The sequence below is a fragment of the Eubalaena glacialis genome, chromosome 9 (genome assembly GCF_028564815.1).
Source record: "Eubalaena glacialis isolate mEubGla1 chromosome 9, mEubGla1.1.hap2.+ XY, whole genome shotgun sequence".
In the NCBI taxonomy this organism is placed as follows: domain Eukaryota; kingdom Metazoa; phylum Chordata; class Mammalia; order Artiodactyla; family Balaenidae; genus Eubalaena; species Eubalaena glacialis.
The window spans coordinates 118,336,539-118,480,717 of NC_083724.1; the positions used below are offsets into that span (position 1 = coordinate 118,336,539).

General features: G+C 37.6%; 2 protein-coding genes across 6 annotated transcripts; one reads left to right on the forward strand and one right to left on the reverse strand.

Annotated features, from left to right (window-relative positions):
• Positions 1-26,216: 26,216 nt before the first annotated feature.
• On the reverse strand, positions 26,217-45,453 carry CEP44 (centrosomal protein 44). 5 transcript variants are annotated; one of them, XM_061199491.1, is made up of 12 exons: positions 45,185-45,453; positions 42,927-42,974; positions 38,422-38,560; positions 35,688-35,835; positions 34,348-34,494; positions 33,846-33,968; positions 31,702-31,860; positions 30,514-30,720; positions 29,951-30,026; positions 27,394-27,518; positions 27,102-27,139; positions 26,217-26,318 (listed from the first exon to the last, which is right to left on the reverse strand). In XM_061199491.1, the coding sequence occupies exons 3-12, from the start codon at positions 38,508-38,510 to the stop codon at positions 26,276-26,278; spliced, it is 1,155 nt and encodes a 384-aa protein (XP_061055474.1). In that variant the 5' UTR covers positions 38,511-38,560; positions 42,927-42,974; positions 45,185-45,453; the 3' UTR covers positions 26,217-26,275. The 5 variants fall into 5 exon arrangements, with proteins under 5 accessions (XP_061055474.1, XP_061055472.1, XP_061055473.1 ...); XM_061199489.1 differs by having other exon boundaries at positions 31,702-31,863; XM_061199490.1 differs by lacking the exon at positions 42,927-42,974 and having other exon boundaries at positions 31,702-31,863; positions 45,185-45,260.
• Positions 45,454-45,675: 222 nt separating this feature from the next.
• Positions 45,676-82,793, forward strand: FBXO8 (F-box protein 8). Its single transcript, XM_061199494.1, has 6 exons — positions 45,676-45,927; positions 60,378-60,714; positions 63,010-63,136; positions 79,977-80,095; positions 80,745-80,941; positions 82,253-82,793. Exons 2-6 carry the CDS (start codon positions 60,386-60,388, stop codon positions 82,438-82,440), a joined length of 960 nt encoding a protein of 319 aa, XP_061055477.1. The 5' UTR covers positions 45,676-45,927; positions 60,378-60,385; the 3' UTR covers positions 82,441-82,793.
• The last annotated feature ends 61,386 nt before the right edge of the window (positions 82,794-144,179 follow it).

A 144,179-nucleotide genomic window follows, 5' to 3' on the forward strand; every position in this document is an offset into this window, starting at 1 on the left:
TCCCTGACCAGGGACTGAACCTGGCCATGGCAGCGATTGTGCCGAATCCTAACCACTAGATCACCAGGGAACTCCCGAGAGCTTCCTATCCTGGTAGAAACTGAAATAAAGAGGAATGGCAAAGAAATGTGTCTTAGGTAGAAGCAATAGGATTGGGCATCCTCTTGGATTTGAGAGTCGCCATAAAGAAAGAAATAAGGAAGGACAAAGTAAGTCTTAGCCCAGGAGAACAGGCACATAATAGAGGCATTAACGGAAGCATAGACTAGAAAACACTGGAGCAGGTCTCAAGAAGGAGGGGTACTGTGACTTCTATTTCCAGCAATATTGCTTTTTTTTTAAAGATATTTTTTGATGTGGACCATTTTTCAAGTCTTTATTGAATTTGTTACAATATTGCTTCTGTTTTGCATTTTGTTTTTTTGGCTGTGAGGCATGTGGGATCTTAGCTGCCCGACCAGGGATCGAACCCGCACCCCCTGCATTGGAAGGCGAAGTCCCAACCACTGGACCACCAGGGAAGTCCCCCAGCAATATTGCTTTATAGATAATTTTAAAAACATCCTGTACAATGCTGGATTAAAAAACAAATCCTTTTTAGGGCAGTGAAAATACCCTATATGATACTATAATGATGGATACGTTTCACTAGACATTTGTGCAACCCATAGAATGTACAACCCACAGAGTGGATCCTAAGGTCAACTACGGACTTTGGGTGATAATGACATGTCTATGTAGGGTCATCCTTGGTAAAATGTACCATATGGTGAAGGATGTTGATAACAGGGGAGACCATGCATGTGTGGGGCAGGGGGTACATGGGAATCTCTGTACTTCCCTTTCAATTTTGTTGTAAGCCTTAAGTTGCTCTAAAAATACATATAAAGTCTTTTGAAAAAACCAAATCTTTTTGACATTTAGGAAGGCAGACAGTGTCTGATGCTGCTCAAAGATTAAATAGGACAAAAAAAAAAAAAAAAAGATTAAATGGAATACAGAACAAATCTTTTCAGATTTGGCAGCCGGAGATCATTCATTATCTTCCTAGTGAAAGTAGTTTCCCTCAACAGGGAGAGAATAAGCCCAAGTGTAATCAGTTGAGGGGTGCGTGGAAGTTCAGAACGTGGGCACACCAAGTGTGACTGCGCTCCTGAGAAACGTGATAGTGAAGAGAAGGGAGGTTACACGAACTTGGTGGAATGTTTGGATCGAGAGAAATTGGTGGTGGTTGTTTAAGGATAAGAGGAATTTTTAGCCTGTTTGGAGGCAGTTGCCAATGGAAAGGAAAGATCCAAAATTCTTAAGATTGGCTATAACTGGTCAAGCAAGGCCTACAAGTAGGCAGGAAGTATTAAGAGATGTCAGCCAGAGGATGTTCCGTTTTCCTCTTTCTCCCATATCAGTAAGAGCTAAATAATTGTCACCGATGACACTTTGTGAGTAAGTATTGGATGTGAATCTCATGTTACCAGCTGAGTTGCACCTGCTGTATTTATTTTCATTATTTTTTTTTATAAATCAACTTAATTTCAGTTTCCAAGCCCCACTGGGCTACTGTGAAACTTACCGGTCCTTCTGAGAGTCTTTCCCTGCCCCACCCAGAGTATTGTTCTGGTTCTGGGGTCACGTGAAATGATATTACAGGCTCTGGCCATCTGCGACCATCCTCCCAATGACAAGAGGGATCCCCTGAGCCTGTCGGTGTGGCTCCTTCAGCTTTGGCCCATCTTTACTATTCTTCCTTATCCTTAGGAGCCCACTGTGATCCTGTCCAGGCCCCCCTGCCCGAGGCTCTGTGATGGCCCTCCTCTTGGGGGTCTTCCCAGCTTTTCAGGCTCTGCCCCAAAGCATGCAGACCCCTCTGTTCTCAGGATTCCCAGCCCCCTCCTCCTCTCCCCCTGCTTGGGGTCCTTCTGTGTCCTCTGGAGGAGCATGTGTTCCTTTATGTTTTTTCAAGACACTCTATCTCTGTCTTCAAATTACAACCTCCCCCCCAACCTCACTTCCTGCTTCCTTCAAAACCTAAATTCTCGGAAGGTTTGAGCCTTTGAAGAAATAAAAGAATGATTTTCAAGCCAGTTGCACTTTTCTGTCCTGCTCTAAATTGCTTGAAATGTTGGTGTGGCGGGCGGAGGACAGAAAGAAAGTAGAAGATACGGAGGGGAGATAGTCAAACACACTCAAGCACACATGCACATCATGTGCCAGCACATATGCCAAACATTTTACATGTACTGGCGCATTTAAACCTCATACAACCACACGAGAGAGTATTATCTCCATTTTACAAATGAGAAAACTGAGCCTTTGGGAGATTAAGTTATTTGTCCAGGTTTTAAAAACTAGTACATAATAAAAGTAAGAATTCAACTAAAAAACCTCAGCCCCAAATCCACCCAATTAATCACTTTACTAACCTCTGCCTAATGATAAGTTTTCTAAAGATAAAATAATATGGACCTTTACATAGATCTACTGAAACAGCAAGAGGCTTCAGAAAGGTCTGCCTTTTATTTATAGTTATGTAGAGTTTAAAGACATGATTAGCCCCATTTCCCAGAGAAATATATGAAAATGAACTTTAACATGGGTATAATAACACCAAATATTTATTTAAAGCTTAGCCTTGACTTTAGACTTTTTAAGGACAGGGTAAACACTTCTATCTCCCCTGAAAATGCCTAACACATTCCCTATAAAGAGTAAATAATAAATAGTAATCTATATTCCCACCTATAAATAGATCTGGCAGTTGCTCAGTGAGGCTCATACAGGGCTCAGGGCGGAATAACTGTCCTGGGAAAGCAGATCTTTAGATACTAGATACTTACTGCCAGGAAACCTTGTGTTCATCTTGAGACCCGAGTGCTTTTTTATTTTAGGGGCCCTCTCAATTGTGTTATTGATGCATAGTATCGTAGGGTAGGCAGTCTGGTACCTACCCCAAGAAAATGCAGGGATAGAGTGGCAAGGTATAGAACATTGTGACCACCCTTTAGAAAAGGGATTTAAATATATGTATCAGATTTTTTTAAAAAAAATTCCATTCCCTTTGACTCAGTCATTCTACTTCTGAAAATTTAACCCTGATCGTCTTTGGATGGGTCAACTTCGCTAAGCTACAGTCCCAGTTATTCATGAACGCTTATCTGCTACGAAGGTATTTTTTTTAGATGTGATTAAAGTAAAAACTCAATCGACTGTGAGTAAGAGATTATCCTAGATATCCTGAGTAGGCCTTATTCAATCAGCTAAAAGGCCTGAAATGCGGCTGAGGCTTCTCAGAAGAAGCCATTCTGCTTGTGGACGGACGGCAGTTTCAGGCCAGCCCAGAGGGTGCCAGCCCGCTCTTCCTAACGTCCTGCCCTGAGATTCCACGCTTGCCTCGCAGGCCTCCACGAGGTGAGCCAGCTCCTTGAACTCTATCTCTTAGCATACATCTCCTACTGCCTCTGCTTCTCTGGGGGAGCCCTGACTGATACTCGAAAAAGAAATAATCTGAAATTTGTGAAAGTTTCATGTAATGAGGTGACCACAAGAGCATCTTTATAATAGCAAACTTAAACGTGCACTATTGTGAGTTCAGCTAATGTAATTATGGCACAGTCACTGGTTAGATGTCTACACATGAAATTTTGGTAATAGTATAAGAAAAGCTTATGTTTAAGTTTAAAATGTAGGATAGGTTACTCAGCCATAAAAAGAAATGAAATTGAGTTATTTGTAGTGAGGTGGATGGACCTAGAGTCTGTCATAAAGAGTGAAGTACGTCAGAAAGAGAAAAACAAATACCGTATGCTAACGCATATATATGGAATCTAAAAAAAAAAAAAAAGAAATGGTCATGAAGAACCTAGGGGCAAGATGGGAATAAAGACACAGACCTGCTAGAGAATGGACTTGAGGATACGGGAAGGGGGAAGGGTAAGCTGGGACGAAGTGAGAGAGTGGCATGGACATATAAACACTACCAAACGTAAAATAGTTAGCTAGTGGGAAGCAGCTGCATAGCACAGGGAGATCAGCTCGGTGCTTTGTGACCACCTAGAGGGGTGGGATAGGGAGGGTGGGAGGGAGGGAGACGCAAGAGGGAAGAGATATGGGGACATATGTATATGTATACATATACATATGATTCACTTTGTTATAAAGCAGAAACTAACACACCATTGTAAAGCAATTATACTCCAATAAAAATGTTAAAAAAAAAAAGGACGGATAGAAACTATAGAGAGTATGGTCCCAATTATGTAAAAGCGTATCCAAAAAAAAGCTTAGAAGGGAACTTGTATTAAAAGACGTTGTCTTTGGGAGGTAGAACTATTTATTATATTTTAAACTGAGAAAAAGCAAAGTAAATTTTAATACTTAAAAAAAAATCTAGCAGTTTATGTGGTGCATTCTTTCAGAATTAAGGATATTTCCAAATATACATAATTTAAAAACTACTGCTTTTAAATTCATGGGCATTTTTCCAAGAAATCTGGTGCTTTAAGATTTTATGCAATGATAATATATTCTTACATAATACCTAAACTTGAATAACTTTATTGCAAATCTGGTGAGCTGCTTGATTCTAGGGCCAATGGCATAAATAAGATGAAGCCAGGAATCATTGCGAAGGAAGGAATGAGCACTCTGAAGTTTCCAATACTTTGAATAACAGAGCAAAGCAAGTTTGAATAACTTGTTCTTATTCAAGTCACAAGTTGTGATACATTCTGTACAGCGCTAGTAAAGGCTTACTATACCTAGCACAACCTGTCAGAAACTATGCACATAAAAAGTACAGATAAGATAGTTATTGTGATCCTCCTTGCTGAATAGTTGCCTGAAATTAGATTTTGAGCTGGACGTCTTTCTATCAAAACGAACTATAATTTTAGCAGTTGTTATAATAGGCATATATTTTAACACTTATATATCTGCTTCTATGCAAAAAAGAAAAATATGACGGATGCTTCTCACAAGCCCACGCTTCCTTCACCACCACCGCCCCCCTTACCCCACCATCTGCGTGTGCACACGTGTCTGAACACATCTTTCCTGTCCTAAGGCACCTTTGAAAATCAACGGTTTTTGTCAGAAAAGGAGTCAGACAAAAGAGATAGATGGAAACAGGGCTATAGACCCATGAGATATTTTACGTAATTAAATCTGATGTGTGCGCAGAAATGAGGTATAAAGTGAATTTTCTGTCTTCTAGGATTTGTCCAATGAGGATAAACACTCGGTAATATTCCTTAGTCCTAGCTGCCACATTCAGTAATTGACCGCCTAATCTATTATCACTTCTTTTTTTTTTTTTTTAACATCTTTATTGGAGTAAAATTGCTTTACAATGGTGTGCTAGTTTCTGCTTTATAACAAAGTGAATCAGCTATAAATATACATATATCCCCATATCCCCTCCCTCTTGCATCTCCCTCCCACCCTCCCTATCCCACCCCTCTAGGTGGTCACAAAGCATGAGCTGATCTCCCTGTGCTATGCAGCTGCTTCCCACTAGCTATCTATTTTACATTTGGTACTGTATATAAGTCCATGCCACTCTCTCACTTCGTCCTATTATCACTTCTTAAACATATTTTGTACACACATTTAAACAGACTTTAAGTCTAAAGCAAATACCTCTAGAGCAGCAACTATTTTTTTACGTTATTTTGTATTTTATGGTGTGTAAGAACCCATCGTTTCTTATACAGGAGGACTATTGATATTTCAGTAGGTTACATTTGAAAATATATACTTTAAAGGCACAAGAATGTGGATACTAAATACAGGGGCAGTGGGTTTCCTTTTCTGCTTGCCTTGTGTCTCTAGTTCTGGCGTGACTCCAGATTCTCAGATTTGAAAGAAGTCAAACTTTGGAGATTCTGAGATCATACAGCAGGCTTTAGGTTAGGGACATCCTCCAATACCTGTGTGTGCTTCCCTCCCTCAGCACTCCTGGGGGTACCAACTTCTTTGAAAAAAACATCCTGGGGAGGCATGCTCTTTAGCCAAAAGTCCTGAACGCTATGAGATCATAATCATAATTTCATACAGAAATTTTGGAAGACGTCAATAAAGTTTGGCAATGTGCTGTGGGCATATGTGCTTGTTAGAGAAAACATGTAGTGACTGTGAAGAGTTGATGACAATTCTGGATCCTTTTCTTTGAACCATCTGTTTTCATTTACATTCAGTTGTTCATCTGCTATTCATTCAGGAAGGATTTTTAGTAGCTTAGACATATATAAGCAGTTGAATAGTTGAATCTATATGGAAAGCTAATAATACAGTCAATGATGAGAAAAGGTTAACGCAGAGTTTATTATATGTGTGTGTGTATACAAATATATATATCTGGCAATTTCCCCTTTTACTTGTAGCCTTATCGCTTTTATTTGTACTAGAACTTATTATGAATGATAATGTTGTTAGTTGCTGAGGCAAGTGGCCATTCAGATCTCTGATTCTCAACCTCGAGTTCTTATGTTCTGAAGATGTGCAATTCTGTGCCATGGAATAAACGTGGGTTTCTATCCTGGAGCATTAGATAAGCCCTCTCTTATGTAAGGCATTATTTTTATGTGAAGGCAAGTAAGATTATTAAGTAAAATGCAAAATCCATTTATTTATTTATTTATTTATGGCTGCGTTGGGTCTTTGTTGCTGCGTGCGGGCTTTTCTCTAGTTGCGGCGAGCAGGGGTTACTCTTCATTGTGGTGCGTGGGCTTCTCGTTGCGGTGGCTTCTCTTGTTGCGGAACATGGGCTCTAGGCACGCGGGCTTCAGTAGTTGTGGCGCACGGCCTTAGTCGCTCCACGGCATGTGGGATCTTCCCGGACCAGGGCTCGAACCCGTGTCCCCTGCATTGGCAGGTGCATTCTTAACCACTGTGCCACCAGGGAAGTCCCCAAAATTCGTTTTTAAATAAAACACTTGGACCACCTCAAGCTATACCCTTAGACTTCTAAGGCTACACGTCTCATTCACACATTTTTAAACAGAACACCAAAGGTGCAAGACATGAAAAAAAAAAATTAGACTTCATTAAAATGAAAAACGTTTGCTCCTTAAAAAAAAAAACAAAACGCCATTAAGAAAATAAAGGAAAGCCAAAAACTGGGAGAAAATATACATGACACATATGTCAGACGAAAAACTTGTATCCAGAATATAGAAAGAACTCTTATAATTTAATAACAAGAAGACAAACAACTCAAAAAATGCCAAACTGTTTCCCAAGGTGGCGTACAATGCCCCCCTGCAGTGTATGAAAGTCAGGTTACTTACTAACTTGTGTGATCTTTGGCAAGTCACGACACCTCTCTCAGACTCAGAAACAGCAGTAGAATGCAAAACTAGTCACAGTGAAGCTCCTTCCAAGACGTGGAGTCTTTTCCCCCAAACTTTGAAACCTGGCAGGCCTTGTGACCTGCGCTGACCAACTGAATGCCCTAGAAATGAGGCTGAGCTAGTTCCAAGCCTGGGCCCCAGGAGGTCTTGGAGTTTCCACTCTGCAGCTTTTGGAATCTGGAGGGCATCCCATGAACAAGCCTGGGTTTCTAGGCTAGAGAAGAGCCCTGTTGTCTCAGCTAAGGCCCTTCTAGACTAGGAAGCCTCAAAGTGACTTGTGATCACAAGTTCACAGCTCTGCCAGATCACCTAGACCAGGTCAAGACCAAGAATCAGCCAGCGAAGCCCTGCCTAAATCACTACCCACAAAATCACATTCACGGTTGATAGTTTCAGCCGATAATTTTGGAGGGTTTGTTAATCACAACAGATAATTGATAGAGACAGCTCACCAGTGAAATGGGATAACACAAGTTATCTACCTAATAGGACTATTGGGAGATTTATTTATTTTTATTAATGAATTTTTTTATTGGAGTTTAGTTGATTTACAATGTTGTGTTAGTTTCTGCTGTACAGCAAAGTGTGTCAGTTATACATACACATCTATCCACTTTTTTAGATTCTATTCCCATACAGGTCATTACAGAGTAGTGAGTAGAGTTCCCCGTGCTATACAGTAAGTCCTTGTTAGTTATCTATTCTTGGGAGATTTAATGAGATAATATATATATAATCCACTCTGCCCGGTCAGAGTGAGTACTCAGATAGGTTAGCCATGATTAGTTACTGTTATTATTATGATCTTTAGCTTGTGGGAGAGCGGACTTTTTCAAAAGTCTGACACTTCATGTGGCTAATATGTTACTTCATAGCCTATGAAACTTCCCACTTTGAAAAAATATTTACATCATGAGCTACAGTGTAGCCCTCCTACTACACTGGCTGAAAATTACCCTTCCTGACAAGAAAGGTGGAGGCGCTTGTCCAGACCATGGCTGTTAATGCAAATATGTTGCTGCTTCAGAGAGGAAAAAACTTGATGGTTCTTCTCCCTACTAATCTATCAGCTCCTGTTCTTCTATCAAATGACGTGAGCTTTTTGTCTTGAGTGGCGTCACGCTGGACCGATCAGGTGTAAGGGAGGGAGAGAGGAGAGCGTCCAAATACTATCAAAGAGACAGAGGTTCCAAGAGGGCCACACAGAGCGACTTGAGTACAGTAATCTCATCGACTGTTGCTTTGACGTTAGCTGGGACGCTGAGCTCCATTCCGTGAATATTACCACAAATGATGATGCTCGTCTGAATGTAAGATTTAGGATTTTGTTCCAACGCGTGTTGTCTCCATGTTCCCAAGCCCCCAAGTATAAAAGATGTAAATATTTCTAAAAAACATATTCTAAAAAAATATTCCTAAACCTACAGAGGCTGATCAAACACTAATCCTTTTTAATCTTCCCTTTAATTTTTTGGCATAATTTTCAAAAGTTTTACAAAATCTCAGAAGTATATTAACTGTTATGCTAACAAGTGTTAATGTAGTTCCTGTCTTTCCCCGAAAGGACTATAAAACTGCACGGCTTTTAGGATTTAAGGCACGGATAGAAATACTCTATCCAGGTGTTTCTAAATCACCTTCCACAATCTCAAGCGATGCTGTACTTGAATAATTCTGGCAAAATGTCTTAGGGCGTCGTCTGTGTTACCTAACATCAAGTTATGCTACATCCAGAATAAATGCATAAAATAAAGCAAAGCCTGCTGATGTATTTATTTTCAGGACACTCTGTCATATGAATTTTATAATCATATTTGGAAATCCAGCTGTAAAGGTATGTGTACTAGATAAATGGCTATTGGGCATTTGACAGAACACAAGATTGAACTGTACATAGTAAAGAAAAATTCTAAACCAATGTTGGAGCAATTCATCCTTTCAAGTTAAAATCTTCAATTAATCACCTAATTTCTGTCAGTATCAATATAACAATCCTTTTTATGCCTATTAATAATAAAAAAAGATTACAACATTTTTCTGAAATCTCCCTAAAAGTGATTTCTGGCTTTTAAAAGTCTTGCCTTATCTAAAGTGTTTCTATAAATATAAATGTCCTCCGTGCCCAGTATAATCAATTTTCCACTTTCAGTAAATTCCAGAGAACTCTGCCCTCTGCAGGAAGTGTTGGCTCGACATCCTGGTGGACTGCTTGTTTCTATTAGCGACTGTGTTTTGTAGAGAGGAATGTCTCCATGTGTGCTAGACTTCAGTTCCAGGAAGGCAACAGGTTCAAGCCTAAGCATTATTTCTCTCCAATTAGGAACAAACTTGTGTTTATTACCCCCAAAATACCTTGCTTGAGCCGGAATTTATGGATCTGCCTAACTGGAAGAATTTTTTTTTTAGGCCGAGGCACCCTCTGATGGTAGCTCTATGCTTTGAGCAAACATCTGAACGCGAACTCCAAGTGGTCGTGATTAACGCATACATCGCGGGAGATCCTTGGCAGTTCAAATGTGAAGCACGTAAAATCTCTGCCACTTTGAAACCCAAGACTGCTTGGGGAGATACTTGCTGTTTTAAAAACGGTCATAAAAATGAAAGTGAATTCTATTTGATGAATATGATGTGAAAAAAAATCATACGTTAGCTATTTGAGGAGTCAACAAAGGGGCTGAATGGAACCAAGGCCTATTACATGTGGTCTCTGGAAATGTGTTTACAAGATGCGGTTGATGCAATTAATAGAATGAATCGAGTGTTGCCAATGCTGCAGGCTCACACAACGAGCACATGCTACCCCCATTATTTTCCCTTCTTTCCTTTGCCACTGCTTTCTCCTGTTCCACTGAAACCAGTGACATGGTGCAGCTCAGAACATATAATCAACCCAGGAGCAGGGATCTTAGATACAGGAACTCAACTGTCTTCTCCTGGTTGCCCCAGCTTATGTGAACACTGTGCCCTTAGGCTACCAACCCTACAGAAAACTGTCCTATTCGCCCTGCCCAGCTCTTTTCCTAGTTTTCACTGTTGAGCTACGTCTTAATTCCTACCTCCTCAGCCCATGTTTGTCCCTTTCACTATTCTGGGTACGTAACACTTTACCTCTTTGTGGACTTCATGAGTGATGGGAGGAAAGTAGGGATGGGCTACTTTGGTACTTGGCAACATCTGAATATTTCTCTAGTGATCTTGCACTAATTTTGTATTTTTTTTTTCTAAAGTCAAGGAAAATATTTAAGTGAATGAAGCAGGTCTTCTATTTTCAGAAAGCACGTATTTTTCCGCCCTCTATAGCCCCCATTTACCATGACAAAGGGGTGTGAACGGTATAAACCCACATGAAGGGTATGGGCGAGGGGCTGTCAGCAGAGGCTTTTACAAACTGCTGGGAAATGGAAATCAGATGGACGAGTGCGATGCAGCAGGAAGGAAAAGCCGTGGATGGAGATCCACCCAGTGAGGGAGCTGCAGCTGGAGAGGAACTCTGGGTTTAGTGGAGGAGCTCCACTGACACATCCGCGTGCAGCAAGGAAAGGGGGACAAGGGATCCCAGAAATGAAGACGGAACCCAGGAGAGGGGCCCAGGAGAGTCCAGGGCGAATGGGATGGAGCAGGCCTAGAGCTCAGCCGGCCCGGGTGGGAACAAGAGGATGGGACCCTCCACGTGGGAAGGTTCTAGGAAGAAAACACAACATGATAGAGTACAATAGTATATAAGCAGATTAGCAGGATGGGTACATAGGAGTTACTGTGCTAGTTCTTCCTCTTCCATGAGAGGTGGTCCAGAGATAATGCCTAAAATAGACCAAATTTAAAAAACTAACCATATTATTTAGAAACACACAGTTAGACACCGTAGAAACAGTTAAAATGGTCAAGATTTTTTCCTCTGGGGAGTGGGACTCAGGTGAAGAGCGGTGGGGATAAGAAACCTCAGCAATTGTCTTAATCTAACAACAAAAAATTAGTAATAAATACAATGATGAAAGAATGTAGCTACAAATTAGTAGAGATTTACAAAGTGACTATATTCAATTGTGGCAAGTGTATACTTAAAGACTCCTGTAGAAGATATAACTTTTGTGGACATAAAGTCAGAAATAGATACCAATTACCTTAATCACTGCATACTTGAAAAACATATCCTAAGGAAATAATACATATCATCAAAGATTTACATGTAGGAATGTTTATCATTGCGCTTTTTATATTTAGGAACTTTATAAACCAGTAAAATGCACAATAGAGAAATTATTTAAAAGATTATGGTGTTATGCCTGGCACATTGAAGAAGGTCAAATGATTATTAAACTTCTAGGAGAGAATAGTGTGTAGCTATTAAAATCCAGATTTTGCACTCGGAAACGTATATAATGACATGGAAAATGCTCGTGAGTTCCACGAAAAAATTCCATGAAAAAATTAAAATTATGTCTAAAATATAATTTCCATTTTTTAATAACCCACACAACCCACTTAAATGTGCACGTAGATTGAAAAATAAAAAAGATAATACCAAAATATTAACAAAGTTTATTTCTGGGTGCAATGTGCTCTTTGTACTTTTAAAAAATTTCAAAATGAAACTAAAATGAATATGTGTTACTTTGAATATGTTAAAAAGGGAGAGTGGTATGTATTCAGAATAAAACCATAAAAGATTGTATATTCTTACACAGTCATTTTAATAGGAAGTATGAAAGTTGAAACTATAATAAGTATTCTTATCTAAAAAATTTGAGTTTACATATTCTTTTTGACCTCAGGGTAAAGGATGTTATTTGTAACTCCTCCAAACTCATCTTTTAAAATTTAACAAGACAGTTCAGTAGTCTATTTTTACCATAAATCTCTCTGGAGCAAGAATGCTGATAACCTGAAGGTTAACATATATTCATTAGCATTTTTTTTTTACTAAATCAGAGAACAACATAATCCAAACAGTCTTATCCTTTTTCAGAACCTAAAAAAAAAAAGTCATGGACTACCTTTTGAACTTTTTCCCTTCAGTTTCTCATAACAGCCTTCGTTCCCATGAGTAAAGTACATTCTTAAAGCTATAAAGTGTGAGAACATTATCCTGGAAGCAAAATGTTATTGTTAAACTACCAAATATATTTTAACGCTGACTACTTTATAACTTTTATAACTTTGAAGATACACCAAAAACAATTTAAAAACACATGTCTCCTTTAACTTTAGCTTTTACAACTTAAAAATCAACTAAAACTGTACTAAGAGGGGAAGAGGTAGCGACTTTTCTGAAAATTCTTATGACCAGCTCTTGTTAAAATGTAATGTTTTTGTGTTTGAGCAAAGTGATTTCCTGTGTATTTTCCTACTCATCCTGATTCACTTTCCTAATAAAACGGGAAAGTATAGTTGCCATTACTCTTTACATCCTAACCTTAAATGCTAATGGTTCGCTGTAAATTTTTCTATATAACTTCAGATCTTAAAAGCCATTTTAATTTTTTTGTTGTTCTTAAATGATGGTTTGGACCTGGAAAGTTAAGAACAATTGATACCTTCTATGTAGAATTTAATTAGCTTGAGTTGTATAATAATATCTTTTACATGTGTCAAAGTATTACAGTTAAAGAATCATGTGTATCGAATAGTTCTTCTTTGCCATGAGGAAAGAAGTAAAGAAATAAGTTTGGGGCTCCCCTGGTGGCACAGTGGTTAAGAATCTGCCTGCCAATGCAGGGGACACGGGTTCGAGCCCTGGTCCGGGAAGATCCCACATGCTGCAGAGCAACTAAGCCCGTGCTCCACAACTACTGAGCCTGCGCTCTAGAGCCTGTGTGCCACAACTACTGAGCCCACATGCCACAACTACTGAAGCCCACACGCCTAGAGCCTGTGCTTCTCAACAAGAGAAGCCACCGCAATGAGAAGCCCACACACCGCAAGCAAGAGTAGCGCCCGCTCGCAGAAACTAGAGAAAGCCCACGGGCAGCAACGAAGACCCAATGCAGCCAAAAACAAATAAATAAAATAAATAAATTTATTAAAAAAAAAAAAGAAAGAAGTTTGATTTTTCCTGAGAATTACACACAATTTTCTGGGTACATCATTATACCCATAAAGTCTCTAATAATAATAGCAGTATACTGGGTCATGGAAATGAACAGTCCTCACGGGGACCTGGCTTTGGAAGAAGCTCCCTCCAGATCCTAAACGCTGTCTTACCACGTACCTTCCTCCGTGGGTTCCACGAGGCAGCTTTCCACTTAGGCACAAACAAGTGTATCAACTCCGGAGCCACACCTTCACACGGCACTGGAAAGAGTAAGAGTCATTTCTGGTAGCTACAGTGGAAAGGGAAAGAAGCTTGTCTTCCCCAGAAGCTTGTCTGCTCATCTGTCAATCAGTGTCTGGGAATCAGTAGAATGAGTTATGAGTGGGCTCATACCTGAAGTCACTTCATTTGAAGCTACATGGCTCAGAGAGGGAAGGTATTGTTAACCACTAGAAATTTGGGTAAATTCCCCAAAGGGAGTGAAGTGTGAGAGCAGACAGCAAACATGTCTACTATCCCCATCACGATTAAGTAGATTATTCCACATCAATAATTGTTATGCTTCCTCACTTTTCAGAGAAAACAAACCAAACCAAAAAGAAAAAAGAAAAAAAACCAATTCTGTGATCTTTGATTCCAAAACCAAAATGAACAGTGTGATATGTTTTTGACTTGAAGATAGGCCCCAGTTGATGAATCCACACACAAAGGCTGCTTTTTGATATCATTGGGAGAACAGAGAAAACAGGGATGATCCCAGGACATATCAGAGATCATCTTAGGTAGTACATATTAAGGAAAAGGGCTATAGTTGAGTCTTTTAGGAGAACTTCATAAAACTACTGCCAGAAAACTGATTGCTACTACGAAGCAACTAAACCGTTGTTTGAGGTCGACATTATACTAAATTCATATCAACCACATATAAACAAGTCCATCCAACAAGTCAATGTACTTATCTGAAATTCTAGGTTGGAGGTTATTAATCCCGTTGGAACCATTTGAAGATAGGGCTCTTTAAAGTGACTTCACGGGACTACTGTCAACGTCCTCTGGTGACTATCATCCATCCGAGACAGAAACATCCGTTCTTTCTCCTTTTCTGTCCCCTCTTCATCTCCGATGCGCTTTCTTTACCTTGAGCCTCGTTTCTCTCCTGGACCCTATGAGGTTCCCTAACCAGTCCCCCTCCCTCCAGCTTTGTCCTCTCCTACTTCCTCCTCTAAAACACCACCAGGGTAATCTTCATAAAATGGAATTCTGGTCCCCATGGCTTCCCAGTGTTTCACAAGGTAAAGCTCCTTAGGATGATATACAAGATTCTACCTCTTCAGCCTCAATTCTCACCAATGGTTACTGACAATTTTTGTTAGCAATTTCATGCAATGCTACTATAAACACTATGAATATTCTTGGGGTTTTTTAAAGATTTTTTTTGATGTGGATCATTTTTAAAGTCTTTATTGAATTTGTTACAATATTGTTTCTATTTTATGTTTTGGTTTTTTATTGGCTCTGAGGCACGTGGGATCTTAGCTCCGCGACCAGGGATTGAACCCACACCCTTTGCATCGGAAGGCGAAGTCTTAACCACTGGACCGTCGGGGAAGTCCCTATCAATACTTGTGAGGGAATTTATCTAAATGTGGTGTTGCTACTTCTTAGGATATGCACATCTTATCAGATTTTTGCCAAACTATTTGCAAAGTCGTTGTACCGACTGCACTCCAGTCAGAAGTATTTAAGACTTCCTGTTGACTACAACCTTAACAAAACTTAATATTGACTTTTAAAATTTTGCACGTCTAGTGGGTATCTCAACTGTATATTTTCATTGTATATTGCTTACTCAGGATGCCTTTTCTCAGTAACTCATTATCTTTTGTATTCTTTCTATTGGATTATTTATTTATAGATGCTCTTTTTATATTCTGAATACTAACTTGTTGGTTATTCCTACTGAAAAAAAATTCTGCTTTGTCTTCTCACATTTTCTTTTGATGGACTGAAATATTTTTTAAGGGATTCTCAAATTTTTATTTCAGAGATGAAATCACATGGGAATAAAGCATATAAAAATAAAATTTACAAATGGAGAGTGAGGCATCAGCTGGGAGTCATGGGGGATGAATGCTCAGAGCCCCTAGGGTTCCTCTTAGAACTTCCATGCTTCCTACCGAAGCCCTCCAGTAAGTTCTGGAACCTCCAAAAGTTCCGTGGTGCCAAGTTTGAGGACCAGCGCCCTGGGCCAAACTTCCCTGCACAGGGGAAGAAACCAAGCTTAGAGGTTGAGCTACTTGTCCCCAAGAACCCTGGTGGTGGCCCCCTCCACCACTGCTATCAGGAAGGAAAGGATGGGGAAGTATTCTGGAGTGGCAGGGTGCTTGGATGGTGGCCTCGGTCTCAGAGGACTTGCTCTCCTTCTCCAGCACGGCCACTCCAGTTGTTTGGCTCCCAGATGTGCAAATTGAGGGTTTCAGCCAGTGCTACCCCAGAGCTGACCTTGCACCCTTGGCATCCAGGTGGCCAGTTCACCTTTGCAATCTCATTGGCTCCACTGTGGACATTTTAAGTGACATCAAAGAAGAAATATGAGCACTGGAACCATTTACTTCACGTGCTCTGTTGGGGATGATCAGGGCTCACAGAGTGGGCGGTGTGGATAAGGACAAAGTAGACAATATAGATGTGCAATGGCCATTCTCCATGACTGGCAGTTTGATCTCTCGCCGGTTGAGGTGGAAGAGGCTTTCCAGGTTGCAGGAGCATCTCCAGTTGGTATAAAGCAGCTGAACAGCTCCCTGGGGATGGAGGTCTGGCTTGACAGTCAAGGAACCACCAGCACTAACTCCTGCCTCTTTGAACTCATCCTGTGTTTTGTCCACATGAACATCGAAATCATCTTCTGAGACACACAAAGTGTGTTGGCTTTGGAGCTGTTAAACCCCTCTAATATTGACAACATTTCCTCAGACAGGTCTAGACAGTCGTTCCTCAGCATACATACCTGGGCTTTGTGGGCAGACGTCCTGTGGGATGGTGGGGGGTGGAGGGGAGGCGGTGAGGCAGTCACGAGCCCCAGCTGCATCTCCTTCACACACACCATGGCTGCCCACGCTGGCCTGAGCCCCAGTGTCCGATTCTCATCCCCTTCTGGACTGGAATGGCTGCACGGCCACCGCTGTTTCCTCCTCCTTCTTGGTGAGATTTCTGGGCTCTGCCATGTCTACGGTTCCCTTTGCCCATCACACCGATGGGCCAGTAAATGTCTTTTCCTGCTTAAGCCGGTTTAAGTTAAGCCATCTGTGCAGGAGATGCAGGAGATGCAGGATGCTGGGGCTGCTCTCCAAGCACCTTCCAGCAGACGTATTCGCAGGGAGGGCTACCTTCTGCGTGAACAGCCAACCCTTCAGGAAGCCACCATCTTTCTAGCCAGTAATCCAAGTACAGTATGCCAAATTTATGTTTTCTTTCAAGGCTTGTGCATTTTGAGTTGACAACTATTTCCCCAAAGATCATCTCCTTTACCAGTGTTCCCCCAGTGTTCGCATGCGTATTTTTTAATGCAGATTTAGTTCGTGGGTGATGCCAGTGCTGCGGTTCACAGACCTCACTTCCATTTCTATTTCCATATTTATGTCTTTAACCTACCTGTAAATGATTGAGTGGTGTAAAATAAGGCTCTAAGTTAATCCACTGCCCCCCCCACCCCCCGTTGACAGCCAGGTATCCCTAGAACTATTTACTGACTAATCCATCCTTTTCCCACTAGTCAGCAATGCAGTATTTGTCATACTTCTTATTCTATGTAGAGTCCGGTAGGAGGCTCTCTACTCTGCTCCAACAGCCTATTTGTCTGTCCTGCACTATTGCAACTGCTTGACAATTGTAATTACTGTTATATTACTGCAGTTTTATAATAATTTCAAATATCTTATGGGAAACCTCTTTAAAAAATAAAGGAATGTTTAAAGCAAAAATAATGACAATGTTTTGTGGAGCTATAACATACGTACAAGCAAAATGCTTAACAAAAAAGGCTTGAGGGGGAATGGAAATATAATGTTACAATGCTCGTATACTATATTTGAAGTGGTATAATATTACTTGAAGGTAGCCCATGGTAAGTTAAAGATGTATACTGCAAACCTGTAGCAACCACCCGTGTTATAAATATAAGATATATTGTACTTAATATGCCAAGAAAAGAGATAAAATAGAAATACAAAAAATACTCAACTAATGCAAAATAATGCATAAAAAGAGGTTAAAAAAAGAACTAAGGCCAAACAGGAAAAAGGAAAACAAATAAGATGGTAGATTTAAACCCAACCACGTCCATAATCAAATTAAATGTAAATGATCTAAACACTCCAGAGATTTTCAGATCGGATGAAAGAGCAAGGCTGAAGTATATATTATCTTCAGGAAACCCACTTCAAGTACAGACACAGATATATTAAAAGTAAAAAGATCAGGAGTAATACCATAATAATACTTCCTGAAAGAAAGCTGGAGTGGCTATATTAATGTCAGACAAAGTAGATTTCAGAAGAGAGAAATTATTTGAGATAAAGAGGGCCATTTCATAATGATAAAGGGGTCAATTTATCATGAGGAAATAATAGTCCAAAATGTTTATGCATCTAATAACAGATTCAAAATACATGACAGAACTCAAAAAAGAAAATCAGAATTTTTTGTGGCCTCCAGCTACAATCATAGTTGGAAATTTCAACACGCCTCTTTCAACAACTAATAAATTGATCAACTGGATGTTATTAAAATTTAAAACTTCTGCTCTTTAAAAGTACACAGTTAGGGAAATGAATGGGAAGTCAGAGAGTGGGAGAAAATCTTTGCAAAACATGTATTCAACAAGGGACTCTTTCAACTCAATAGGAAGACAAACAACCCAGATCACAAAATAGGGAAGAGCACTGAACAAACCTTCACCAAAGCAGATATACAGATTGCAAATAAGGACAGGATGCTCAACATCCTAGAGAAATGTAAACTTACACCACCATGAGATACCATTACACACTGTCACCTCCTATTCACTATTCACTGGTGAGGGGCAGAGTCCCACCGTAGGGTGATGGGGATGGCTGAACACAGGACAGGTGAGATCCCTGAAAAGTGTATAAGTTACATGTACTCACCACCTGTGGGAGGACAATGCTGCAGGCCAAGCAGGGCCATGTGGGAGTTGCACTTGGGCACAGTGGCCAGCTGGGGGCTGTAAGAAGCATGCTTTGTAGCATTGAGGGTGACCATTCCTGGTTGCTGCAGGAAGATGTGATTGGTTTCTTTGAATAATTCTGTGGCTGGCATGGAACTAAAAGCAGCCACTCAGGGACAAGCAGGAACTGTGCCTGCCCCCCTGATAAGGAGGCTCGTTTGGCTAGAGAACCTTTTCCGCGGTAGCAGAATGGGGAGGGGAACTTGTGGTGAGGCCGTGTGAGACCCTCCCAATCTTACCAGGTGTCAAGGCAGCACATAATGTTAAGCCTTAACTTTCCGTCTTTCACCACACACACCCACTCAAAGACTGACAAAACCAAGTGTGGGTGAGCATGCACAGCAAGTGGACCTCTCAGATGACTGGTGGGAGAAGTAACAGGGCACAGCCGCTTTGGAAGACAGTGTAGCAGCAGCTCCTTGTAGAGTTAAACACAACCTATCACATGACCCAGCCATTCCATTGCTAGGTATTTAATATTCACCCAAGAGAAGCACAAGTGTCTGTTCAGATAGACTTGCATCCTAATGTCCACGGCAGCTTTCTTCATAACACTCCCAAACCAGAAATAACCCAATGTCCATCAACTGATAAGTCATAAAGAAATTGTGGTATTTCCACATAATGAAACATGGCTCAGCAATATAAAGGGATGAACTAATACAACGTGGGTGAATCTCAAAAGGAAGACACGGTAGAGATTACATTTACATGAAATTTTAGAAACGGCAACCTTAAAATGACAGCATGTAAATCAGTGGTTGTTAAGGGGCTAGGGATGGAGGGGGAGGACGGCTGCAGAGGGGCACGCTCTGGATCTTGATTAAGGAGGTCGTTCTTCACATGAACGTATGTATTTGTAAAAACTCACTGAATTATGCACGTAAACTGGCGAATTTATTGTATGTAAATTATTCCACAATAAGGCTGAGGGGAAAACATGAGGAAAAAGCCCTCAAGGCCTTAGGTTCCTACTGTCAGCAAACTACCTCAGGGCAGCTGCAAGCTTAATACTTGGAATTCTGCTTCCTCTTCTTTTGGTCCTTAGGAATTTCTTTTAATTTCTTATGATAAATATTTAGTGTATTTCCTCCAGAATATTTGATGATTTGTTGCAGGAGTTCTTAAAATTTTTTAATAGCCTGTCTGCCGTATTGCTGCAAGCAAAAAATCTCATTTTCTGTAAAAATTCACTGGCTTTTAGTGCTTTAAATGAGACCTAGGTAGTTTTGTGCAAACTTTTAAAAACATGGTAGTTCCTCAAAATTGCTCACTTTTTTTATTGGGAGAAACTCACTGTATTAAGGCTCAAAAATATTATTGCTTAAAATATGGGAAATTATGTTAAAAGTTACCAACTTAGAAATTAATGCTACATATTTTTTTCCACATTTAAATACATTACCAGATAGAGCAATGTGATATAACATCTAAATAAAGAGTTGATATTAACGAAATTAATTTAGGATGTCGGATTTAGAAATCAGTAAAAGTTGCCTCCAATTTTGAATTATATAAATATGGGGGGGAGCGGTTAGAGGGGGTCTTAAAGTGTTCCTCTATCAAACCACAAAATGAATTGAGAATGTCCTATGTAGCAGGTGTTGTGCTGGGGATGGAGGACACATCAGTAAACAAAACTCACATCCCTTCTCACGTGAAACATAGCAGGGAGGAGAGACCCCATGCAGTAACTGCAAATAAGGGCTTTAATAATGTACAAATTGAAATGCAGGGAAATTACAGGGTGCTTTAACAGTATGTCATAGGGAGTCTAAAATATGCTGGGGAATCAGGGGATGTGACCGGAAGGAAGTTATGTTTGATCTGAAAGCCGTGGGATGAGGAGAAGTAAGCCAGACCTGGTGCAGAGGGCAGGAAACAGAGAGCGGGGTAAGGAGCATTTCAGGTGGACGGAACAGAATGGATAAGGTCGCGGAAAGCCCAGCACAGTATGTGAAGAGGGAAAGTAGAAGAGAACACAGTGATTCAAGAAAGTTGCAAATTTGAGAAAAGAATAATGGAATACTGAGAAGCTTTCAAATTTTAAACACTCATTAAAGTCTTCAGCTGTGGTGTTCAGTTTTCTAGTTGGAACTTCAACAGACTACCACTTAACAGAATGTGAAAACACAAATGAGATCCTAGACTAGTAAGAGGACACGGTAAAGCTGATGAACTCCTAGCGGCTTGCACCGTCCTCTCCTCTCCTCTCCTCAGACCCCTTCCATCTACTGACACTGCTTCCTAAATATGTTTCTTAAATCTAAATCTGCATCTTGTTCCTCTCTCATTTTAATACTTCTCAAATTGGGCTGTACTTGATAAATTTTTTCTTTCTTTAAGCATTCGTAAGGGAATTCCCTGGCGTTCCAGTGGTTAGGACTTGGCACTCTCACTGCCAGGGGCCCAGGTTCGATCCCTGGTTGGGGAACTAAGATCCAGCAAGCCACGCGGCGCGGCCAAAAAAAAAAAAATTCGTAAGACCATATATCACTGAATATAAATTTACGTGTAAAATATAGATCGCTAATAATCACTTTCCATGATTTCAAAAAGGTGACTCTGTGACATAATACTGAAAAGTTTCTACGTATGCAGAAGAAGATTGCCCATTACACTTTGGGCAACATAATTAAGGTAAAAAACTAGGAATTTCTCAGCATATATGCAGATATTTCAGACAGAAGATACTAGTATGTCTCACACATGCTTAGTGAGGGACCACTGCTGATGAGACACCAAACATTAATTTGTACAAAGTTTACACCTAATTTTAGAGAAAGGATGTTTTAACTCATAGTTATATGTAATTCAACTGAGTTTTAAAAAATCATTTCAATGAATGCATTCAAAAGCCTAAAGCCATCCATTCAAACGGGAAAATGTCCAAGATATTGAACACGGACTATAAAAAGTTGTGTTTAGATGAAAGCAACTCAAAAGAATCTGAATTTAAGGCTCAGACCAAATGTTGATTATGATAATGAAGCAAGAGCTTTGTAAATGTAAATTAGTGTTCCTCAAGTTAAACGTCGCTACAAATTACTTTCGGTTCTCGGTGCAATGCAGAATTTGACTCAGTAGGTCAGGAGAGAGGCTGAAGATTTTGTATTTCTAATAAGATTGTAGATCCAGGACTAATTAGGCAAAGTATTAAGCTAAACATTAGCGTGGTATCATCCCCCATCCCCCAATGCAGATACCAAATCGGATAGTCCTTAAATTGGACTTATTGAGCTTCTTATTTAAGACAGCCGTCAAGGGAAAAAATACATTCTCTCAAACCCCATTATGTCCCTCCATCTCTTCTGCCATCATAATTTGAGTCACGCTTACCACCTTTCTTAGATTACTGCAGTAGTCTCCTAAATGGTTCCTCTCCCTCTAGCCCTGCCACCTCTCATTCATTCTCCATACCAAAGCGCTAAATCAAATCCTTCAAAAACCCAACTCTGGTTGGTATTCTGCTGGGGCCTGGATAAACTGATCTTCAGCCGCTGTACCGCCGCCTCCCACACCTACACACACTCCGCGTGTCAGCCCTAGTGAACTTCTTCCCACTGGCCTTCCTCTCCAGCCTTTGATTTTTTTCATGCTACTCTTTCTGCTTACCCCTTCTTCCCTGGCTACCCGCCCCCATCACTCATCCTTCAGTACTCAGATTCCTCAGATGCATGACAGTTCCCTTTTAGAACTAACTAGACACTGTTATTGCTTATCTGTCTCCCCTGCTCAGCTGTTAGTTCAGGAGAACAGGAATCACGCTTATACCTGTGCTCTGCTTATGGCCAGTGCCTGGAACACTAACTGGCACCTAGTAAACACTTGAAGCGTCATTCTAAATGTATTCATCAGCATACATATAAGGTATGATAACCCTTGTCTAGAACGTGTACTGATTGTATCTCTCCTCTGTCAATACATTCCTTCCATAGAAAGGATGTAGCAGGACTGACCAGACCACAGCTTCAACCTGATAAAATCTTATCAGGAAACCTTGATTATAATTTATAATTTCATTATAATTTGATATTAATTTGGCCACCAGATAAATATTAACTACCACTTACTTTGAACAAATGCTAGGCACTAAGGGAAATAAACATTGGAAGAAAGATTGAAAACCAAAACCCTCAAAAACAGAAGTAATGGATATTAACTTCATATAAACAAGTAAGAGCTATGAAATTGGTGTACAAATAAGAAATATAAACAAGGTACTATAAAGCAGCAAAGAGAGAGAATATAATCTGGCTTCTGTAATTGTGAGAAGTCTTTCCAAGGAAGGTACAGTGTCTTAGAGGATAAGCAGAAATTTTCCAGATGGAAGGGGGAAGTCACTCTCAGCAAAAGAAAGTGCGCAAAAGCATGATTTAAGAGAGGCCAGGGCTTCCCTGGTGGCGCAGTGGTTGAGAATCTGCCTGCCAATGCAGGGAACACGGGTTCGAGCCCTGGTCTGGGAAGATCCCACATGCCGCGGAGCAACTGGGCCCGTGAGCCACAATTACTGAGCCTGCGTGTCTGGAGCCTGTGCTCCGCAACAAGAGAGGCCGCGATGGTGAGAGGCCCGCGCACCGCGATGAAGAGTGGCCCTCACTTGCCACAACTAGAAAAAGCCCTCGCACAGAAACGAAGACCCAACACAGCCATAAATAAATAAATAAATAAAGACTTTCTCTCTCTTAAAAAAAAAAAAAAAAAGAGAGGCCAATCCACAGAGACAATCAAGACACATGTCTTTCAGGATTTCAACACCAAACGAATTGAAGAGCTCTGCCCCATGATTTAATAAGTTGATTACACTCCAAGTACATAGCAATTTAAGTGAACTGAAGGATTATATCTACAAATTAGGACTTACTAGGTGCCAGTTAGTGTTCCAAAATATTCAGCCTTCCTATCACTCTAATCCCCACCTTTCAACCTTCCTGGGTAACTAAAATTATGATTCTCTCCTTTTTCTTAACACCCATCTATAATGTATAATTCAAATAACTTATATATTCGGGATACTTATTCTGGTTCTTAATTTTAAAATGCTGAGTTGAATACTTTGCATTAAAAAATTTTTTTAATCGAATAATTTCTATTAGTGATTTAGTGGACTTCAGAGAAAAATAAGACATACATACTATACAGTACCCATTCCTACATGTATTAGAAATAAATAAAAAGCACGATAAAATGAGTATGGATTTTAAAAAATCCTCTCCCACCCCAATACATCTGCACGTTCTCAGTGTCGCTACTGCTTTCTTCACTCTTTGAGTGAGTAGTATAAACAACCTGACATTTTCACTAGGTGAACCTTGGGATTATTAAAAAGTAAAAATTAAATCTATAATGTTATTGGAGCTCAAAAAGTGTTGTAGCTTGTAAAACTGACAGGGTTCTTTTGCTCTTTAACGCTTCCCCAAGTGCCTGTCAATGATGTAAAGCTATGAGGAATGAGTAGCGTGAAACGCAGCTCCAAAGGCTTGAAGTTTTATTTTTTAGGGAATGTATTACATGTTAAAACATTACATTACAAAGCGTTAAAGTAAAACAAACAAACAAATATAGAACTACTTTTTCCAACTTCATAGTCCTTGGCTTTGCCTAGAATTTTCATACAGTTGACTTTACTTCTTCTTACTTCACCTTACGCATTCTTAGTGTTTCTATTTGACCTCTGTGCAGTTGTATTCACAGCGCACAGTACAAGTAGGGCCGCATCAGCTGCTGATGCCTTTGTGGGCAGTATAATACATTACCTTTCATCCCACTTATGGGAGAATTAAGGGGATGGAGTTAGTGAAAATTCCAGTTAACTACGGGTTTAATTATGTAGCTCCAAATCTCTCCAGGACCCCCCTCCCTTACTTTCTCAAGACCTTCAAGTTAATCAAAAGGGGCTGGTCTGTGCTTACCAACTACTAATTACCTAAGAGGGAAAATTTTTTCTACTATTTCTAAGAGAGTTAGAATAATAAATAATTGCTCTCTCTTCAATAACTTCAGTGAAGTCAAATTTGCTTTCTTTTTCCCCAAAGATTACGTTGTCAAAGTAGTACCGTGAGATTCTTTGTAAGTATAAATGTCTGGTGGTGTTATGTGTTGATGTCATTAGTTCCTGTTTAAGTTGTTAGATAAAAGTATGAAAAAAATTTGGATTCCAAATTTCCACTAGATAATATAAGACATCTTTTACTGTATTTTCAATAGAAACTTATACTTGGCACACTTAATATATATCAGGAAATTTAAAATGTTTAAAATCATCTAATTGGTATATACGTACACTAACATAAAGGAAAAAGGAGAGGGAGGGGAAAAAGAGACCGTGAGAAAAGAAAATGATCTTTTCTTCTCTCTTGTACAAAAAAGAAAATTTCAAAAACACTTCTTTTTAAAATTGGAATTGAGTTTTTCAAAAGGGAAAATATGATCCTATGTTTTACGGGAAATCACATATCTTAATAAAAGGTAAAATACTGGCATGTAAACCACAAGGTGGTGCTACAACTCCATGTTGATGCTGAATTTTTAGACGTTTAATTGACAAAGTAGTTTCTTTTGTAATCTCTTGATTTATAATTTTTTACAATTGGAAAAATAAAGCTAATTGGATTCATTAATTCTAGAAATGTTTACTGATACTAGTAAATTCAAAGTTGTATGCTAACTTCAAAAGTTCATAATTTTACAGTATGATGACTACACATGTACCTGTAGTAGAATATTAAAAATGCCTTCTTAAAAGTTATCTCTACTTAGAATTTTCACTTACTATTAATGTTTCATAGGTGACAAATATCAAATTACATTTATATAAACATAGGAATAAATAAAAGAATTTATCTAGTATTTTTAAATGAATTTCATTTTTCTCTTAATTTAACTTCCTCTAAGACTTTTTTCTCTCTCTAGAAAGACACATAACTTCCCATCATTTAAAAAAACAAGAAACAAAAAAACCCTCACTGTGTATCTTGTAACACAGGAATGGCCACCATCTGGGTCTGAGCCGCTGCTCTTCAAATGTGTTACGGAGTAGAGCACTAAAATACTCGGCCCATTTTCACCACTGTCCAGCCTGCTTTCAAATACAAAAGGAGAACCATGCCCTAACTTCCTCAACGTTAACTGCAAACGTGTTGCTGCCTTTTGACTGAGCGTGAAATAGCTGTATTTTCGTTGTATTTCAATCTCAATGAGCATATTTAACTTTTCACTGCAAGATGTTCGTCAGTACAGATGGCAAGATGGTTATGTATGAGAGCCTCCTGGGGACAATATGCAAGTCCCAGGTGGAGTGTTTCCAACTGGATGTAAACCATGGTCCTCAAGCCTATACTTTAAAAAACTACTTAGTACGCTGCCAACAAATGTCAACACAAAAATACAGTGCTGGAATGACTTCACGCTGCAAAAGAAACGTACTGGCACCTAAGTTTTCGTAAGAATAGTAAAACAGTAAAGCGGTATAATCACAGCACAAAAATATTTACGTATTTATTCAACATTGAATGAAAAAGCCAATATACCAAATGGAATTCAAATTCTAATAAAAATATTACAGTATACTAAAATTGCAGAGAGAACTCTTTAAAATATACAACATGTACAGGAGCCAAAGTCCTAGGGAAGTTCATGCAGAAAATTCTATAATTAGTGATTTGGACATTTCAGTAACTCTGCAGTGTCTTCAAACCTGGAATATAATACGTAAATAATATATTAAGTAAATAGCAAATTAATAGTGAGGCATAGGAATTAGGTTGCTGCAGTTATGCTTTTGAGCCTTAAATAAATTTCAGTGCTTATTTATAGGTAGTTACTGTTAATAAGTATACTATGGCCAGAAGGGGAGGAAAAACAACTAGAGTCAATTATGCGTCTTTAATTCTTGAAGCATAAGTTATTTCAGCACATCTCAAATTTCCAAAAAAAAAAAAATTATAGTCTTTTAAAGTAGCAGGCTGCATGATAATCTTACACAATTTCATTTCATATTTTCTTTCAACTGTTCTTTAAAAAAAAATCATGTAACTTCATATTTGTACTAGATAAAAGTATCATATTTAGTACTACCATACCAACAATTTTCTGAAAAGGACGAGCAATACTTTCACAATACTTAAAATGCCTCCAAACCATCCTTCTACGTACACAATTTAATATTTTGATAAAGTACTTATCAAAAATAGATAACTTCTTGATTAACTATCAACCAAAAATATCACTGCACTCTTTAATCTGCAATTAACTCCATTAACAATGTTTTACATCACTTGTTGGAAACAAAAACAGTGACTCGTCTCACAAACACATAACTGGAGGTGGATTTATTACCCACTGGAGTCCTGAAGGAGATTCCACACCTGACTGAGAGACCTTCAAGGTTTGAAACACACATGGACATTCTTTATATATTGTAATCCAACACAATTCCCTATAGAGATACGAATTTCTGTTGCCCCTTTCTGTTACTTACATTTTTTTCATCCTTTCCATTTTCTGGATTGTTGTTTCCTTTAATTTAAAAAGCAACAAATTTAGGCCATTTCTCAAAGTAAACCATAATCAAAGAAGGACCGTGAACATATAAAGCACAGTCTAAAACATTGCATTAAGTACCGTTTATTTATCACAAAGAATTTTTAAGAGATTAAGATTTACAGTTTCACTATTTTTCTTGCCCGTGGCTTCTACAACTAAATCTAATGCTTGCTCGTTCTCCTGACCTTACAAAGGAAATCCCCTAAGTAGTTGTCAGTTCTTCTTACCTCCGAAATCTCTCTCAAACCACAGTAATTAACAGTTGAGGCTCTGGGAGTTGAATCGGATGATACCATACTATAACCAGAGGACAAAGGAATATTTGCTTGCCTTTCCTCTTTGCTTTTTCTATCTGTGGAGAAATTAATTTTTAGGTTACCGTTTCCTTTCATAGTAGAGTCAAATATCTAAAATTGTATGTATAGAGGGAAGAAACGTAAACATCTCAATATAAAATGCCTATGGTCTAGATGAGTTTTTAATATTCTTTTAGGACAATGACCTGCATATGGAGATCTGGATGTTAAAAACTGGTCAATAAAAATCACAAAAAGTAATATTATCTTTATCATGATAGCAATCAATTGAATATGCAGGTTAATGTATTTTTACATAAGCTACTGATCCGTGTATATTCTTTTCTTAAAATGGTGGCAACTATTAGTAAAACTGACTATATGTACTTCCTAAAAATCAGGAAACATTCTACCCTGAGTTGATATGTATGGAAAAAAAATTGCTTAAAATTCAGGTTCACAGATTTATTACTCTAAAGAACTGAACAACTTTCCATTTCCAGTATCCTGATATTATTCAACAAACTGATGGCAAGTCTTTCCCACCATCGAACTGAACACAGAACATCACAGAGAAGACAAGTTCCTGCCCAACCAATCCCATAAGCCCTATGTTTTTAGTCCACGGTACATTTGGCTGCAAAAACAAGGCCAAAAAACAAACAAAACAAAACAAAAAAATCAGGTACCCATTTAAACTGGTTTACGTAGTTTAACTGTAAGCCTACACAGACAACCTCAGGCAGGGAACAAAGCGTTAGCACATGAGGACGCTGGTCTCTCATGAGGCCACAGTCTCTCCTGTCTCCTTCTCTTGCCTGTTTGCTCCATTCCTCTACTTACTAATGGGCATGAACTTCACCAAAAGCATTCCCAACTTAACATGATCCTCAGATCAGACTGGTGAACTGTCGCTCTCGACATCAAAAGGAATTCAAACCCTCTGCTTCCAGGTAGCATGGAGAGGTAAGGTGTAATGTGTCAGGCTTTATAAATTTGACTCAATTGATCCGGGTCAGATTATACATTTTTTGAGACTAGGTATTCAACTCATTCATAATCTATAATCCATTTCAGATAGTGGTCTATCTGCTCATCACTCTTAAGTCCTAGCATAAGACTAATGTGTTAAAAGTATGCTCTGTAACCTGTTATTTAAAAAGTACTAAGCCCAAACAGGTGAAATCGAACTTGGAAAAGGCAGTGTTCTGCAAATAGCAGGCTTCGGTATTCTTTCAATGCATAAAAACTTGATTTCTACCATATACAGATAGATACTGGTGACAGAAGCACAGACATTATGCTAGACAGACCATAAGATAAAGTTCTTGCTCTCAAGGATCTTAGAGTTGAGCTTTGAAATTTGTTGAGTAATGAATGAAGGATAAATGGAAAAAAGTCAACTTTTACCAAATCTGATTTGTAGTCTATAATAAATCTACTGCCAGAAGCAGCATCTCAAATAATTATATTTAATAACCTAATTATTGAACTTGTTTTCTGTGCAATGAAACTGGCACGTGCACTGAATATGTAGTGTTGAAGAGAAAACATCAAAGCTAATTTGTCTCTTTTCAAACATGTCCCATCATTCAACAGCTGTGTGGCCTTTGGCAGTTATTTAATCTCTCTTCCTCATCTGTAAAATATGGATAATAATAGCACTTATCTTGCTTTGAGAATTAAATGTTTTACTATCGCAGTTGGAACAGTGCAGGCCCGTAGTTACCACTACAATGTGTTGTTGTTAAATTGTTATACACATAGTAGCTGAAAGATTTAATGAGGTTAAACACCCACAGATTTAAAAATTTAGCTTCATTATGAATTCTCAACTGGACAAAATATCTCTTCTGCAAATATGATTTAATTACAAACACGACAAAATTTAGACCTTTGTCTTTTCAAAAAGTATAAGAATCAAAAAAATTAAAGCTTTAACTGAAAAGCAGCTCAGAAATCTTATACCTGCTGCTCCGTCACAATGAAAATGTCAGTAGCCTAGTGAGGTTAAGTGACACAGAGAAGATTTGTCCTAATTTTAGGTCCTTCTCATTTTATCACCATCAGTGAACTGTTGAAATGCAAGAGGTTTGTAACACTTTACAGGTTACTGACAAATGTGTTTTTTTTTCTCTTACATATATTATTTACATATGCAAAAGCTACTACTTAAGTTTAAATTAGAAACTTTGGAGGTCCATTTATTATTCTAAAGCACTTTGCAATTAAAAGAGTAAAACATCTCTAAAAGTTTGCAATTTTGTACACTGGAATTTATTCAACTACTACATGTAAGACATGTAAGTTGGCTTTTCTAGCAATCCTTGACTTATAGTCCGTAAGTTTGATATTTTCTTTGTTCTTAGGAGCTTTGCAATTTCTAAAAAAATAAGGTTTGAGGATAATTAAAATGACCAAATACTATAAAAACATTTTTGTGAAAACTCCTTACCATATCACCAATTCCAGTACGTCAAGAACTTACCCGGATTGAGACTATCCATGTCGCTACTAGAAGCACAGTCTTCACTCATCTCATTAAACTCTATATATTCATCATTCTGGAATGATACAGTTTAGTATTTAGAATAAAATAAAAATATATGTTCTCATTTTATGCTCTTACTGCTAAGCATAAAATATATAGATGACATAATAAATACTTACTTTTGATTATTTTATTTACAAGCAAAACATAAATATCCCTACATATAAAAAATGAACTTTTAAATGTGGAAGGAGAGAGAAAACTTGAATCTACTAACTTTCTAGGAAGGAAAGACAGACTAGGACCAGAAATGACATAACTGTCTCTAAAAGCTCAGCTTACAAGTCTGTCAGATTATCTTATTTGATGAAGAAAAAAGCAATAGTCACAACAACCATCACCAAACAGGGTGTTCCTAAACAGGACTTCATCCCAACTGAACACTTCCCATTACCTAAGTATTCTCTTATTTAACATTCCAAATAAGAGAATAATAATGAACAAAGGAATTACTTTATTGTATCCTGAGATATTCTATAAATGTAAAGGAAAGAAAATACCTTTTTAGATAAAAGCATTTCTGTTTCAAGAAGAGTGACACGACTTAGAAGATCAGCCCAGGTTTTTTCATTCACCATCACTTTCCCTTTCATTTTTTCTTCCAAAGATTCTAATCTACTTTCTATGCAAGTCAGTTTCTTCAGCTTTTCTTGGCATTCAGCAAGCATAGTCTGTAGTGCAATAATCTCAGGATTGACTTCTGTATCCTAAAATGATTAGAAAGATTAAAAATATTACGCAGATTAAAATTCCTGTAATTCAGTGTATTCCCATTTCCACGTGTTGTTTCAATAGTTACAACAGGCAGGACAGCATGAGAGTTAAGAGTGCTACTTCTGGAGCAGGCACCTTGGACACTTAAACTAGTTCATGCAAGATGCCCGATGCCTCAATTTCCTTAAATAAAAAAAAAAAAAAGATGACAAGAGTGCCAACTTCATTTGGGTCTTGTAAGATTAAATGGATTAATTTGCATAAAGCTCTTAGAACAGTATCAGTTTGTACAATAAAACTGTAAGTAACTAGCTTCTTATAACTAGATCTAGCAGAAAGCTAAGAGGAAATGACCGAGAAATGAGATTGTTCCGTTTGCTATAAACAGGAAGTAAGCCTAATGGTCATCTGGTAGTTTTTAAATGCCAACTGTATACCAACATGTATAGAAGTCACAAGACATAGAAGACGGACAGAAAAAGAAGTTTTAACAGAAGCAGTAGAGACGAGACACTATAATGGGGTCTGTGGCAACAAAGTAATAGCAATGATATTCCGAGAGAGAGAGAGAGAAAAGGACAGCAAGGGCCCCAAAAGGAAAATGAAAAGGTGGTCATGCACCATTTTTTTCCATTCATCAATATGGGGAAGAGGTGATAAAGAACCTTCACTAAACAAAGTAGTATATCTCTATCTCTCACCAGACTGTCAATTCCTTGAAGTCAACTCCTATGTCTTATTCATCTTTGCATTACCCATGACACCTCTCCTAGTACCCTAAACATAAGCAGCAAATAATATCTTTTGAATTATATTCAGTAAGACTTATTGATTCTTAAGTAATGGTAACAAAGGTAACATGTCATCATCAATAATTTAAAAGGCTAGAAATGTTCCAAAGATTAGATCTGAAATAATCATGTATATCAAAGCAAGAAATATTGGCATCTGTTAAAGAAGTCCCAGATTCTTACTTGCTGCTCACACTTAATTTCAGGAACCTGTAATTCAGGAATCTTTATTTCAGCAGCCTTTAAGTCACAAATATCAAATGCTTCATTAACATCTGTTACTGTATCTTCAGGAATGTTAGCACCATCTTCATTGTACAGATGCCGGATCACCACAGCTTTCTTCTGCACAGAGAAAAACATGTCAGAGATGCTTCCGTGTTCTCCACCATTATTTTAAACATACATGTAGTAATTTTTCAAAAGAAACATCCTATCTTCCATTTAAGATTTACAGAAGTTTAAATTACCACATATGCATATACCAAATATTACAAACTTATTATTTTAGGTGTGATGATACAATTGTGGTCATGATTTTTAAAAAGCATTCTTATATTTTACAAAAATATTGAAATACTTATTCATTGATGTCTGGGACTTGTTTCAAATGGTTTCAGGTTTGGGAGAAAAGATGTTGGGAAAAGTGGTTACAATTAAGATGAAACAAGATTAGCAAAGAGTTGACAAATTGCTGAATCACAGAATGGATACTTTTGTACAGGTTTGAAATGTTCCATAAGAAGAAGTTATTTTTAAAAGGTTAACACACTATTCACAGGTAGATAATCAAGAACTGGCCTTATGAGTAGGACTCATTAAAATTTTTTTTTTTTCTATTAAACAAACCACAAAACATAAGACTGTCAACAACAATTCAAACTAAGGGAAAGTCCTGAGAGTAAAGGCACCAGGTCAAACCGCACTTACGTAGGACTCTTCTGCCTACTTCCTTTTCTATGGGCAATCTGCGTATGAACATGAACTCAGCACATGTGACAAAGAAGTCACAACTACCACCCCAGAGAAGGCACTGGGGAGGAGACAACTTGCTTCAGTATTGACTCAGTTTTTCATGTAAACAAAGGAATGCACTTACTACTCCAACTTTTCTAAACTGGAATACTTTTAATAACTATTCAGATTTCTGAGAATTAAGAATTTGATGCAATTTACAGAATTTTGATGGATAACAAAGGAAACATTATTTTACGAAAATTAAAAAGTCTAATGTCTTCAAATTTTGTATCTTCCTTTGTTAGGACAATGTAGATCACCCCTCAGCCCCCATACTGAAATAGAAGATTGAAAAATGCATTCAGTTCTATCAACTCATACTTGGTAAGTCCTTACAATGGACCTAATCCTGTGCTAAGCACAAGGAATATAAAAAAAAATCAGTATAAGAAAATCCCTGTTTAGATCAATTCTAGTTGGGAAAGGATACAAGACACTTACATTCCTTTTCATATTGCCCTCATCATCTGGAGCAAAACCGGCATATTTTTTTTTTTAAAGTTACTGACATAAGAGCCTTTTTCTTACAGTTAAATGTCACTACTTTTTATAATGGCATAAAGTATAAATATCTTCACAGATTCTGTTTATATAACTCATATTTTGAATTGGGGAAAAATAATTCCCTAGATTTTACTTCAGCCAAAAAATACATTCCTTTATCTAATGACACATCGGTTATTCATCTGGTAGTCTATCCTTCAATCTCAAAGGGCTTGCCCAAGGTGGAAGACAGCTGAAAGTATATTTACCATTATAAAATAATATTGTGGCTTCATTTTCCCTTGGAGATGGAAAAACTATCCCTAAAGGCACTGGACTCATTCAGCCACAGGTGCTTGAAGCAGACAAGGGCAGGGAAGATATCTACCAACAAAGAGAAAATATTCAAAACACTACCCCAAAACCAGATTATAGATTTAAGGAACTATCAATCATTGGATAATTCACAGTCCTGGTATAGAAATATGAATGTATGTAAATCATGACCTATCACTGTAAGTAAAGGGAGGGTCTTTAGGAAGACTAGATACATAATTCCGTGCAAATGTTCATGATCGCAAGAGGCAGAATTAAAGATTAGAAATATAAAGAGAAAGCCTGTTCAATTGTACGTTTCTATCCTCTTCTTGTAACTTTAGGAATGTTCCCAGATAATATATGATATGCACTGTTAAAAATCCTTACACTCTAATGTCCAAGCAGAATGTTTTACCAGATGCTAGTCAGAAGAGTGAACCTTGTACGTTGGATTGACTAGGTAGGTAACACTTAACACTACACGACACATTCTCTTTGTATTTTCCCACCTTTCCTGAAGTCATAAACCTGCCAGTGACGTCAATGCCCACAGGTTCAGTTGATGTCTTCTCAGCACCTGAACAAGGTTCTGACTTAGCAGAACTGATTTTTTTTCTTTGTTGTGATGGAGTCTAAAAAAAAGGTATTAAGATGTCATAAATTGTGTGGGCAAGCATGATGTATATATTAAATTCCTCTATCACTTAAATTTTCATATGAAATGTGACTGCCAAATAATGCCGAGTCTAATGAGACTACATGTCTTTTGAAAATTACAAAGTGATGAAAATGTATTATGTTTGAACTATTAGTTTAGGACTAGTAGCTCCAAGTCACAAGTGTGCAAAAACAAGTCACTAGTATTTAAAGCAAACATCACGCATTGTAAGGTTACCCAGACCTGTGAATAGTGCAGTAATTGCCCTATGCATTCATTTGCTGACTAGGGTATTGACTTATACATTAAAATATAGCAACTTAGCCTAAGTTAAAATCTATTAATAAAATTACCTTCTCAGGACCACTCAACTCCTTGTGCTTTTTCATCACACAATTCAAAATATCACATATAATTTGGATTTTCCATTCTGCAAATCCACATTGGAGAAACTGCTTTTTCGTCAAGATTGGTTTATAATTAAATTGATCACGAAGAAGCTGTTAAGAGGACACAGATCAATGTAATAATTGGGAGCAACTTCTTTCAAAAATCCCAAATTATAAATGACCACCTGGTCAGGGATGTACTGCCATTTTTGAGGAGAGAGAGGAGAGGATTAAGCCATTATATATCGGACACTAAAGAAACCTGTAGGGGTGCTGTGAGTCCTGACCAGGTAGGAGAACAGGTAGGAAACAGTTAGCTAGGGATGTACCAGAGTATAGATAGCTGTCCAGAGAGATGGAAAAAGATATAAAAAGTTCAAATATCCTCATAGGTACTTAAAAAAAAAACAAAACAAAACTCCTTAGCTCGCTGAACAAGATTACTATAGCAGATATCAGAAAACCACAGTTCTATTTGTTTATAGAAATCATGACTTGATTTTTAGACAAGTCGGTAGGCTACTGAGTTTCGATTTCTCATGTATAAAATGAGAGATACAGATTAAACCAGTAATTTTCAAAACCTACTCTGTGGACCCTGGGATTTCCTAGAAGTGCCTCTCAGGCTTCCATGGAAGCTTTCTGGGGTGAGAGACAAAGAAAGGGAAAATTAAACAGAGACTATATTTAAAGGCTACCATTTCATCAAACTCTACCTAAAAAAGAAAAAAAACAAGATTTGATTTGATAAATGGGTTTTACTATTTTTTTAAAAAGGTTAAGAAAACCACAGTACGTGAGCAAAAATGAATGATACAAAGTAGGGTTCTGAAAAATCAAACATGAGATTAAGTTCAGGATACATATAGTACAAGTGCAGGTACTAGAGTAGATAATAAGACATGGTTTCAGACCTCAAGGAACACAAGTTGTTCCAACATAAGTTGTAGTTCCTTCTTATAAACAATTAACTCACAATTTTCTGAACCACAAACTTTACTCACTAAAACCACATTTCTCTCTAACTTCTGCCAGTATACCAAATTTTACTAAAATGTGATATAAAAAAGGCAAATGATAACCAATGACAATTACCAGTCCACATATTTGTTAGAGTATGAAACATACAGCAAACTTGAATTGCATCTTGATTATAACAGGGACTGCATTTACATGAGATAAATGCATCTGAAAATACTCCGTCAACTATGTATGCGGCATATATTTGAGTTATAATAACATTAATCTTAAGAAAACCATTCAGTGACTTCTAAAAGAATTATTGTTTCATAAATTCAAAATACCTTGTAGACAGTATCTATGAAGCGTAAGTCATTCTTTGCTATGAGCTCTACATTGGAGTCCACCAGAAGTTCTGCTACGTAAGGTGAATATGAGGTAAGGGAATAGCTGATGATGGGCAGAGAGGCTGCTGTGTCTCCCTTTACCAAACTGTTAGGAAAAACAGAAAAAGATTTTTAATAAGCTTAATTCCACAAAGTTGGATAATTAGGGAAATAAAAGAAATGCTGTCAAAAACTCATAATTTAACACAATAGCCATAATAATTAGGTGATGCACAAGACCCTTTAGATTCCATCCCCTACTCTAAACCAGTGTAGGCAAATTAACCATGAAACAAAAACTCTTTAGTACCAACAGTCTATTTACCACAGTATTGATTGATTTTCCAAAGCTTAGCCTTACTCGATCTACTCCATTTTCTCCTACTAATAAAGCAAATGTACGGCCTTACAGTACACAAGTAGGCTTTATGGTTTTGCAAACACTTCTCACATTACCTCACTTGCTCTTTATCACAAAGGCAAAGGGAAAATATTAGGAATTCTAAGTTACAGATGAGGAAAACAGGGCTGGAAAAGGTATCAACTGTGACTAGGCTGACCAGTTTACTATCTTCCCCTGACATCAGGCCCATTTGGAATCTACCTTATTAGCTTACGCTAATTCCTCCAGCCTAGAAAGGTATCCTACTCTTCTGTTATCTGTCATTCATTCTTTATGAATCATCAGTCAAATCTCAAGCCTTCCATGAAGCCATCTTTCTGATCCACAAGGATCTCTCTCAGAACGACTCCCCAGGTGTTCAGTATCTGATACCTGATGCTCTGCCTTGTACTGTTGTCTAATTGTCTCCACACACAGATCTTGTTTCTCAAGGAGAAGTGCCTTCACTGATTCTCTCACAACAAAGCACAGAAAGTATTTGTTCACCTGATGCGATAATGTACTTACTTAGAACATTTGTTTTCCACAAAATTCAAACATATACATAAATCTCCCCATCCCTGCCCAATTTTTTTCAATAAGGCAGGGAACAAATATGATAAGATTATATTTTGTTTTTTGCAGGACAAACATAAATTGTTTCTCTTTTATGTTTATGGGTAAAATTATAATTTACCCAATGAGAAAACTGCTCTAGCAACCTTGTCTCTCTGTAAGACAGTTCAAAACAGGAAATGAAAAAGTACGTTTTTAGAGCAAAATGTGTCCATTTTATCCACATTATGAATAGAAAACAGCCAGGTCTGCATTTAATACCTCTTATGTTAAACAATCTCAAAAATCTTGGTTACCTAGTTTCTAAGGACTTAGACTAGAAACAGTAAGAGAAACAGATATTATAAACTGACAGGCCAACACGAAAAACAGCAAATGTCAGGAAAAAATTTTAAAATGGCAAAAAGTATAAAGAATCAAAATACGCGGAGGGTGTATTTGTATGTGTATGTGTGCGTGTCGGATCGGGGAGAGCAATCTGAAGCAGCAGCGAGTAGCACTGCCCATCTCAATAAACCCTGCAGACATTACTATCTTATAAGATAATGTAAACTTGTTCTTAATGATACTCTTGGGTCAATAAGAAAATCAAATGTTTGAATGTTGTATTCAGAAGACAGGAGAATCATCAGTATATTTTAGAATTATTCCTATCCAAAATGTCTTTTAAAATGTTAATACTTAAAGTGGGAAGAAGAAAACTTGGCTACTCAAACTGATTCAGCCGCTGCCAGTCTGGATAGTAGAGATTTCCCTGTTTTGAGGAACCAATATATGACTGGTACACACTGTGGGAGCAGACTAGGGAGTGCCTTCTGCGTCTCACATATGATGCTCGTAATAACAGTCACCAGAGCCAAACTTTCCCTAGTCTCCTCACTATCCATTCACTCGCAGCCTTCTCTTGGTTAGCTTTCCCTAGTTTACAAGACTATCTAGGATTCTATTGGGTTAAACCAACCCAGTTTCACGCACTACTTGAACATATGCCTAATCTGGACTTGTCCCTCGACACAGTCATTGAATAAATGTCTAATTAGCTTCTAAGATGTGCCAGGCAGTTCTAGATGTGGGGGGCTGCAGTGAACTAAACAAAAGCCCCAGGTGTCAGGCTGCATTCTAGTGGGGGGAACATTTAACCAGTCAGCCATCCCAGGGAGGAAGAAAAAGAGATATTAAACGATAAGAGGATGATGGGAGTACCGTATTAGGTTGGCAGAATTAGAGAAGAAATGTACCTTGCGACATTCTACAAAGGCGAGTAAGTCACATTTGGAAAGTGGAAACTAAAGCAAAAGGTTTAAGTGAGATAGCTTAATAACAATCTTCAAGCATGGTATAAATTGTCATAAGAAATCTATTAACTAGAATCTTCCAAATCAAAAAGGAATACCACCCAACTAAATGTGCGAGGGTGGTAAATTACAGAACTAATGAAATCCATTACACTTCCATGAGATTAAACGTTGTACAGAGACCACACCTGATTCTAACAATATTGTGCCTCTACTTCTAAAAGTTGTTTTAAATCTCTTGAGTTGGAATTTTTCATTAATTCCTACTTAGAAACAAACTCCTTCCTAACTGCTTTCTAAAATACCTTCGTCATTTCAAGGAAAAAATTTAAAGGACCCAGATAAAATCTGGATTTTTATTTAGATACTCCCCTCATGTCAAGCATTACCTCACATCATTACTGAAAATAATACAAAGAAGTTTGATATTGTAGCTCACCCTACACAATCCACCTCTCTAGGATAATTTAGCGAGCGAAGCACTTGTTCTAGGTTCCGTAAGCTTCTTTTTAAGTCACCTGTTGCCATTATTTAACATTCGATTCAGCTCCAGCTTTGGAAATTATCTAATTTTTCACCTAAAAAAAAAAAAATCCATGAAACACTGTTCAACTCTTTGTATTTTTGAAGCTTCTCTAATTTCTTTTGTTTAATCTCATACACACTTACCATATTTATCTTAGTTATTTCTCCCCTAATTTATCTTCCCTACTGGTCTAGTACTGTCTTGTATCGTCCATATATCCCTGAATGTCAGGTGCACTTTTCCCCTCAATATTTTTTCATTAAAAAAATAAGTTTGCCTTATGTTCATCTTCTAAGAATGTGTCTGATATTATATGACACTCTCCCAAACACTTAATGGTACAACAAAGTACAATTTGGGAAGACATATCACCCTAAAATAATCTCCATCAATGGCTATTTTGGATGCTTATAAAGGGTACATAATAAAAATCAGTAAGAAATGGAGACAAAGAAATTTAGCATAGATTTGGTCAGTATTCCCAGGGTTCTGAACTTACATAGTTGTAAATCAGATCGTTTGCTTAAAAAATAAAAATAGATAAGTTAAAAAAAATTCAGAATTCAGCTGATTAAATATGGCAGCTGGTTAAATGCATGTTACCTTCATTCCCTTTTCTAAACACCACTAAAATGTAAGTAAATGATTAGAAACCATATATACTCATCAGGGTAAAGAAAAATAGAGGGGATTCCACATGACAAAGGATGTGTCAACAAAATTTTGGAAGATGGAAAACAGATGGATGAGTGATAACCAACCTAGCAGAGCAAAGGTAGGTCAATCCCATCCTCCTATTTAGGAGGAAGCCAACAACAGCAACAGGTTCAGAAATGAGGGGACCTGATACTTCTGAAAGGCTGAAGGGTAAGGCCAGGGCCTTGAAATAAGAATGATTATTTGAAAGTCCGTATAAGAAGCTGCTGAACCCTAGATTTTCACTTTCCCTCTGCTTCCCCTCCCACTCCCCCAACCCCAGACACATATAACTTGCTCAGCTAGGCAACTACCTCTGATTCCCCAGGTTTAGCAATGAGTTTTTAGAAAATATCACCACAACCCATAAAAAAATTGAGTTGGAATTCATTAAGATTAAACTTCTGTTCTACAAAATACACCGTTAAGAAAATGAAAAGACAGTCTGCAGACAGAATATTTATAAAACACATACTGGATAAAAGACTTGTTTCCAAAGTATACAAAGAATTCTTAAATGTAAGAGTAAGAAAACAAACAACCCAATTTAAAAACGGGCAAAATATCTGAAAATCTCATTAAAGAAGATACACAGATGGCAAATAAGCATATAAGATGTTCAACATCAAATGTCTTTAAGTAATTACAAATTTAAAAAATGATACCACTGCATATCTATTACAATGGTTAGAATCCAAAAAACTGACAGTACCAAATGCTTATGAGCGTACGCAGCAACAGGAACTCTCATTTTTGGTGGGTGGGAACGCGAATCGCGTAGCCATTTTGGAAGACAGTTTGGCAGACTCTTACAAAGCTAAACACCATACAATCAGCATTCGTGCTTATAGTTATTTACCCAAGTGATTTGCAAATTTAATGTACATACAAGATACTGCACGCAAATGTTTACAGCAGCTCTGTTCCTAATCACCCAAAACTGCAAGCAATCAGGATGTCCTTCAATAGCCAGATGAATTTAAAAAACGAACACATCCATACAACACGACATTATTCAGCAATAAAGAAAGAGCTATAAAGCCACAAAAAGACATGAATGAACCTTAATACATATTGCTAAGCAAAAGGAACCAGTCTGAAAAGGGTACATATTGTTTGGTTTCCATTTTACGATATTCTGGAAAAGGCAAAACTGTAGAGACAATAAAAACTATAGAGATCACGGCTGCAAGGATTCAGAGGTAAGAGGGAGGGTCACATACAGCTAATGTGCAAAGCTACCTCACAGAGGGGGTGGATGGAAAAGCTGCTAAGTAACTTTGGGAATGAGTGGAGCCTGTGAGACTAAAGGCAAAATGAGCTGCACAGAAACACTGTACTCTAGTGTATAAAGTTGTTTCCCATGTACGTATGAGTTAATTCTACATATATGCTGAAATTGAACAATTAAGTAAATGGATGGCTAAATAGTAGAAGCCAGAATTCTCACTGCTGGAGTGGGAATTTACAGATAAGCAAGGGGACGAGATTGGAATGAGCCATGCCTCATGGTTTAGAGTTAGACACGCAAGTATGAACTCATGTTTAGCTTAATATAGATGCAGAATATATGTAATGCTGGCTCCCTGGAGAAATGGCCAATTCTAGGACTGGGGCAGGAAATATACGAGATGAGCCTGAGGCATTATATAATTCTAGAATGTAAGAAATTACACACAAAACAAACAAACCAATCCCACACGTATGTCACAGGGACACAGGAACCAAATGCAACAGCTTCCAGTGGTCAAAGCTGAAACAATTTGAACAGCAAAAACAACAAAATCAGGCATTTGATAAAATTCAACATTTAGGATATAATTCTTAGGACATTAGGAATAGAAGGGAACTGCCTGCAGTCATCTACAGGATAGCTACAAAAAATTTACTGCAAACATCATATGTAAAGGTGAAGTATTGAAAGCTTTCTTCCTGAGACTGGGAAAAGGCAAGCTTATCCACTCTCACCATTTCTATTCAATACTGTACTAGAGGTCTTAGACAGTACAAAAATACAAGAAAAAGAAATAAAAGGAATAAAGACTAAAAAGGAAGAAATAAAAATGTCATTAGTCACAGACAACATAATTGTATTTGAAAAAATCCAAAAGAAATCAAATGAATTTAGCACGGTTGCTGGACAGCAGGCCAATATACAAGTATCAATTGTATTTCTCTGTATTACCCAAATAATTTCTAAATTATGTTTAAATATGTTAAAAAAATATGTGTAAATAATTCACTAGCCTCCAATATCATAAACATGTGAATAAATCTAAAACGGATCTGTAAGACCTCAAAACAAAAAAAACAGAAAACTTCATTGAGATAAATTAAAGAAGCCCTAAATAAGAGGTCTACATCCTGAGCAAGGATTTAAAGACTCAATAGTCGATCCATAATTCAATGTATTCCCTCCATGCCATGCCTCCCCAAAACTCCCTGCAGTTTTTTAAAGGTGGAAATTGACAAGCTAATTCCAAAATTTGCATAGATATGCAAAAGATAAACAATAAATAACACAATGCTGAAGAAGACCAAAACTGGAAAATTCAACCACTGGATAATGAGACTCATTATAAAGTTAAATTTAGAATTATTGAAAATATCTACAAACAGAACAATGGAATGGAATAACGCACAGAAATAGACCGTGCATACATTGACACTAGACTTATGACAAAGTTGATGCAGAGTAGCCCTGGAAAATGGATGGTCTTTTTCAATAAATGGTACTGTGTCAACTGAATATCCAAATGGGATAAATAAATCTTGACCCCTTGATGTAAAGGGTACCTCACATCCTTCATAAATAATTCCAGGTTTGTTGTTGAAGATCTACATGCAAAATGTAAGACAAATAGGCTTTCTGGAGATCACAGAGTAGAATATCTTTATGATCTTCAGGTAGAAAAAGATTTCTTGTCTTATAACTGATAAAATGAACCACATTAAACCTACTAACTTCTGTTCATCAAAAGATACCCTTAAGAGAGTGGAAAGAAAAGCCACTGAGTGGAAGTTGATACTGTCAATATACATAACCAACAAAAAGATTCATAGCTAAAAGAAAACCCTATAAAGTAATAAGAAAAAGAAAGACAACTCAATAGAAAAATGGTAAAGAGATCTGAACAGGAACTTTACGAAAGAGTAAATGTGAAAAGATACGCAACCTCATTAATCATTAGGAAATCACAGAGTAAATCCAAAATGTGAGGTTGCAGAGCATTTGAAACAAACCACAATGCTGTGAAAGGGTAAATTAGTACAATTACTTTGGGAAACTTATTAGTGGTATCTACTAACATACTCAGGGCCCATGAAACAGGAATATGATGCCAATGAATACAAATAACAGAATACGTGTGTACATTTATGTGCACCAAAAGACATGAACAATATTTGGGATTTTAAATTAATTGGTTCATTTTTTTAAATCTCAAAGAAAATGATACCATGGAATTATATTTTTAAATGACTCATTTTATTGCATGGGGTAGGGCTTTCACTAGATTCTCAAAGGAGGTTATTCCCAAGGGAGCTTCCTAAACTAAACAGGTAAATAAATGGTTAAGAACTTTTGCTAGAAAGAGACAAAGGGCGTCTAAACTGTAAGTCAATCAGCCAGTGAGGCAAAGCTCAATAACACACTTAAAAATAGCTAGTATTTGTAACTGTCCATGGACACTTCATAGAAGGAGAATAATACATAACAATACCTTGAGTACTGAATCCTCTGGGAATGAAGCTCCTCTAAAATGAAGTCACTGACATTAAAAACAAAACAGAACAACCCATAAATCAGGTGAAGTAGAGTTAGTACGGTCATTTCTCCCTAGTCAACATCCCAGCAGCTGCCTAGGATACAAATCACCTGCTTACACACCTTTCCTATATCTATATATAACCAGAGGTGGGCTAGCAATTTGCAAAATCCTAAATTTAGTAAGCTTTCTAGTTTAAGCCACTGGCCACCCAGCTCTGTACCCTTTCCTCCTCTTAAAGAACATAGAATCTTCCTGTTCCAAGCTTCCTCTCCTTTATCAACACGGTAAAGAACATGTTACTGAATATACTTTTAAATGCTCACGCGTGGGTTTCAGTCAATATTTTTCAGCCAATCAATTACTTCAACTAAACACATGTTTAGGCAGAGGGAATTTCAAGTAGTGTCAAATGGGAGGGAACTAGAAAAAAGAGGAAGTGATCCTAAAAATCACATTCTACAATATACTGGCCAAGAAGGGTAAACCTTCTTTAACATCTTTTAGGATGACTGGGGGATTTATGTGCATATGGAAGCGGTTAAAGATGACTTCCCAAGACCAGCCTTTATTTCCCTGGGAAAGACAAAGTGGGAACTAATCTGGCTGTTGAATGCAAAAAATATATATTCTTGGGTGTTGCCCATGGCCAATACAGTAGGTGTTAGCTTGTTTTAAGTTCCAGACCCACGTATCGTAACACAATTCTTCTAAGGGGACCTTTTCTCCTAAGACATTCTATAACTTTAATATAAATTTTATCTCTTCCCACAGACTTCCTTTAATCCTTTCAGATATATGTTCCATCTTTGTGGTACATGGAATTTTTGTTTTATTTAACACTTTACGGTATCTTTCCATCCTTCCTTTCTCTGAAGTCCTGTAACATATACCAATGTCTCATTATTTCTACCTTTGGTAATGGAATTTCTGACAACAAAGTATGTCCCTGGAACACATCCTTTTCAGTACCAGCAGAATAAATATTCTGAAGAAGAGTAAGATACAAGTACAGCTGGGATCTGTAGGTGAAGGAGATAAGTGATAAACAGGATAGAAAAAATAAAGAGTATTTTAGAAAAAAATTACAGCTACTGCTCTACATTTTTATGAAAGCCTTTACTGTTCTATTATAAAACTGAAAAAAACACTAGAAATTAAGACATTAAAAAAAAAGCCAATTTAGGACTTGTGCACATTTTAACATAGTAGTTTCAGACATGAAAAGTAACTTTTTAAGAAATCGCTTAACATTTTCGCTTTATAACCCTTATAAAAAGAAATTAAAAGACAAAAGCATATATCACTCAGCTTGTAGCACAGATTCAACCATTAAGATGGTCTCAATATTGCTTCCTAGCTTCCTCCAGAGAGTTCTCTGCTACTAGTTACGTCTGCCCCACTGAATTTATTACAGGAGACATCGTGGAAATGGTATAAAATAGCATTTTTAAGATTTTTAATCTAGTTGAATCTCACTGCTGTTAGAGGTCATTAAATGATGCCTCCCAATGGAATGCCATTGAACTCAGTGATTTTTGTTCAGAATGAAGCAACTACACCGACTGGTGTAATGATGACGGTCGATGGCTAAGAGTTTGTGACAGCTCATAACGCTAAATATTATCTATCAAAAATAGAGGAGAAAATTGGGGAAAACGGGGAGTAAGGGTCAAGTACATAACTCTGTAGGATGCTGTGTTTACATATAAAACCGTTAAAAGGTTTGTGGATAATTTTAGAAAAATAGTCTACTACAGCCCTAATTCCGGAATCCAAATTTCAAGATTGATTTTTTTTTACAGTAAGGGAAAAATCTATAGTCCTGCAGGAAAGTGGAGAAACACTGAAACACTAGGGAAATGTAAAGCAAGGGAAACATCAACTATTCTCAGCTCTTCCTTCTCATCAGCCGGATTGCTCCTCAGCTCAGAGGCTCCAACAGCAGGAATCGGTCCGTCTAGGACTTCCCCACCCTAAGTCACAACCTGATCTGAGAAGATGAGCTCTTCCCACTTCGTCGTTATCAAAAGGATATCCCAGTCGGGTTCATGGGCAAGGCACGTCTAGCGCTCTCCTCCCCTGCACTTGATTTAAAAGGATGAAAAGGCAGCCCTGGTCACTCGTCCCAGCCGGGGCCTCGGTTAGGGCAGCGGAGAGAGGCGACCCCGGCCCATCCCGGGGCGCAGCCCCGCCTGCTCCCCCGCGCTCACCCAGCAGCGGCCGAGCAAAGAACGGGCTCCAAAGGCCTCCGGCCCCGCACAACGGACAGAGGAGGTGGTAGCATGTGCAATCCGAGAGCCCCGGGAGCCCAGCCTCCAGCAACGACTCCCTGCGGCCCGACGCCGATGCTGGGGCGCGCTTCTCCCGCCGACCGTTTGTATTCGGAGCAGCGGGTGGAAGCCCGCCACGCACCGCGGCAGGACCTTCCAAGCTGCCGGCTCCCCTGCGCTCCTGGATTCCCCGCTGCAGATTCCACGGCACGTTCGTACAGAGCCCTGGGAAAACTGACCCTGCCGAGAGTCTTTTCTACATCCAGTCCGATTCCAAGGTGCAGATTCGAAGTCTGCCCGGTTCTGAGGCTCAGAGGGGCTCGGACTGCGAAGTCAGAGACCGGGACTCTGTGGCGAATCGTAGATCAAGGGGATAAAAATACTTCTTCTTGAAGCACCCCCGAATCCGGACGTCACTTCCGGCAACAATAGGAAACGTCAAAACTCGGAGAGTCGGCCGCTCAGGCTGCTGCAGCCTGAGCCACGCTGAGTTCGGAGGGATCAGGTGCTGTTTCTGGGATTCTCCCCGACCTCACCTCCACCGGCGTGAACAAATAAAGTTTGAACCGGCTTCTCCATGGCCTGGGCACCCCTTCCCGGCTGAGCCATTTTCTTTTTGGCTGAAAGCCCCCGCCCAGAGGCCGATTCGTCGCGGCGGCGGTGGGGAATCGCAGGTCGCTCAGGTAAGGGTGTCACCCTAGATATTTCAGAGTTCTTGCCTCTCTTCCCTGTACACCCCTACTTTTCTTCTCGGAAATGATGACCACCGGTGCTCCAGTTGGCAGAAACTTGCCAACCAGCGAGACTTTGGGGCCAATGACTGTGCGAGGCACCTTGAGTGACAGCGGTACTGGCTAATTAAAATGAGGAATCCGTGTCAGGAGGCGGGAGTAGGTGTGCTGCTTGTGTTCCTGGGTCACTGGGGGCCCCTAGGTCAGCTTGGGACCCCAAGTAGGACCCGGCTTCACTCTGAAGTAAAGCCGGGAAACAGCAGAGGTTACGCTCTTCTAGCCCAGGTGTTGCTTTTCAAGTAGAGTGTGTTTTTGGTGCATAGGCAGAGTTTTTGGCTCTTAACATACTTTTTACAGTAACATGAATGCAAACACATCCAGTTAAGGTCACGATGGATTGCCAGTTGCTTCAGCTGTTAAACTTTGGTTATAAACTCGGCAGATTCTTAACTTGTCTCTTGCTTGTTTCTCTGTGACTAGGCTCCAGTTTCTTATATGGTGGGTGCTCACTTAATTATTATTAAAATTGGGAGAAATCAGAAATGGATCCCAATCCTCAGTCGTTTAAGGGTTTTATTTTTAGGTTCTGTATGTATTTAGTAATTTAATAATTGAACCTACTTCTTTTAACAAGTGGAGTCTTTATTTTCAAGGATCCCGGATATTTCCATATCAATATATTATGACCTTTATTACTGCAAAGTGAAGCTAATTTACGTTTTCCATTTCAGCTTTCCATATTTTTTCTTAATGTTGCAGCTGGTGACCATATTTCTGGGATAGGGAGGATTTTTACCCCCTAAGAAAATGGTTCACAAACTTGAGCAGATATCAGAATTAAGAATAAATTTTATTCTCTTTTCAGGTTGAGTAGGAAACTCGCCATTTTTATCCAGTTAACTTGACAGTTTGTCTGAGATACTGTATACAGTATGGCAGCTGACTTTCGCTCAAGTGAGCAATCCAAGAGAGAGCACCCAAGACTCTCTCTAGTCTTCTGTAAGCTAATCTCAGAAGTGGCATCCCATCACTACTGCCATATTCTGTTGATAGGAGTCAATAAATCCAACTCAATCACTGTGGAGAGGATTACACAAGGGCGTGAATCCCAAGACGCAAGGGCCTATGGGAGCCATCTTAGAGGAGGCCTAACACAGACACCCTGGCAGATAACTTTTAGGAGTTAGTAGATAGAAATAACTGAGCAAAAATATGCCTGATTGTAATGAAATAGACAAACTTATACAAGGATTTTCTTTCTTGGAAAGTTTTTTGGTTTTTTTTTCTGGGTGGGGGGGGGGTCTTTTTTTTTCTACTAAATACCTGAAGAGAGGCTTATTATTTTTCCTAGAAAGCTTTGCTTGAGGAATGACATGTGTGAGAGGAAGGTTTGTGTTTTTAAGGTGTACATGAACAGAGCATATCACAACTGGAGACTGTGTATTCCTTACCCATTGCCATTTTATATGGTTGAAATGGTTTCAAAATAAACATGAGCAAAGATAGCTTTTAAGGTGGAAAGAAGTTAGGAAAGGCTAGAGGTAAGCCTTTCTAGTGTGGAAAGAATGTGGCAGTCTCTATGTTGGTATGAGAGCAAACAGGGATGGGAGAGGTCTGTCTGAGAACAGAAATGTGTTTGTGTGTTTGTTTTTCAGCATTATTAGATGTCAGGTACCACCTTCTTTCAGCATTACCTGGGCGCACAACACCAGCACAGCTTTTGTCAGTGAACCAAATGAGCTTATTGGAAATGAAAGGTACGGGCTTCAGGGTTTATTGTGACACTGTTTTGGCCTTGACCCACTGGAAAATTGCCTATGCTTCTTCCAGGTTTGAAAGATGTTGTAATCTTTTATACCTCAGGTGCTTAACGCCAGCCGGACTGTGTCAATCCTCAAATTGTAGATTTGGCTTTTAAATAGGTACTCCCTATCAGGTTAACATAGTTCATTTATAGTAGGTTACAGCCAATTAACTAGTGTAGTTTTGGGCCCTTAGATGTCTGCTAAATTTAGTTTTGGCCCCTTAGATGTCTGCCAGATTTTAAACAGGTGCTTGCTAAAATAACACAGTTGAAATACTTCATTCACAAAGTATCTTATGGTAATAACTAGATAAGCTAAACCATGCCTTGTAATTTATTACACTTATTATCAGTTTAATAGGGAATGTTTTGTGTGTTTATTGTGCTTAGAATTGCATAAATTAAAAGATAGTTATTTTCCTTATTTCACAATACAAAAACATGAATTACCAAGAAATTACCTTTTCTTTGATCACAAAGCATTGAAATTAGTCATTCAAATTTATGATTTTATCGTTCATTACTTAACCAACTGCTATGTATTGATACAACTCTCTTTTTTTCCTACATTCTGATTCAGATTTGGAAACTGAGGCTAATCCATTGGCTGACCTATGACAATGTGTCCAAATCATTAACATGAAGTCTATGAATTATACATCTAACTCATGTTGCATTTCCATTGAATTATTTTACTTACTATTTTAAAACAACTTTAATGAAATACATCCACTTCTAGAAATTTATGTTCCCCATTTCTTTATTTTTTTCTCGTGGTTTTGTTTTTCTGACATTTATTGACATAGATTCTCCAGTGAAACTTGAATGAGTTTATATTCTATTTAGGGCAAGTGCTTTTGTGATGTAGATAGAGATGAGAAAAGATATTTGCTTTCAAGTTTAGGCTGTTTGGGAGTTTAGCTCTGTGATCAGCAGTTTGTGTATTCTGCAAGAACAGATTGCAGGGGATTTCATAAGCTATTTGAAAGAAGGAACAAGATTTTAGCAAGTGAGCCATGCTTGGAGAGCCCCTATCTGCTCCCTGAGCAGTGATTTGTAGAAGTCATGGACATGGGGGGAAAGAGATGGAAAGGACAGATGCTAAATACACATACACAGGCACACACACATCCATCTCCATCACCTCTTACTTTTATTTTAATTTTTTAGGATTTTCTCATTTTTATAGGATCATGGAATTTTATAGCAAAAAGAGAACTTGGGGATCATCGAGTTCAAAACCCGCTTTTTACCAGTGAGGAAAGTGAGGCTTTGCGTATTGTGCCCTCTACTCACAACTAGTTGAAGGAGCCTGAATCAAGCGCATGTTTTGTGTCAGTCTGTTTTCATTGTTAGATGTTTTCTCATCTCACTTCTGACTTTCCTATTGGCTGCTGTCAATATTTATTTTATGTTAATACCTTGTCTTATTTGTGTAAAAGCAATTCAGTGAGAATTACAGTTTTTGTTTTGGTTTTTTTTCCCCATTTTTTTTTATTATGGTGAAATATGCATAACATAAAATTTACCATCTTAGCCATTTTTTATTTATTTATTTATTTTTTTTATATTTTTATTTTTGGCTGTGTTGGGTCTTCGTTTATGTGCGAGGACTTTCTCTAGTTGCGGCAAGCGGGGGCCACTCTTCATCGCGGTGCGCGGGCCTCTCACTATCGCGGCCTCTTGTTGCGGAGCACAGGCTCCAGACGCGCAGGCTCAGTAGTTGTGGCTCACGGGCCTAGTTGCTCCGCGGCATGTGGGATCCTCCCAGACCAGGGCTCGAACCCGTGTCCCCTGCACTAGCAGGCAGATTCTCAACCACTGCGCCACCAGGGAAGCCCTTAGCCATTTTTAAGTGTACAGTTCAGTGGCATTAATAAACACATCGTTTTGTTTTTTAATTCCACAACTCTCATAGGAATGGCCTTGCAGTCAGTGGTCATGGAGTGTGGTGTGCCCTGAGGAGGTGGGTTGGGATGTGCTGCCATGACCACTGCTGACTGCAGTTGGGTTGAGTAAAGAGTGCAGTTAAAGAATCAGTGTAATTAAAAATAATGCCAGTGAGAAATTTAATAAATTTATTTTATTTGAAAGTTAAAACAGACAGTGGAACATCTCTTGCTGAAGAAGCTGAAGAAATAAGTGAAATTAAATAAGCCCCCAATTCTCTGCTTTTTGGTTACATTTTAAATGACATCTTAATGTTTACATTTGTTTAGATGCCATTTGGTAACACTCATTACAGAATCAAATTAAAGAACAGGAAAAAACCTTCAGAAAGCAAAGTAATATTGTAAATCTTTTTTGAATTAAAGAAAAACCCTACAAATGGTATGCTTTTTAGTAGCAAAAACTGCTCTTGCAGGACCAGATCTTTAAATTTAATGACTGGTTTTTTTGTTTGTTTGTTTGTTTTGTTTTTTTATGTGTTTAATGTACCACTTAGTACTTAGCTATTTCCCTTTTCTCCTGAAAAAGACCTCCTTGTGGACTTACCCTTCCTTCATTTCTCTACAGTTGTTGCCTTTCAATGTTAGAAGTGTGATTGGTTATCAGGTTTTTTTCTTTTCTTTTTTTCCTCTCTACTCAGTCTGTTCTAAACTACTTTGGTGGTCTGCTCTTTTGGAAGTAGAGAAGTAAATATTGGGCTGCCAATTTGGTTATAAATGTATAAAATATTTTCTCACAGAATCTCCCATGTTCTTATGCCTTTGAGTAATATCACATGATAACTCTTAAAAAGATTTTTAAAACCTAAAGTAACCAAAAATCTAGCTGTTACTTTCTCATTGGAAAAAAATTGAAAATCTCCAAGAAGATATAAATGAGTGAATTTCCTCATCTTTAAGGCAGTAGAATTTTCATGTTAGAGATAACTCTTTTGGTACACATTTTAGATCTTTATCTGAGATAGGAAATTTCTTATTTGTAAACCCCACTATTTAGACACTTAAGAAATATTGAAGAAAACTATTTATAATGAGTATTTAAAGTAGCTCATTCATGTCACTCATCACAAACCCGTGATTTAACACTGCTTGCTCAGGAAAAGACTTTATGGAATCTCGTTTGCTTCAAACAAAAGTGTCTAAAGCAGAATGCTTTCCTGAGACCTCCAGGCTGCTTTGTGTTCTTCCCATCTTCCACTGCATGTCATCCATCCATCTAAATGGTGCATAATCCATTCTTTATTACATATATTTGTTTCCACAGCATGTGCTATTTGAATGCTTAGTGCCATAAAATTGCTAAAAGCAGTGGTACAGTGTGTTCTTTTAGAATAGTACTTTATTTGATGTTTAACTTGTTACATAGGGATGTTTTGATTAAAGCTGCTTAATATATTTTAAAGATAATTTTATATTAGATATACCAACAGGTATTAGTAAAGTAATCTCTATCATTCTTTTGTGGAAATACTCTACTCTTGAAAAGAGAACAAGACATTACAATAACAGAAAAGTATTGTTCTCATAAATGTTAATAATTAACTTGCTAGAGTTCTTGGTCATTAATCTAATCTATGCTGCGTCCTAAGTGGAAGTGCCTTTGTGCTATGTTACAACAGATTTGTTTAGACTACCACTGTATTTCTTTTTTAAAAAATGAGAAAAGTACATCCAAAATATGTCAGAAAAATGTAGCTGTTTCTCAGATTTTTGCATTAGAAAAAAGGAAATGAGTCAGGGCGTACATACTGCTTTGCCAATTAAAAGATGCTTTTATATATGTTATCTCAGTTAAGGCTCATAGCAATCCTGTAAAATAGATAGGAGTGATTTCCCGTATTTTGTAGGTAACCGAAGATCAGAAACCTCGTTTGAAATATGTAAGGTCATACAGCATATGGCATGACTGGAACTCCAACGTTAAATTCAGTCTCCAAAGTAGCAGTGTCAAGAAAACCTACACATTTCTCTCAAGCACACATCATTAGAGCCCACATTCTCTAGTCTCAGCATAATAAAGCTAGATATTAATTTTAAAAACCAAAAGGCCTAAATACTTAGATTAAAAAAAACAGACTTCTAAATTATCCAGTCAATGTGTAAAAAAAGTACTATTATTATTGTCGCTGTTATTTTCATAGAAACAAGGATATCTAAGTAGTAAGGAGATTAAACAACTTACTGATTTTTAAAATATTTTTACCAAATTAGATCATTATTCCCACAAATCAGAAATATTATAAAATTTAAATTGAAGCAATCCAAATTAAATCACATTAGTTTATGTACTTTGATTTTTAATGAGTAGTTAAACCAATTTTGTTTAATGTATTTTGCATTTATGCAGGGTTTTGTTTTATTAGACCAAGTAACAGGCACACATCAGTCCTTTTGCATTTATACCATTACTCAATTATTGATACTTCCTAGGTAAATAGTCAGAACATTATTATAGATCTGTATCCTTAAGGATTCGTATTCCTTGATTCTGTCTTCTTTTAATCTATACAGTACATTCCACGAAGTCAGAGGTGATTCATAGGTCATAGATTTTTAATAATTAGTTGGATATCCTTAAATCTAAAAGTTACTATTTGTCATAGACACTGGACTTGCTGTGTCCTTGGTCACCCGCTTTAGAGTGTTTATTAGAGTCTCTAGTTCTTTGAAGAACTATATTGTGGTATCATTTACATACGGTAAAATTCACCCATTTTAAGTGTACAATACTCTGTCCTTTTTTTTTTTCCAGTTAATTGTAGATATACATGCAGTTGCAAGAAATATACCAAGAGATCTCTTGTACACTTTGCCTAGTTTCCCTAGGCAGTGACATATTACATAACCATTATATACTATCACAACCAGGATATTGACATTAATACATTGCACCTTATTCAGAATTCCCCAGTTTATTTTTGCTCAAATGTGTATCTGTGTGTATGAGATTCTGTGCAGATTCACACATCCAGCACCACAGTCAAGACACTGAACAGTTCAAACACCACCGGGATCCCTGGTGCTGCCCTTTTATAACTACACCCACCTCCCTCCTGGGTAATGATGCTGAACGTCTATCATGTGACTGTGTACCATTTGTATGTCCTCTTTGGTGAAATATCTGTTCATGTCTTATGTTCATTTTTTATTTTTTAACATCTTTATTGGAGTATAATTGCTTTACAATGGTGTGTTAGTTTCTGCTGTATAACAAAGTGAATCAGCTATACATATACATATATCCCCATATCTCCTCCCTCTTGCGTCTCCCTCCCACCCTCCCTATCCCACCCATCTAGGTGGACACAAAGCACAGAGCTGATCTCCCTGTGCTATGCGGGTGCTTCCCACTAGCTATCTATTTTACACTTGGTAGTGTATATATGTCCATGCCACTCTCTCACTTCGTCCCAGCTTACCCTTCCCCCTCCCCATGTCCTCAAGTCCACTCTATGTCTGCATCTTTATTCCTGTCCTGCCCCTAGGTTCTTCAGAACTTTTTTTTTTTTTTTTTTAGCTTCCATATATATGTGTTAGCATACGGTATTTGTTTTTCTCTTTCTGACTTACTTTACTCTGTATGACAGACTCTAGGTCCATCCACCTCACTACAAATAACTCAATTTCGTTTCTTTATATGGCTGAGTAATATTTCATTGTATATATGTGCCACATCTTCTTTATCCATTCATCTGTCGATGGACACTTAGGCTGCTTCCATGTCCTGGCTATTGTAAATATTATATTCATTTTGTAATTGAATTGTTTGATTTTTTTGCTGTTGAGTTTGAAAATTGTTTATATATTCTCGATACTAGTCCTTTGTCAGATATGTGGTTTGGAAATATTTTCTCTCAGTCTGTACCTTGTGTTTTTGTCTTCTTCACATGGGCTTTCAAAGAGCAAAAGTTTTAAAATTGATGAGGTCGACTTTATCAACTTTTACTTTTATGGATCGTACTTTTGATGAACTCTCTTTGCCTAGACATAGATCCCTAAGATTTCCTTCTCTGTATTTTTCTAATAGTTTTATTCTTTTATGCTTTACGTTTAAGTCTATGATCCATTCTGATGATTTTTTGAAAGATGTGAAATTTAGGTCAAGGTTCATCTAATTCAGTTTTTCTTATTGTTTACCATTCATCCATTCTTGCAGTCAACAAATATTTACTGAGTGCTTTGTAGGTCTGAGGCACTGTGTTTGGTATTGGATTTTTCCATGTAGCCTATTGTGTTGAATCAGTCCCCCATCTCAGTACTTACAGGCAGTGCTTACTCTGCACAGTACCATGTAAACTGAAATGCATGAGTGTTAGGACTGTGGCCTTGCTGCGCACAGTCCCATGGAACTGTCATCCAGTAGTTAGCCTGGTACTGTACAAGGCAAGGACTACCTGTATATATTTGTAAATTTTTATTTCTTTTAATAAACAATAATAAAGCACAGTATGATAGGTGAGTTCAAAATTATTGTCATCTTAAGGAACATATGTTTGAGTAATTCGTATTTTATTTTATTTATTTTTATTTTTTTAATTAATTAATTAATTTATTATTTATCTTTGGCTGCATTGGGTCTTTGTTGCTGTGCGTGGGCTTTCCCTAGTTGTGGCGAGCGGGGGCTACTCTTTGTTGTGGTGCGCAGGCTTCTCATTGTGGTGGCTTCTCTAGTTGCGGAGCACGGGCTCTAGGCGCGCGGGCTTCAGTAGTTGTGGCACGCAGGCTCAGTAGTTGCGGCTTGTGGGCTCTAGAGCGCAGTCTCAGTAGTTGTGGCGCACAGGCTTAGTTGCTCCGCGGCATGTGGGATGTTCCTGGACCAGGGCTCGAACCCGTGTCCCCTGCATTGGCAGGCAGATACTTAACCACTGCGTCACCAGGGAAGCCCCTAATTCGTATTTTATAATCAAGAAATATGCTTGAAAAATATAGATCTCAACAGTTGTAACATTGATTTCAAAGATCCAAGAAATTGACACTCTATCCATAAAGCTCTTTATAATTCAAGTTCCTGGGGATGTGAAGATGTCATAAAGATCTAGAGTAGAACTTTCTTATTAATCGATTTATTTTGTGATACCGCCATAAGGACTCTTGATATGTTGAATCTTCCCATGAAGTCTTAACGTTTTCATTTCTAGAAACATGTCTATAGTGATTAAAGGTGATGGTAGTACTTACCTGCCAAAAAGGTATCTCTGTTATCACTGACTGATAACTAAATACTTGACCTTATTTGCCAAGCTAAGAGTGTCAGTCTAAGCAAAGTTAGTTTCTTCTAACTTTATATATTTACTAGGTGTTATTTTTTTTCTCCTAGCAAAGGTAAATGGCATCTCCGAATTCACAGATCCTCAATTAATGGAATTTGGAACTAGGATTATAACTACTCAGATCATTAGGTCCAGAATAATCAGGTGCACTCTGAAATGGGAGAACCAAAATAAATAAGAGTTGTCATTTAAAGGGGACTGAGTGGTGACTACAAAACCACCTGTTACGATAAATTCCCTATGGCTTAGGTTCTCTTAACCCCTCTAAGTTCCATGGATAAGACTTATTCACTGTTGATCTGGTGAGGAAAATGAGTACCACAGACTATAAGCTAAACAGATTCTGTGTGGGAGTTTGAACTTTTTTCACATCAGAGTGTATGTGCTTTCCACAAGAACAGTAGCCTAAAGAGGGGCTGCAGCTGGGAGCAGCATGGAGGTAATAAGCAGTGACAGAGGGAGAAGAGATGAGAGCTAGTGATGAAGAAGCAGATGGTGGATTGTCTTTGCCAGTTCTGGGCATAAGGTTTGGTAGTTAAGACTAACCTTTGGACTCAGATAGACCTGACATGGAATCCTAAGTTTTCCGTTTGCCAGCTCTGAGATCTTGAGCAAAGTTGCTTAATCTCTCTGAGTCACTATTTCTTCAGCTATAAAATTAGAATAATATCTACCTGTGAAGGTTGTTTTGAGGACAAAAATGAGATAATGTATTAAAATTTCCACAGTGCTTAGCATAGAGTAAGTACTAAATAAATTGTGGTTTAGAGTACAAAAACAATATTATGGTTTAATATTTATATTATTAAATATTATGTTAAAAATACTGTGCACGTAATATTATGTATGAAAGGAGGGAACACAGCCAGGAATTCCAAGCCTTAAATCTGCACACGCAAAGTTAAAGGGGTATTTTTTTCCCCCTACTTTCTTTAAAAATACTTCTTCAGCCTTTAAAAGAAAATTTTCTATCACAACTGGCAAGAATAATTCTTACTATTTTGATGTTTGCCTTGACAAGGGTCTCCTACTACTCTTAAACTGTGATGCTGAGCATTTATCTCCTTAGTGATGGTTTTCAGTCTGTATGACGCTAAGCTCGTAGGGCAGTAATTCTTATACTTAGTGCACATCAAACTCAGTTATTTTCAAATTTCACACGCTTGGATTCCTCAATCAGGAGATTTCTGTTTACAGAAAGTTTGTACGATTAATAAAAACAACTGGTGTGTACCTTTTACCCAGATTCACCAATTTTAAACATTTTGCAACATTGCGTTAACATTCTCTCTGTATAGAGACAGATGTTTCTGTTTTTCTGAACCATTTGAGACTAAGTCGTATACATTATGCCTTAATAATTCAGTGTTTTTCCTAAAGAACAAGAATATACTCTGACAAAACCGTTATACAGTTATCAAATTAAGAAAAGTTGACATTCATATAAGTATTTTTATCCAATCTCCAGCCCGTATGTCTAGTTTTTCAGTTATCCCAATAATGTCCTTTCTAGCACTTTCTTTTCACTGTAAGATCCAGTTCACACACTGCATTTAGATGTCATGCTTTTCAGTCTCCTTTAATCTGGAATGATTCCTTTCTTTATCTTCACAGCATTGGCAATTTTGAAGGAAAAAAAAGATTATTTATAGACTCTTGGGTTTCTCTGATATTCCTTACGATTAGATAAAGGTTATACATTTTTGGCCGGAGTACTGTATAATTGTTATATCCTTCTCAGGGTATCATGTCCAGAGAGGCATATATGTCCGTTTGTCTCTTATTGGTAAATGTTAAGTTTGAACACTTGGTTAAATATTGTCTGATTTCTTAATTTCTTTTTGTAATTAATGAGTAATATATCTGGGGAGGTACTTTGAGACTCTGTAAATCTTCCATTCCTTATCAAACTCCAGATTCAGCACCCACTGATAATTCTTGCCTTAAGAATTAGTTTTTCTATGATGGTAGTTAAATGATGATTTTTCTAACTCATTATTCAGAATTTTACTATAAGGAAGAGCTTTCCTTTATGTAATATTTAGTGATCATCAGTGTAGACTCACTCATGGATTTGTTTTTTTAATGTGATAATTGAAGAATCATTCAATAAGTTTTACTGAAATGCTCATCATTTTCACTCTATGAAAATATGGTTTTGTCAAAACAAGTGAGCTAACATTTTATTATTAGCTGTGAAGTGTACTTTATATGTAATATTTACTACAACAGCCCTCTGAGCTATATGTATTACCACTATATTATGTGCAAATTATCACCTTAAATATGAGGAAAGCAAAGCTTAGACTAGTCAAGTAAATTCCCTCATCAGTGAAGTCAGGACTTGAACTCAAGTCTGTTCAACTTCAGAGTCCACAGCACTATGCTTCCTCCGTGACTCGCTTCACAACTTCTGTAGTGGATCTCATGTCTTTTTGAGAGTTTTATCACTTTTCTGACAGTTCTATCCACATTCCACACCACTGCTACCCTAAGGAAGACTGGGAGTGGGGTGGAACACTGTAGACACCCTTTCCTTTCTCCAAAGGATAAATATATGATAGCAATCCTTCTCAAGTGATTTATCATACTGTGTTCTTGCTCCGTATCAAGAACTGCTTTAAAGGGAAAAAGACATCTCACAAGGGTAATTTGCAGTATTATTTAGCAGTAGAAGAATAGAGAATGCAGTTTTCTTTGTCTGAATCACGTGTAGATGAGCCTCAAACCTCCACCCTCCCCATCAACTTTTTTTAATCCTAAGAACCAGCTGTTGGCTTAACCTCTTTTCTACCTGCTGGATGCTTTCCGAATCACTTTATCCAGTGCTCTATTTAAGTGATCCCCATTAAAGTCCAGAGCCTAGGGAAATCACCCTGATTCTGTGTTCCCTAGCAACATCCCTGAGAGTAATAACAGCTGCCTAACCATATGCCACTAGAAAGATGTTGTAGGGAAAGTACATACAAAATTGATGTTAAATGCCCTAAATCTTGAGGCTTCAGACATCACAGTCACCATGTTTGATTATTTACCTTTAGTGCTGCAAATGCAAAAGAGAAGAATAAATATAATTATCTAAAATGACAACAGATATACTGGATGAGCTTAGCAATCAGTTCAATTTCTAGATATTTTCTTGCTAGGATAAACAGAGAAATGGCTATGATAAAAATTTTAAAATGTTTATGAGTCTTTTGTGTCAAAATTAAGTTGTACTTATGTTGTGACATGACATAGCATATTTAAACATTAAGGAAACTTCTAGCTCCTTACAAATTTTTGTTGATATTCTGTATTTTTTTCTGTGTTAATTTACTGTCTGTAGTTTTGCCTTTTCTAGAATGTCTTATAATTGGAATCACATATTACACAGCATTTTCAGATCGGCTGCTTTCACTTAGTACTATGCATTTAAGTTTCTTCCATATCTTTTCATGGCTTGACAGCTCATTTCTTTCTAGCACTAAACATTCCATTGTCTGGATGTACCACAGTAAATTATCCATTCACCTGCTGAAGGACAGCTTGATTGCTTATAACTTTTGGTAATTATGACTAAAGCTGCAGGTTTGTGTGCAGGTTTTTGTGTGGACATGAGTTCCCAACTTATTTGGGTAGATACCAAGGAGCATAAATGCTGGACCATATGGTAAAAGTATGTTTATTTTTGTAAGAAACTGTCAAACTGTCTTCCAAGGTGACTGTACCATTTTGAATTCACACATCCTTGCCAGCATTTGGTGTTGTCAGTTTGGGATTTCAATCATTCTAATAGAAAATAAGAATTTAATTATTAATAGCTTAACCACTACTTCAGGAACCGCTACCATTATGGTAGTATGTGTCGTAGGGAGGAAAAGTTACTGCCTTTTGTGGTTTCTTTGCAAAAACAAATTTCCCCACATTTAAAAATTATTAATATGTTCCTTCTCTCTGTATCCTCCCTCCCGCATCTCTTTATAGCTTAAGCTTTTGGATTTCCAAGCAGTTCACAGTAGGGACAAAGAGTGAAAAATTATCCTGGACTGTTTTTTCTGTTTTAATCAACAAGTAGCCTGTTACAGTGGCCATTATCCAACTAACAGACAATAATTCAATAAATATACATGCCTTTTTAAATACTGAAAAAATAATCTGTGACATTCTTTGAAATTCTACTCAATTTTCAAATTATTCCTAATAATTTTCAGAATTTCTGGTCACCAGTGGGCTTGGGGAGGGGTTGCTTTTTTATTTTTTGATTATTACTCCTTATTGTAAGCAGCCAATTAAAACAATACCATATTTTAAGGTTAGGTCACACTATGAAATTTATTTTAATGATTTTGAACAAAAATCCATTTCTTCCTCCAAATTTTTAAAACACGCACGTCCCAGTAGTCAACTTGGGCTTTTAAAACAAGAATATTTTGTTTGTAAAAGAGATCATGAAAATAATTATTTGTGTTAGTTAAAAGCTCTTCCTGATTTCATTTTTCTCAGTGAATTTATTTGCCCAGGAAAAGTTACTTATTTGCAAAACCAAGTGAAATAGAAAGTCTAGGCCAATAGTCTTCTAAATATTTGTATATGAGGAAGTCTGATACTGTAAGAGATAAATGTAGAGCTACCTTGGCTGGAGGTCAAGTGGAGAGAGAAGAGACTAGAGCACTCGCATCCCTTCTCCTGCCTTCTCCCAGGTACCTCTGAGGAGTCCACAGGGCTCCTGGAGAAGAACTGGAAAATTAGTCTAAATTATGATTTGTATTTAAAGCAGCAACAGGACCAAATAGTCACTACTGAGCTCTTTATCATGGAGTCCTACGTGTCTAATTTATAAGGTTTCTGAATTAGACTTCAGGGCCTATGTTACATTTTATTACAGCCTACAACTTAGGAGCAGACTGGCAAGAATTAAACGAAAAGCCTGTTTCACAGCTGTTATGCATCTGGGAATTTGGTTAAAAGGGCCTAGCTTAGCTTAGCCTGGGTTGTGATAAAAAGCAGGGTGTACAGGTCTTTTAAGTGAAGTCCTGTGCTCTGATCAGAGTTGTATTTAATACTGGCCCATAAGTCCACATAATTATAATTTGTAAGAGTCTTTAAGACGTCAGTAACTTTTAAATCTTACCTTGTGAAAAATGATTATGTCACCTGTGGACTTTAAAAGTGGTTAGCAAACTGAGATAAAGGTGATAATCAAACTAAATAGTTCTCCATCCAAGTTTCATACTTACTGTGTTCCAACTATTTGTAATTTCCTACTCCATTTAATATGCTTTAATGAGCAATGTTAATTCTGATAAATGAATGCTTCATGTAGACTTGTTGTACCGCAGGGAAAGGTGGATTACTTTTTTAATGTCGCCTTCTTACTCCATTCTGGCTTTCTCCCAGGCTTGCAGATGGGTCAGGGGCTGTGGAGAGTGGCCAGAAACCAGCAGCTACAGCAGGAAGGCTACAGTGAGCAAGGCTACCTCAGCAGAGAGCAGGGCAGGAGAATGGCTGCCAGCAGCATTGCTAACACCAGTCATCGCAAACAAGTCCAAGGCGGCATTGATATATATCATCTTTTGAAGACAAGGAAATCGAAAGAACAGGAAGGGTTCATTAATTTGGAAATGTTGCCTCCCGAGCTAAGCCTTACCATCTTGTCCTACCTGAATGCAACTGACCTCTGCTTAGCTTCCTGTGTTTGGCAGGACCTGGCCAATGACGAACTTCTCTGGCAAGGGTAAGTTCGGCCCACCATGTTTGATCCAGATAGCTCTAAGTAGAATCTTGCCTACAGGTTGTGGGTTTTTTGTGTTTGTTTGTTTGTTTGTTTTGGGGGGGATTTGGTGCTGCTTGTTAGCATAAACTTTAACTGGTGAATATTTCATCTACTTTTTATATTTTCTAACCACTATTTGTTCCATGAATTAGGCAAATATTAGAAAGCAAAGAGATAATCTACTTGCTGAAGTGAAGGTAGACTGTAGAAATTTCAGCAGCTCTTTTACCAGTTTAAATTTAAGCTATAAATCTAAGAACTTTTGGTGCAATAGAATCTGTGGAACCTAAGTTACTCCTTAATAGATTGTATACATGAGTCATGAAAATGAAAGAATCATTGAATCTTGGGTTTTCTAGCATTATTTACCAAAGTTTATTTAAGTCTCATTATTTTAAAATGAAACTTCTGAACAGAGTAAAACATGTCTAAAAACAAGTTTTTTGAGACTTTTAAAACCATTTTTCAATGAAAATCTATGGAGAGAATCAATTATCTAAATAGCCAAACTTTAGTAAAAATGTATTACCAACAACGACATTTTTAACTCAGGCTTCCCGATGCTACAGAATTATAGTATTAATTATGTAGTTCATTTCTCAACCTTCAAATAACTAAAAACCATCAATATCATCTTGTTATTCTTCCCTTGTCTTGTCATAATGAAGTTACTGTGGAAGTGAGAGGAAATTCTATTAGTAATGTTTAAAGTATAGTTATTAATTTTTAATTGTTCAGTGTAAGAGGAAAGAAAAGTACTTTAAAACTGGCTCACTTTTATTTATAACCTCTTTTCTACACTTCAGTATTCCCATCAAACTTAATTTATGATCCTATATTTGAACTTTGTAGAAGAGTTTATTTCTATGCTTATATGAACTCACTCAGAATGTAGTTTTCATTTGGGATTTAAATTTGGATTGTTCATTTTTAAAAGAAATGCTTCCTTTAGTGTTTACCACATAATTATGCCTATATATCTGATGCTTGGATTTTTTTTTTCTTAGTGATAAATTAAAGGCTAGCTTAGTTTTTTGTTTTTTTAATTTGGATGTTGAGAGGTTCTGTTGCTTTCATGTAGCTTAGTAATAAAATCAAAAGCTATGGGACTAGATTAAAGAGAGTGCTAAAATAGTGATAATTTTCTAAACAAGTTACTAAACTCATTGTTACGAAATGAGTGATTTCATTTGGATGGTAAAAATAATGCAAGGATATAAATTAACTATTAAGATATTCCCATATAAAATTAGATATTTTACCCACTATCCTCAGAAATTTTGATGTTACAGGCTGAGACGGTAACTTTCTTGTTTTCTTGTAAGCTGTGTGTGTGAGAAAAGAAGGAAGTTTGAGCCAGAAATCAATGATGAATATCAGAAAGTGAAAATATGGTATACATCCAGAATTTCCAGGCATTGTAATAAGATGAAACGTTAGCTTTCAAATAACAACCAGGAGCTAATGCCTCAAACAGAGTTGGAAACATGTATACCGATGTGTAGAAACCGTGTGTTTTGAGGTATGAACCATTAGCATTTTAAGTGTTGCAGATTTTGTAAACAATCATATATAGCTGTGATAGTAAACAACCAGCGTTTTGAAGCAGTATCTTAAAAACTGCTAAGCTTAATGTTGCAACTTTTCATTTAAGTATTGAAGTTATAGCATTACAATTTCTCCCTCTGCCCAGCAACCTTCCTCCTTCCACCAATTCAGTTAGGTTTCGCAATAGAGCACATAGTTGCTTAATTCTGTTTAAACTCCTGGTTAAGATTGCAAACTCAGCAGTAAGCTCCTTGGATTCAGATCAAGCTGTGTTTCCCTGGGCAGCTTTTGTATGGTGTCTGTTTCTTTATCTGTAGCACCAAATCATGGGCTTGTTGTAAAGACTGAGCAAGTTAATACTATTAAAATGCTTTAAATAGTGCCTGGCATCTCGTAAGCACTTGGTAAATGTTGGCTGTCATCATCATCATCATTATTTATGTTTAACTTCAGTAGGACTCATGAATATTACTAATCTTTGTAACTCACATTTATTAAGTGCTGTCAAAATTGCTAAATTGAAGGCATTTGTCTATCTTACTCTGGTAAACAAATAAAACAAGTATAAAAGTAAACATTTTATACTTTAGAGCTGTAAAATCCAATTTTATGTTATTTCATATCACTATTTTATCATATATATACATGTTTAACTTAGAAAAATTCAATATGGTCATGTTTTCTAATCCGATTTTATCTTACTTACAGGTTGTGTAAATCCACTTGGGGTCACTGTTCCATATACAATAAGAACCCACCTCTAGGATTTTCTTTTAGAAAATTGTACATGCAGCTGGATGAAGGCAGCCTCACCTTTAATGCCAACCCAGATGAGGTAAGTGAAGAATTTGAATATTTGTAACAGTTGAACTTTATTGTTATCTTGCTGCAGCTTTCCAACATAATAAACTTGCAACTAAATTACAAGTCACTGAACATGACTTTTCAATCACTGCAAAGCCCGGTATTTGAAGTTATTGCTATGTGACTTAGTCATTTCTTTTTACCTTACCATGTCATGTTCTAACCTTGCTACCGGCTCACTTTGTATGGCAGCTTCCATGACGTATATGCAGCCCTCCACTGGACTTGGTTGAGATACTACTACATTATAAGTCGAGAGCACAAAATATGTTCATCAAACTTTATCTGCAGCATTTACTTTGTTTCATCATTTCCATTTAGTAACAATGCTATTTTTATCAGAGATAATCACAAAGGACATTTTTCTAGTTTGTGACACATCAAAATGTCTTTAAATAATGCCTTTAACAATCTAATACATGATGGCATAGAAACAACTTATAGATTCTGTTATAAAACTGAATAATTTTGCATTAATTCTTTAATTCTTTTTTTCTTAAGACAATAAGCAAACACAAATAGAGAGCAGAGAGAGTGGGAGAAGCAAAAAGAACTGTTTGAAATTAACTAATTATTTAATTATTTCTTAACATAATATATGAGTGATCAAAATGTGAAGACAGTTCTTTCTCTGATTCCCCCTCACCCCTGTTCTTATTTTAATGTATTCTGGAAAGGTTCAGAGTTTCAGAAATGTTTAAGTATCTACTAGACTTATTCTTAGAAATCTAATAGAAATTATGTAACACTCAGAACTAATACTTATGGGTCGATCATTTTCTATGGAAAAATTTATCTGGCAGTTATTTTAATTTATTTAATTTTCAAAAACCAACTTTCTTCATTTGTTGTAGAGGTATTAAGGACTCCCTAGTTACCTTAATATTAATATTCTTTTATTAATATTAATATTAAAGAGCTACTGATCTTATAAATATGCACATAATAATACAAATGACATTTTGAAATTAAATTGACTTTTGCTTATTATATATGATTTCTCTGTTAAATTTTTCTTGTACATGAATAAAAATATAACACTGCTACAAAGGTTTACTAATACATATACATCATCAGTTAAGTCTTAGCCCAAATACAGCAAAGTATATATGTTATAAAGCAAATATGTTATAAGCAACAAATATGTTATATTTGTTCTCTTTCACCAGTTTTTACTTTCAGTGAATAGAAGACTGATACTTTTAATGAAAGTAGAATGATTTATAAGAAGTTAAAGTTCAAATTACAGATTTGAAACCAATATAATATGGATGTTGCTAATTAAAACAGTTCATATGACTAGCAGTATAATAAGAAATATTTTGCATCAGTATCTTGAGTTAATTGAATGATGATTACTGGAGAAGAACTGGGGCAGAGTAATACAGTGTTTTACTCCAGATACGCAGGAATCAGGAAAGGCAGCTATTACATGCCCTGTCTTATGCCCAGTTTATCAAGGCATACTGGCTCCAGTCATGAATTAACACCAATGTTGAGTAAAACTGTCATCTTCCATTCATATCACTTGCAAATGTTACATTCTAAGGAAAGTGTAACTTGGTAAGTACTGAGTTATAGATTTTCAAAGTCAGACAAGTTGGATGTGATTGCTCATATTGATTATGGTAAGTAGTCATTCCTCGCTAAAGGAGTACCAATTATTAAACAAGTTATAAAACATCCTTATTATGCAAAGATGAAACTGTAGATAGGCCCTTCTATACTAGAATATGATATGGGTAGTTTTAAATATCTAAATTGGAAAAGCTAGATGTCAAAACATGTTTCCATCTTTGCAGCTACATATATCAGACTATAGAGTTCTTGTTACACCTCCTCTAGAGTGTTTGGGCGGGGGGGCCAGAGAAAAGAGGCAAAATTAAAGTCCTCTTTTTATCTGACAAAAAAATATTTAAAAATTTAAGTCAAATATTTACTTAATGAGGGGATTCAATTTACTAATTAAAATAAGATTTTTAGATCTTCAGATTTTTACTTATCCATCCTACCTACCATTGTTATTGAGAGTTGGCTGTATTTTTTTCTTTACTCCCTGGCCTGATTCAGGGATATCCTGGAGCATTCCAGAAGTATTGAATTTACTGTTCTGAAAGGGGCACGTACTGCTGCCAGGCGGCCTGGAACGGAACCATTCAAAGTGACTTTTGGTTCCAGAATTCTGCTTCTGTGCTTTTATGGACATCAGTAACTCAGCAAGCAGCTATCGCCTAATAACAAAACAGAATTCTCTCTTTACCAGAATATACTTAGGACATAAATAAGCATGGAAGGACATTGAAGTACACTTGTAGGTGCAGGGAAGTGAGGAGAAGTATTTTGATAACTATTCCACACTTGCTTTCATTGACTAATAAATAATCAGTATCAATTTGGTTGTTTATCCAACCAAAATATAATTGAAAGATTATCCTAATAGGTGTTTTTATATAGAACTTACCTACAGTGAGTCATACTTTAACCAGGTCTTAGAATGACTCTTGCCATGATTTTTTAGTGCTAGCATTCAGGAAGTACTTTACGGAGGTTGATTTTTTTTTTTCCCCCTTCACTGGAGCACTGTCATCAGATGTGTTATTTGGGTTCATTTAAGCCTGAGAAGTAAATTATTTTTGATGATGTGTTTAAATGTAAGTGGTGTTTATTGTAAGTACCTGAGATTAAGATGTATATAATTGTTCAGCATTGTAACAAGTCTACTTTTCCATAATTTCTAGTTCTGTACTTAACATTTTGATAGCAAGCATCATTAAAATATTATAAAAATAAGAATACTTACAGCCACAGGGAACGAGATTCTCCAAAGGACATCGTTCATGTCACGGATATGGGTAACCAAACTCCACAGCAGCTGCTGGCAGTGGCTTATGGGGTGGGGGAGAACTTCCGCACAGTTTGTGGTACGATTGTCTAGCACGCTGCTGTTATATGCATGACATTGTGATCTCAGCTGTATGTAAAGTCTTGATCTTATGCATGAGCTTGTGTACTTGTGGCAGGTGACCACATTCTAGTAAAGGAATGTGCTAAAAACCATCTGTTTACATTAGGCTGTATTTCCCCTGCATGTACAAGTTACGTGTGTGATTTTATTCCACAGCAGTATTATAATAAAGTAATTTTACTTATCAACCAGTAAGCTATATTCCCTGTGCTCCATTTAGTATTAAACTTTTTCTTGACATAGTTATTTTTAAAACTAGAGTTTCTGAAATTGGTAGTGAATGTGGTTTAACTTTATATTATAGGTTTATTTTTATTCATATTTCTATAAATATGTTTATAAATTTTAAAAATTACATCCTCATTGGGGTCAGGTAAAAGAAGTCTTTTTTAAAACTATGTAAGCACATTTTTCCTGTGTTCATATAGAAAGACCCACATGCATACAATCGTATGCATTCTATTAGATTGATCTGGAATAGAATCTATTAGAAGAAACATTTTAAATTTGACCTAAACATATGTTTTAGATGGAGATGTATGCACAAACCATTTTTGAGATATCATCTTCTTTTTGTTGTTGGACCAGCTAAAATATAAACGGGAAATTTGGAGGAGTTCTCCATTATAGAAAAGAACTCAGGTGTTTATACTCAGATTTTTACAATATCTCGTATATTAAATCTTACTTTTTGCTCCAGTATACAGCAGCAAAATGTTCATTGCCATTACTTCATAGCATAGAAACAATGATGAAAAATAACTTTCGTTCCTGGAGATACAAAACCCTGATATCATCAGAATTTACACATTTCCCAAATGTATTCTTTGTAAAAATTATTCCACAGGATAATGGACCTAGTCAAAGGATTTCCCAAGTCTAATAAATTTGACCATGATAGGTTGTGATTAGTTGGCTTATTTACAGAATAACTTGTCAAAGCCTGTAATGTACTGATACACATTGTGAATATCTAAGAAGAGGGTATTGTATGCAGTATTATGCAGGTTTATTTGACATAGTGTCTTTTTGGCAGGTGGGTGGGGTGGGGGGAGTATAAAGTAACATTCCAGGGAACACATTCTGAGATACACTAGTGTAGATTATCTGCAGTCTTTCTATGTGTAAATGAATATGTGTTCTTAAATGAATAGACACCTGGCTTGAATGATTGAAATATCCTGTTGTTCACTGACAGCTATCTGATGTTTATTTTACCTGTAATCTTCTTTTTATTGAAAGTCTATGGATCTATAATTATTTGTTCTCTTTCCTTTGGTCTGAGAGTATCAATTACAAAAAAATAAAATAAAACAGAGTTGAGTCTTGACAACCAAGACTCTTCTGTCTGTATTCTGTCTGTTCTGTATTTTGATTGTAGTCTAACATGTTAAGGAAAACGTTAGTTTGGAAAGTAAGAGTAGGATGACAAACCTGATAACAATATTGTATTCAAGTAACTACATGTAGACATTGATTAAGTATCTGTGTCAAATAACTTGGAACAGATCATTCATCATTATATCCTTGGTTTCTCGTTCTCTACACTAACTCTATTAAGTCTCCTGCAACACAGGAGTATTCCCAGGGAAGGTTGACAGGCCGCTAGATGCTTTTTAGTTCGGCAAACGTACTGCCTTTTGAGGTTTTATCCTTAGTTCTACAGGTCTAGAAATTTGACTTTATCTTTCCACTGAAATTAGATCAGTCTCTCAGGAATAAACTTAAGCTGTAGATAGTAGAACCTGAGCCAGGTTGACAATAAAATGGGTATACTTTGAACAGTGCCTCATAGCATGAAGAAAGAGAGAATGCCTAAGTTCTTAGCTAATATTATAAACTAAAATATATCTAGGACCTAAATGTAAGGCCAGACATTATAAAACTCTTAGAGGAAAACATAGGCAGAACACTCTATGACATAAATCACAGCAAGATCCTTTTTGACTCACCTCCTAGAGAAGTGGAAATAAAAACAAAAATAAACAAATGGGACCTAATCAAACTTAAAAGCTTTTACACAGCAAAGGAAACCATAAACAAGATGAAAAGACAACACGCACAATGGGAGAAAATATTTGCAAATGAAGCAACTGACAAAGGATTAATTTCCAAAATATACAAGCAGCTCATGCAGCTCAATATCAAAAAAACAAACAACCCAATCCAAAAATGGGTAGAAGACCTAAATAGACATTTCTCCAAAGAAGATAAACAGATTGCCAACAAGCACATGAAAGGATGCTCAACATCACTAATCATTAGAGAAATGCAAATCAAAACTACAATGAGGTATCACCTCACACCGGTCAGAATGGCCATCATCAAAAAGTCTACAAACGATAAATGCTGGAAAGGGTGTGGAGAAAAGGGAACCCTCTTGGCACTGTTGGTGGGAATGTAAATTGATACAGCCACTATGGAGAACAGTATGGAGGTTCCTTAAAAAACTAAAAATAGAACTACCATACGACCCAGCAATCCCACTACTGGGCATATACCCTGAGAAAACCATAATTCAAAAAGAGTCATGTACCACAGTGTTCATTGCAGCACTATTTACGATAGCCAGGACATGGAAGCAACCTAAGTGTCCATCGACAGATGAATGGATAAAGAAGATGTGGCACATATATACAATGGAATATTACTCAGCCATAAAAAGAAACGAAATTGAGTTATTTGTAGCGAGGTGGATGGACCTAGAGACTGTCATACAGAGTGAAGTAAGTCAGAAAGAGAAAAACAAATACTGTATGCTAACACATATATATGAAACCTAAAAAAAAAAAAAAAAAAAAGGTTCTGAAGAACTTAGGGACAGGACAAGAATAAAGACACAGACATAGAGAATGGACTTGAGGACACGGGGAGGGGGAAGGGTAAGCTGGGACGAAGTGAGAGAGTAGCAAGGACTTATTATATACACTACCAAATGTAAAATAGATAGCTAGTGGGAAGCAGCCGCATAGCACAGGGAGATCAGCTCGGTGCTTTGTATCCACCTAGAGGGGTGGGAGGGAGATGCAAGAAGGAGATATGGGGATGTACGTATATGTATAGCTGATTCACTTTGTTATACAGCAGAAACTAACACACCATTGTAAAGCAATTATACTCCAATAAAGATGTTTAAAAAATTAATTAAAAAATAAAAATAAAATAAAATATATATAGGAATAATTGGGTCCTCAGTGCCCTGTACTAGGCTGCTCCACTCAGTACGATCTGCTACCTATAGTACCCACCTTCCCTGTATGTTTCATCTAGGGTGTTTTTGGCTTGAAAGAACAAAGAACCTAATAATGGCTTAAACCATATAAATTTATTTACTTCAGAAGACACCCAGAATGGGTATCCCAGAGTTATTTCAGTGATACAGTGATCTCATCATGGGACCTCAGTGTGTTAACTTCTGCCCTCTCTTGATAACAAAGTAGCTGCCACTACTCAAGATATCACATTCTCATATGAAAGTACCCTCAGCACAAAGAAAGGGGGCAAACTCCCTCCTCAAATTCCTTATGCTTATTAGAGAGAAAAAATTCTTTTCAGGAGCCTTCAGTTCACGAGAACTGAATCATATGAACACCCGTAGACCAGTAGAGAACAAAATAGAAAGGGTTATGTGATTGGCTTAGACTTAACATGATTTAGCAACTGTGGCTGAGATGCTAGAAGCAGTGAAGGAGCGAAACGGCCTTTGGGAAGGCATCCAAGCATCTGCACCACTATTTTCACTCGTGAGCCACTTGAAAAATTTGTGATTTTGCTTCGCTTATTTCTGGAGCTCTGCTGGTTTAGAGACCTTAATACTCAAGGCAGGAATACTGACACCAGAGTCACAACAATTCAAACTGCTTGCGGAGGCTACCTTCTTGCCATTTTAGTCCTCCTGCCACTGAGCAAACAGACCAAAAGGAAAAAATTAGAAAGGTATGAGGGTAGATAATTATGTTGTGGTTGAAGTGACTGAGCCTGATTACCAGAAGGAAATAGTTACTGCTACCCAGTGTGGAAAAACAAAAGGATATAAGTGGAACTCAGGAGATGTCTAGAGTTCTTCTAATTCCATGATATTCAATTGTGAAAGTTATTTTTGAAAAATCACAGTAGTCCTGTAGGGGCAGGGTTTAAATCCCATCACTTAACACTCCTCACTAGATAAAGAACCTCGACCAGCTGAGAGGCTGGCTTCATTCCTCAGGAGCTAAATATAGATTATCCCAAGCTAATCATGTCACTTCCATTCCCCTTGGCTTCCATGACATCCATGTAATCCAGTTCTGACCTATGACACAGACCCTGTGACAAAAGAGTACTGTATATGCACACACACAGTTCTGGACATCGGTATATAAGGATGCAGTGACAGGAACACCTGCGGCCACCTTGAAGCCATGCAGGTTGTTAACACACCAAGAATAGCACATTGGAAGGAAAGAATTGGGTCCCATGGTGCCATGTGTGAGCCTAAAAACCTGGAGCCTTAGTAGTTTGGGATTCCTTATACAAGGTAATAAATCCCTGTACTTTTTTTGAATTGAGATTCCTATGTTTGTAATCAAAACATCCTCACGCTGCATCATCATCACCACTGCTGTTACCCAAACTCATAGGAGTTTGATGTGAAATCCTGAACAAAAATTTGTTCATAAAAATAAGCATTGCTAATTCTCCTTAGCAAGTTAATTTTATCTCCAGTTTGCTGATGAGAGTTTAGAGTAAAAAGAGCTAGTTGACAATGAGAGGAGTCCCTCACCAAATATAGCTTCTCCTCTATAAAGATTATTTACCCCGAAGACCTAAAACACTCACGTTCATCGGCGAAGTCCCTTTACCTTGATCATCCTTAGCGTCAAAGGGCAAAATTATGCCTCTCAGACACTGAATATTATCCTGTCGATAAGTTAATAACCTTCAGCCAGGTACAGCTGGTCAAGTCATACTAAACTAGAGGCCGTTAACTCTCTTCAGGGCAACATGATGTATGTGTAGGTATATATGGATGTATGTTTCTGTCTGTTTCAATCTGATCTGTCATGTGTTGGTTTTATGATTAGGAAGAAAACTTTCTCCTGTGTCTATGAGGTCAACTTTATTTTACACTCTGCCCTGACCATACTATATCTGTGGTCACCCTCCCTTACCCTTCCTTGTCTGCAAGAGGCATTCCAGCATGTGGTTTAGAATCAGTCCATAGAAAGACATTAGTAGACTCAGTATAAACCTTTCGGAAGCTTCAAAGAGAATCAATTTCCCAGGCTGCTTGCTAGTCTGTATCTAGTTGAAAAAGATTCAGGCCTGGAGTATTCCATAGGTTATTCATCACTCAAACCACCTGATGGGTTTTGGTTTTGTTTTCCTAAGTGTGTTATAGGAAATACGAATTTGCTACCTCATTTAAGTGTAAATTGTCTGGGGTAAAAGCATACTGAAATTAGTGCACAATGTACTGATGTAGGACTTTGGACTAGAGGAAAGAATAAAATTAGAATATTTTAATTGTAATATCTTAGCACCACAACACTCATACTACAAATTTAAAAATGTGAAGTGCTAAAATGAGCAAGATTTTTTTCTTTGTATGAATTTTGTTACAAATTTAGATAAGTGTACCTAGAGACTGCAGTATTGTATTAATATTTTAAGTACATTTCAAAGAAAAATCTGTTTGCCTTTTGTTTCCTTACTTTACCTTCTCTGACCACCTTGACACCTCTACCATGTTCTTATCTGATGTGACCACATTTTCAGTGAAACTTGACATCACTTTCTAGATTTAAGTTCTCAGCTTTAATGTCCAAGGTAGTTGTCTCTCCTACATCTCTTTGCTGAATTTGAAATTGCTGCTACCAGTGTCACAATGAGTGCTTTTTCAGTAATTGAAAAGGCAAGATTTCCTCAGTTATTGGATGTCATCACTTGTACAGCATCCATCAATTTAATTACAGCTTTGAAATATGGAAGTTAGAAGGAAACACTACATTAAATGCAATTTTTTGACCAACTAATTGTAGTGTACATTTATCCATAAGATTATGTAACCTTTTTTTCTTTCATATCAAAGTTTTTAGAGATGCCTTCTTTATAATCAAAGTCTTAACATCTTTCTGAATCACTTGTTAGCAGTTAAATATATCATTAGAATGGCATGTTGCTTTTTATTTTTGGAATGGTTACTTCGACCTTTGGGGGTTTATAATTTGAGGCATTTACAGTGTACTGGTCCAACTCATAGGTTTTTATGTTATTTTTTTCTTTTGTTATGTTATTATTTTCTTTTTTTCCCCCTATTTGAATTATATAATCCTTACAAATTTATAGCTTCTCTTGAAAGTCATCTGGAAGCTTTATACAGAGAGATTCAAATATTCATTCAACAGATACTTATTAAGTATCTCTCCACTTGCTAGTTATATGACTTTGACCTTGGGCAAATTATTTACACTCTCCGTGCTTCAGTTTCCCCATCTCTAAAATGGGGACAATAGGGGAATTCCCCGGCAGTCCAGTGGTTAGGACTCTGAGCTCTCACTGCCAAGAGCCCAGGTTCAATCCCTGGTCGGGAACTAAGATCCCACAAGCTGCACGGCGTGACCAAAAAAAAAAAAAAATGGGGACAATAATAGTACCTATATCATGGTAGTGTTGTGAAAATTTAATGAAATTATATGTGTTAAATGCTTAGTGCTTCTAAGTGCTCACTAAAATGTAGTCTTATATTTATACTAGAAGTAGAGCTACACACACCACACACAGGAGAAGGCACTGCTCTAGGCTTGGAGGTTCTTCCTCTCCTGGAACTTTTGGATTGTAGTAAATAAATATTTGACACCTGAGTAATGGTCCTTCAAGAAGTATGTATCAGTCACACCAACATCTTCTAGCTTTAGATGGTGATACACTTTGCCTTTAATTTCATTTTCTGACATGTGATGAGCAATCTTTGCACATACAATAACTTTTTGGTTCAGTGGTACTGCTTGGTTTAATCTTTTTGAAGACATTTTAAGCAATAAATCGAGGTCCAAAATTATGTTCAAGTTAAAATGTGTCTTGGCTGAAATGGTGGTAGGATGAACAGATACTTTAATTACATGAAGAAGTATGCACATGTGTTGGCAGTGAAACTACCATTTAAATCCCAACTTCTCTGCTTGTCTACTATTAAGATTTGGGCTTTTAAAAAAATTTTTAATTTTAACCTCCTTTTGAAAGTATATGTTCTCAGTTAGGAGAACACTTAAAGAGGATTTTGTTTATTTAAAAATTGATTTAGAGCTGTTAAAACATACTTATAAATGTACATTCTAGAATTTAGGTAATATGATAAAATTGTAATTTTTATTTATTTATCAAAGTAGAGTCAGTCATTTAAATAGCCATATATGTATGTATGTACGTGTATATCTATAAATGCACATATTGCAAATGCAATATTTGTGTGTGATTTTTATAAAGTGGGAATTCTAAACTAACATTAGTGCTCAAATGTGTCACTTTATCATTAGTTTGAAGTGTTATTTATCATACCTTAACCTAATAGAGTTTCATCTCCATATTTTGATTAGGATGCTGTGTTTTTCTAATTTACAGACAGATTAGAGATGGGGCTTTTTCTAGAAGCTTACATCACCTACCAGCAATTGTCAATACTAATTGCAATAATGACTGCTATATTTAATTATTAGTAGTAATTTATCACAAGTAACATCATCTTCATGCAGTGATCCAGCCCAGTTATGGGTGTGACTCCTTGGAGACTGTTAGAACTCACAGACATGGCTCGTTTTCTGTTTGAGGCTATTAGAACCAATTAATAGGGACTTTTTATTGTTATTTGAAACCTTAGATTATGAAGTTCATGTTATTTTGTCTGATGCCGTTGCTTTCTCTCCTATGAAAAAGAAGCAGAAAGATCTGTCCCACGCCTCTCCTCCATTTTTCCTGGACTCCATTAGAGATGATTTTCCATTTTTCTTTTGATTTTTGAACTATCCCTCCTTTTTGTGAGTTTCCTGTTGACATCTTCTAGCTACAAATAATTTGGGGCGTATGTGTGACTGTTCTTAGCAATTCCTCAGCACTGTGCACTTCCACGTACGAACAGCCTTCCATAAATTGTTCTTGGAAGCTGAAAGCCTTGCCAATTCAAACAGGTCCATGAATAAGCTGACTTCAGTCCGTACTCATGACTTTTCATTATCCTCCAGATAGAATGTGGTGTTCTGACCAATTTCAGTAGCTGAATCAGAGGGAACTGGCTACACGGGCCCTCTCTCTTCTCTCCGCAACTGTCACTTCTCCATGTAAGTGTGGACAGCGTGTGTGCGCTCTGTTCTTCCCAGGGAACTGACAAGACTGAAATCTGCAGCTCAGATTTGAAGCTGACGTCAACATTATCTTTACGTATCTTTCCCAACGTTTATTACCCCCCTTTTCCTCTTAGTTATAAGTCACATAGAACCTTCCAGTGAATAGCCTAGTTGTGGGTACCTCAGTCAGAGGAAAGCATTACTTATTACTCTTATAAAATAATCTTTCTGTGTAGACAACTTAAAAAACTTGGGCATAGTTTTTGCTTTAGTTTTTGCAATCTAGTGACTAGATTAGGAATAATTAGGGTAAATTACCATGAATAAAATTACCACGAATAAAAGTATTGTGTGACATTTCTGAAGTTGTGTGCTGAAGGTCAGTGTTATATACATAGGAGAGTTGCATGGTAAAACTTAGTGGGCAGAATGAAATGAAATGACAGCGTAAAAACATAGATACCTAGTCTTAAACTTTCTCATTAAGTAATCTTCTGCATTTATTTCACTTCAGCTAAAAAGCAAGGTGTTGATTTTTTTTTAATTTGCAGAATACGTATCCCTAGAAGAATTTCATCTATTCAAGGTCTATGTGTTTTTTCCTTTAACTGTAGAGCACATGTTCTCTAATTACATAGGAAGAGTGAGAACTGCTGGACTGGATAAAAATTAATAGATTTTACATTTTCATTAGCAATTCTGCTAGCACTATAAAAAGGAGAAATAGTATGAGAGATGTCATCTTAACCACTGCTGCTGCTATTTTCAAACAAGACAATGGGAATACTCTGACCTGTAGAGGGCCGCACTCTGATGTGCTAACTTTTTAGAAATAATTAAGATTTTAAAATAAAAGCTTTCACAATATATATTGTATCTTATTTTTACAGTATTTTTAGTACAAAAATGTTACATTTCAATTGTTCATTTCACTGTGGTTAAAATGTATACTTGAATATTAATAGATTAGAAATCTAGATTGAAGTATTTTGTTTTATAAATATTTATTGTTAAAATTTAAGGATAGTTATTCTAGACGTTTTCAAATGTCCTTTTAAAAAGAAAATTAAGTGCAGTGTCCAGTTCGCTTTCTAGTGTATAATGTTCAAAGGACAGATTTATTACCTGAACAGCAGTAGCCATGGTACTTGATTTTTACATTTTATACAACTGCAAATTTGAACAAAACTAGCTAAAGAAGAAATTTTTTTTAACTAAATTTCTTTCCTAAGTTGTTCTTTAGGGAAACAAATTAAGGGTACTCCCTAGCATGTCAGTTTTGTTTTATTAGTGATTTCTTTTATTGATACCAACTGTTACACAGTGTGTCTGCCAAGTGTCTGGGCCAGTTGCCAGTACTTTCAGTACTAGTAGTCAGCACTTTAAAAAAAAAAAAATTAAGACTTTTTTATTAAGAGCAGTTTTAGCTTCACAGCAGAAGTTAGTATTTTGCATGCCTAGTTTACTAGAATTCACTTTGTCCCCAGATACATATTTTTTGGTTCTGAACATATATATGGTAGATTTTACTTTTGAAGCACACTGTGGATAATAATGATTTGATTCCAAAAAATAGGCTTTATTAAAAGATGAGAGAAAAACATGGGTATTTATATAATAAAAGAAAAGAAAGTAGATATATCTTAAAACCGGAATTGCTGTGTGAAAGGAGCCATTCTTATCGTAGTAAGCAAATGGAGAGATACATTAGGTAGGGGGCTAAGCTCCAACACATCCTTTTCTTCACTCTGAATTCCTTCTTAATATTGGCTTTAGCTATTTGCATATGTTTTCTTGAATTATTTGTGTTTGCCACCTAAATAAACATTGTGTCTAAACAGCTTACCACTCTAATTGGAGTGTTTAAGTCTTGGTGCTGCCATTTGCATAACAAATTTTAGTGACATTATCCATGGAGAATGCTTTACAGAATTTCTTGATTTTTTTTGTCTTTGAATCACTGACAGCATGTGTTCTATTAAAGAAAACCTTAGCATGAGATGAGATGAATTCACCTTAACTTCTCCTGGGTTTTCATTGCTGCTTGACCCTCCTTTTCTTTATTCCTAGTGGATTCCCTGTTGTACCCTGCACCACTGTTGGTAGAAATCTTTACCATTTTGCCCAAGGAGCCAAGTCAGCTCTCTTTTTCAACTCTCTCCAGATGGCTCGTCCTCCCTAAAAAGAAAACCAACATGCACTCTGTTTTTGTCTTTTTAACATTTTCTTCACGCACCTGTCTCCAAACCGGTACCGCTATCCTGTCTTCCAGGCTGAGAAAGCATGTTAGACCCCACCTGTGTTTTCATTCCTTTCCCCTGCTCTCCTCTTCTCTACTTGCAGCTCCAATTATCTTCTCTTTCTTATCTTTTTGCCCTTTAATTTTGCCATTTTTTCCCTCCTATATACTAATACATTTTTCAAGTGAGTAGGCTGTACTCAGTTTCCTTACCTTGCTCATCCCCTAGCTTTCTACTTGGACTTGAGTTCCCATAACTCTGTGGAAAGGGACCTCTTGAAAGACACTATTTTAAAATTTTCTTAAAGCAAAACTCTTATACTTGTGTCTATCACTGTAAACCTGGCAGTGTGCGTTATTTGGGGAAGAAGTTCTATAGCTTTCATCAGCTTAAGGTCTTCACTCAAACCACACACAGTGTTTATTCCTTTTTCCTTGTGACACAGAGGTCATAAGTCTTCATCTTTTCAGATGTCTTAATGCCTTAATCTTTTCTTCTTTTCTAAATAGCTTCATCTTTAGACCTAATATCCCTGTATCCCTCAACTCTTCCTTACATAACATGAAGTCTAGACCCTCCAATAATCCAATCAGGCCCTGGTTTCCTTTATTCAGATAGTTCTAATTTGTCAATATGCCCCATAAAATGTGACATCCAGAATTGGGCACTTTTTAGTGAATCATGTAGATGATAATGAGCTACAACCTTCCGTTTTCTGGAAACTATGTTAATATAGGCTAATATTAATTTTCATGATTTCCTCTCTGCCTGTGAGACACACGCGTGCGCACACACGTACACACACAGAAACACACACATATACTGCTGAGAGTTTCAGTCCTGATTAATAACTATAATTAATGCTATATGATCTAAGGATTCCTCTGTACCATTCTTGTAAAACATTATTAAAAATCAAAAATACTCACACATGTATTAAACAAATATGGAGTTATTCAACAGATCTCATGCTATGGTTTCTTTCGTATTTTATTGCTTACAAAACAAGATAGGAATTCAGATGGTTGCCAGCTTGCTTATTGAAGACAATTATAATCTGGTCCCATGTCCTTTTCTGTTTTGTCATCCCTTACTCTTCACTCTGAAAGCCCTGCTAAAGTAATCTTCCTTTCCAAAGGAATTCCGGGCTTGAAACTGGTGCTGTCTTTCCTCAAAACCAGCAGTGTTGGCTGATTTCAAGCCTGTGTAGCCGGTTTTCAGGACTGGGTTGAAAACCATCTGCTTACTCCTCTGCATCTGATTGATTTTGGAGAACTCAAGTGAGGTTACATATTAAATTCTCAAACATGTATTCCGTAAAAAAAGGAAATGACCAACAATTGTATGATGCTTGCATAAGGCAAATGCCAGTGTTAATTTACAACTAAGGAGCATCAAACAATATTAACAATGGCATATATCATATAATTAGAGAATTACATGCTATTTAACAGATCAAATTAGTGTTTTTTACATTTTGTAAATTTTTAAAAAGTAAATTAGAATTAGTTTTGTGTCTCTTAAATGCTGATTTACAAGTAAGCGTGAATAAAGAACCTATTAATTACTACTTAATTGACATTCCTTTGTCTTTGAATCACTTGGATTAAAATTAAGCACTGGAAATACTTCTAATATGTTGTTATGCTTTTTAAATGGAGGAGTTTTAGAAAAAAAAAATCAAAACCTGGCTTAATTTTGCAGAGTAGATCAATTAAATATACAGTCAACTCTCGATTGTTCAAACGAATGGAGGAAAGGATGGAACAAGCATTCCTGTTTCTCTCGTTCCTGCCCCCTCAGACAGTTGCTGAGAGCCTCATTCCAAACAAGTTCTTTGGCTTTCCATCTTGATCATGTTACGTGCTCTAGCCTTGTGTCCAGGGTGCAGTCTGAAATATGGCTTACCACTGAGTTGGCAAAGTTTCACGTTCTCACATTCTGCTCTTTATATGCTTTTTAAAATCAGTGCTTTAGGATTGTTTTTATCCTTTTCAAATTCTTATGAAAATTTGATAACATTGCTAATAATTGCCTGTTATCCTCATAAAATTAGTTTTATATAAAAATCTTATCTTTGAATTACATTTTATAGATAATTGTAACCTTTCAAAAGCATAACCTCATGGTACCAAATTGCTTAAAAAATGTAATATAAAAATTTTATGAGAGTTTTTCTCCTGAGAGTTTTTATAAAAATTCTTCCAATTTTTTGAATTCCTAATGTATGCAATATTTCTGATCACTATGTAAGTGTTTGTAAAGGGAAGAAATGCGGAAGGAATTTACGTGTGAAAACAGTATGTTGTGTGTATATGTCATTTTCTCTACCAATTAACTGCACACATTGTGCTATTATCCAGACATGAGCATTCATGGGAATGCGTGTATCTGGATAACTGTGAGTTGAAATAAACACACCTGCTTTTATTTCAATAACTGCACATTCAAATCCACATAAGGCATTTATTTGAATGTGACCTTCATATACATGAGAGAACATTGGTTTCAGTGTTTGATATTTTTGTTGCTATTTTGTTGTTGGTGGTTTAAATCTAAAGTAGGGTACAACCTTACAGGTAATGCTTCTCTGGAAAACTTTGCATGCAGAGAAAAGGAAATTCAAAGATAAACCCTATGAAAAACACTGAAATTGTTTTGTCTTATTATGTTTAACCTCAGTGTGTATTGGAGCTAAATTCTTACGGAATGTATCAATAGCAATGCTTGAAGCCAAACTGTATACAACCCATAAACCAGTCTGGAACTCTGCTCCTTTTACTTTAAGTAAATTTAATGATTATTCTTTCCAGAAAAAACCTGTTAGTCTTTGATTTGGAGAATCCTTTTTTCTCAAGAAGCTATTTCCTTGAAAAGTGTGTTAGAATATGTGTCTGAGCTTTAGGAAATCATGTTTTCCATTAGGCAATTGAAGTGTTTGTTGTAAGGCTTATTCTTAAAGTCTGTGTAATTGTTCTTCTCCACGCCCCCCACCCCCAATTTAGGTCATATTTCTGGATAGTTAGTTTTAACTGACCTGAGCCAGAAAATTGAATTAGGATGTCTTTAGAAGCCTTAACTTTGAATTTCCTACTTTTCATTGCATGTAAACTATCAACCACAAATAACAGTTTCAGTTCAAGTTCTAGCTTGTATTTTGCATGTTAAAGCTATAAACAGTCTATTAATGCTGGAAAGAATCTATAGCTATTGTTCTGCTATTGCCTAATTGTTAAATTTATGAAGGAAGACTGATTTTATTTATGTAGACTTGTCTTTCTGTCATAGGGAGTGAACTACTTTATGTCCAAGGGCATCCTAGATGATTCACCAAAGGAAATAGCAAAGTTTATCTTCTGTACAAGAACACTAAATTGGAAAAAACTCAGAATATATCTTGATGAAAGGTAAAAAAAAAATTAATTTTTCATCAGACATGAGTTAAATAATGCTTTTAATGAGTTAAGTTTTACCTTAAAAACTGTATATCCATAAGATACGCTACTGTGGAGCCATTTAAATGAAAGAGTTAGATCTTTGTGTAAAGACACAGAAAGCTGCTCACAATATACTATATGAAACAAGCAAAAGCAAATTCTAGAACAATATAGGGTATATGTAGACACTTAAAAAAAGTCTACATAAACAATTGTTACCTCTGGTGATGTGGATTGGTATGGAAGGTGAAGATTCTCCTTATTTTCATGATTAAAAAAATAAAGAATTCTGTTTTTCATTTGTTTTTAGAAGATACTTGAAAAAAGTTGCCATTTTTAATACTGAAAAATTCATTTTTCCTTCATTTTATAGTTAGAATTTCTAGTTTCACCTTGTTTTGTTATTCTATTCATGAAAGATTTTTAAACTGCTTAATTTTATAAATAATCATACTTTGATGTTTTAAAATTTTCAGACACATATACTTTATAGGATTGCTGATGTGGTAATCAACAATAAAGTATTTTCATCCAAAAAATGAATAATCTGTGATTTTTCCCATCATTTTTTTAATAGAGAAAAGTTAACTAAAGCTGTACCTTTTTCTTTTTCTACTAGGAGAGATGTCTTGGATGACCTTGTAACACTGCATAATTTTAGAAATCAGTTCTTGCCCAATGCACTGAGAGAATTTTTTCGTCACATCCATGCCCCTGAAGAGCGCGGAGAGTATCTTGAAACACTTATAACAAAGTTCTCACATAGATTCTGTGCTTGTAACCCTGATTTAATGAGAGAACTTGGCCTTAGTCCTGGTAAGAATGTATATAGTGAATTCCTTCCTTCTCCCATTCCCATCTCTAGGTAAAAATAGTAGTAGATGAGACATTTTTCTCACTACGGGGAAAAATGCTTCCTGTAATTACAAATACTTGTCTTATTGCTTCTAGCAATAACTAGTTTGTCATAGCTATTATTTACATATAGTAAATATACTGTTTTAGGAGGAAAGTTAGACTTAGGTATATAAATTCTTTAAAATTCTTGTTTAAGCATTGGATATTTTTACTAGTCTAATCAAAAACTTGAGAAATTATTTTTAAAGCTTTTAATAATACACATATTACATAGGTAACACCTAGAATTTTTCTACTAAAATTTGTTCTTAATACAACTAGTTTTCACTGTGTGTGTGTATGTATATATGGGCATGGTATAGCCTGAGTCACCTATGTATTTTTTTCATGTGATATAGATTTATTTCTCTCTTCGTATCAAAAAATCTTGTTGTGCTTCTCTTACTACAGAGATTACAAAGCCTTTTCCTATCATATGAAATTTGTTGAGCATGCTTGTGCAAGACAATCTTTATTAAGATTAAGACTGCAATATTCTGAAAAACAAACACCATAGTAGTAGCAAGTAGTCGTAGCAAGTATCATGAGGTTTGTTACTGTTTTAACAGTAAACATCAACTATTGCCCTGAACAATATAAAGAAGAAAATTTTTTGTTGCGTGGGCTCAAGTTTAGCAATTTTTTCCCTAAAGATTTACTTTTGAGATTAATATGTAAATTCCGTAGACCTTTTAAATACATATCTTAAATGACAAGGGAAATTTAATAATCTTGTGAGATGTTTACATTTTATTTTCTAGTACCAAGTTAATACATTCTCTTGTCATTAAAAATGCTTTCTAATTAAATTAAGTTTTTGTAAAAGCGTTTGAAAATAAATATCCGACGTTTTTTTTAATGGGAAGATACACTGACAGTACAAATGTATTTAATGGGTAGTTGAATGGGAGTATCACATTTGAAAGCAAGAGGCAAATAAAGCCAATTCTGAGATTTTTAAATTTATAATAACTTTTCACTATAAACTCCTAAACTATTTGAAGAAAATGCTCACTGAATTGGTGTTCAGTTAGGATGATCGACGTCCCTGTTTGCCCAGGAGAGGAGTTTCCTAGGACACAGGACTTTCATCACCAAACTGGGGAAGGCCCAGGCGATTGTGTTTAATTATAATCTCATCTTGAGCTTTAGAAATTATGAACAGTTTTGCCTTTGAGACCACAGTTTAAAAACCAGCCAGTAATTCAAGGTATTTCTTTCTCCTTCCAGATGCTGTCTATGTACTGTGCTACTCTTTGATTCTACTTTCCATTGACCTCACTAGCCCTCATGTGAAGAATAAAATGTCAAAAAGAGAATTTATTCGAAATACCCGCCGTGCTGCTCAGAACATTAGTGAAGATTTTGTGGGGCACCTTTATGACAACATCTACCTTATTGGCCATGTGGCTGCATAAGAGCACAGTTGCTAGGACTTCCACTTTTAACTTCAAACTAAAACTACCCAAGGACTTATTTAGCAGATATGGGGGTTACATTAGTGCTGGTCATTCTAGCCTCTGTATACAATCAAGCTTGAGTGTACAACCTTTTTTTCTTTTACTCTTTTCTTTTTTAGTAATTTCCTTGGGGAACTAAAGAATTTTGCAGAATTTTTCTTAATTTTGCTTATCATGTTTTGCACAAAGCAGAGCCATTGTCTGACACAGCTGTTTAAGAATGTTAAACTGACATTATACTCTAAAAAAGATGGTATATTTGTGCATTAGATTTGCCTGAAAAACTTTATTCATTTCCATTCTTTTTTAAAATACCATGTAATGTGTACATATTTAACTAAAAAGATTTATAATCATAATTATTTTATTGTAAAGATTTTAACTAAAGCCTTTCCTTTTTCTCTCAAATTGAGTTCTGAAATTTATTTGATTCTGATATGAAATTATTACTGTCTTCATAAAAGTTGGATCTGACTTCAATAGAAACCAATACCAGCTTCTCTTTCCTTTGAACTTTGAAAAGAGGATTGATTTGTTACTATGCAAAACAGGCACTTATTTTTATAACAGAAATTAATCACTTGACTTCATTTTTTAAATTTCTGCATTAGTTAAGTCTCAAGTCCTTCAAACCATAGCAAAACACGTTAAAATCTGTTTCCACACATAAGAACAAATTGGCATTAGAACTTATATCTGAAGTAGTCAAACCTTACTATTCTCCTAATCTTTTTTTTTTTTTATAAATTTATTTATTTTATTTATTTATTTTTGGCTGTGTTGGGTCTTTGTTGCTGTGCACAGGCTTTCTCCAATTGCGGCAAGCGGGAGCTACTCTTCCTTGTGGTGCGCAGGCTTCTCACTGTGGTGGCCTCTCTTGTTGCAGAGCATGGGCTCTAGGCACACGGGCTTCAGTAGTTGCAGCACGCGGTCTCAGTAGTTGTGGCTCGCGGCCTCTAGAGCACAGGCTCAGTAGTTGTGGCACATGGGCTTAGTCGCTCCGCGGCATGTGGGATCTTCCAGGACCAGGGCTCGAACCCGCGTCCCCTGCATTGGCAGGCGGATTCTCAACCACTGCGCCACCAGGGAAGCCCTCTCCTAATCTTGATGATTTCTGTTCAGAATCAGTTGGGAAAGGAATATTGTGAATGATAGTAAACAGTCTTTATTCATTCATTCAGTTTATATTTATCAGGGGCCTTCCATGTGCTAAGCATTGTGCCAGGTACTAGTGATACCTGGGCATGGGCTCTGCCTTCACAGAAGTTACATGATTGGGTAATGAGAGGAAAACTACTGCTTAATGGAGAGCAAATGTATGATGTATATCTTAGCAGTTATTTAATCATTAAAACACTTAACATTGGAATGATAAAGAACAGTGTATTTATATGGTAAGTCACAAGTTCCCTGGAAATGCCTCTAAGTGAAAAGCATCAGCTTTGGAATGATACACTAAGAGATGGGCGGAGCTGCTAGTTTAGGGGAAGGGAACTGGGGGAGGGGGAAGTCCTTGCTAGAGGTGTAGAATCCTGACTTCCAGGTCTGGCCCTAATATTACAACTGAACGATGTACTACAGAATTTTCAAAGACAAAACATAAGATAACCGAAACAACTTTTGAAAGTCAAAGGGACTTTCAGACTGGCAGTAAACAATTTCTAAGATTCTGAAGCAGATATCTAAATATATTTCACATGTGCATAATTTTGAATTCTATGACAAAATAATTCTAATAAGTGTACTAATCAATGAGTCTTCATAAATGCATACACCTGTGTAAACCAAACCCATATCAAGATATGCAAACTTACACAATGTATATGCAGTTAACACTGTACCCCTTAATATAAAATATAAACTTTGTAACCATAGAGGTGTATTTACCCTGTTGGTTATCTTACAGTTGTCATCTGTCTTATATATAGCCTATGTTATAAACTCCACAATATAATGGTATAATTTGCTTTGGACAGTCATATATATTTTAAATAAATTAAGAAAAAATGCTCTTTTGCATTTACCCACATTATCATTATATTTGAGGTGGCTCTTAGATGATCAGTAGGGAGAGTTTAGAGAAAGTCTTTCAATGTCTCATTTCTCACTACAGAATTAAGTGTAGCCTCCCTAGTGTGGCATATAAGACCTTTCACGATCTGGCCTCCGCTTACCTTTAAAGCCTCATCTCCAGCAACATTCCTCAAATGTGGTCTGGTCTGTCTTTGCCTTTTACAAGCTGTTCTTTCTGTAGCATCCTCCTCTCCCTCCTGTATCTAAAGTCCCCCTGGGACTTCTCTGGTGGCGCAGTGGTTAAGACTCGCGCTCCTGGAGGCTTAGGAGGCAGGGGGCGCCCCCAGGCAGGGGGCCCAGGTTCGATCCCTGGCCAGGGAACTAGATCCCACATGCATGCCACAACTAAGAGTTTGCATGCCACAACTAAGGAGCCAGCGAACTGCAACTAAGGAGCCCACCTGCCTCAACTAAGACCTGGTGGAACCAAATTAATATTTAAAGTCCCCCTACTTATCACCTAAGATACACCTCAAATATAATTTCTTGGTCAAAGCTCTCAAAGACTGTCTCTATCATACATACCACTGGTGTTAATTAATTTTCTACATGTCCAACTTCTTTATCAAAATGTGATCTTCTTAAGGTCAAGGATTGCTCCCAGCCTGTCAGATTCTATTGTAAGGCCTGAACTGGGCAAGTGGCAGAGGATTTACAGAGGAGGAATGAATTTTTAAAAACAACTGAAAATTGATAGGATTTAGTGGTTTGGGAGAAGGGTTTCTAATATGAGGATCTGGTTGTCCTATCATCAAAGGTAGCTACTAGGAGAAGCAACCAATGGGATGAAATAGAAAAGATGATGTTTCCAGTTTTTGGATGTTTTGAATTTGAAAGAATCAACAGAACATTGCAGCTACAGAATAAGACTAGATATGTAAGTTTGGGGGTCATTAGAATTGGAGTACATTATACGAGGTAAAGCATGGGAAAAGACACCTCCTCTAGGGAATATGTTGAGTAAAAAGAAATACTTGGGAAACACAGCATTTCAGGTTTGGTAGAGAAAAAGAAGAAAGAAAATGAGGGTTCGTTAAAACTGTAGAAGGACCAAAGAAGAATGGCATCCCGAGAGCTAGGGAAGGGGAGTTTCAAGAAGGATGCTGAGCTTTGCATGTGCCGCAGCCCAAGTAGATTGTTCCTTTCCCATCTACACTCAGGCCTTTTCGAGTCTACCTTTTCCACTTGGCGCTGAGTTCTTTGAGGCCAGAAAATCATAGTAGCGCTAATGGCTTTTATATCGTCTCTGCCCAAATACCTCCTTATTCAATGTGTAATCTGAGCTCTGCGGAAACCCACAAGAGTACTTATGGTCCACTGCAACCCAGACCTGTCTACACCTTCCTTCCCTGTAAGAGCCGTGTTGTTTCAAGCCCAGAACACACCATACCAACTGCATGCTGCTAGTGCATCCTTTCTATACACCATCATTACTTATGTTTTTAAAATACAGTACAGATTATATTTTTTTAAGAAAAGGAAAAGAGAAGATGCTCGAAAACTTTTACGAGTCCTCCAAATTGATCATCAACAGGAGTTTTTCTAAGCACACTCTGTTCAAACTAACACTCTCTAATCTCATCTGTGGTGCTTTCTCTCTCGAAAGCTTGTAACCCCTCTGTCTCTTTACCTGTCGAAATGTTATTTGTCCTTCAAAGTCCCCTCAGACTCTTTCCCCTCCAGGGCAACTTTCTCAATTCTTGCAGGTGGAAATTTTATTCTTCTTATGTCTCCCTCAGTACCTTTCACAGACCTTGGCCCAAAGCAGTTTCTCAGTAAACCTAACTGAATTATTTTAGCCCTGGTTTAGTTTCTAATATATAAGTATATAGAAAGATGACTTTACTATTTGCATTTCAAAAAAATATAACCAGACTTTTCAAGTGTACACAATTTACAAATCAGAATGTTTAGAGTTAACTCTTACAAAAACGAATACAGATTCAACCTATGTATTATTCTAGATGTAAATTCATTTCTCTGGGTCTTCTAATTTCAAATATTTGCATAAATTACTGCTACTTTGATTGTCTTTTTTTAATTTTGAGAGTTTAAGCCATTGATCTTGTTACTTCTCTAAACTGATCTTTTACATGATTGGCAATATTATTAATATGGTGCTCAATGAGAGCTTGTTCAGAAGTCTATATATTTAAAATAATAACCCATTTATTCTAATTGGAGTCTGTTTTACTGTGTTTAAAGTGAACTTTTTCTTAATTTATCATTATTAATAGCTGAACTGCTTACAGCTGTTTACAAGCATTTGTAAGTGAATATGTCCACTTTGGGAAGCCATCCTAAGGAAATAATCCAAAATAGAGGAAAGGCAGTACGTACACTCTTAGTCACATCATTGTTTTTAATTTCAGAAAAAGAAAAAGATAGAAACAACCAGAATGCCCAAAACCTGGGGCTGTTCTAAAAAATAACCAATATTTGATACACACGGGGTACCAGACAGCACGCTAAGCACTGGTCAAGTAGACCAGAACGCATCCTCATGACCTGTTATTATGATGCCATGATGTTTATGAATAATGTGAGTTAACAGTTATAAATAATGATAAATATTAAAAAGAAGATTAAATTGCATATATACACACATTACGGTTACTATGTAAAACAAAGCAAAAACCTATGAATGGAAAGAACAGACTGGGATACAATACACCAAGATATTATGGATATGGATTTTTTTTTTCTTATTTCTTCTTTCAAATGTTATTAAGGATGATGTATTTTAGATAGAACAAAATAAATTCATTGAAGTACTCAGAAAATAAAGATAAATAGTGTTCCTAATTTAACTCGTATTTCTTCCCCTCAGAATGTTTCCAGGTATTTTTATTCAAAATTTGTTTCATTTTTAAAAGACACTTGGCTGATCTGTTAAATCATATCTAGACAAATGTTTTGTTTTCAAGCTTAGAGAAGTGGATTGTTTTATTTTATTTTTGTCTAATCAAATTAAAGACCAACAAGAGAAAGATACCAAATCTTTACAGAGGAAATTTTCATTTGTTTAAAAAAAAAAAAATTGGCTTTCTTCTTGGCCTGGTTGTACAGGAGGGTTGGATTTAATTTAAAATGATTAATGAGATTTTGTCAGGCCCCTTGACTTTACTCCACTGCAGTTTGTCAATGCAACAACCTGGGAAGCCAGGACGCCACTCTGTCGCCCAAAAGTACTCTCTGGGGAAAAAATTTACTGGCAGAACTAGTGCCAGGTACACGTCAATGGCATTGTCTCTCGGATATCGACAGTTTAAAAGTCTCAATCGGAAAATGTATGTTTTGGGAACGCACATACCTAGGATGTTTTAAGTCTCTTGCAAGTGGTTAATCACTTTTAAAATATTTAAGTTGTTGATGTTTTCCAAAAGAAACTATTTAAAGACAAAATCTTACCAGTATGTCCCTTCTCCCTAAATTATTTTAAAAATTAAACAAGAAAGGAGTTCTAAGATCTCAGCTCACTTGCTGTTTTTCTTTTTCTTTTTTTACTTAAAGAATTAAGGTGGAGCTTTTTTTAAAAAGTAAAATTATTTTTCACTTTCGAAAATACTTTTTTTTAACCATTAGCATGACCTAATTTTGTCATCAAGTTTTTAAAATAAGCTATAAATTTGTGATCTGACATAATACACTCTTTCATACTTATGTACTTATATTTTAAAATGTTCAATGATATGATTAGCTAAAACAAAATTACTGAATGTAGCCAGTTATCAGGTGTAAATACAATATGTATTTTTGCTTTGTTGCTTCATTAACCACATAAGGAAACAATACTAATGTAGGACTATCTTTGGAGAAATTTAACATAATGTATATTTGCCAATTTTTTTTTTATCAAAGCAAAAAATTAGCAAAGAGTGCTTTCCTGTTAAACAATATCAGGATGGTGGTCTCTTCTGAGCTGTGTGCATGTACACAACCTGAAGAGAAAGACCCTCAGCCAGAGCCGGGCTTCCATTGACTGTCAGCTTCGTTCCCGTGGTAGGAAATCTGAGAAAACACAGAAAAGTGGAGAGGCCTAGAACAGTTGATCGAGGCTGCTGCTCTTACCGAGAAGACAACACAAGAAACAAAATAAGTCCCTGTGTGTATATACCAGCACCACTGTCACCGATCACATTGCCCTGCAGTGAGTTTCTTCCAGAGTATTTGCAATCTTGAGGCCATCAAATAGTTTAGTGCATTTCTAAAATTCTCAGAAACTATAGACACTATTTTCAAGGTGTGTGAATTTTCGTGTTATTGCAGTTTGGGTGCTGCATTGCATATTTTTTCCCTAATGTAGACAACTGCATTTATGAAGGAATTCACAGTTATTTATTTTAGTTAACTTTGGAGATTTTTGTTCTTACTGACTTCATAAATGAAAAAAATATATATTTTTCTCCCTCCCCCAATTAATCTCCTTCCTTTTTTCTGGAACCAAGAAAATAATACATCCAAAAAAGATTATGGCCATTGCCAATAATGAACCAGAGAAATGAGAAACTCTTGCATGAGGCCCAGTTCCTGTTACGTTAGGTGAAGCCCATGCAAACAGCTCTCGCAGGTGACGTTTATTACCAGGTTGAATTTGTATGTGTTCTTGGTCTGGTTATCCCCTCAGAAATCTGGTTTTATCGACTCACCTCAAGCAAATATATTTTTCATGGCATTGACTTTTTGTTTGTGTGATTTAGTTTTTCCTCTCTCTCTTTTTTTTGAATTTGGTTATTTGTGCCTTTGATTTTTAAATCCAGAACTAAAGGGAATGTTACTGTGATGACTTACCGAATGTGATCAGTACATTCTCTTTACCAACCTACAGAAAGCTGATTGATGATCATGGAATCAGAGCAAGGAAAGTTACCAGAATCAAATGCTTTGTGTTTTGCATCAGACCAAAATAGCCAATAGCATCTCTCTCTCAACAGAGATGATTTTTGCACAGTTGAAAGTTGAAAAAAAAATTAAATTAAAATTTAAAAATGTAAAATTGAAAAAATTGGAAGAAAGGTATAAAGGACATGACACAATAAACACCCTGTCGCCCCCATCCCCTCCCACTTCCGGGGCCCCATCATTAGCTGTTTGGAGCTAGTGGCCCTGCCTTTTTCCATGTGTGTATGTGTATAAATGCATGTATTTGTTCAAAGACTGGGACGCGTATATCATGGAGCTGGCACACCAGGTAAACAGCAGCAGTTTCCTCCGCTTTATACAAATACACTAATAAAATAATACACACGCATTATAATACCCCAAAAGAAGTACCTCTCAGGCAGCTGGCAACCTGAGACGGCTATCATTGAGACTGAAGCACAACTCCAACCCATATCAGAATTGCATTTTGAATACCGTGGGTTTTGTGATAAGAACGGGATGGAGGGGGCCACAGGTGTTTTGGGAAGGACACTAGTTCAGGTCAAACTTCCTTGGCTAGTGCTACAGACTGAGTGTGTCCCCCCCAAATTCGTATGTTGAAACCTAATCCCCAGTGGGATGGTATTCAGAGGTAAGGTCTCTGGCAGGTGATTAGGTCTGAGGGTGGAGCCCTCCAGAATGGGATTACTGCCATAAATAAATAAATAGACATAAATACATAAATGCATAAATAAATTTTGATAACTGAAGTCACTGGCCACCAGATATTGTCAATATTTGCTGCTGTGTGTCTCTTTATCTTATGCTGTTAAGTGGAACAGTGTTTTGACCTTCTCAGCAATTTCCCTTGTCATCGACTCAGAATGTCTCTAATACTTTTGTTATTATTACATCAACATATTTAAAACCTTACTACAGCCAATCACATTTCGGGCATGGCCTGCTCTCCTAAAGTTATTCTGATGCAGTCTGTGCTTTTCTATTTCAGAGAAATCTCATTTCTCACATATTCAAGATCACTATAGCCGCCAAGTACCTATAGTATGACATAAATTTAGGGCATTACATTTTACATGACAGTGAAGTTTTAACATAAATATCTAAGTAAGCATTCAAAGATGGCTCACTTTGTGCAAGGAAGGAGTTAACCAGGTGTGGTGAAAGAGAACAAAAATGAAAAAAACTGTGCCCTGTCATCCAAGACTTCAGTGGGAGGAAGGCAACCGTAATCACATACAGTTCTATAATACTTTATACCTACCACTGCAACTTTGCAGAGGCCTGGAGATGCTATGTGAGCTTTGGAGGTTCACATGACCATTTATAGGGATGAGGGGAGGCAGACCCCCAAGTACCTTTGGTGTATTACTAACCATAATGTACAGCAGAAGAAGTGTGTTCAAAAAGCTTAAAACAAAACAAAACCTAGTATTTTAGGAAGAGAAGAGTGAGCAATTAGTACTAAGCAGCTGAGTGTAAAGGGAGGAATGTGATTTCAGTAGGTGTCCTCCCGGGTAGGGCAATAGCATAATCAAAAGCCTGGAGACATACAAGTGTCTGAGGTCATGGAAGTGAATAATCTGCTGGAATTGGAGGGTAAGGTCTGAGCAATGATATAGTGGAAGAAAGGGCTGGAAGATATAGATTGGACAAAGAAGATGCTAAAATGGAGAGTCGGGACTTTTCATTTTTGTAGGCAATTGGAAACGTTCATGAACAAAGATGTCATTTCTGATCTGTGGTTTGGGAAGAACTTTCTAAAGCCAATCTAAAATGTCAAACAGAAATGCAACAGATTGTAGGATAAGGAAACCAGTGAAGAGGCTACTGGAATTATGCAAGTGAAATAAGGTGGAAATCTGAATTTTAGTATTGCTATTGGAGTGGAAACAATAGAGGAAAGATTTGAGAGGCATTTTGGAAGTAAACCCTCTTGGGGAAAGACTGAATGTTGGCCATAAAGATGGAGTTAAGTGTGATAAATTGGGAGATTGGGATTGACATATATACACTAATATGTATAAAATGGATAACTAATAAGAACCTGCTGTATAAAAAAATAAATAAAATAAAATTCAAAAAGAATGACCCCAAATGGTCTGAAGAGGGCGTTGCTGTTATAAACAGAGAGAACACAAGTGAAGGACAAGTTGACTTGGGTTGGAGGTAAGGTGGTGATGAGAGGGAGAGGATGAATCCCCTTTAGGTCAGTAGATTTAAAGTGCAGACAGGACAGTTATGTGAAGGAATTCAGCAGGTAGTTTGAAATGTAATCTAGCACAGAGATTGGAGATAAATGCTAAGATTACATTTCGGGAGAGTCCTCTCCATACACATGACAGAAGAAACCACAGGAATAGATACATATACTGAGGTGGTCATGATCACTTCGCACAGTGCATGGAAAATAGTGCATATACTGAGGTTGTCATGATCACTTCGCACAGTGCATGGAAAACCACAGGAATAGATACATATACTGAGGTTGTCATGATCACTTCGCACAGTGCATGGAAAATAGTATGGTCTAAATAACTATTTGTTGAATGAGCAAGTTGATATTGATAAGTGTTCTCAAATATCCAAAAATCTCAAAGTACTTTAATAACAAGCCTTGGATAGAGAAAGATAGCATCCTGTTGCAATGGAAAGAACTTTTCACTAAATCACCAAGGTCCTATCTATTCAGAAAAGTTTCCTCTTGCCAATCCATGTCCCTGCCAGGATATGAAGGGCTCTATTTATCAAATAGCCTTTTTTTTTTTTTTTTTTAATGGATAGACTGCAATTGGCCCTATAAATGGAGGACTCTAAACTAAAATGATACTAAACCAAGTTAAATCTTGCACTGATGATTAAGACCCACGCAAATCCATTACCCCACCCCCAACCTGAATATTTCTCAGAATCCTTAGAAACTCAGGTAGAGTTGCTTTCACAGCTCTCTGAGGTTCAGGGTTGCAAAGTACCTTCGGGTTATGTCTCATTGCCCTCACTTTCTTTGCCAGGATGCTGTTCCTGATACAAGTGTAACTAAGCTCTAAAACAGCCAAAATGGGGACTTCCCTGGAGATCCAGTGGTTAAGCCTTCGCCTTCCAATGCAGGGGGTGCAGGTTTGATCCCCGGTCGGGAAGCTGAGATCCCACATGCCTCGAGGCCAAAAAACCAAAACATAAAACAAAAGCAATATTGTAACAAATTCAATAAAGACTTTAAAAAATGGTCCTCTTTAAAAATAAATAAATAAATAGCCAAAATGGTGCTCTTCCCTGCACCTAAATGGTAAATCTAAGTTTCCTTGTCTTAGATTATGATGTGTTCTTAGCAGAAACAGGAAGAGAAACTCTCTCCTCACAGGCTTAGACATAATCTCTGAGGCCCTCCTGACTCTCCTCCACTGATTCTGCCTTCAGCCTCCAGCGTGTCAGTTTCCCTTCAAAGCCATTCTCTGCATGCAAATCAGCCAGACATCCCTGGGTCACCAGCCTCACCAATTTCTCCAACAGACCCACACTCGGCTTAGGACCACCCAGCACTCCTCAGCTTCTCCAGCCAGGCACCTGCCTCATAACCTGGGGGACTAGAGTTTATCGTCTACACCAGGACACTTCTGAGAGTGCTAAAATGCTAAACCAGAGGGTACTCAAGACAACAGGCGTAAACTAGGAATTGTGGTCGCCCTACCCGTAACTATAATACAATGTGATAAATGCAAAAATAAAAGTTTAAACACTTTGCAGGGGAAACATTTTAAATGTAATGCACCAATGGGTCCAAATTTGTTTCCAATCAAAAACACCTCTAAATTATTTTCCAGTCAGCATCCATGATAAAAACCATACCATGAAGCCGGGGGTATTTGCACCAGGCTGCACAGCAGAGCTCTGGCTCTGGAGGGAAATAATCTTTCAGCTTGTTGGAAATGCATTTTGTAACTTAGAATCCCTGTAGAGGAGTGCATTTTGTAGTTTGGTCAAAACCCTAAGGAACTGAGTCTCAGAAATCTCTGGAAAGATTATGGAGATATTTATTTGGCAATGATCTTAATAAAATCAAAATTACAGATTACGTTTCTCTGACTCACTTAATCTTCACAAGTGCATGCTGAGAACATAAACGTGACTTTACTTACAGGTCACAGGCTAGTGAGTTCTGGATATACTGGCTATAGTGACATATTTGCATATCTGTATCTATCCAAATATATCCATCCATCCCTGAGCAGGTCTGGAAAAGGGTATGCCAAAGCAGAGGGGGCAGCAAATGCAAAGGCTGTGAGGCAAAAACAAGGTTGGTCCCTGTACCGTAGAATGGAAGCTTCAGGAAGGAAGATGATGTTTTATTCACTTTTCTATTCCAAGCACCTAAAAATGTCACTGAAGCATAAGAAAAAGTCGGTAAATATTTAAGGAATGTATGAATGAATGAATGAATGAATGAATGAATAGGAGACCCCTTGGAGGGAAATGGCCTTAGGGATGAAGGCAGAGGTCATAGCTTGTGGATCTTGGTAGGCGGTAGTAAGACAATGGGGTTCTGTTCAAGTGCAGCGGGATGTTACAGCAGGATTTAGAAAGAGGAGTGATGTGATGTGATTTATGTTTTTAAAACAATCATTCTGACTGTTGTGTGAAGAATGGACAATAGGGTGGAAGAAGAACAAAAGTAAGGAGGCCAGTTATCAGGCTTTTGAGGTTGTTCAGATGGAAAGTCACAGAGGCTTGGAAAAGGGCAGTGGCCGCAGAGATACAAAAAATTGAATGCCCCAAGATTTTTGGCTTTAAAAACTGGGTAGATGATGGTGCCATTTACTATGATGAAGAATATGTTTAGGAGAGAAATTCAAGGGTGTTTAGCCACTAACCTAGAAAAATATAAAAACTAGTTAAGAATAGAGGGGACTGTTTATAATAAAATATTAAGTAAACGAAAAAAAACCTAGTCGGAATGTATACAATAATTAAAATTATGAAGAGGATATATTTGTATATTGAAAAAGATAAGTTTAAAATATGGTTACATAAAGACGTTGATTTGTTGAGAATTTTGTGTTTTAAACATTTTCATTTGAAGTTTTACTCTTCGTGTTATAATATTGTTTGTGAAATATAAAAAGCAAAATTCTAGTAAAAGTCCGCTAAGTCTATGAGAAAAGTCTAAAATGATTGCAATGCAGAATAAAATTTCATTATAATAAATTCATTAAAGAATGTTGTAATGAAATTATTATGAAACCATTAAAAGCTGTATTCCCAGATCTTGAGATCCAAAGCAGAATTAATGTGGACAGTTGGGGAGAGTGAGAAACAAAAACAAAACAAAACAAAAAGTCAAACCCAGATTATTGACATAAAATTTTACTGATAAAGTCCTCAAGAGAAGGAGATTCCGTGAGCTCGCATTATAAGCCATTCCATGACTTATAACCTTAATTTCTTTCTTTTTTTAAAAAAATTTATTTTATTGAAGTATAGTTGATTTACAATGTTGCATTAATTTCTGCCGTACAGTAAAGTGATTCAGTTATACATATATATACATTATAACCTTAATTTCTTTAGAATTTTTCCACCTTTTTCTAACATAAGGGCCCCAATCTCCCTATGTTTCACTTCGAGGCTTTTTCTTGTTTTGCGGTCAGTGGGAATGGATTACAACTCACCGTCAGCTTCAGTGAGGAGCGCTTCATATACTTGAACACCTTTTAATTATTCCTTCTTTTGTTCAGACAGGTAAATCCTGTTACCATGCTAAGGCACGTTAAGAATAGATTGTTCAGTAGTAATACCACACCACATCCTTGGCTTGGCTATATTGAGAGCTACAAATGGATTTTATACAAATGATTTCTGCATGAAATTATCATGATCAATAATGAAGTTGTTGGGGCTTCCCTGGTGGCACAGTGGTTGAGAATCTGCCTGCCAATGAGGGGACACGGGTTCGAGCCCTGGTCTGGGAGGATCCCACATGCCACGGAGCAACTGGGCCCGTGAGCCACAATTACTGAGCCTGCGCGTCTGGAGCCTGCGCTCCGCAACAAGAGAGGCCGCAATAGTGAGAGGCCTGCGCACAGCGATGAAGAGTGGCCCCCGCTTGCCACAACTAGAGAAAGCCCTCGGACAGAAACGAAGACCCAACACAGCCAAAATAAATAAATAAATTAATTAATTAATTAAAAAAAAAATAATGAAGTTGTTACAGTTCAACTTTCTGTGGGACCCCCAGGGAAGCAGAGCAGGTATAAATCGGTGCCTGGTGCGTATTGAAAGCCCTGAGCTTCACATACATGTTTTCACTTCCCTTTAAACAACAGTTACCCTAGAACTCCACGAACTCAAAAACAACCACACCTGCCAGAAAACTTACCCACACTTCCAATTTCTATATAAAATAAGCTTTCCTTCTTATTCACAGCTGTTATCCAACCCGATGACCAAACCGATAAATTCTGCTGTGATCCATGCATTTCAAATGCATGAAGAACTCCCAAGGCCAAAGTGAAAATGCAAGGAGAAAATTTTCTGCAACACTTATTAAAATGTGAATGTTTTACTAATTCTGTCCTTAGGAAAAGAACACACAGACTTGTTGGAGAGAGCATTTTTCCACATAGACATGTTTATCTCTAACATTTCATTTTTAGATTGAAAGAACACTCATCTGGAAACAAAGATCCTGACTTCATGTAAGTACAAAAGCAGAGAAAAATCTCAAATTCTTCATTTAAACCCCTCTGCAAGTGTTTCTACATCCTGTATAAACCATTTTTCTAAGAACGGAAGATTCTTTAAACATGTCTTTGGAAGATCTAAAAATGAATGCAGATCTGATTTTATTTGGAACTAATACCTTCATTCTATCCCAAAGAAGAGATCTGATTAAATGAAGTAATTGTATTTCTTTAACCTAAGTGTGAGGTCTTACTTAAGGGGTCTCTGAATACAAAATCTATGCATGATTGCATGCGTATATGTATTAGCAAATGTGTTTGGTACTTGCCAGCATGAATGTTACGCTAAGATGTTAGTGTTTTCGACAGTAACTCCCCAAGTTAGCAAACTGAAGTCTAATGCCTGAATTTATCTATGTAAATTTGAATGAATTTGAACCAAGCCTTCGTGGGGCCCTAGGCAAAGCCAGATATTCATATCCTTAGGCACATTTCTATACCCCACACACCTGAAGGCACAGAGAAATATGGGAAGGAAAAGAGTAAAATTTCTTAAGACAAGCTTCGGGATCTTGCAGACGGGAGTCTGGGGAAAGCAGCTGGCAATGCTTTGTAAACTGAACACAAGATGTATTCTGACCATTAGCCGTTAACCGTGGTGCTCAAAACAAGACATTTTAAACAAAATATGAATGAGATTTTCAGAGAAATACTCTCTTCTTTGCACCAAATTTTGCTGCACGTTGCGGTCAGTTTTTCACATTTTGCCACCTAGTGGACAACCTGAAAACTACAAGATTCCCCTCCCCTCACCCAATGATTAATTTCCATACTCTCCAGGAAGAATTGCCCTGAGACAACCTAAGGCAAGGATTTTGTTTGTTTTGTGCATTGGTGCTCCTGGAACAGTGCCTGGCACTTAGTAAGCCATCAGTAGATAGCTGTTTAATGAAGGATCAGTTACCACTGGAGGTACACTCCATTTAAGGATTATCAGTGTAGAGAATGTCATCGAAAATATAGCTACAGTATGGTGTTGGCGAAATATGTTTCCTAACTGAAATAAAAGTTCCAAATTATTTCAAAAGTAAAGGGTGGTCTGTAGTCTCAGGTTAGAGAAATATCTACATAGCTCAGTAGGAACAGGAGATGTCTTCATTGCTCTGTGTAGACAGATCATCCAGATGTTTCAATTTGATATGAGCACCTACCTCTCCTTCACCCCAACTGCTCCAAATAAAACTAAATTTACCCTGGAAAATGCCCTTTCTCCTTTGACTAAAAACCATGACTGGCTTTCTTCTTGCTTTAGGCTGTGATACTTCTCATTCCCTTTTTCTGTTACCAAAAATTATTAAATCCATTTAGCCCTCTTTTTATAAAAAGAATACATATGCATATGTATAAATATATGTTTTTCTTTTTCAAAATAATATTCCATGCTTCTACTTCAATGAGCCTAAAGTGTTAATGATTCTTAAACATATTTCTCCTGGCATAAAGATTGGTAATTTTAAAAAGCAGAATAATGATCATAACTTTTAAATGCAGTATTCCTCTAATGTCTTTTTGATTTTTCAGACTGTCTTTTGAAAATATTTTAAAAAGCAAAACATATGACTAAGTTTTAGTACCTTAACATTTAGGCTTAAAAAATTCATAGGTAATCCACCTTAAATTTCTTTCTCAGGAGAATTAATTTCCATTCTGAAACCAGCAAAATAAGTATACATATAACATATGCTAGTAGTTCATTAAAATAACTTATTCTTTCTGTTTTCAAATCAGGCTGATCTTAGGTTGACAATATCCTAACATGTTTTCATAATATATTGTTGAGATACAAAGCTTGTCTTCTTTTTTAACTGAAAGCATGTATATTCATTATATAAAACTCATTTATGTTACATACTTTAAAAGTGGAAGTTGCAATGCAACTGCTTTCTAAGGTGATTTTTGCCCCTCTGAAAACAAAAGGTTTAAGTAGTATTTTTATAAGTAAAATCATTTCTTACATATTTGGGTGACTGAGTATAACATTCAGATGTACATACAAAATAACATATGCAAGAAAAACAAAGTTTAGAATACCATTTTAATTATTTTTTAGTGTATGTGAAATAATTTGTTTTTCTCAACTCTGTGCCGGGGTCAAGGTCTATAGCATTTATTGGAACCAGCTATTTCTCTCATTTTCATAAGGTCCCAGGAGGCAATAGTCATACATTGTTACTTCAGCCCTCAAAGAGGCAAAGCAGTACAGAGCCCTGTACTGTAATAGACAACACAAAACAGTCCCAATTTCAGTTCCTGTTATACTGACAAGTCTCCTTCAGGTAAGAGATGGAAACATTCTTTTATCATTATAAGGTTAGTGACAATTTTAATGGAATAAAAAGATTATTCTTACTGCATCGGGGATAGAAGTTCGGGGTGTGGGTATGGGGGGGAAGATGTCTTTTCCCTTTTATGTTTGTGTTGTTCAGAAGTTCTCTTTAATTGCTTTAAAGCTAGCTCATAATCTCAACATTAATACTGACAATCAAAGCTATTGAGGACACATTATTTATAGAGCCTGACCAAAGAATTCAATGTACATATTTTTTTTAATTAAAAGAAGATAAGTAGTTGATTTTCTACCTGAGAGGTTTTGTCTCTTAACATCAATAATATAGTATTCCTTGCATTTGTTCTATCATTGTGACTAGAAATATTCTAAATTTAGTTTATTTGCTTCAAACACACAATGTGTAACATTTTTAAAACAAATAAGAGTTTCAAAATTAACTTTTCCTGCCTGATATGCATGACTTATGTGGGAAAAGATAGTGAAGATAACACAAACACATATTCACATAGAGAAGTTATGGAAATTAGAGAGAAAGAGGGAAAAAAAACCCAACAAATATCTCTAAAGTTGTTGAAAGATTTTAAAATAGACAATTCCTTCAGATTTTATATTTTGATATAATTTGCTGTTTAAACAAAAAGACCTCTCATTTGGGAGAGGGTTTTTTTAAAGATAAAAATAAATCAAGGAAAGTAATAACACAACATGTGCTTAAACTAAACGGCTTCTGTTTTGTTGTAAAATACATATAACATAAGTGAATTATGTTTCATAAAAGTGTAAAATTTATAAATGACAGTTTCATATGGGCAGAGATGAAATGTATGTAAATTATGTTTTAATATGTTAATGTTTTATAATCTAGGAAGATTATACACCATTTTAATCTTGCTTTTTAATGATTTCTTACAAATATTCTTTTATTACTTTTCAATCCACACCTAGGAATTAAGAAGAAAAACCTGTTGAAACCAAAGAGTTAGTTGTTGTTTCTTGGTTTAAATGGGGCAAATTCTGATTTCATAGAGGAGAACTTATTATGACAATTTCTAAAATACAGTGACCGTGTTTTTAGTGTTTCGTGTACGTGCCAGATAGTTAAAAAACATTTTGTTTCAAAATAACTGTGTATGTTTAAAAAGCCAAAGGTACTATTTTTTTGCAAAGACAAGTTTTATAATCGAACAGCATCAGCTTAGAATGTGGAAACGACTAAAAGAACTACATTTTACTAAATCAGAGATGTATTTTCTTCATTGTAACTGTTCTCATAAGAATTATGTGAGCATTTTGTATGTGGTTATCTTAAAATGTTATGTGCATCTTTTTAAACACTCTTTTAGTTCCCTTTCTCCTTTCACTTTAACTGTGTTCTGGCGCTTGACGAGCATAAACCGTACCAGGCCCCTTTCAGCGGAGACTCCAAACAGAATAAAAACCATTTAGGGCCTTTAATACATTTAGAGTAATATTTATGAATGAAGGAGTGTTGTCTCCTTCTGAACTTTGTCACGTCGGACCATTCCCGAATCTTCTCATTAACATCTTCTGTGACCTCCACCAGAACTGGGCAAATCCTGTGGCCTTAGGAGAGTCTGATCGCCTGGGGGTGGCGGCAGTGGGGTGTGGGTGGGGATGGGGGAGGGAGTGTCTCTCCAGCCCCCTCTCCATCCACTTCTAAGTGTGTGTGTCGTGTGTGTGTGTGTGTGTGTGTGTGTGTGTGCGTGTGCTATAAACAAGAGGCACAGCAGGGAAGCAGGGCGCAACTCCTCCAAGATCCCAAACCTTATCCCGGAAGAGCCTTAAGGCCTGACTGTCGTATCCTGGTCTCTCCGTCTTCCCACCGGTGCCCGGAGATGCGCGCTTCTCCCGCATCCCTGGTTCCGGGGCGGGGGGGGGGGGGGGAGGGATCGGGGTGGGTTCGAGATTCCACACCTGAGCAAGGGACAGGAGCCGCACTTTCCGCCCTGTCTGGTTCCAGACCGTGTCCACGTCCCTCTCTGGAACCAAGTGGACCACAGAGCTGGAAGAAATAGGGCGACTCGTAAAGGGGGACAGCCCCTTGCCCCAGTCTCAAGGGAAAATCTCCCCGAAACATGGGTGCCTGACTTCAGTTGAACTCTTGGCAACCTTAGTCGCGCGCTTTTGTCCGGAGATGGTTATAAAATGAATTTTCGAACCCCTGGGTTGGTAAAGGAACCGGGAAGGGTCAGGCCAGCATCCAAAGAACTCATCAGGTGTCCCGCGGCCCCGCCGGAGGCCTGCCCGGCAGAGGCGTTCGCTTCGTGGTCCCGGGAGGCCGCCGCCAGCCTCGGCGCTGCAGCTGCTGTGGACGGTGGACCGCGAGGGAAGGGCCGCCGTGTCCGGTGGCTGTAAAAAAAGAAAAAAACAAAAACAGTATATTTGCAACCGGATGGAACAGTCTCGCTGCTTCACAGAGAGCGAGGTTTGGCCGCTTGCCTGGCGCTGGGGCTAAGGCCACAGCTGCTGTTGGGTTCCGCAGGAGTTCACATCTTAAAATGAATGATCAGGGATAGTTCTTCCCCTAGGCAAACTCCCCACTCGCCCTCCCCGCCCGCCATCATCAAGGCAATTGGCGTTGAACTCTAGGGCGACTGGTTCCCACCATCGGCGCGGGACCTGCATCCCGAGCTGGGTCCAGAGCCACGGGGCCCGCGGGCGACACGTCCAGAAGTGGAAATGCCTTCAGTTAACCGAGGGCTTTGACATTGAATCGAACGGAGCAGGAAGAGCTGCCATCTCCGCGCCCTGGAGCTGTGAGCACGGGCGGGAAGGCCTGGGAGAGGCGTGCGGGTTGCAGGGTCTCCCTCCGCGCTGCGCTGCGCGGTCCTGCCTTAACTCCGCGCAACCCCCAAGTACCGTCCAACCATCCAGGTTCACGGCCAGCTTGTGTCACCGGCGCATATATCACTGTCAGCCCGGACAGAGCTGGCAGAGCTATCTCACTCGTCCTGGCCACGCCGGCTCTAGGCTGGTTCACTGCCCCGGCTCAGCGCGAAATGCCCCGACCCGCGGTATTTGCCCCCAGACTTCCCATCCGAGTCTCCTGGGCTCCAAATACGCGCTTGCACTTTATCAGACACGCAAAGGGCGCGGGGGAGATGGTTCTAGCAACCGACCGCCTCAGCACGCCAGGGCCTGACTGCTGTCCAGCAGTCAGAGAGTGCGAGAGCGCATCATCAGATATCGTTTTGTGCACGGGGAAGCCTGAGCCCATCAAGGTTAAAGTGACATTCTCAAGGTCACGTAAAGCCCTAGGAAAACTGCTGCTTGATCCTAAGTCCCTTGATTCCCGCTATCACTGCCTGGTCCCTCCACCGTCCAGCCTCTCAAGTTCATTGTTTTAGAGATAGCAGGATGTAAGGATGCTTGTAAGAGGGGAATCACTATTTGCTGTCATTGCAATGGATCAGTATAATTTTCAGTGTGACATCTCCAGTTACCGTCCCAGGAATGTACTTCGGATCTTTCCTCATTCTACTTCACAAATTCAGATACGAGGAATCTCCGGCGATCTTAGATATCAGGGTGCTAGACACCCAATTCACCTCCGCACCGCTTTGGCCCCCGGGCAGTGGGTTCCGGGCGCCCATCCAGGTCACGAAGAGGAATTCCGAGCAGAGCCAGAGGACTGGGGAGGTGGGCGACCAGGGGTGGGCGCGGGCGCAGAGAAATGCCGAGCGAGGCGAGTGGTCAGGCAGTCAGCTTTCACCTTCCCACAAGCTATTAGGGAAGGGACTGGTTTTCCTCCAGCAAACTCTGCCCTTAGGCGTTCTGGGCTTGACGCTCTCGTGACTATTTCTCACTATTCGCATTAATTGTTTTAGCAAAGTACACATACACCCCTCCACACTTTGAGAAAGGCGAGCCATTTCAGATTCTTTGTCCCTGTGGCTTTATTTATTTATTTATTCATCCATCCATTCATTCATTCATTTAAATCTGGGTTGAAAAGTTGGTAGTCGCCCAAAGCATTTATTTCTGAAGAGGCCACAGTGATGATCTCTTCCCTTTTATTCTCATTCAAATGACTCTCTCTCTCTCTCTCTCTGTTTTAGTCCAACAGTAGAAGAGAGAGAACCCCCAACCTTCAACTGTCAACTGTTTTCCAAACACGAGATTAATGTTCCCCAGGACTCAGTGGTAATGTGACCTTTCTGTTTTCAGATGTGTTTTTCAACATGTAATCGTTTGTTTGTTATGTCTCCCGGTGTGGACTCAGGAAAGCTGGGGGAAGGGCTGTGGCTTGCCAGGGGGGAAAATGGATTTGGAGCCTGTTTTTGTTCCCTCCTCAACACAGGAAAGTGCAGAGCATTTTATTTTTGTTTTCCAGAAGATAATCTCCTAGAAAAAAAGAATCCACAATACTGGTACTGAAAAGAAATCTGAGCATGTGATGAGCAACTATTTAAAAATAGCATATCTGCAAACAAAAAGCTAAAATATTTTTGTTTTAAGTGAGGGAGACTTCTGGGGTTTCCGGTAATCCTTTTCTTGATCTAGGTAGTTACATAAGGTGTATTGTTTTTAATAATTTATCAAGCTTTTTGCATATGATTCATGGCCCTTTTTGGATAGTTATACTTCAATTAAGTTTTAAACATCTAAGAAGTAGGAAACCTCTGGTATATGTGTATGTCACTAGACCTTCTAAAACTTATTTCTAATAAATTTCCAAACCAATATATTTGTTAAACTGTGTTAAGAAATTTACCAGTGACTTGATTTCTAAGTAACAGGTTCTAAATCAGATTGAGAACAATGTACTTGAATTAGTTATTAGAAAACCAGCATAAAAATTGGATGACTTTCTAATATAGTAAAATATCAAATAAGCAATGAGAGTTTAAAGCTTGTCTTAAGAAAATTCCTAAAGAAACAAAATAGCTATTTGGTTAAAAAAACCGCAACAACAACCAGACTTCATACTTTAAAACGGTATTTAATTGATTGAGACCAACTCTTATTAGAAAATTCTTTATCCCAAAGGAGAATTTTAAGAAGCATCTCAGCTATACTCAAAAGTGAATTTCTGTCACTAGAAAGATGCCAGTTTGAAACGTATTTTCCCTCCATAAAATATTATTAGGCTGCTTTCATGGTGGGTGACTATTTCACCAAGAACCAAAGACTAAATTGCTCTCCCCACTTAATCAATAGCTGTTATTGCTGGCATCAACCCCACTTATGACCCAATGCTGCCCTCCACGCCTTATTTCTTCCTTACTCTCATCATCCCTTTCCTACTCACCCTAAATTTTCTGCTACCCCGTTCAGTCAAAGAAAAAATCGTGATTCCCAATCTAGGAAGTGTTTTTCCGACAAACGGCTTTGTTGCTGGCTCCACGCCCCTCAAACCCCTTCTCTCTCTCTCTGTCTCTCTTTCTCTCTCTCTCTCTAATCGACCCTTCGTTTCCAGGAACGATGGCTGAGCCCGCCCTGCCCACACCGAGGCTTGCTGCTGCCTTACTTTACAGGCCCTTCCGCAGTTTTATGATTGGTTGCTGTGATTAGAATGTTTATAGATAATAAGCAACGAATCCGTTTCTTGCCTAATGAATTGCCCCAACCGCGCACCAGCTGATCGCCCGTAACTAGCTCCAGGACCGAAACTACCCAACTTCGCCGCCGCTCAAAATCAAAGCCGAGTACCCCAAGGTCCGCAGAGGCGTGGTTCCCATTTCCCAGGTCCCCTGCCCCGCAGCCCCCCTCCACGAGGGCTCTGCGCCACCCGCTCGTCTCCCCACCGGTGGAAGTGATGAATTCCAATGAACGGAGGTTTTCTTGGCGTCCGAAAAGCTGGCCGCAGATCCAGGCCTGGGCGCACGCACTCCGGGGACAGTGGCGCTGGGTCCGCAGCAGCTCTAACGTGGCCGCAACGGCCCCTCTGTCTTCGGGCGGCGCACAACCCACGGGCACTTTTAATCGTCCTGGTTCTGAAGGAGGTTGTGCCCGTGGAGGATGCAAAAGGCTGGCGTCGGCCAGGGCGCGCGCCCCCGCGCCCCCGCGCGACCGCGGCTGGAAGGAGGAGAGGGAGGGAGTAGGAAGGGCGCAAGCTAGTTAACACTTTGCGATCTAGTCTGAAATCAAGAAAATGTCTGTTCAGACTCCCAAGAGACGCGGAAACCGTGGATGATCTGCCAAAAGCATCACAAGAACAGAGGAAACCAACCTCTGGGGTGAGATTCTCGTATACACATTATGGCAGCTGCAAGCGGCCTCGGTCATCAGCTGGGGGCAGGGGCTGTGACGATGGCGACGGGGGGCTGGGAACCGAATCTGGCATCTCCGTTGGCCTTGCGTCGAGGGAGTAGACTGTCTAGTTTGGTCTCTGAGCGGCCGAGAGGACACTGGTGTTGGCCACGGAGGATCCCCTTTCCGTAAGGACCCACGGGAGGGAAGCCGAGAAAGAGTCTAAACCGGAAGGTCCAAGATCAACAATTCTCTTACCAGAGCCGTTTCCAAAAGGCGGTTACCAGTTAGCCGTATTTTGAATGAATACACTTCCTTTACGTAGTAGTTTGAAAGGTCTGCAGTTTTGAGTTTATACATTTGATGTTTATGCTGCCTTCCATCTGGGCCCCCCCCCCCCACCCCGGTTCCCGGGATCGCTTTTCTCCAAGCATCCCCGGAAGGGTCGTTAGGAGCGCTCACTTCCCTCCCCACGCCACAGCCCCCAACCCACGTGTGATTTTGCTTCCCTTTATTGTAAAGAGTAGGCGAAGGTGTTGTTGAGTCGGGACCTTATCTTCCTGGGTGGCCAGTGCTTCCCAAAACTGTGGGTAGAGAGCACTTCAGTCCCAGTGTCTTCCTTCTGTCACTGGTTTTGGTTTGTAAATCCCATTGTTTCATGGCGGTGGGGAGGGAGGGGCACTTCTGCTGTTCTACCACTCAGTGAACAAATATGTATTGGATGCCTACTGGTCCAGGTGTTCCGGACGCAGCAATTAAAAAGCAAAACAACAACAACAACAAAACCCTTTTCTAGAGCTTCCACTCTAGCGGGGAGGATCATGTTTATATTAGGATTCACTTTGGGTTGGACACGGAGAGGATGTGCTTTTGAATAGCAGCATAAGGCACAGTCCTAGCCATCTGGTTGGAACCTCTCTCCTTGTCACCTAAGAGGTTTCTTTATTGTGTGCAGTCCTATTACATAATAAATCAAGTCACACTGCCTTTCTTTCCCCAGCCTTTCCACAACGCGTACCTGCTGTGTTACAGAGCAGATAGCAACACCCTCTACCTTTTTCCCCCTCAATAAGCCCACTTCCATCTGTGAGGCAGTGGGAGAAGGGTGTTGCTTCTCAACTAGTGTTGGTCTTGACTCGAGCCATGGAGTCAACAGTTCAATATTTTTAGTGGTGTCTATGGAATCTTGGGCCCATGGACCTTCAGTGATGCCAGGCCAACTCCAAGACAAAAAGCAGGTCATGTCCCTCAGTGACAGAGGGGTTTTTCTCCCTCTACCTATCTGGGATCTCACTGCCTCCTCCTCTCTGGGGACAGAGGTGTTGCCTGGGGAAGACTTAGCATCTCCTCAAGGGCAGCCAGAACTGATCAAGTTTCCAGGCAGTGTCTGATTTTGCTGGAAAGTCTTTCAATCCCTCTCTCTTTCTCCACTGAAAGCCTCCCCTGGGAAGTTGCCCATTTAGTACCAAGGTAAGGCAGCCTTCAGGGCCTGAGCGATTTTGCCTGAGCCTGGGGCTATGGCCGGCCCCCCTTCTGGGGGCAGGGATGCTGATTTAATTGCTCCTTGATGAAGAAGAGAGTTGAAAATGATCCACAAAGGAGAAGACTAAAAACAAAGGCAAAAAACCCTCCTCGAGCTGTGTGATTATTTTCTCTGTCTTTGCTGTTTGATTTGAACTTGCCTCATTAGAAATAAAAATAAATAAGAACACAAAACGTTGATTGGTTCTCCAGCACTGAATGTGTGTGTGCATGGTTGATACAGAGAGAAGAGAACATAAATCCTGGTTGCTTAATAAAAGGAAGAAGTAACTTATGTAAATAGAGCTTTAGAAAAAGACACCCAGAACGTTCAGGAAGAGCCTGCCAGGAGCATCCTACCATCGGTTCCTTCACAGATGCCAGGGGACTGGGAGGCTGGACGTGAATGACCCGCAGGGCTCCCGGGATGTAGCCGCACATCAAACAGCGGCGAGGAACAGGACTTGATTTTATCTGATCATCAAAGGACTGGGTAAATCAGCAAGGCATCACTGTCTGCGTCGTAGATAACGCTGAGAGCTTTAGAGGGGTGTTTGGACTCCGGTGTGGCTTCTGAATGCGATGTACAGTAGACTTTGCGGAAGAGAGGGCTCTTACCTGCAGGAAGGTACAGCTGTTCCTTGGATCTTGACCATGCTACCTGCCGGTAGAGATGGTGTGCACGCCAACACACACACAGTCCTGGGCCCCGCGGACCTTGGGGCGCTCCGGGTGGGTGACCCTTCCCACAGGTGGTGCCTGAAGAAAGTTGAGGTCCGGAGGGCTCTTCTTTAGCCTCAAGTAGCAACCTGGATGACTCTTTGATGTCCAGGGCTTACAGCCTGCAGAAAAGGGAAAATGCATGTGAAAGCACTTCTTCAACAGTAAAGGATTAGGTGGCGATACTACTAGGTGTATCTGAAACTTTCATGTACAAATATGGGGACAATTGGTAAGAAAATTCTCGGTAGAGTTCTGGTTCCATTTCATTCAAGTTCTTTGCCACCTCTCCTTCACTTCCACTCTCATCTGAAGTTGACTTTTACTGAAACTTTACACAGTCTTTGCAAAATACAATCCTGTTACCTTCTTCTTCCATTGTACAGTTAAGCTGCCTGCAAACTCGGCATTAGAATTAACCACGGCTCACCCTCAATTCAGAAGCACAACAGTACAGTGTGTACAGGGGTATGCTTCAGGGACACGTCCTCCAGTGCAGGTCTGGAGATGTGGGATAGCAATTTGCAGGGAGTGAGTCATGGCTATAACTCAATTTTACTTATCACTTTAACGTAATGTAAAAACTAGACCCAGTAGGCTTTTCCTTCCTTCATTTTACAAATTGTGCAAGTTAAGTAAAGACTCTGCCCATACCTTGCTACAGGGAGAATGTAATTTAGGGAATTTATGGCATTACATCTTACCTTTGTACCCTAGATGAGCATTTATCAGTCTCTTCCTGTGCAAAAATAGGGGCACTAAACATCAGTGTGTATAACAAACCTTGTGCATAGATCTGAGAACTTTTCTTTCCTGAATTTGGAGAAGAATAGACAAGCTTTATGAAAGTAACAGAATTCAAGATGAATATGTGTTAGGCATATTATTGTTATTATTGGTATTGGTGACAACAGAAGCCTTTTAGAATAAAATTCAATTAAAACAAAAAATTTATAGTTGACACGATCAGAAGAATAAAGTACTTTTATCAGAGAAGAAAAGCTCTATTGATTTGGAGACAGGAGCTCCGCTGACCAAGGCAGGGGTGGGGAGGTGGGGAAAGGAGGGGCAGGTGAAGACCACCCCCTTCCCTTACTAGCCATCAGCCTTCCTCTCTCCTTGGCTCACAGACGTCAACTTTCACAGCCTAGGTTTCCTATCATAGCCCTCTATTGCTCAAGATTCCAATCCTTTCCTTCTTTTCCCCTCCACCGAAACTTACCAGGTTTTCTCCAGACCCCATTAGGTCCCACGAATTAAGAAACAACCTTATACATATGAAAGTGCTAATGGATGACTTAATGTCTTCTCCTGGCCAGTCTATTCTAGTTCCCCTAAAACTGATGCTTTTGATGCCTTAAAAAAAGGGTGGGCCTAGAAGTAGAGATTCTATGCAGTTTTGTCACAAGGGGAGATGTTCTGGGGGAGGTTGCTAACAAAGACCCTTTCAACGACAATGATATCTTGTCCATCTGCGGGTTGAACTGGCCCGAGGACACCTGTAGTAGTGAGTAAATTCAGTTACCTTCTAATTTAGTAGGGAAACCCCTTCTCCAAATGGAATTTTACTTAGAAGCTCAATACATGAAATACATTCAAAAAGAACTGCCCTGGTTGACAGGGTGGTGCTGGACCCATAATCTGACGACTAGACTGGTAGCAGCCCATCACTCACAACTCTTCCACTTCTTCTCCCTGGGCTCTTGGGGAGTACAGTTTGAAAATGATTACTTTGCCTGAGGTGGATATGGAAGCTATAGACATAAGAAACAACTGGTTGGAAGGAGAGAGAAATTGTATAGTTAGAAGGATTATCAGCGACCATGAATGAGAACAATCCTATATGTGTACATACTATGTATAGAATGAATAGGTTCCATAGTCATAGATTCATAAATATACTTTTAAACAACGATTACCGGAAAGGGTTCCCCTTTTTTTAAAAAAATTTTATTTTTAACATCTTTATTGGAGTATAATTGCTTTACAATGGTGTGTTAGTTTCTGCTTTATAACAAAGTGAATCAGTTATACATATACATATGTCCCCATATCTCTTCCCTCTTGCATCTCCCTCCCTCCCACCCTCTCTATCCCACCCCTCTAGGTGGTCACAAAGCACCGAGCTGATCTCCCTGTGCTATGCGGCTGCTTCCCACTAGCTATCTATTTTACGTTTGGTAGTCTATATATGTACATGCCACTCTCTTTGTCCCAGCTTACCCCTTCCCTTCCCCGTGTCCTCAAGTCCATTCTCTAGTAGGTCTGTGTCTTTATTCCCGTCTTGCCCCTAGGGTCTTCATGACCTTTTTTTTTTTTTTCTTAGATTCCATATATATGTGTTAGCATACGGTATTTGTTTTTCTCTTTCTGACTTACTTCACTCTGTATGACAGACTCTATCTCCATCCATCTCACTACAAATAACTCAATTTTGTTTCTTTTTATGGCTGAGTAATATTCCATTGTATATATGTGCCACATCTTCTTTATCCATTCATCTCTCGATGGACACTTAGGTTGCTTCCATGTCCTGGCTATTGTAAGTAGAGCTGCAATGAACATTTTGGTACATGACTCTTTTTGAATTATGGTTTTCTCAGGGTATATGCCCAGTAGTGGGATTGCTGGGTCGTATGGTATTTCTATTTTTAGTTTTGTAAGGAACGTCCATACTGTTCTCCATAGTGGCTGTATCAATTTACATTCCCACCAACAGTGCAAGAGGGTTCCCTTTTCTCCACACCCTCTCCAGCATTTATTGTTTCTAGATTTTTTGATGATGGCCATTCTGAGCGGTGTGAGATGATATCTCATTGTAGTTTTGATTTGCGTTTCTCTAATGATTAGTGATGTTGAGCATCCTTTCATGTGTTTGTTGGCAATCTGTATGTCTTCTTTGGAGAAATGTCTATTTAGGTCTTCTGCTCATTTTAGGGTTCAGTTTTATATTTTCCTTGAACCCAGGGTCTAGTATTGTCACCATCTGTGGTGAGGAATGAACATGAGAAAAGCACGACGCGCAGTCTAAGAAGAGAGCCACGGGAATGAAACGCTGTGAGAGTCACGGAGATGCTTTTCTCTGTTATCCCCATTCACAGCAGGTCAGACTGCACAGATAGCAGCTGCAGAAACAATTGGGGACCTTATTCATAAAATCAAAGGCATAATGCCGATGGCAAGCCACCAAAGGAAGGGAGGATGGAGAAGATTACAAAATGCTGGTGAAACAGGGAACGAGTTCTTTGAGGAATAAACATCCCTGTGTTTTCTGCTAAATGTAGAAATCAAATTTTTTGTGTGAGCAAAATCATGATAGAGTATCAAATAAAAACTGGAAGTGTTTGTTAATTACAAAGTTTATCTGGGGAGAAAAACAATTTTCTTAGTAGAAAGTTTGATGGGCTGTTTAGGGTCCTCTGTCGTTTTTCTTGTCTGTCTTCATAATCTCTATGTAATCCAGAAACAGCCAGTAAAAGAAGAGAATCTCTGCTCCTTTAATTACTTCCTGTAAATTTGACAACTACTACCTCAGTCTCATTGGCTATTTGACTTATAAATAGGCCACTCTTTCAAAGACAGCATAATTATTTGGGGACACTCACTTCCCTAGCTATATATCATGCCTATCAAAGCTAAGTACTTCCAACCTACCTTCAGAGTGTCTTAACATCTCACTTGAGCATTATGTTCAATTGGTAAATGTTACTTCATTTCTTAGCTGGCAAAAGTCCTAAAATAAAACCCAAAACAAAATTTATCCAAGTTGAGGATAAAAAATAAACTCAATCATTTTGAGGATGAATCAGAATTATTATTATTATTATTATTATTATTATTATTATTTGAATCAGAATTATTGAATCCCACTTAATCTCACTCACACCTGAGTATTTCATAACTTACTATGAATTTTATACTTAGGAGACTCTCCTAGGTAGAAGGTCCATAGGAATAAAAACAAACTTATGAATATTTGTATGTATTTAGTTGGGAAGGACATATGCCATTAAGAAAAAAAACATGAACCAGAACTGTTACAATTAGGGTGATTTAATGTGATTTAATGAGTTACTAAAATTCTTAAGCCTGAGATGCTAGTGTTTTCCATAGAGTTCTGAGGAAAACAATTTCAAATTTTTAAAAGCATCAGTACTAGTATAGATAAAAATAATCTAGATTAATTTTTTAAAACTAGAATTTTGTTTATTGGTTCAAGACACTTTTTTTCTAAGAAAAATTAGGACTTTATAATTAACACTTAAACCTTGGATATCGATTTAAATACAAGATTAATCAGAAAGAAATATCGTAATTCAATGGACATGCATGGGGTATACATTAAGTTTCTGTTTGGTATGATGTGAACTAAAGTGAGTATCTGAAACTATCTATTCAGTTTGATCCATTAAAAACAGCCAATTCCATAGTTAAAGACTCTTTACCTAATGGATTCTGAGGGATTCTGGCTTATCTGCTTTGTCTCCGTATTGACCAAACAAACCATTTGATTACAAACATGTACTTTCTTGTGTACTAGGTAATGCTTTAAATTAGTACTGCTAGGTACAATGTTTAGCTATGAATGAAACTTACTTTGATTCCAATGCTTGACTCCTAGGTATTATTTTATAACTGTATTTTAAAAATTTGGGGGCTTTATCATTTCACAGTTTGGTGTAAATGTTTAGTATAATTACAGGAAACTGTAGGGCACTTAGGAAGCAGTAACAAGGTGGGTGGGCTTTCATGTCATTTCTCACATGTGCAATGTGAAATGGAGATGGACGCAATTCTGAAACAAAAATTTCAATGCAAACATACCTTTGGTGAACTCGGAATGCTGCAGGAATGAAAGATTTCTAAAATGAAACAGAATCACCCATTGCAAATCAGTGATTTTGTTAATCTTTGTATCAGCAGATGTATCAGAACCAAAGGAAATATGATAATATGTGCTTGTATCTGGAATGCATTAAACTATCACAGTAAAACAATGCACATCTGCATATGTGATTAGTCATGCTTTAATTTTCCTTTAATGGCGGCAGATGGGGAGGAAGTGTTTAAAAAAACCCTACTGCTTACATTTTTATCCCTAATTGAGGAGGAGGTGGTGGAGATTCAGTCTTACCATTGAATACTCTATCCCAAACTTGAAAGAAAGAATTGCACAATCAAGGAATATTTGTGTGACAGATTTTTTTGTATAAAGACGCCAAGACACACAGTCTCCACAAGCGGGAAGATAATACGTAAGTAAATAAAATGTTAAATATCTATAAAAGGAGATAAGTAGATACATATTGTTTGGTACAAAATGCAAGACGTATTAAAAGGCAGTGAATTTTATTTGCTTCTAATAAAATATCTCGAGAAGGACACACAAGAAGCTGACAACACTGGTTACTTCCAGGAGGGAGCCTTGCTGGTTGAAGGATGGGGATGAGAGAGAGAGGTATTTTTTTTGGGTATATGCTTTTGCACCTCTTGATTTTTGAACACCGAGAATGTATTACAAAAGTATTCCAAAACTAACAAAATAAAAGAAAATCAATATTTAAGTACATGGTTGGTTTCCAAAACAATGGTGCAAATGGACACCATTATACTTGAAATTTTTAAATTATGAACTCTTCTTAATGAAGAAATAGTAATCTGGACCGAATATTAAAAGATGGGTACTATTTGGATAGTCTGAAAGGAGGGGGAAGCATTCTGAATTCAACTGACATTAAGCGAAAGTCCTACAGAGGAAAATATAAGATATTTGTGGTCTTAGTAAGTAGACCCGGGTGACTATTAGTAATTTGGGTTGGAGAGATTAAGATACAGATTGTGAAGGGCCTTGAATGCCAGGATAAGGAATTTAGACTTAATAATACAAGCAGAGAGAAGCTTTGAAAATTTTGAACAGGGGAAATGTCTCCTAATAATGTTCAGTGTGGATTGACACGAGAGAGATTGGGGTCTAAGGCAACATCCCAGGCAAGGAGGTTGTAGTGGAAACGGTGGGGTGAGTTTGTAAAGTTCATTTTTTGAATTTTTTTGGCTGCGCCATGTGGCTTATGGGATCTTAGGTTCCCCGACCAGGGATCGAACCTGGACCCTCGGCAGTGAAAGCGTGGATTCCTAACCACTGGACCGCCAGGGAATCCCCAGGGTTTGTAAAGTTTAGATGAAAGAGACAGAGATGAAGTCCCAGCGATTGGAATGCAAGGAGAGCCAGTGCACTGGAGGGTCCCCAGAGAGAATGCTCATCAGCCTCCGATTCTTGAGGGTCATAAAGAGTGAGGGCTGAGACAATGCTATTGTTTTTATTGATTTGTAAGTAACTGTTGAGAAAGTATAAACCATGTATTTTTTTTTAAACATGATTGCAACTTTTTTTTTTTATTTAATTTTTTAAAATTTTTGGCTGCGTTGGGTCGTCGTTTCTGTGCGAGGGCTTTCTCTAGTTGCGGCAAGTGGGGGCCACTCTTCATCGCAGTGCGCAGGCCTCTCACTATCGCGGCCTCTCTTGTTGCGGAGCACAGGCTCCAGACGCGCAGGCTCAGCAATTGTGGCTCACGGGCCTAGTTGCTCCGCGGCATGTGGGATCTTCCCAGACCAGGGCTCGAACCCGTGTCCCCTGCATTGGCAGGCAGATTCCCAACCACTGCGCCACCAGGGAAGGCCTAAACCATGTATTTTTGATGAGTGTACATTTTCATGTGAGTGGAGGGGTGGAAACCAGATTTTCAGGATTTACGGTGAAATTGGTAAGAGAAAAAAGAAGCACTTATTAAAATTAAATAATCCAAAATAATCAATGGTTTTTGAATGCTTACTATGTGCCAGAATCTGTATTAGGCATTGAGGGTATAGCCTGGAACAAGACAACTTAATCTCTGCCTTTATGGAGTTTATAGAAGATAGACAGGAAACCAGTCATTAATGACATATAGATTATGTGCCATAGAAGAAGAATGAGTGCTTGGGAAGTTTATAGCAATGAAAAGGATAGAAATGGAAAAATTACTGGAGGAATGTGGTAGAAACACATGAAATAATTTTGTTTCTCCAGTTGGATCCATGTGTCTTGGAAGGCATGTTGGGAGGAGTCCGTGGGGAGGTCAAGGGCAGATAATTGATGGTGCAAAGTCCTCGGGGAGAAAAGAGAAGATGGAATTAAGCCCAGGTGGAGAGGTATACTTGTGGAGAAGACGGACATCGATTTTTTAAGGCAAGGGGAAGAAAACTATAGCATAGAGATAATGCTGTTCAGAGCTGGCAGGGCTCAAGACTGGGTGCCTCACCCTTGGCGTAAAGTTGGGGCTTCGAGAATATGGGTTTGGAAAGCCCTTGGGGGAGTATGCTGGGACTAACTGGCCTTATTCTGATGCAAGGGTAAAGGCTGCACTGTCAAGCCCATGTCAGCTCGAAGTAGTGGGGAGGCGAACGGTCCACAGAGCCTGGGGTGTGAAACACTCTGACATCCATCAACACAAATCTCCCACAAAGCATGCCCTAAATGGAAACCGTTAAAATCCATAGAATGGAATCAAAGGCATTTTCTTTCTTTTTCATATTGTATGAAAATAGGATGCATTATTTACTGGTGTATGCAAAGGTCTCACATAGTTAGCGGTCCTTGCGTAGGAACAAAAAGGTAATAATTTTAAAATGGATCGGTGAAATCAATAAAGAGATTTTCAGCTAGCCTGGGCATCTCCCTCCACGTGTGATATTAATATAATCCTCAGCTACTGGTGGTGTGACCCTCCTGATGAAAGGATATGATTAAGAATGCATTCCGTGGCTTCTGTCTGAGGTGTTCTGGAAGGAAAAGAACACAGAAGATGGAGTAGTTTGGGGGCCTGAGTCCGCAGGTCTCTATGCCCAACCCCAGGTTCAGATAAGAGCAACTGGAAAATGAGAAAAGTCTTTGTGACTGACGTTTCCCAGTAATGGACAAGGTGGAGGTGTCTGGAAGGGCCGTGCTCAGGAAGGAAAAGGGCAGAAAGCAGCCCGGTTACCCCGCTGTCTGCTGTTGGGGGCACCCCCTTCCTGACCAGGGGAGCCCGCCTTCCTGTCCTCTGCAGCCAGAGAAGACAGCCCACCTCTCCACGGGCCTGGGAGGATGCAGCATACAATCCTCAAGCTGTGCAGCTGATAATCGGCATTTATACTAGTACACTGAACGCATTGAATAGTTCGGGGAGTGTGATCCAGATTTGAGTATCCAGAAAAAGGATAACTTCTGGCTGGAGACTGGACAGTATAAATCAAGCAGTTCACTGGAAATACGGTGTTGATAAGGTCGCGCTAATTCATGAGTAGATACATTAATGAGAAAAAACTACACGTTATGTTGTCATAACACTCCCTGCAAAAAATCTCTCTTTGCCATTTAGTCGTGAATGCATTTCCATTTTACTAAAACGTGTTGCCTATCATTTTATATCATGTGATAAATTGCAGCTAAGTTTAAAGTGTTATTGCCATTTAAAAATAGATATAATTCCATTATTGCCACATTTTATAGGGCATCAGAAGTCAGTCTGCCCTTGTTTTTTTTTTTTTAATTAAATCTGTCTATCAGATAACCTAAGCCTTTAAAGCCATATATCCTATTTTAATTAAAAAAATTCTGGTTGTGATCATTGCATAGAATTAAAATCCCGTGTAAAATATGGGAAGAAGGGAGGTAAGGGGAGGTCATATAGTGTTACCTGATAAAAGGAGACAGTAATATTTAAAATGAGGTAAGTGTTGCATGGATTTATGATGTATTTTATCTTCAGGAGAAACCATAGTTTATCGTGCTGTCATTCAGCTTGAATCGTCAGCTGTATATCTTTGACTTTTTGAATGTAACTGTTGAAAGGAAAAGACTTTCAGCCATGTGAGCTATGAGACAGATCAAAAGCTTAAAGCAATTTTGCTTTGCTCGTTCAAATATATTTTTATTGAAACATATTTTGTTGTCATGCACGCATAAATATTCCATAGCATCAGTTAAAGAAGGTGAGTCCCAGAGTTTCTGGGTGTTGTTAACAGAAAGGAAAGTAAGAATTAAAATATCCTTCTAACTTCTATCATCTCAGACTCCTTGCTCTATTTTTCTTTTTTTCTTAACATCTAATTTTTCAGTAGCCACACTTATCCACAGGGAATTCCTATTGAAGAAAAGAGAAATAAATTCGTGATGTTAGATTCACAGACTCAATGTGACAGTAAATTTAAGGAACATAAATCCTTACGAAATAACAGTAAACGCTAATTAGAGTGTCTTAGGAAGTTGATTACAGTTCCACATTCTACATGAGCCCATAAACAAATCTGTTAGTTGTTGTTTTTTAAATTTATTTTTTCCGTCATTATGTTTATATTTCTTTGTTGCTTTCAACTAGTAACACTGTAAATAGTCATGAAACAGTGAAAGCTTGTTAATAATCAATACTTTGATAATAACTTGTTCACTGGAGTTAGGTCCAGTTTTTTAGCTTCAGATTTTCTTACAATATTAACATTGCCTTCCCTAGGTATTTTTAGAAACCAAGAAAAATATTTTTTTCTTCAATTAGTGGACTAGATTTTTATAATTTTTAACGTTTTCTTTTTTAGGAGTTGGTTTTAGTTTGGAAGTGAATGATAAGAATAAGCTGTGAAAGAGTCATTAGGAATAGGGCTGAACTATTACTACAGTCTGAAGACAGGAAGGGGAATAAGTTCTTCAAACAGTCTTTGTGGAAATTAATCCCAAAGGATTTAAGTGATTTGATTCAGAAATATTCAGTAGAAAAGACAGGTGAGAACAAGAGGAGATAGTCTACTGTTTGTTCTGAGCTTTTAAAATCTAGTGTCTTTTCATTTTAGTTTTAGAAGACTACGGTTAATAAAGTAATCAGAGGTTAACTGGCTTTTCTGTGTCCCCTTAGGAACCTCTTTCTTAAGAATAAATGCCTAGAATGTGCTTGTGCCCATGCCATCTCCCTCAATAGAGCTTAAGACTTGAGGTTTTAGGAGGAAAAAAAAGAGAAAGAAATAGGGCTCATAAATTAAATGTACTGACCACCTTTCTCCAAAAAGCAGCTTATAAAATGTAGATTCTTCACTGCTGTGTTCTCACCTCTCTATAAAGTGGAAGAATAACACAGGTTTCTTAAAAGGATTTAAAAAATGATAAAGCAGCCTAGTGTTTTGAGTTGGTGTAGCAATTTATACAAAGAACTTGGAGACTCTCGTATAATTCTTAGTATTATTTAAAGAACAGCAGCTTGAAGGGTTCTGATGCCTTGTATATCTTACCCAGAGTTTATTAGAATGTTTACAAAAGGACTCACTTCATAACTCACATCCTTTCTTAAAGCAGTAACTATAAAGCAGCAAACGTATGACAGATGTGTGTCTGTGTGTCTTTTCTGCCTTGTTCAGGCTTTATAGAAAGTTTCTTTTTTTTTTTTAAAGAAAATCATTAGTGAAGGATCATTTCACATTAACATGCACTTTTTGTATTCTTTTTAAAATCTTGCTTAAAAACCGTATTTTCATTAGGTCCATCAGAGAATATATTGTATAAGTTTCTGTATTTAATTTAGGTCACTCTATGCTAAATTCACATTTACTACACTCTATGGTAATAAAATACCTTTCAACATTTTCACCATATTTTATACTTTGCTTGTTCAAAGACTTTTTCTTTCAAAGTTTCTTTCCTTTTTTGTTGGGGGGGGGTAGGTGGGGATACTTCAACTAGGTGAACATCTGATTGTATAGCTTTTTTAAAAATAAAAAAAATCTTATAAAAACTTTTGAACAGGAATTATCATAACTGATGCATATATCCAATATACATACTGAATGAAAACAATACATGAGGGAAGAGTAAGTGGCTCAACAAGTCCTGAATACTAGACTTTGTAAACAAACAAAAACCCATTTATTAAGAACAGATTTATTTATTTGTGATATTTTGTAAATAGTTGTTATGTGGCAGATGTTGCATTATGTATTTTAATTTTACAACCTAAACAACACTATCAAACTATTTTGATTTTTTGTTTTTCAGAAAGGAATTGAATATGCCACATATGATAAAATAGCACTAATTCATATTCTACTCGTTTATCCAATGATTGGCAATTAGTTAGTTCCACTAATTAACACTATTAGTGAAATTAGTAACAATTCAGAGCAAAATAAGTTTATTAAAATGATTAAAATAGTAAGAAAAAAACCCTTTATTTTATGAAAATGTTTGATTCCTAGTGCAAAGAAGGAAACAGAAATTTTTAAATGAGATGTTTCTACAGTGTGTTCTTGATGTTGGGCTATAGCACATATTCTTTCCCTGTAAAAGCTTTTCTGTTAGATTGGTTATGTGTTAAATTCTAATGGACTAAAATGTTTTATTATAGAATAATTATAGCATAGTATCATTATAATATTTCATTATATATTTCTAATTTTAATCTAATTAGATTTATTATATTTTGATATATCCTGTATTTTTGAATCATAAACAACCATTTCTTAGAACATGGTATAGTTTTGACTTAAGACATTTCAACTAGTGATTTTTGCTCTGCCTTTTTCTTCACCAACCCAATCATCTCCTTTTTATTTCTACATTCTCCATTTTCTATGAAATACAGTTTTCATCATCATGGTTTCATTTATGTCTTTTGCTTTTCAGATATATTTTAAAGTGTTCTTTCAGTAAATTCTTCCTGGACATAACAAGAAGAGTCAGTTCATATTTTTGGAGCTGCTTGATGGTTTAGGAGGGAGTTTCTCTAAATTTTTCCTAACAAGTTAATTAAGTACCTTCCAATTAACTGAGGCCTCCAGACTTTTGATAACTCTTTAGTAAAAGGGAATAGCATTTCCTGGATGAGCTCATTTAAAACAAACAACATTTTAAATAGTGAACTTTGTTAATAAAAATAATAAGATGGTTACAATGATTGTAATGATCACAGTAATGTATTTCCTTGCTAATTTATAATTATTGCGTGAAGTATTTTTCTGAGAAATTTCCATTGCAGTTACTTGAGACATATAACTTAGCTATAGCATATGTACGAATACTATAATTTGCTGAGGGTTTATGTGTAATTAAAGAAAAAAATTCTATCAGCAAGTGATTTTTCATTTTCCCCGGGTGGATTATTTGTGAGTAATCAAAATTTTTAAAATCACAATAATATTATGAAACTGAAACAAAATGATGAATCTCCAAAGAATGTTTTTAAGCACATCTGATTTTGGAGAATATCCTCCGATACTTCTTTTGTTTAACAGTTTTAAAGTTTGTAGTCATTATATTCTAAAAATACAAAAAACAAACAAACAAACAGACAAAAAAACCCAACACTCCCATCTTTATCTATGGCTCTCACCTACTTATGTCTGTCTACTAATTCATCCATTCATCCATCTATCACCTGCCTTGCTATCTATCAAAATCAATCATTTGCTGATATGAAAAAACAATTCAAGTCTTTCAAATGTTATGAAACCTGACTATTATTTGCATTTTACTTCAGTAGTGCTACATTGGAGAGAAATGTCACTAGGCCCTCATAATTCAAACACATTAAAAAAAGTAAAAATTCTTCTATTTTAAATCATGTTAAAAAGATTGTTTTAAAATAATCATTATAAAAATACTCCAATTAAATTATTATTAAATGTATAGTTAGTACCAGATGTCAAAGTAAAATTTCAAGTCTAGATGGCATAAAAAGAAAAGTTGCCTAAAGCTAACCAATTGATTATTATGGGACTTACTGTCTTTTCCTAGAAGCAGAAAGTCACCATGTTGACTGTATTATTTTCTTATTATGTATATTTTTCTAATCATTAAACATAGATGCTTTATAAGGAATGGCATTTTATGAATTGAAATAGGTCATTGGTAAAAGTGAAAGTTATCATCAACTGTCAGTCTATTTAATAGCTGAGAACAATCGTAAAAAATGTATTACAACTTTGAAGTTTGATCATGGGCCTTTTGATCGCTATGAAAAAACTAAGCCTTTCTGCCTGTTACACTGTTACAATTCTTCCGAAGGAAGACAGGGCTGTGAAAATCTGCAATAGCCTTCAATGTGACTTGATGAATAGCAAGAGAGCTTAGTGGAAATGCTGAACTCCTTCATGATTAAAAAGCAAACCTTTAATGTAGTTTTTGTTTACCATGTCATAAGTGCAGCGTTGGAAGTTACTGCCAAAGAGTCATTGGAACAGGCATCAGTGAGACAATGTCAGCCAGCCAATGCTTTGAAAATGATTCAGTTCCTCTACCCTTATGACTAAAATAATATCCAGTGGCTCCAGCCCCAAGCCTGGTTAATGCATCTGTCCAGAACACATAATTACTCGGTCATAACATTCCCCCGGCCACCAGCCAACAAACCAATCAGCATTTCTTCCTAACTTACCAGAATTTTTGCAGTGTCAAACTGTTTGATCTCTAGGTAGTAAAAATGCAAAAAATGGAAGGACACTGCACTGGAAGGTTTTAATTTAGAATAGTTTCTCATGGAAATTAAATTTGAAGAGAAACATGTTTTTGTTGTCATGACTGAAGTTGAGATTTTAATTTGGGGTCCCTTTGCGTACTGTGCCATTTATTTTTTCATCATAAGCTCACATTTTTAGTCCTTTTAGTGAGGAAATTTTCTAACAACAAAAGAAGAGCAAATGTATCTCCAGTGACTATTAAATATGATTTTGTTTCCAAAACATTAACAAATACAGTGGCAAAATTTTCTTTTTGGTAACATTAATATTGTACGTGCCTATATTTATGTACATGTGCATATACTGAATTCCTCATATCATCTTCAGAGAGAAATTATGAAAGTATATATATATATATTAATAGATGTGTGTGTGCATAGTCTAGGGGTTTTTTTGTTTTGTTTTGTTTTTTACAAACTCATTGCATTTGAATAAATGTTAATGGAATTGTTATAATTATTCTGGGGGGAGGGATAAATTGGGAGATTGGCATTGACATATACACACTACTATATATAAAATAGATAACTAATAAGAACCTGCTGTATAGCACAGGGAACTCTACTCAATACTCTGTAATGACCTATATGGGAAAAGAATCTAAAAAAAAAAGAGTGGATCTTTGCATATGTATAACTGATTCACTTTGCTGTACAGCAGAAACTAACACAACATTGTAAATCAACTGTACCCCAATAAAAATTTTAAAAATAGATTAAATTAAATTAAAAAATTATTCTAGATTGAAAGATATTATTTCTCCCTGTTTTCCACAGCCTTGTTTTTTTTTTTTTTTTCTTCTTTTTTTTAATAATCACTGGTTTGGGTAGACTCTTCCCTATCTGGTCAGATTTACTGAGAATATCAACATCTATTAGGGATCCTGGCAAGGGGGATTCTTTTTTTTTAAATAGTAATCTTTTTATTTATTTATTTATTTATTTTTATATTTATTTTTGGCTGTGTTGGGTCTTCGTTTCTGTGCAAGGGCTTTCTCTAGTTGTGGCAAGCGGGGGCCACTCTTCATCGCGGTGCGCGGGCCTCTCACTATCGCGGCCTCTTGTTGCGGAGCACAGGCTCCAGACGCGCAGGCTCAGTAATTGTGGCTCACGGGCCCAGATGCTCCGCGGCATGTGGGATCTTCCCAGACCAGGGCTCGAACCCGTGTCCCCTGCATTGGCAGGCAGATTCTCAACCACTGCGCCACCAGAGAAGCCCCTCACAGCCCTGTTTTAAAATGGATTTCAAAAATCATTTTGTTATGAGGTGAAGGTTTACTGAGCTGTGAAGTTTGAGCTTCCTTATATGGAATAAATAGATGTAAGCCACCAGAGGAAGTGAGGAAGAACATTCCAGGTAGAGGGGAAAGCATGTGGGCTTTAGTGTGAAAGAAAATGGCACGCCCAGGAAAGTAGAAGAAAGTTGGCCTTTCTGGAGCGCAAAGGCACGGGGGAGGGTGATGTGCGGTGAGGTCACCGCAGCAGGAGTCAGGTTGTGAAGGACCTTAACATGCAAAGTAGAAGCACAGATATTAGGACTCATAATCTGAAGAAATGACATTGGAATACTTCCAGGAGTTAATTTATGGGCACATGAAAATGTTTTCTCAATGACTTCTCTCCCTTCAAATTCTTCCTCTACCAGGTTTAGATGACGATGTGCCCATTGCATCATCTCCCTGGCTTCAGGTTTGGTATGAATTGAAAGAAGCGCAGAACTACTTTGTTCCCACAAAGAGTTGGTAATAGCATCACTGCTTTATCTCGGGCACACACTGACCTCCGAGGGAACAGAGTCTGGAATGTAGATAAAAAAGATAACGTCAGGGTGACCGAGCTGCCTTTCAGACAGCTGATTACTGACCACTCTGTGAGGAAGAACACATTCAATGTCCTTTCAAATTCAGGACGGGAGACTTGTGCATATACGTAATATACATACCCTTACGTATATGTACGCACCTGGAGCTGTGTGCCTGGTTTCTCTGCGCAGGGCACACGCACAGTCACAGTTTATGGGCTGGTTTTCGTTTCTCATTTCATTTCCCATGTGCTGTTCACATGTCAAAACCTTGAAGTATTTACCAAGAGACTGTAATAAATAAGAAACACGAACCATCCCTAAGTCATAACTGCTTTCCTTTTTTAGTGGTTGAATGTTTTATAATTCCAAAGGCGACTGGAGCTTCCACCAGTGTGGATATGGTTAACTCCCACCAGGCACAGCGATTCAAGGGAGAGATTCTGTGGTGCTGGCGATGCACCTACCCCTGCAAATCTGCATATTTGTGTACAACTATATCCTTACAAGCAAGCAGATCTAGTCTGTGAAGGACTCTTGTCTGAAGGACGGATGTAGCTCTTAAAGTGATAAATAAGTTTAAGAAACGACTTTATTTTAGAGAGGAGAAGTCATAGTGTTCATGAATTACTATGTCTCTGCTATGAATAAACTCCATACAGGGACTTCAGAGAGTAGATATCAGATAGGAAACTTTCCATTTGGAAGTAATGGAATTCATGCTCTCAGGCAGCATTGCCCAACAAAAACACAATGAGAGTCATATATATCATTTTGAAATGTGTAGTGGTTTAATAGTCACATTAGAATAAGCAAAAAGAAACAGTGAAATTAATTTCAATAACATTGTATTTAACCGAATAGATCCATAATATTATCCCAACGTTTTATCAATGTCAAATATTAATGATATATATATTTGAAAAAATTAAGTTCTCTAAATCCAGTGTGCATTTGATATTTACAACCTATCTGAATTTAGACTAGCCACATGCGGCTAGTGGCCACTGTATTAGCAATGTACTCAAGTGAGAGAGCGGAACTCATGATCACGTGTGCCAGCTTAGACACACAATGGAAACTGATATATGCTTCTAGCTTTTAGTTCTTGGAGAGCAGCGGCATAAAGACATTCACCGCAGAAGTCTTTGTTTTTTCTCTTGTATTTTTTTTTTAATGTTTATTGGAGTCTAGTTGATTTACAATGTTGTGTTAGTTTCTGCTGTACAGCAAAGTGTATCAGTTATACATATATCCACTCTTTTTTGATTCTTTTCCCATATAGGTCATTGAGTATTGAGAAGAGCTCCCTGTGCAATACAGCAGGTCCTTATTAGTTATCTATTTTATATATAGTTGTGTGTATTTGTCAATCCCAGTCTCCCAATTTATCTCTCCCCCATCCCTGCTTTCCCCCTTGGTAGCCATAAGTTTCTTTTCTACATCTGTGACTCTATTTCTGTTTTGTAAATAAGTTCATTTGTACCATTTTTTTAAGATTCCACATATAAGCGATATCATATGATATTTGTCTTTCTCTGTCTGACTTATTTCACTCAGTATGACAATTGCTAGGTCCATCCATGTTGCTGCAAAGGGCATTATTTCGTTCTTTCTTACGGCTGAGTATCAGATGCTAAATTCATTTAGATTTATCCTCATATTTATTGGGTTGTAGTCTTTATTTCTTCTTGAATTTCTGAGTTTCCCTCAGAGATAAATTGTATTCAGCCTGAAAAAGATTTTAAATGTAAGTCTGCTGAAGATAAATTTTCTCAGTTTTTGTTTTCTGAAAAATGTCCTAATTTCATCTTTATTTTTGGAAGGTATTTTTGTTATGCATATAATTTTAATTTAAACTAATTTTATCTAAATACTTTATAGCATTCTGGATTTTTGTTTATTTGTTTGCTTTTTTGTTTTTGCTTCTATTGCTTCTGCTGAGAAGGCAGTTGTCAGATGTCAGTCCAACTGTTGCTTCCTTTTTCTTTTAATTGCTTTTAGGATTTCTCTTTGGATTGGTTCTCAACATCAGTTTTATCATGCTGTGAACAGATACTGATTTCTTTTCAGCTTTTTCTACTTGAGCTTTGTATGGCTTCTTGAATATGGGCTTGATTTATTCCATTAGTTTGGAAACATTCTTAGTCATTTTCTCTTTATATATAACTGCTGTTCCATTCTCGTTCTGTTCTTATTTGGGGACTTGCATTACATTTATGTTAGGCTTTTATACTCTATCCCTTTATAATTCTTATTTTCTTTTTCTTATTTTTCATTCTTTCGTTTCTCCATGCTTCACTCTGAAAATTTTCTCTGACCTACATCTCAGTTCACAAATTCTCTCTTCACTATCTTTAGTTTACTGTTTATAAAACCTGCCCACTGAAATTGTAACTTTGGTGATTGTTTTGCTGGTGTTGTTTTGGAACTTCTATCTTAAAAAATTGATTTCAGTTTTCTGCTAAAATTCAAAGTCTTAATCTTTTATGTCTTTGAACAGAGTAAGCTTAACTCCAAATTTGGAGTTCCTGTGGGACTGTTTCTATTGTTTATTTTTGTTATTTTTCAGTAGTGTCACTTTTCTGTGTCTGCTTCCTGCATAACCTCTGCCCATAATGTTTATAGATTGCTTTTAAAATATTCTGGAAATGGGACTTCCCTGGTGATCCAGTGGTTAAGATTCCGTGCTTCCACTCCAGGGGAGCAGGTTTGGTCCCTGGTTAGGGAAGTTCCACATGCCTTGAGGTGCAGCCAAAAAAAAAAAAAAAAAAAATTCTGGAAAAGAAGATAATGTTGTAATTTCCAGAGAGGATTTACTTTTCCTTCCAACAGGCATCCGGGAGCACTAGAGAGGTGGGGATCATGTTAATCCAATTTCATGTATTGAGATGATTTTAAGCTGAGCTGTAGATCCAGCAAGTGCCACACCCCACACCTCACTCTTATCTTATTCTTCACCCTTATCACCTGAAGGTGTGGTCCTTCCAACCAAAAGGGACGGGATTCAACTGGGAACTCTTGTTGGCAGGCTCTGGACTGTCTCTGTTCTCTCTGTCAAAAGCACCTCTCACTCTCTCATTCTTCCTCTTTCAAATTAAGAAAAAAAAGGTGAAAAGTGGTCACAGAGCTGTGCTCACTTTTCTGGTTCCCTTTTATACCTCAAGATCCTGAAGCAGTAACTTTTCACTAACATGTTAGCTCTCCCATGCCTTAAAGCAGATGTTTTGTATGTTTGGCCCAGCTTTCCTAATACATAGCAGAGAACTCCTCTAAATTATCTAGTCTACCACTTTCCCTTTAATCCTTTATGATTCCTAAAACTGATGTTATTTTTGTCCATTTTATGATCAAACTTACCTCGATAGAGTGGCAACTTATCTACCTTTGGTTGAAGCTGATCTAACAGAGTAAAGCAGAATCCCTGTGGGCTAAGCATCATCTTTTAAAAATCTTCATGTTTTTCACCCTCCAACTTCTCCTTCCATTCACATTTTTAAAATTTTTAAAATTTTTATTTTTTATTTATTTATTGAAGTATAGTTGATTTACAATGTTGTGTTAATTTCTGCTGTACAGCGAAGTGATTCAGTTATATTTATATATATATGTATATATATATATATATACACACACATATGTACATTCTTTTTTTATATTCTTTTCCATTATGGTGTATCATAGGATATTGAATATAGTTCTCTGTGCTACACAGTAGGACCTTGTTATTGGCCCATTCTATATATGATAACTTACATCTGCTAGCCCCAAACTCCCACTCCATCCCTCCCCCATCCTTCCATTCAAATTTAACCAGAATACACCTCAAAATTTTCCCATCATTTTACATTTTCTTTGTGGTAAAGTAGATATTCTTCAGTTATATGATACACCCCCAAATAGTTCTGGTTTACATCTTGGGTTCATAGTATCTCAGTAAAATATGTGTCAAATATTAACTTGTATGGAAAGCTTAAATATACTTTTCTCTACACTTGATTTAATAGGAACAATTTTTAGCATCATTCTTGAAAACAATAATTGACATGGTTTTTGTTCTTCACGTGTAACATTTTCTAGCTGCGCGGCTATAGACGGTTTCAGCTAATTTGGTTTCGGTTTGTGTTTGACTTTTTGTTATTTTGCTCATTCACATGCCAGAGAATGAAGTGGCGTTTGAAAAGACTGAAGCTCAATTACAGTAGCAGATTTTTTGGAGCCTAATGGAGATGCTCATATAGAGTCCACCGGTGTGTGCTTTAGATTTTCAGAGAAAGCTGATATACCCCAGGCCCAGATAATTTAGAAGAGAAAGAGACATGATTTGATTCATTTAGGAATTTTCAGCCCTAGCCCCTTAACTCTGAGCTGCCTGAGCTAGTTTGTGTACCAGACTCGGCTTGTGCACGACTCTTGACAGGAGGGGTCCCTGCTTTTCAGGCAAATAGGCCTACAGTGGCAGGGACTCCCTGCTTCCCCGTGTTGTTCATGGATGTGCCCCTAAAGCATCAGCTTGCCCTCCTTCCTCGGCTCCTCTTGCTCTATCCCTGTGGCTTCCCTGTTACTGAGAAGCAAGACACCAGTGCATCACTGGGAGTCCATGTATGTGCTACACATAAGTGTCAATGACCTTGGGCAAATTTTGAACCATGGAAAGGTTAGTGGATAAATGCTACTCTCTTCCTCCATCATAAAAAGACTGTGTAGACAAATGAACTTATCTACAAAACAGAAACAGACTCACAGACATAGAGAGCAGACTTGCGGTGGCCAAGGGGGAGGGCGGTGGGGAAGGGATGGATTGGGAGTTTGGGATTAGCAGATGCAAACTAGTATACACAGGATGGATAAACAACAAGGTCTCTACTGTATAACACAGGGAATTATATTCAACATCCTGTGACAAACCATAATGGAAAAGAATATGAAAAAGAATGTGTGTATATATATATGTATAAAGAATGTATATATATATGTAAAAATGAATTACTTTGCTATACAGCAGAAATTAATACAACACTGTAAATCAATTATACTTCAATAAAATAAATTAAAAAAAAAAAAAAGACTGAGTAGAGACTCAGTAGCTTTGTAAATGCCCCCTGGAGATACCTTGTGAAAATGGGTGACTAGCTCATGGTGAAGCTGTGTCCAGCATTGTTTGTATTTGATCTCCTCCACGCCTGCCTTTCTGGATTGCAGTCCTCAACAAACATCAGTACATCTGCTTTGGCCTGGGGCTCTGTTTCCAGGGAACTGGGATAAAATAGGGTGTATCAGCAACATCATGAATATTTATGACTGTGATATTGCTAACTTAGTAGATTCTTGGTAAACACGTGTGGAATATTTATTAAAGACTTACACTGGCCAGAAGAGATTTTGATTAAGATGTTTAGCCAATTGAAGTTTAAAATGGTAATGATAGCAAAGGTTTAGTGAGAATTTACTGTTTGCCAGATACTGTGATAAATGCTTTGCAAATGTTATCTCTTTTGGCTTTCCCAACTGGTTAATACTACTATTAACCCAGTTTTTACATATGGAGAAAGTGAAGCTCCTAGTGGTTAAATAACTTTTCTAAGATCATGGGTTAGTGTCAGAACTGAATCCAAATTATACAATTTCAGAATTTACGTTCTTGACCACACATTATACGGCCTGTCCAAAGTTTTATTTTTGTTTGTATACTTCTATTTTGTTTTGTTGGTCATGTTATGGAAAGTTTAAAAAAATCTATACCATTTGACATATTGAACAGCTGTGAGATATCAAAAAATGATAAATGTTGTTATCACAGTTAACGAATAAGACAGCTGTTAATTCGGGACGTCCCTGGTAGTGCAGTGGTTAAGAATCCTCCTGCCAATGCAGGGGACACGGGTTCGAGCCCTGGTCCGAGCCGTGGTCCGGGAAGATCCCACATGCTGCGGAGCAACTAAGCCCGTGTGCCACAACTACTGAGCCTGTGCTCCTGAGCCCGTGAACCACAACTACTGAAGCCCGTGCGCCTAGAGCCTGTGCTCCGCAACAAGAGAAGCCACCGCAATGAGAAGCCTGCGCACCACAACGAAGAGTAGCCCCCCCTCGCCACAACTAGAGAAAGCCCGTGCGCAGCAACGAAGACCCAACAGCCAAAAATAAAATATAAATGAATAAATAAATTTATATAAAAAGAAGACATCTGTTAATTCGTTAATTCGGGTTAATTCTCAAAATCAATAAACTGATGTTTTTCTGAGGGGGAAAATGTGAATACAAGTAGATAGTTAAAATAAATTCCTTGTTCAATAGTTTAATCATCCCAAGAACTAATATATTATTTCATTAGATTATCTAGGAGATCCAACCTGGTTTTCCTCCGCAAGTCACCTTACTGAAACAGATAATTTTTTTAAAGTATTAGCAAACTTAAAAAATAATGTATTTGTTTGAAGCAATGAAAGCAGTACAGTCAAATGACTTTATATGTTTTCTTTTAGTTAGAAATATGATTAAAAATAACATTATCTTTAGCAAAATGTCTCTAATTCAGGAAATGGATGATATTTAAATTATAAGTAGGGAATACTCTTGGGATCCATTTGACTTGAAAATGGATTCTAAGTAGGTAGGCATGCATCTCAGTAGGAAATCTGACAAATCAAGTATTTGCATAATTAAACTATAACATGCAGCATGTATCTATGTTAGGCATTATTTTATTTGCTAGGAATATGGAAGCGAAAAAGACTCAAAATCCCTGCCCTCATGAAGCCTACATTCTACTGAGGGAAATAAACAATAAAAAATATGCTTTCAGATTGAGAAGATTACTATGAGAAATAATAAATCAGTGTGGGATGACAGCTTTTGATGAGGTGATGGTGATGGGAACCAGCCATTTTAGCCAAGGGGGTCATTTTAAAGGGTCCAGATTCTCAGGTACAGACATTACTGATGCTGAGGATCTGAAGATTTACTCATATGTGCCACAGACTTCTGCAGGTGTAGATCAGCATGGAATCACAGAGGCAGGAAGGTCTTCACCTGTACCTCGTCTATCCTCTTCATTCTGTAGATCACATTGAGAACAGGAAATTCCGGTTGACTGTACCCTAGTTTACACAAATGGTCAGGAGCAATGCTGGCTCTCTAACCTGGTTTCCTAGTTTTCAGTCAAGTATTTTTTAGCAACCTTTTATTCACTCTGTTTCTGCATGAATAAGAGAATGATACAACTCCAGATATTCAAAAAGTTTCTTCCAGTCTTACATTGTTCAGGCCTTATTCTAACTTCTCAGTCTTTCCCTGTCACTTTATCTCAAATTGCAGCCCTTCATGTGTTGGGGCTGCCTTGGAGGACTGTCACCCTGTGCTATGTGACCTGCATAGGTTCCACTTGGAGAGCTCTGACCATTGCAAACAACACTTTCTTTCCAGGGGCAACACATGCACCACTGGGAGAAATACATACTTATTGTATGAAAGCCAGACATGAACTTGCTTCTCTCCTCCCAAAATGGTAAGTTGCATCATCAGGGTGATCACAAGTGACCTTCAAGTGTTTGACGAAACACCACCGTAGATTATGCAGCCGTCAGATGGGGGGGGGGAAGATCTCTCTGAATGAGATGACTCTTTCTTGAAAGGTATCCTGAAGGGATGATTGACTTACAATGTACACACTGTGGGAAGTTATCCCTGCCTTGGGAAAAATCCATTTAGAAAAGGTGGTATGGAAATTGGTGCCTAACTTTAAGTAAAGTGATCAATGACACCACCTTGGTCCCTTCTAGAAGACATTCAGGCCAGCCTCAACTCACTGATCAGGTGGTTATACTCTCAACTTCCTCTTTGTACCTGGATTAATGCCTTGGGTGAAGTGGAGAGCTCAACAGAGAAACTTTAGGAGAAAGTCATCTGCTTTTCCTGCGTAGACCCTGATGGTTTATGGGATTTGTTCATATGGTTGGGTCTTGGGCCATGGGCGGCATGTTGAGGTCAAGGTTGGCCCCATCCTCCTTCTTCACATTATGTTGGTAGTATAATAAAATGCTGTAGTGCAATAAAATGTTGATAGTGTAGAAAAAATGACTTAATAAAGAAAGAGAATTCAGGAAGTCCCTGGCGGTCCAGTGGTTAGGACTTTGCGCTTCTGCTGCAGCTGGCCCAGGGTCGATCCCCGGTGGGAGAAGTAAGATCCCACAAGCCTCACAGTGGGACCAAAAAAAAAAAACAATTCAAGCATGATAAGAGGCATCCTGAGGGTGAGTGGGAGTGCAGTAGGTGGCAAGCAGGAAGCAGCTAGTATTAATAGGAGTAGACCTCATTGGGAAGGTAAACTCGCAAGGGCTGATCTCTTTTTCCTCTGTATCTTACCCCTGGGGGAGCTCACCCACTTTAACTTCTATGACCAGCACCTCTATGTTGGTGATCTCCCAGTCTACACCTCTAATGCTACCTCTCCTCTGAGGCGTAGTCCTGCCTAAACCTTAGCACTCTTCATGGATTTAACAAAGTTTTGAGCATCTACTCTGTGCCAAGATTGCAAAAGTGATGCAATGATGAATAAATCAATGCCCTCGAATTCAATATATTGATAGTAGGAGATACCATGATTAGCAGCATCATTTTAGAAGCACCAGGAAGGGCATTAATAGCAATATGGGAATACTGAGAATGGCCATGGAACTCAGTCTGGGGTTGGAGTCAGGGAAGGATTCCCAGAGAAGGTGACCCTTCATCTGAGACAGAGCAATAGTAGGGGTGAAACAAGCTGAGAGGGGGTGTCCTAAGGCCCACTGCCCAAATGTCATGACATTTTTTATTCCATCTCAGTTGAATAGTATCAGTCCTTCCTTGGACCCTCATCTCCAACCCCAAAACTCTCTACTTATAATTTCTTTCCTCTCATAGCAGAGACATCTTATACTACAATATATCATGGTCATTGCCGTACTTCTCTCTCTACCAGATTGTAATGGCGGGTCTATGACTTGCTCCTATTTGCGTTTGCCATGTAGGCAAATCGTGCTTGTTTATGGAATCAAATCCTACAGTGAAGTAGGCTAATGAACTAAATGGAAAGTGAAAAATTATCGTGTATTTTTGACTTGTTTGTGTCAAGGTCCAAATGTGCTGAAATGAAAGGAATCTTGTTTAGTGCAGACAAGGAAGTAAGTTGGTTTCCAGGAATCCCAAGCAAAGACTTTTCCATTTTCTCTTCTCTTAGTTCAGCCTCCTCAGACATCCCATCACCACATACCCAAGGAAACTACTCTTTTTTGCCGAATCCTTGACTATTCCATGAGCCTGCCTCTGTGACAATTACTTCTATGTGATCTGGCAATTGAAAATTGCAGGCTAGGTTTCTTTAGGTCAGAATGATGTCTAGGATAATTTGCATGGAAATCACTGTGATTATATAGCTCTATTTCAACTGAGAAATTCTATGTCATGTAATAGTTGTTATTATTCATATAGCTGAACATGAAAGTATTATACTTCCATGCTGGCTTTACAAGTAGTAGAGTGACATAAGTGACTCATCTCAGGGAAGAATATCTAGGCGGGAAAATTATTTTCAAAGGTATATTTTATTTGAATAAGGATCTGTGTAGAATGGTAACATTAAAAACAAACAACAACTAAAAGTGTCACCAGCCAGCAGCACCTATGCCTCCTCCCCCCGGCCCCACGCTGCCCCAACTAAAGCATGTGCAATGCTGTGGAGGAACATTAAATTACAGTGAAGTATTAACATCTGGGACTTATCCATCTCCTGGGAAGTCTTCCGCTTGGCCTGCCTGGATATATGTCAGGGTTCTTTACCTTCAGCACTTCTGAGTACCAATGACCAGAGGTTTTTCTTACTGTAGAGCCAGAATCTCAGGAGTCTGTATATTGAAGTCACAAGTTTTGATGAACTTAAGACAGTAAAGAAAGGCCTGTGATGATTTCTGTGACCACTTTGGTTTTCAGAAATTCATGTCATCTAGTGCCTTGAGTAAAATTGTCAATTCTTGAAGAGATTAGGAGAATTTTTACTTCCTTGGTGTTGTCACCATGGAGTCCCAGTCAGTACTGAGGTATTAAAAAAGTCAGAAAAATTTCTAGAGAGTGAAATTGTCTTCCATCAGAGAACCAATGTAATGTCCAGGATCTTTGACTTTGGCTTCAGACAGAGCTGTATTTGAATCCCCAGTAGGCTACGCACTAGCGGGGTACTTTGGACAAGATACTTCACTTCTCTAAGCCTTAGGGTTCTCATCTGGGAAATGGGAGTATTAATACGACCAGCTTCATAAGGTTGTTTTGAGTATTATATAATATGATGCTGCTAAAAAAATCCTTCTCTTCTAGACATTCGTATTTACGGATGAAATCACATGAAGGTTAAGGTTTACGTCAAAATTGTACATTTGTGAGGACATGGGTGGGGATATAGAAATAACTAGATTGGCCATGATTTTGTAATTGTAGAGAATGGGTTATGAGGTACATGGGAGCTCATTATATCATTTTATTTTTGTGTATTATTGAAAATGTTTAAAAAGATAAAAAATAATGCAAGTAAAGCTCTTAGCACAGTGTTTGGCACATACTATATATTAAGCAAATTAATTATTTTAATGGTAATCTTCACAAAGTAATGGTTAACATCATGGACATGGTGAAATATTGATGTAAGTATGTCATCTTTAAAATGAACAGTTTTAACTTTTACAAGTTACTTTTTTTAACAGGATAACAATCAAGTATATCCGTGCTATATATGATTTTTTTTCCTGTTTTAATTGAATAGGATATAACTTTTTCATTATTTATCACAAATAAAGAACCCATGAGGAATTACTTTTTCATCTTGTCCTAACCAAGTCAAGAATGGGTGAAAAGGAAAAAGATTAGGCCATTTCTGAATGTTATGACATGATAGAAACCAAATTAACAACACTTGCAAAATTCTAAGCAAATCGAGAACCATTTTTATTTGTTCATTTAGTAAAAAAGATATCCGATAATCACATATGTTTTAGCAGAATGATAATGAGATCTTAGCCTGTTAACAGAAATATTTCAATTCATGCTCCTTTGTTAAAGCCTGCTTTTTCTTGTTCTTTTGGGACCCTGAGCAGCCCTCTGCCCAAGCCAGGACCTTGTCCCTGAGAGAGGCTCTTCCGTCTGCAGGACAGGTTTTGTGCTCCGTCTCTGGGTAACCGCGGAGCTCTCCAACTCACTGGAAGGAATGACTGTGGAACAGCGTGCTTCCTGCCCTGGTGGGATTTACTGACGGAGAGTAGACTTCTCAGTCTCTAAGATCAAACTTGAACAGTAAAACACATACTTCCTGTAGAATCTCACCAATCCTTCTTTTTGGAGATTTTCACTTTTGCTCCCTGTCTGAAAGTCAAGCAAATCTCTAAAGCCCGTGTCCTCCAATGGTCCTGTTTTTTTCAGGGACTTCTGGAAATAATTATCTTTGCACTTCAGAGATGAAAGCTTAGTTAAATATGTGAGAGACCAAGCAGATGTGGCAGGACAGATTACACTGCACATCATCTTGTGTCACAGCTGTACAGCTGATGGAGCGCTTGCCTGCAACCGTGTCGTTTAGAGATACTAGCAAAGATGGTTGTTTGGAGGAAGAAGATTAACATCGCTGTTACCAAATGATTTAGGACTGAAACTTAGGATGCATGCATCTAAATGATTTTTTTCATCAAAAGTTCACATAATTCAAGTGTGGATACAAAATGAAGTAGGTCACAGACAGTATTTAGAACACTCCCTTTGTTAATATCCATAATCAGATAAGAAACAATCGTTTAATAGCAAACCATTGTGCCATTAGTTTAATAAAGAGTAGGATGTAGCCATTCTGTGCACATTTACTCTCATGATTAGATTATTTTATTTTTATTACCGAGCCTATGATATAGGATTTTTATACTTTGCTTTTTATTCTTTAAAGAAAGATTTTTCTATTTTTTGAAGAATACTGCAAGTTAGATAGTAATAACATACAACTAGATAGTAGTTTACACCATTCAAATAATTTCATACCTACTATATTACAAGATGATTTAAATATATATATATATATATATATATATATATATATATTTTATTTGGCTGCAGCACATGGCATGCAGTATCTTATTTCTCCGACCGGGGATCGAACCCAGTTTCTGGCAGTGAAAGCGCCGGGTCCTAACCACTGGATCACCTGGGAATTCCCTAAAAAATATTTTTAAAAATATGATGCAGAGTAAGAAAGCATTCCACATGTGCCTCTCACGCCACATAACACACATCAAACCTGCACTTGAATTCATCATTCATTGATGGCTGAAATGAAATGAATCCTTTGTTTTCTCAAGGCTGCAAAGAAGAATAGGAAACACATGTGGTTCTTGATATCTAGATGAGAAGTCTCACTGTGTGGTTTGGGGACCTGATGGTCAGTGTTCTAGAGAACATCACAACCCTGACTAAAATGGTCAGTCCAGAACCTGGGGAGATGTTCGTGATGGACCTTCCGAGGTCTCATGGAAGGAGGACAGAGCTCCATTCTGATGCAAGATAAGTTGCTGGAGGCTTCCTGGTGCTGTGGGAAGACCTGTTCCTACAGCACATCCAGACACACATTGCTGTCTCTCTCTTCTCAAAAAAAAGAAAAAAAAGAAAAGAAAAAGGAAAGGATCAAACACCTGTGTGTGTGTGAAAACTGAAGCATGCAAGCATCACTTTTCAATATGCTGCATAGTATATATTCACATATAACTGTGTTACCAAGTGATACATTTTTGAAAGTGTTTATTTCCCTTTGAATTCCATCTCCTTTAATACCCGCAACAACCATGGGACAATGATGGAGCAGGTTTTATCATCTCCATTCTTTAGGTGAGACTCAGAGAGTCCAGTAACTTCCCTCCGGTCACTCAGCAAAAGCATGGCAGGATTCGTATTAGAATTGTCTACTGACCCTCATTCATTTTACCGTGCTCACATTAAAATGGACATTAATGACTTCTCGTGCTTGGTGGTGAAGTCAGAAACTTAGAAAAGGTTTATGTTTTATTGGCTTTTATTTTAAATGATTGATACAGGATGCTCATGTATTTAATTTGCATTTTAAAAAAGACCTCCCTCGCCATAGTACTTGAAGGATGTGTCAGCATTTGAAGATTTTGTGATTTAGGGCATTTGGTGTTTTCTGAATAAATCATTTCACTCTCCTTCCTTTTCAGTTCTCTGTACTGGAAAGGGCCTGCTTTGTTCTACCTGATCACCTCCTGACCAACCTGGAGGCCCCATGAACTGGCACCTGCATTATAAAATCACCTTGATGCCCTTCAGGCGAACGGTATGTGTTCCTCTTTTGAGCTCAGATGAAACTTTGTCTTTGCTGCCCTTTATTCAGCTTCTCCCTTAAAATAGCCATTCATATCTTATTTTCTTTATATGTTTTCTGATGACTGTACATTTTTATATCCTCCTACAGAATTTATTGTCACTTTAATAGGTCATCAACAAATATTTGTATTCATTGCCTGGATATAGTAGAGAGATCATTGTTAATGTACGTTAAAGAACAGAAAGATCAACCTTGTCTCTGCTATTACTGCCAAAAAATTATAAAAGGATCAATAACCCATAACAAAAATAATAACTAAATAATTTGGGGAAGTTAAAAGCATTTTGGGAAGTGTTTAATTACACGATCAATCCTTATCTGTCCTTAACAAGTTTGAAAGAGAATTAAGCCAGACTGTTCATGGACGTTTCCTCACTGGATAGTAAGTTACATCTGCTCTGGAAGATTTCTTAGCACTGAGACATTGAACATACCCTACAAGTAAACAATTACATTTTTGGTAAACATTTTCGTGTTCTACAATGACAAACACGGGTATGAACATTTTTCCTTGGCTTATGGTTTGTCAGCAGTTTGGAGCGTCCCTTTCTGAAATCCTAGACCCTCTCTGTCACCCCTTCTTTCAAAGATGAGGAAGCAAACCTATGGGCAGGTGTAGAAGAAGGAAGGGATGAACTTTAAAATGAAAGGTATTAGAAATAATTAAATGAAATGATTAATTTTGAAGACCACCATATAAAAATGTCTTTTTCTTTTTCTTTCTAATTTCCTTCCTTCCTTTTCCCCTTTTGCTGTCTTTGCATCACCATCCCATTTAAAAAATGTAAACAGTGTGACAGTGAAAGAGGTAAGAAGCAGACTCTGAAGATGAGTTTACCAGGTAAGACTTAGCACTTGGCAAATTATATAACACGTGTCTAAAATCTTATTCTATTCACTGATATCAAACTAACATGCCTTATTAAAGAGGATGTATGATTCTGTATAAAAGCAAAAATACTTATATATGTTTATATATTTGAGGTTTCAGTGAACTAACGTTAATTGAAACGAGAGGTGATTTTGACTTACATCTGGTTTGACTGGGTTTTTCAATTAATTGACGTTTAAAGCAATTTAATGGAGCATTGTGACATTTGTAGACACAACATTGGTAATTATAATAAAATGAGGGAAACCAGGAAGCATTGTATATAATTGCAACACATCTGCATGTTCTATTCTGAGATGACTCTTTATTATATGATGTAAATTTTGGGGTTTTTTTTTTAGGGTTTTTTAGTAATAATGCCTTTCTGTGGGCATCAATTTGTCCTGATAATTTTTAATTACCTTAGGCATTCTGAAATGCTTTTATTTCTTTCTGAGTAAAGCACTAAAAAGATACATATCTTATTATATAAAGATGTAAAAACTTAACTGCCATAATGTTCATACGTCACAATTAGGAAAGTAAACAAAATCAAAAGGCCACTTATAGACGAAAAATTTCCCATCTTTCAGTGCTTTAAATATACTCAAGTTACATTGTCCTCAGTCTTCTCTTTTCATATTTGTTAATCACGGAAGATTACTGGTAGCCGGGTAATAATCCTGAGATACTAACAGAGAGATGTTTTTCTCTTACATTTACCGGACTTATAAGCCTTGCCCCTCCCCCTCCCCCCAGGGAGGAGAAGATTCCCACCTTCACTGCCTTTGTGAGTTTTGGAAGAGATTCTTGAAACCCAAGATACACGCACTTTGTGAGTATTTGGAAATTTAAGTTTGGGCTTGAAACCTTGAAGCTTTGAACTTGGAAGAACGTAAGTCTGAGCAGGTTCTCTGCCCCGTGGACAGCGCGGGGTGGGAGGCGGAGGCGAGGTCGCAGAGGGGCTCACAGGGAGCTGGAGGCAGTCGCAGGGCCCCCACCCTCCCCAACCCTGGGCCCCGGGCAGCGAGTTCAGGGCAGAACGCGATAGAATTCCCTCTGAGGTGTAAGGACTTGAGAGCAGAGAGGCCCTGGTCCCTCACTCCCCAGACAAACAGGAGGACACGGCCTCACTGGGAAGGCCCTGCCGTGTCTGTGACTTGGTGACTTACACTCGAGGGGCGGGGTGACCTGCTCAGCTTCCCAGAGCTCAGATATCCTGGGAGGCCTCTGCCTGCCCCAGAGCAGGGCATATAGGAGGAGGCGGAGAAGAATAAGGGGTGGGGGGAGAGATGGAGACCCCTGCGGATGTTTCTGCAGATGAAGGACAAGCCAACAGAGGACGAGGAGTGACTCTGAGGCTGGGACTGGATGAGTCACGGTTGCACCTTGGCCGGTGGTGGTATCAGGGGGACCTGATGGGACAGATGACAGAGGATGTCAGCAGAGGGCAGCGGCATCTGACCCCTAAGTGAGTCACTCATCCCATCATTGAAGGACAGGACTCACCTAGCATTTAGCACCAATGTCAGGAAGAAAAAACGGGAGAGGAGTACATTCTCAATTAGTTCACATTTAAGCCTGCAATGATTGAAAAAAGTAACCAATTGAGTTTACTTAAGGGTGAGGACTTAGATGAAATTTTCCACATCAGATAAAAGAACTCTTTGATTACTACAGTAGTTACATTTCTGCACACAACTTTACGGCTGAATTTTATACCTGTTCCATATCTATACTTTATTTACGGATCAGAGCATCTTTTGTGTTTTGAAAAGCAGGATGAAAAAGAGCTATGATGCTAGATCACACACAGAAAGAAAAAAAAAAACCCAATAGAAATACACTGAAACTAATTATTAAAAATAAACTTTTCTTGACATATTTCCCTTTAACTTGAAGTTCAAAGCCAGTTTTGGTCCGTAGAAAATGTTAGTCTGGAAATTTTATTCCTTCTTTGGGTTTATTTTTATCATCAATTTGGAAATTCCTCCAAACACTGAAAAATTTCTTTTATAAAATAAGAATGGGATGATACCTTTTTTTTCAATAGATGAGCTAAAATGATGCTTTGCGAAATGGTTTAAATGGGTAATATCATGAGTAAAAAGTTAAGATAAAATTAGTCATATTTATTGTTCTTCAAAAACATGCATGTTTCTATTTACTGTGGTTAATCTATGAATTGCTATAGCTACCATGATTAATGGCTAGACAGGATACCATCAAGGCATAAACCCCATTTGGTTATAAAACTTATTCTGAAACTTATTACTAAGAATGACAAAAACAGAAATAAGCTATTCAAGAGTGAAAAAAGAAAGAAACCCAAAGAATGACAAAAACAGAAATAGAATATTTGAGCTAAAGGAATCATATATATACATATAATATATACTATGCTATACTTATACTACAAATACATATAATACAGATATACATGCATTTATATATACTATACAAATATATACATATATAAGTATTATAAGTATTACATGTAAGTATTATAATACTAATGTATTATAAGCATTATATTAATATATATAATATATATGTCATTATATTGGTAATGGTAGTTATTTAGTATGTGGGAGATAGATTTTCAGTAATGTTAAAACTGGATATTAAGGCTATGAAATTAATTTACAACTCCAATCAGTACAGCAAAAAGAAATGTCTTTATGACACGAAAGGTTTAATCATCAGGGTAGGAAAACATAATTTCGGTGGTAGTTTGCAGAGAATAGTACACTGAGAGCCTTGCTGATAAATGTCTAAAAAAATATTTTTTAAAAACTGAAACAATCAATAGAGTAACATGATTAAAATCACTGATATGACTTCTCACCTATATAGATTTAGTTAAGGAATAATGAAAGAAACAAAATTTGTACCTCAGTCCTAAAATTTGCAAATAAAAACTTGTAAATGAAGCTACTTTCTCCTTGATTGTTTAACCTAAGACCATCATGGCTTCAAATTATATTACATAAGAGGGAAATTAGAATGGGAGAGGCTAAAATTCTACTTTTTAAGTGTATTTCACTCATGTGCATGATAGGTTTAGGGATGGAATTTAAAGCCTGGATGTATTTTAAAGTCCCTTCCTCGTTTCTGCTGTTGTGCTGACTGAGAATATTTGTAGCTGCATCTGGCAGATGTAGGGAAGGTTCCGCCATTTGATTTATGAACCCTGCGAGTGGAGTGTCTCGGGCAGGGGCTTTTAGTCCACAGCAAAGTCTTCGAATTCATAAATATTTTGCAAAATCTTATTCACATACACAGAAAATGTATTTAATCTACCTTGGTTTGCATGAAGTGGAGAAGGGCAAAAGCAGTTATGGAATAGTTAGGACTTAAATACTCAGAATTGGGCAATGTTGGGATCTACTGTGGGTATTTTCTCATCCAAACTTTCTTTTGATAAAATTTGCCTTAAATTTTATCCGCAAAGGTAAACATTTAAGTTTGCTAAAGAGTTTCTTGGGATATGAAATCTCATGGTCCTAATGACTCTTCAGCCAATTCTGGAGCTTACCTTACCATGATTTTTGTGTTTTATGAAGACACGTTGTGCCTGGTGAAAAGTGCCATTGCCATCAGATGCCCCAGAGATGTCTAGATGTCAGCAGGTGTTATGAATCTGCAGGTGATCAAACACATTTGTGCAAGTGGGAAGTTGTTCTATGGATGAAGGCACGTGTGTGGTCAGCCGGTGGCTGCTTAGTGGAAATAATCCTAGGACATGTTAAATCCAAAGTTGGGTTGGGCTGGGGCAGCCGGGGTTGTAAGAAAGGGAATGATTCAGTGGCTGAGAATCAAGTCAGAATGTTTGCACATGCGTGAATCAGACCTAAATCCTCTATTTGGGTGGAGAACTGGAGAATGAGAGGAACAAGAGTGGTTTGATGGGTGTCAGCTGGACCAGTTTCTAGACAGTGGTTTAGGTCTTGTGTTATCCTATGCCTCCTGTTCCCTTTTACTTCCTCCAGTCTGTTCTCTATCCTGGATGGGTAGCCACACCAGCACAGGGCCCTGGTTCCCCATCTTTATTAGTCAAGAATTTCACTGCCCCTAATTCATCTGTCTTAGAACCTTGGGGTAGAGTAGAATGATAATGGGCACAGAATCTGGATGAAGGCAGATCAAGGTTGATGGATGGTTTGCCCACTCTTGTCTGCGGGTTGTCTCAGCCAGAGAAATCAGAGTCCAGGAGGCAAATAAGTAAGTGAAAAGCTAAGCATCTCAAGAAAGTGCCATAGTGGATTACATGTACCAAACAGCAACATGTTTTAAACTCTTTTTTTCTACTCTCAACCTCCTGCATGCATGTAGCCTCCTCTGTATTCTCTCTCTTCTTTGACTGCAAAGTTTCCTAACATGGCCCATACTATTTTTGTCTTTCTCTTGCTTCTCTGGCTGATCCTGTTGCCCTATTTTCTTCCTCTGTTAACTATTGGCCATTTCCAATGTAATCAGTGTTTTCGCTATACTATCTTCCCAGTTGGTTATCATAATAAATAAGCCCAGGAACCAAGTATGCAAAGTATGTAGGGAAAGAAATAGACTTAATATCCCCTGCTCCCCCTCCTCCCACTGCAAGGGGCAGAGCAGATGTCATTCGATATTATTGATAAAATCTGTTTCAACAACTGTTTGGGAATATTTGTACTTGATGCTGACGTGATTGATAAATCTTAACTTGGGAGAGTCTGGCTCTGGATATAATAAAACTTATAACTATTGTAAAAGCTATTTCCAGGTTCAAAGAAAAAACAGCTGTACTTGCTCTCCATTTGACTTCTTAGTAGAGGAAAATCTTAACATTTAAGTGAAAACAATTTAAGGAAGAAAATAATGCTTTGAGTTCAAATAATTGCTTTCTTTTAAAATTTTTATTTAACCACACCTTATTTTGCCACCAAATGTAAATTGGAAACTTTGAAGATTATTTTCCTCACCCTACTCTGTTTCCTTCCCCAACAAAATATAAGCCACCCACATTCTAATTTTCCATCAGTATTTAAAAAGTCTTCCATTGGGTGTTTTGGCCTGAGTTACTAGGTAACTGTCTAAGTTTTATATTGACAATTCTCATATTCACTAAAAATATTTTCTGCCAAATCTTGTGTCTTGAATATGTACTTTATTTAATGCTCAATGATCTATTCAGTAGAGTCTTGGGTAAAAAATTGGAAGAATCTTAAAAAATCAAAGCCATTGTTGGGCAATCAATGGATTATTTACTATTGTTCATATTGTGATAATCACTGAAAGCATCCTGTTATACTGAGGTGATTAATGCAAATTTTAGTGTTTCTAAAAAGTTATACATAATAACTGAATCACTTTGCTGTACACATGAGACTGACACACATTGTAAATCAACTATACTCCAATATAAAATAAAAATTAAAAACATAAAAATAAAGAGCTTAGTAAAAAACTAAAATAAAAATAAAAAGTTGTACATAGATTGTGTTTTAAAATGAACACATTTTTTTCTCAAGTGCTCATGGAACATTCTCCAGGATAGATCATATCTTGGGTCACAAATCAAGCCTTGGTAAATTTAAGAAAATTGAAATCATATCAAGTATCTTTTCTGACCACAATGCTATGAGACTAGATATCAATTACAGGAAAAAAACTGTAAAAAATACAAACACATGGAGGCTAAACAATATGCTACTAAATAACCAAGAGATCACTGAAGAAATCAAAGAGATAATCAAAAAATACTTAGAAACAAATGGCAATGAAAGCACGACAACCCAAAACCTATGGGATGCAGCAAAAGCAGTTCTAAGAGGGAAGATTATAGCAATACAAACTTACCTCAAGAAACAAGAAAAATCTCAAATAAACAACCTAACCTAACACCTAAAGCAATTAGAGAAAGAAGAACAAAAAAACCCCAAAGTTAGCAGAGGAAAGAAATCATGAAGATCAGATCAGAAATAAATGAAAAAGAAATGAAGGAAACAATAGCAAAGATCAATAAAACTAAAAGCTGGTTCTTTGAGAAGATAAACAAAACTGATAAACCACTCATCAAGCCAGTCTCATCAAGAAAAAAAGGGAGAAGACTCAAATCAATAGAATTAGAAATGAAAACGGAGAAGTAACAACTGACACTGCAGAAATACAAAGAATCATGGAAGATTACTACAAGCAATGATATGCCAATAAAGTGGACAACCTGGAAGAAATGGACAGATTCTTAGAAAAGAACAACTTTCTGAGACTGAACCAGGAAGAAATAGAAAATATAAATAGACCAATCACAAACACTGAAATTGAAACTGTGATTAAAAATCTTCCAACAAACAAAAGCCTAGGACCAGATGGCTTCACAGGCGAATTCTATCAAACATTTAGAGAAGAGTTAACACCTATCCTTCTCAAACTCTTCCAAAATATAGCAGAGGGAGGAACGCTCCCAAACTCATTCTACGAGGCCACCATCACCCTGATACCAAAACCAGACAAAGATGTCACAAAAAAAGAAAACTACAGACCAATATCACTGATGAACGTAGATGCAAAAATCCTCAACAAAATATTAGCAAACAGAATCCAACAGCACATTAAAAAGATCATACACCATGATCAAGCGGGGTTTATCCCAGGAATGCAAGTATTCTTCAATATGCGAAAAGCAATCAATGTGATATACCATATTAACAGACTGAAGGATAAAAACCATATGATCATCTCAATAGATGCAGAAAAAGCTTTTGACAAAATTCAACACCCATTTATGATAAAAACTCTCCAGAAAGTAGGCATAGAGGGAACTTACCTCAACATAATAAAGGCCATATATGACAAACTCACAGCCAACATCGTTCTCAATGGTGAAAAACTGAAACCATTTCCTCTAACATCAGGAACAAGACAAGGATGCCCACTCTCACCACTGTTATTCAACATAGTTTTGGAAGTTTTAGCCACAGCAATCAGAGAAGAAAAAGAAATAAAAGGAATCCAAATTGGAAAAGAAGAAGTAAAGCTGTAAATGTTTGCAGATGACATGATACTATACACAGAGAATCCTGAAGATGCTATCAGAAAAATACTAGAGCTAATCAATGAGTTTGGTTAAGTAGCAGGATAGAAAATTAATGCACAGAAATCACTTGCATTCCTATACACTAACGATGAAAAATCTGAAAGAGAAATTAAGGAAACACTCCCATTTACCATTGCAACAAAAAGAATAAAATACCTAGGAATAAACCTACCTAAGGAGACAAAAGACCTGTATGCAGAAAACTATAAGACACTGATGAAAGAAATTAAAGATGATACAATCAGATGGAGAGATATACCATGTTCTTGGCTTGGAATAATCAACATTGTGAAAATGACTATACTACCTAAAGCAATCTACAGATTCCATGCAATCCCTATCAAACTACCAAGGGTATTTTTCACAGAACTAGAACAAAAAATTTCACAATTTGTATGGAAACACAAAAGACCCTAAATAGCCAAAGCAATCTTGAGAAAGAAAAACGGAGCCAGAGGAATCAGGCTCCCGGACTTCAGACTATGCTAAAAAGCTACAGTAATCAAGACAGTATGGTACTGGCACAAAAACAGAAATATAGATCAATGGAACAGGATAGAAAGCCCAGAGAAAAACCCATGCACATATGGTCACTTTATCTTTGA

Excerpts from the sequence above, each read along its gene's own strand:
- CEP44 (XM_061199489.1), bottom strand. The coding sequence starts at position 38,510 with ATGGCAACAGGTGACTTAAAAAGAAGCTTACGGAACCTAGAACAAGTG. Across the intron at positions 31,864-33,845 it reads GGTTTATGACTTCAGGAAAG|AAGAAAGCTGTGGTGATCCG; the intron begins GTGGGAAAATAC and ends TTCTCTGTGCAG. Across the intron at positions 27,140-27,393 it reads GTTTGAGAGAGATTTCGGAG|GAAACAACAATCCAGAAAAT; the intron begins GTAAGAAGAACT and ends TTTAAATTAAAG.
- FBXO8 (XM_061199494.1), top strand. The coding sequence starts at position 60,386 with ATGGGTCAGGGGCTGTGGAGAGTGGCCAGAAACCAGCAGCTACAGCAG. Across the intron at positions 60,715-63,009 it reads GACGAACTTCTCTGGCAAGG|GTTGTGTAAATCCACTTGGG; the intron begins GTAAGTTCGGCC and ends TCTTACTTACAG. Across the intron at positions 63,137-79,976 it reads TTAATGCCAACCCAGATGAG|GGAGTGAACTACTTTATGTC; the intron begins GTAAGTGAAGAA and ends TTTCTGTCATAG.